We start from the raw sequence: 103,332 nt of genomic DNA, 5'->3' as shown, positions 1-103,332 counted from the left end.
CAGAAGGGGCATGCATGCCTGCCACTTCTTCTTCGTGCCACCTTTTTAGTTTGAGATGCACCACATTTACTGTATATCACACTCGTAGGGAGGGGGCTCTGTGAAGGTCATCGCATTTCTACACGCACTTCTTAGCGGAGCCTTTTATTTGATATCATCATGTACGTCAAATGTTTACGTTCACCCCGGATGTTTTATTTATTAAATTATTTTACACACGTTTACCTCACATTCTTGTCTTGTCTTTTTTGATGATACCATGAGTTCTATACAACAGGGGTGGCAAACTCATTTGAGCTCAGGGGCCACATGGAGGAAAATCTATTCCCAAGTGCCGTGTTTTTCAACCTTTTTTCGAGCTAAGGCACACTTTTTGCCTAGAAAAATTGCGGAGGCACACCACCAAGCAGAAATCATTAAAAAACGAAACTCAGTTGACAGTAAAAAGTCGTTGTCGCAATTGTTGGATATGACTTTAAAGCATAACCAAGCATGCATCACTATAGCTCTTGTCTCAAAGTAGGTGTACTGTCACCACCTGTCACATCACACCCTTTTAGTTCTTGTCTTGCGCTCCTATTTTGGTGGCTTTTTCTCTTTTTTTGGTATCTTCCTGTAGCAGTTTCATGTCTTCCTTCCCGCATCTACTTTGTTTTAGCAATCAAGAATATTTCAGTTGTTTTTATCCATGTACGGGATGTACATCGTGGACGCCGTCTTTGCTCCACAGTAAGTCTTTGCTGTTGTCCAGCATTCTGTTTTTGTTTACTTTGTAGCCAGTTCAGTTTTAGTTTCGTTCCGCATAGCCTTCCCTAAACGTCAATGCCTTTTCTTAGGTGCACTCACCTTTTGTTTATTTTTGGTTTAAACATTAGATACCTTTTTTACCTTCACTCTGCCTCCCGCTGTTTCCGACATCGACAAAGCAATTAGCTACCGGCTGCCCCCTACTGATATGGAAGAGTATTACACGGTTAACAGCACCGACACTTAACAACAACACATAATTTGCAGACTATAATTACTGGTTTGCAAAAAATCTTTTTAACCCAAATAGGTGAAATTAGATCATCTCCTACGGCACACCAAACTGTATCTCACGGCACAGTGGTTGAAAAACACTGCCCAAGTGAGCCGTACTGGTCAAATCATGGCATGATAACTTAAAAATAAAGACAACTTCAGATTGTTTTCTTTTTCAAAAACCGAACAAAGCATGTTGCAGTTAATAGTATCCTATCTTCATTTGTAGTTACTTACACTTTCTGAATAAATGATATGATAATGTTCATCATAATAAAAGGAGGAATTGAGTCTGGCAGAGTTTCAACATGCTCCCATTGGTGTTAAGATTAAATTAATGTCAAAATCTAATTACAGGATTAGACTCCAAACATCCCAGAACAAACTAGTCAGGTTACTTCTAGACCTCCACCCCAGATCCCACCTCACTCCTACCCACTTCTCCAAAGTGGGCTGGCTCAGGGTGGAGGACAGAGTAAAACAACTTGCACTGAGCCTAGTCTATAAAATCCGCTACACCTCCCTGATACCGAAGTACATGTCAAACTTCTTCCTTAACGTAAATGACCGCCATAACCACAACACCAGGGGGAGCTCCACTAACCACGTTAAACCCAGATTCCGATCTAACAAAGGTCTTAACTCATTCTCTTTCTATGCCACATCAATGTGGAATGCACTCCCAACAGGTGTAAAAGAAAGGGCATCTCTATCCTCCTTCAAAACCGCACTAAAAGAACACCTCCAGGCAACTTCAACCCTAAACTAACACCCTCCCTTCCACATCCCACCTCCCCGGATTGTTAATAATCAAACGTAGATACTTTTTCTTATACTTTCTGATCTCTCTCTCTCTCTCTATGTCCACTACTTGCTGTACATATCCTACCAAGTCAGTCCTACACTGTTTCAATGTCCATTTCTCTGTTCTCAATTGTTGATGACTGGAGTGACGATACCAACCAAACCTAACCCCCCCTCCACATCCCACACCCCGGATTCTAAATAATGTAAATAATTCAATGTATATACTCTGATGATTAACTTGTGTGATGACTGTATTATGATGATAGTATATTTGTACCATGAATTGATTACGTGGACCCCGACTTAAACGAGTTGAAAAACTTATCCGGGTGTTACCATTTAGTGGTCAATTGTACGGAATATGTACTGCACTGTGCAATCTACTAATAAACGTTTCAATCAATCAATCAATCAATACATCATGTGTGGCCTTCATTATAAGACTTATATAAGGTTTTTAATTTTTTGCAGCTCCAGACTAATTTTTTATTTTTTATTTTTATTTTTTTCAACATTTTGGGTTGCCGACTAAATGATGAAAAAGAGAGGACCTAAGATAGAACCTTGAGGAGCACCACTAGTATAACTAAAGCCTCTCTTCTGTCAGTCTACCCCAGGGCAGCTGTGGCTACAAATGTAGCTTACCACCACCAGAATGATGGGTTCCCACTTCTCTGTGAGCGCTTTGAGTATCTAATAATAGAAAAGCGCGATATAAAATCTGTTCCTATTCCACTCAGGATTGAATACAAAGTCTCCCTACTCCATGGAAACGCCCCCGTTTACCTCAAAGAACTGCTCACCCCCAAATCCTCCACACGACACCTCCGCTCCGGACAGGCTAACCTCCTCCAACCTCCGAGGTCAAAGCTACGAACAATGGGAGACCGGGCTTTCTTCTCCGCCGCTCCCAGTCTTTGGAACGCTCTCCCTGACCACCTGAGGGCGCCACAGACTGGATGCCTTTAAAAAAGTCAATGTGACCCCAAGGCATTTTGAGAGTCTCTAAAAAGATGGTTGTCATTAGTTTTTCTTCCTAATATTTCATGACTTTTCCTAATCCATCAGGGAGACACAGAAAAATATAAAATCAACTGCATGATTGTTTCTCATTTCTCTGTACACATTTTGACCACGCCATCGTTCCTCAGGGGTCATATAGACCCCAGGATTGGAAAGCACTATAAGTCTTTGTGTGTTAGAGTGAGACACATGATCCAATTGACTTTTTTGTGCTCCCAAGTGATCTGAACACAGAGAATTCAATTGTGAGTTGATCTGACCATCATACACTGAATTATTGTTGGTTTAATATCGTTTGGCAGCCATTTTGACAGTTTTCCATAGATATTTCGGCACATTGCACCCCCCCCCCCCCACCAAATACCCCCCAGTGGGAAATTACTTATGTGTGCTCCTAAGTCCCCTGAACACAAAGAAACAAATAGTGAGTCAATCCAACCATCATAGACCGAGTTATTGCAGTTTGAATACTGTTAGGCTTGGTCTTGAATGTGACCAAAAGTGATTTTCGTAATTTCTGAACGTACAAATACATATAAACTCAGTTTTCCATATAAGTGTCACACAAGAAATGAAATGGAACAATCACTGTGAGTTTATCTGACTATTACATGCTGAACTAGTGTGGTTTGAGTAGCGTTTGGTGGCCATTTTAGCGTTTTTCTACCTCGAACATCCCAGTAGGAAACCATTTATTTGTGCTCCTAAGTCCCCTGAACACAGAAAAAAGCAGTGAGTAGATCTTTATTAGTAATTGATGCAGAAACCACTGAGATAAATGGTCTTGAAAATAAATTTATAATTTATACTCTGTCGGAATGGCGGGATGTCGGAACAGTTCAAACATTCCGTTCCCGCGCCGTGTGAGAACAGGAGGAGGGGAGGGGGGAGGAGCAAACATATAAAAGCACTCGCATAGCAGCCTTCTAAACCATTTCTCTGCTGCTGTCTCTGCTGCTGTTTGTGATATACTCTCTCTCTCTCTCTCTTGTTTCGAGTTTGCCTTCTAAACCATTTCTCTGCTGCTGTTTGTGATATACTCTCTCTCTCTCTCTTGTTTCGAGTTTGCCTTCTAAACCATTTCTCTGCTGCTGTTTGTGATATACTCTCTCTCTCTCTCTCTCTTGTTTTGAGTTTGATGATGCCAAACCACAAGACGTTCTCTGTCCAGGAGGTTTTGGATCAGGTTTTTAGTGAAGAGGTAGACATAGAGGAAAATGTGTCTGAAATCGAAGACAATGTTGTGGAAGACCCTGATTATGGGGCATCGTCCTCTGATGAGGATGAGACCCTTGATGCTGAAGTTCCTGTCAACACTGGAACACCAGCAGACATTTTCCTGTCCAAAAATGGAAAGTTGTCGTGGTCCCCTGCCCCACGTCAACGGCAGGGTAGACTTAGCGCTGGTAATGTCATCAAAATGGTTCCAGGCCCAACCCGATATGCGATTAGCCGTGTCCAAGACATAAAATCTGCATTTGAGCTCCTCATGACACCATCAATTGAGAACCATGTACTCTTGATGACCAATTTAGAGGGGAGTCGTGTGTTTGGGGACAGTTGGAAGCCGATCGATGCAATTGACTTGCAGGCATACATCGGGTTGCTCATTTTGGGGGGCGTGTACAAGTCCAAAGGCGAGGCAGCAGAAAGCCTGTGGAATAAAGAGACTGGAAGGGCCATCTTCCCAGCCACCATGTCTCTGAAGAAATTCCATATTATGTCTCGTGTCCTACGGTTCGATGACAGAGAGAAAAGACAGGGCCGGAGAGAACATGACAAGCTGGCAGCTATCCGGGATGTATGGGACAAGTGGGTTCAGCAACTGCCATTGCTTTACAACCCAGGCCCCCATGTGACTGTGGATGAATGTCTGGTGGCGTTTCGTGGCCGCTGTCCATTTAGACAGTACATCCCGAGTAAACCAGCCAAATACGGCATTAAAATATGGGCAGCATGTGATGCCCAGTCGAGCTATGCCTGGAATATGCAGGTCTACACCGGCAAAGCCCCTGGGGAAGCACCTGAAAAAAATCAGGGCATGAGGGTTGTCCTGGACATGGCTGAGGGACTGGAGGGGCACAATATAACGTGCGACAACTTCTTCACCTCCTATGCCCTTGGTGAAGAACTCGCAAAGCGGAAAGTCACCATGCTGGGGACAGTCCGCAAGAACAAGCCAGAGCTTCCCTCTGAGCTTGTTGCAATCAAGAACAGACAGGCTACATCCTCAGTGTTTGCCTTCACTGAGAACGCCACAGCTGTTTCGTATTGCCCCAAGAAAGGGAAGAACGTTGTGCTCATGAGTACGATGCACAAGGATGCCCAGCTCAGCACCAGGGAGGACAAGAAGCCACAAATGGTGTTGGACTACAATGCCACAAAGGGTGGTGTTGACAACCTGGATAAAGTCACAGGCACGTACAGCTGCCGACGCATGACTGCACGATGGCCCCTTGTTGTATTCTTCAACATCATCGATGTGAGTGCCTACAACGCTTTTGTGCTTTGGAGGGAGATCAGTGAAGGCTGGAACAGCGAAAAGCTGTACCGGAGGAGGCTGTTCCTGGAACAGCTGGGGTACGCGCTGGTGCAACCCCAAATTGCACGAAGAGTTGTCCTACCAAGAGCCTCAGCGGCTGCTGTGGTGATAGTGGAGGATGTTCAGAGGGAGGCACACACCTCCAATCCTCCAGTGGCCAGAGGGCAAAAACGAGGCAGGTGCCAGATCTGTTCCACTAGGAACGATAACAAGACAACTAATACATGTGGGGGATGTGGCAAATACATCTGCAAGGAGCACATCCGTTGTGGATCATGTGCCCAGTAGTGCTTTACCCTTTCTTGGAGAGTGGGGGATGAATATTGCCATTTTTCATTTGTTTTACATTTCTTGAGAGAGGTAGACTCTAGGCTACTTTTTGCAGTCTGTGAAAAAATAGGAGTGGCAGACTTTTACAGTATTTTAGTTTTTTTGAAATAAGACAATATTTTTGGTAAATAGCCTACTGTCTTGTTATTTTTTTCTTCAAATATGGACACTCCAAATGGCCGGCCAATGGTCAGATATTTGTTGTTGTTGAAAAAAAAACAAAACAAAAAAAAAAAAAATACAAAATATAAAGAGTAATAAAAAAACTTCCCCCATTGAGGATTGCCACCTTATCCTGGTCAGAGGGTTTGTGCTTGACCCTTTCTTGGAGAGTGAGACGAATATTGTTATTTTCAAATGGACACTCCAAATGGCCAACGGTCAGATATTTGTTGTTGTTGAAAAAAAAAAAAAAGAAAAAAAAAAAGAAAAAAAAAAAAGTTATAAAAAACTTCCCCCTGGAGGATTGCCACCTTATCGTGGTCAGGGGGTTTGCGTGCTTCCATGACCCTAAGAGCTATAGCTGGTCTTAGGGTAGAAGCCTGACTAAGTGCAATCTAAATGGCAAAAAACAACAACAACAACAACACCATACAATTAATACAATTCGGTCACATTCAATGATGGCCGCCTAACAGTATTCAAACTGCGATAACTCGGTCTAAGATGGTTGGATTGACTCACAATTTGTTTCTTTGTGTTCAGGGGACCTAGGAGCACAAATAAGTGGTTTACCACTGGGAGGTTATCTGGGGGGGGGGGCATAGTGTGCCAAAAAATCAATAAAAAACGGTCAAATTTGACACCAAACGGTATTCAAACAACAATAATTCAGTGTATGATGGTCAGATCGACTCAGAGTTGACTTCTCTGTGTTCAGAAGACTTGGGAGCACAAAAAAGTCAATTGGATCATGTGTCTTACTCCCACACACAACAACTTATAGAGCTTTACATCTCTGGGGTCTATGTGACCCCTGAGGAACGATGGTGTAGGCAAAAATCGAGGTCAATAGGAGGGTTAAAAACCAGGTTTTTTTTAAAAAGCCTTTTTTTTTTTTTAGATATACCGTATTTTTCGGACTATAAGTCGCAGTTTTTTTCATAGTTTGGCCGGGGGTGCGACTTATACTCAGGAGCGACTTATGTGTGAAATGATTAACACATTAGCGTAAAATATCAAATAATATTATTTATCTCATTCACGTAAGAGACTAGACGTATAAGATTTCATGGGATTTAGCGATTAGGAGTGACAGATTGTTTGGTAAACGTATAGCATGTTCTATATGTTATAGTTATTTGAATGACTCTTACCATAATATGTTACGTTAAAATACCAGTTGGTTATTTATGCCTCATATAACGTACACTTATTCAGCCTGTTGTTCACTATTCTTTATTTATTTTAAATTGCCTTTCAAATGTCGATTCTTGGTGTTGGCTTTTATCAAATAGATTTACAAAAAAATGCAACTTATATATGTTTTTTTCCTTCTTTATTATGCATTTTCGGCCGGTGCGACTTATACTCCGAAAAATACGGTATGCATACTAGTTCTAGCTATTAGGCTGTCCTAGTTTTTATTTTTATTTATTTTAATTATCTTTTAATTTTTGTAATATAATTTATTTATTTATTTTATTTTATTTTATTTATTTTTTTAATTCATTTTTTTTAATACACTGTAGCACTTTGAGGTTGTTTACTCAATGTAAAGTGCTTTTTACCAATAAAATATATTATTATTATTATTATTAATCCATTATTATTATTATTAAAGAAGTTGAACAAATGACTGTGAGCTTTGAAGTAAACAAACTGCTGCAACATTTAGTTATACAAATTACATTATGGAAAGGTAAGTGCTAAAAAAGGAGAGGACTTAAAGCGGTGCCTAGAGGAACGCCTCAGTTATGTAAATCCCAAGTTCTATGTTTGCTAGCAAGGTTAAAATGTTGTGGAAAAATGACTAAAAAACAAACAAAACTTTGGTTGACATAATTTATTTGAGGTATAAATATGAAGGCTTCAAAATAAATATAGCATCTTTCTCTATAAAAAAATAATGTATCCATAAGTTAAGACATCATTTCAATCAGTGATAAAGGTGCAGTATCGCACATGTTGCAATGTGACGCAACAATCTGTGGAGCCGATACTTTTTCTTGTTGTCCAGGAGACAATCCTCGACGCCTCTCTGAAAGCAAACCCAACAAACACGCGGTGTGAGTTTTACGAAGAAAGCCAGAATATTGTGGCGAAAAATAACAACCACCTTCTCGTTGTGTTTCTGCAAGAGGCGGCCGAGTCGGACCAGTTGCGGGACATGTGTGGTGGTTTTCAAGGCCCTCTGAGCTTGGCAGAAGAAGACATTCTGTGGAGGAAAGAGTCCGTTAGTAAAGTCCATGGACATCTTCCTGGTAAAGTACCGCAAACCTACCCCGCATTTCATGTGTGCTGGTCTGTGCACCATCATATCCTGCAACTTTAGGGACAAAAGGTCAGTCAGCATCGCTCCGAAAAAAAAAAAACCTAAACAGTCTCATCCTGCTTGGCTACTTACTGGCAAACTAGTTGCGTTCTCTGCTTCTTCCTGGATTTCTTTCATCAGAAAGTCATGGGAAAGCGCGAAGGATGCCGCAAAGAGAGCAGTGAGCGACAACGACACGTACATCCTCAAGTTCTTCATGACTTCAGCCACCGTTGTTGTTGTCGAGTTCAGTGAAAAGCAGAGTGACCCGCACGCTTCTTATACCCTCCAAAACACGGCGAGATATATCCACTCAATGCAGACGTCATGGGAGGAAGACGCCATATAAGGTCGGCGGGACATCAAAATGTGGGTGCGACACCATGTTTGTTGTCTGTTACTAATAGGATGATAACAATCATCAACAAGCCTGATATCACCTTGTGACACATTACTCTCTTTTTTTTTGCGTTTCACTTGAGGTTTGACAAAAATTATGAAATTGACCATTTAGGAATTTAATGCACTGTTTAGCAGTGGTTTTTTCACCTCAGAAAACACCATAAAGACCAGTATTAAAATATAGTAGCGTAGTAGGCCTAAGTATTCATTAAAAACCAGACACAGGTTTTATTTCACCTCTTAAAGGCCTACTGAAATGATTTTTTTTTAAATTTAAACGGGGATAGCAGATCCATTCTATGTGTCATACTTGATCATTTCGCGATATTGCCATATTTTTGCTGAAAGGATTTAGTAGAGAACGACGACGATAAAGTTCGCAATTTTTGAAAAAAAAAAGCCTTGCCCCTGCCGGAAGTAGCGTGACGTCACCAGCTGGAGTGCTGCTCACATTTCCCTATTGTTTACACCAGCAGCGAGAGAGATTCGGACCGAGAAAGCGACAATTACCCCATTAATTTGAGCGAGGATGAAAGATTTGTGGATGAGGAAAGTGAGAGTGAAGGACTATAGTGCAGTGCAGGACGTATCTTTTTTCGCTCTGACCGTAACTTAGGTACAAGCTGGCTCATCGGATTCCACACTCTCTCCTTTTTCTATTGTGGATCACGGATTTGTATTTTAAACCACCTCGGATACTATATCCTCTTAAAAATGAGAGTCGAGAACGCGAAATGGAACATTTACAGTGACTTTTATCCCCACGACAATACATCGACGAAACACTTTAGCTACGGAGCTAACGTGATAGCACATCGGGCTCAAATGCAGATATAAACAAAAGAAATAAACCCCTGACTGGAAAAATAGACAGAAAATCAACAATACTATTAAACCAGGGACATGTAAATACACGGTTAATGCTTTCCAGCTTGGCGAAGATTAACAATGCTGTTGCTAACGACGCCATTGAAGCGAACTTAGCAACCGGACCTCACAGAGCTATGATAAAAACATTAGCGCTCCACCTACGCCAGCCAGCCCTCATCTGCTCATCAACACCCGTGCTCACCTGCGTTCCAGCGATCGAGGGAAGGACAAAGGACTTCACCCGATCATCCGTAAGGTCGGCGGCTAGCGTCGGCTAGCGTCGGCTAGCGTCGGCTAGCGTCGGCTAGCGTCGGCTAGCGCGTCTGCTATCCAAGTCAAAGTCCTCCTGGTTGTGTTGCTACAGCCAGCCGCTAATACACCGATCCCACCTACAGCTTTCTTCTTTGCAGTCTTCATTGTTCGTTAAACAAATTGCAAAAGATTCACCAACACAGATGTCCAGAATACTGTGGAATTTTGAGATGAAAACAGAGCTTTTTTGTATTGGATTCAAAGGTGTACCAATACTTCCATTTTACTAGTGACGTCACGCGCATACGTCATCATACATAGACGTTTTCAACCGGAAGTTTAGCGGGAAATTTAAATTTGCACTTTAAAAGTTAACCCGGCCGTATTGGCATGTGTTGCAATGTTAAGATTTCATCATTGATATATAAACTATCAGACTGCGTGGTCGCTAGTAGTGGCTTTCAGTAGGCCTTTAAGGTCCAAGCTGTTTGTTTACATGCTTTTTTTTATTTGTCTTTGCTATTTGGGCTTATTGAACCCTAATTAGAATAAAAACAAAAAATCATCTTTTGATATGATGTACTTAGTCCATAAGTACACAAATGTGTACTTCATGTTTAGTGACATACAAATTTTTATTTTTAGACTTTTTTTTTTCCAAATTCCATTGTATGTTATACTCTTCTGACACCACCAGATGGCAGTATAAGTGTCCATATGTCGGCATAAGACCCCAATTCAGTAGTGTACACAATTTTGGAAATACCGGTAAGAGCTAAAAGGTGCTGTCCACGTATGTGGCCACTAAGCCTTTAGAACAGGGGTGTCAAACTCAAATACAGAGTGGGCCAAAATGTAAAACTGAACAAAGCCGCGGGCCAAGGCTGAACAAATTAACCTTTTAATATGGACCCAAACAAGTTTTGCATTGAATATTGAACAAGCAAGGCTTATATATCTTTATAGTGACATGCAAAATCCAGTTTCAAATAATAATAATAATTAAAAAATATCAATGGCATATCAAATACAATTTTTAAAAAAATTGAATGCCTCTTTTCTATTTGCAGCCTTCTGAGGTGAATATCAACATTAACTTTTTCCACAGGCTAATACATTTGAAAATAAAATAACAATAAATAAACCAACCATTCAGGACTTTAAACTGCTCAGTTTGCAACACACTGATCTAATCTGATGTGCCCAAGCCAGATACCTGCCATCTTTTCTTGGATGCTAGTTCATTAATGTCAGGGCTCAGGCTTTGAGCTGAGGCAACCTTCATTATCCAACCAAGGTTTTCATCAGTCATTATATCTTGTAGTCCACCACAGTCTTGGGGGCGTGCCTTAAAGGGTTTGCCTTTAACGTCCGCTTTTCATCCATTCTGACAACGTGCCGGTCCAGACACAAGATTTGTGCGGCTTCTGTACGCACACACACATGAATACCATGCACACTTAATCAACAGCGATACAGGTTACACTGAGGCTGAGGGTGACCGTATAAACAACTTTAACACTGTTACAAATATGCGCCACACTGTGAACCCACACCAAACAACAATAACAAACACATTTTGGGAGAACATCCGCACCGTAACACAACATAAACACAACAGAACAAATACCCAGAACCCTTTGCAGCACTAACTCTTCCGGGAAGCTACAAAATACTTAATATTTATGACGTAAATACATATATTGTGCATATTTATGACGTAAATACATATATTGTGCATATTTATGACGTAAATACATATTGTGCATATTTATGACGTAAATACATATATTGTGCATATTTATGACGTAAATACATATTGTGCATATTTATGACGTAAATACATATATTGTGCATATTTATGACGTAAATACATATATTGTGCATATTTATGACGTAAATACATATATTGTGCATATTTATGACGTAAATACATATTGTGCATATTTAAGACGTAAATACATATATTGTGCATATTTATGACGTAAATACATATATTGTGTATATTTATGACCTAAATACATATTGTGCATATTTATGATGTAAATACATATATTGTGCATATTTATGACGTAAATACATATTGTGCATATTTATGACGTAAATACATATATTGTGCATATTTATGACGTAAATACATATTGTGCATATTTATGACGTAAATACATATATTGTGCATATTTATGACGTAAATACATATATTGTGCATATTTATGACGTAAATACATATTGTGCATATTTATGACGTAAATACATATATTGTGCATATTTATGACGTAAATACATATTGTGCATATTTATGACGTAAATACATATTGTGCATATTTATGACGTAAATACATATATTGTGCATATTTATGACCTAAATACATATAGTGCATATTTATGACGTAAATACATATATTGTGTATATTTATGACCTAAATACATATTGTGCATATTTATGATGTAAATACATATATTGTGCATATTTATGACGTAAATACATATTGTGCATATTTATGACGTAAATACATATATTGTGCATATTTATGACGTAAATACATATATTGTGCATATTTATGATGTAAATACATATTGTGCATATTTATGACGTAAATACATATATTGTGCATATTTATGACGTAAATACATATTGTGCATATTTATGACGTAAATACATATATTGTGCATATTTATGACGTAAATACATATTGTGCATATTTATGACGTAAATACAAATTGTGCATATTTATGACGTAAATACATAATGTGCATATTTATGACGTAAATACATATATTGTGCATATTTATGACGTAAATACATATTGTGCATATTTATGACGTAAATACATATATTGTGCATATTTATGACGTAAATACATATATTGTGCATATTTATGACGTAAATACATATTGTGCATATTTATGACGTAAATACATATATTGTGCATATTTATGACGTAAATACATATTGTGCATATTTATGACGTAAATACATATTGTGCATATTTATGACGTAAATACATATATTGTGCATATTTATGACCTAAATACATATAGTGCATATTTATGACGTAAATACATATATTGTGTATATTTATGACCTAAATACATATTGTGCATATTTATGATGTAAATACATATATTGTGCATATTTATGACGTAAATACATATTGTGCATATTTATGACGTAAATACATATATTGTGCATATTTATGACGTAAATACATATATTGTGCATATTTATGACGTAAATACATATTGTGCATATTTATGACGTAAATACATATATTGTGCATATTTATGACGTAAATACATATTGTGCATATTTATGACGTAAATACATATTGTGCATATTTATGACGTAAATACATATATTGTGCATATTTATGACCTAAATACATATAGTGCATATTTATGACGTAAATACATATATTGTGTATATTTATGACCTAAATACATATTGTGCATATTTATGACGTAAATACATATATTGTGCATATTTATGACGTAAATACATATTGTGCATATTTATGACCTAAATACATATATTGTTCATATTTATGACGTAAATACATATATTGTGCATATTTATGACGTAAATACATATTGTGCATATTTATGACGTAAATACATATATTGTGCATATTTATGACGTAAATACATATATTGTGCATATTTATGACGTAAATACATATTGTGCATATTTAAGACGTAAATACATATATTGTGTATATTTATGACCTAAATACATATTGTGCATATTTATGACGTAAATACATATATTGTGCATATTTATGACGTAAATACATATTGTGCATATTTATGACCTAAATACATATTGTGCATATTTATGATGTAAATACATATATTGTGCATATTTATGACGTAAATACATATTGTGCATATTTATGACGTAAATACATATATTGTGCATATTTATGACGTAAATACATATTGTGCATATTTATGATGTAAATACATATATTGTGCATATTTATGACGTAAATACATATTGTGCATATTTATGACGTAAATACATATATTGTGCATATTTATGACGTAAATACATATATTGTGCATATTTATGACGTAAATACATATTGTGCATATTTATGACGTAAATACATATATTGTGCATATTTATGACGTAAATACATATTGTGCATATTTATGACGTAAATACATATTGTGCATATTTATGACGTAAATACATATATTGTGCATATTTATGACCTAAATACATATAGTGCATATTTATGACGTAAGTACATATATTGTGTATATTTATGACCTAAATACATATTGTGCATATTTATGACGTAAATACATATATTGTGCATATTTATGACGTAAATACATATTGTGCATATTTATGACCTAAATACATATATTGTTCATATTTATGACGTAAATACATATATTGTGCATATTTATGACGTAAATACATATTGTGCATATTTATGACGTAGATACATATTGTGCATATTTTTGACGTAAATACATATATTGTGCATATTTATGACGTAAATACATATATTGTGCATATTTATGACGTAAATACATATTGTGCATATTTATGACGTAAATACATATATTGTGCATATTTATGACGTAAATACATATTGTGCATTTTTATGACGTAAATACATATATTGTGCATATTTATGACGTAAATACATATATTGTGCATATTTATGACGTAAATACATATTGTGCATATTTATGGCGTAAATACATATTGTGCATATTTATGACGTAAATACATATATTGTGCATATTTATGACCTAAATACATATTGTGCATATTTATGACGTAAATACATATATTGTGCATATTTATGACGTAAATACATATTGTGCATATTTATGACGTAAATACATATATTGTGCATATTTATGACGTAAATACATATTGTGCATATTTATTACGTAAATACATATATTGTGCATATTTATGACGTAAATACATATATTGTGCATATTTATGACGTAAATACATATATTGTGTATATTTATGACCTAAATACATATTGTGCATATTTATGATGTAAATACATATATTGTGCATATTTATTATGTAAATACATATATTGTGCATATTTATGACGTAAATACATATTGTGCATATTTATGACGTAAATACATATATTGTGCATATTTATGACGTAAATACATATTGTGCATATTTATGACGTAAATACATATATTGTGCATATTTATGACGTAAATACATATTGTGCATATTTATGACGTAAATACATATTGTGCATATTTATGGCGTAAATACATATTGTGCATATTTATGACGTAAATACATATATTGTGCATATTTATGACGTAAATACATATTGTGCATATTTATGACGTAAATACATATATTGTGCATATTTATGACGTAAATACATATTGTGCATATTTATTACGTAAATACATATATTGTGCATATTTATGACGTAAATACATATATTGTGCATATTTATGACGTAAATACATATTGTGCATATTTATGACGTAAATACATATATTGTGCATATTTATGACGTAAATACATATTGTGCATATTTATTACGTAAATACATATATTGTGCATATTTATGACGTAAATACATATATTGTGCATATTTATGACGTAAATACATATTGTGCATATTTATGACGTAAATACATATATTGTGCATATTTATGACGTAAATACATATTGTGCATATTTATGACGTAAATACATATATTGTGCATATTTATGACGTAAATACATATTGTGCATATTTAGTACCGAATATGATTCATTAGTATTGCGGTACTATACTAATACCGGTATACCGTACAACCCTAGTAAGAAGCTACCTAACCAACGGGAAGCAATACGTGAAAATAGGCGAAGACACTTCTACAGAGCTGAATATATCTTGTGGCGTACCACAAGGATCAATACTCGGACCAAAATTGTTCAATCTTTATACAAACAACATTTGTAAAGTTACAAATGACTTAAAGTTAGTATTGTTTGCAGATGATACAACTGTGTTTTGTAGTAGTGTTTTTTTTTTAACTAAATTTGCTCAAAAAATTACTGGACAAGTTGGAATTTGGGAACAAAAAATTCTAAAAAATATATATTTAATTTTATTTGTTTTGTTATTATCTAAAAATAAATAAAAATAATGAAGATCAAGCAATCAATTAAAGTTTATTTATATAGCCCTTAATTACAAGTGTCTCAAAGGGCTGCACAAGCCACAAAGACAACCTCGGCTCAGATCCCACATCAGGGCAAGAAAAATGCTATTCCAGACTTAAGCTTTCTTTATATTCTAGTGGAGCAGCAATTTGTGTAGTGGCCACAATAATTCACTGAGTTAAGCTCAGTAAATTGAATAACGCGGACACGTTTGTTGCTGGATACGTCCTAATACGCGTGTGCCTTGGAGACTTTGTATGTGTAAGTAATATGCAACTACAAGTGTTTGATACTTGTTTATATTTTTATCTGCAATAATACACCCGATAAAAAGTACTTGTCATCAACATATATCAAAACATGAGAAAATATGTCAAATTTGAGTCGTGTTTTTTTTTTTTTTTAACTAAACATGCTCAAAAAATTACTGGAAAAGTTGGAATTTGGGAACAAAAAATCCTTAAATTTTTTTTTAATTTTTTATTTTTTTTTGTTATTATCTAAAAAAATAAAATAAAATAAAATAATGAAGATCAAGCAATCAATTAAAGTTTATTTATATAGCCCTTAATCACAAGTGTCTCAAAGGGCTGCAAAAGCCACAAAGACAACCTCGGCTCAGATCCCACATCAGGGCAAGAAAAATACTATTCCAGACTTAAGCTTTCTTTATATTCAAGTGGAGCAGCAATTTGTTTAGTGGCCACAATAATTCACTGAGTTAAGCTCAGTAAATTGAATGACGCGGACACGTTTGTTACTGGATACATCCTAATACAGAACACAGAAACTTGTACAAATAATAACAGAAGAAATGAACAAATTAAAAAAATGGCTTGACAAAAACATCCATCCATCCAATAATGCTATTCGGTAACAGTAGAAGAGAAAGTCAAACACAAATACAAATAGACGGAGTAGACATTGAAAGGGTAAAAGAAAAACATTTTTGGGGTGTTAATAATAGATGATGGAATAAACTGGAAACCTCATGTAAAAAATATACAACATAAAGTAGCAAGGAACACATCAATAACCAAAAAAGCAATAGACCAAAAATCACTTCATATTCTCTACGGCTCACTAGTGTTACCATATCTGAGTTATTGTGTAGAAATATGGGGAAGCAACTACAAACGTGCGCTTCATTCACTAACGGTGTTACAAAAAAGACCAGTTAGAATAATACATAATGTTGGATATAGAGAACACACAAACCCTTTATTTATTGAATCACAAATATTGAAATTCGACGATTTGGTGCATTTGCAAACAGCTAAAATTATGCACAAAACAAACTATAACCTGCTATGTACAACAGAATGTACAACAAATTGAACTATTTGTATGCGCGTACAACACTTAAAGGCCTACTGAAATGACTTTTTTTTTTTTGCAAATAATCATTAACTTAGAATTTCATGGCTGCAACACGTGCCAAAGTAGTTGGGAAAGGGCATGTTCACCACTGTGTTACATGGCCTTTCCTTTTAACAACACTCAGTAAACGTTTGGGAACTGAGGAGACACATTTTTGAAGCTTCTCAGGTGGAATTCTTTCCCATTCTTGCTTGATGTACAGCTTAAGTTGTTCAACAGTCCGGGGGTCTCCCTTGTGCTATTTTAGGCTTCATAATGCCAAACACATTTTCAATGGGAGACAGGTCTGGACTACAGGCAGGCCAGTCTAGTACCCGCACTCTTTTACTATGAAGCCACGTTGATGTAACACGTGGCTTGGCATTGTCTTGCTGAAATAAGCAGGGGCGTCCATGGTAACGTTGCTTGGATGGCAACATATGTTGCTCCAAAACCTGTATGTACCTTTCAGCATTAATGGCGCCTTCACAGATGTGTAAGTTACCCATGTCTTGGGCACTAATACACCCCCATACCATCACACATGCTGGCTTTTACACTTTGCGCCTATAACAATCCGGATGGTTCTTTTCCTCTTTGGTCCGGAGGACACGACGTCCACAGTTTCCAAAAACAATTTGAAATGTGGACTCGTCAGACCACAGAACACTTTTCCACTTTTTATCAGTCCATTTTAGATCAGCTCAGGCCCAGCGAAGCCGACGCCATTTCTGGGTGTTGTTGATAAACGGTTTTCGCCTTGCATAGGAGAGTTTTAACTTGCACTTACAGATGTAGCGACCAACTGTAGTTACTGACAATGGGTTTCTGAAGTGTTCCTGAGCCCATGTGGTGATATCCTTTACACACTGATGTCGCTTGTTGATGCAGTACAGCCTGAGGGATGGAAGGTCACGGGCTTAGCTGCTTACGTGCAGTGATTTCTCCAGATTCTCTGAACCCTTTGATGATATTACGGAGCGTAGATGGTGAAATCCCTAAATTCCTTGCAATAGCTGGTTGAGAAATGTTGTTCTTAAACTGTTCAACAATTTGCTCACGCATTCGTTGACAAAGTGGTGACCCTCGCCCCATCCTTGTTTGTGAATGACTGAGCATTTCATGGCATCTACTTTTATACCCAATCATGGCACCCACCTGTTCCCAATTTGCCTGTTCACCTGTGGGATGTTCCAAATAAGTGTTTGATGAGCATTCCTCAACTTTATCAGTATTTATTGCCACCTTTCCCAACTTCTTTGTCACGTGTTGCTGGCATCAAATTCCAAAGTTAATGATTATTTGCACAAAAAAAAAATGTTTATCAGTATGAACATCAAATATGTTGTCTTTGTAGCATATTCAACTGAATATGGGTTGAAAATTATTCGCAAATCATCGTATTCCGTTTATATTTACATCTAACACAATTTAACAACTCATATGGAAACGGGGTTGGTATATATTGTTGTTTGAAAACCTTTTCCTCAAACACATTTTATTCCAAGTACATTGTTGTTGTGTATAAAACAAATCATAGCATTTCTATCATTGTCCAAATACTTATTTTAGACCTAATTTGTCGGGACAAAAAACCCAATTCTTGTTGAAGGGTTTTCCAACTTAACATGGTTTGCATTCATGTCTTATTCACTGACACCTCCCACCAGATGAAACACCTTGATAAAAAGGTGTTCATCTAGTGCACGTTTTGACTCATCTAACTTTCCCCACACGGGGTAGAAGAAAATGACACACTTTGCCTTTTAGTTCCATCGCTCTTTCAAAAAGTAGGTCAGAGGCAAAAGACATGTTGGATATCAAAATACTTACACTTTTTTTTTTTGCAGTCATCAAATTCAGGGTAAATGTACGTGCAAACACATGATCGATTGGAAAATATTATAAGTATTTGGTGCCAAAATGGAACACATATAAAACACATGATATAGATATTAATATACAACTTAGTATCAGATAATAATGGTAGTGTGCATAAATTCATAATTACGTAATGTCATCTGAGATAACTATATTGAATTATATTAAATATTTTAAGTATTTTTAAACAATACTTTCAGAACTAATACAGTTATTTTATGGCTGATTTATACACGTTATTACCTTTTTTAATTATTTATTCAGGAATTATTAACATTTATCTAAGGCCCTTTTATCATTTTTAATGGTCTTTTATTAATTTATTTGCCTTTTTAATTTTATGATGCTATCTATCTATCTATCTATCTATCTATCTATCTATCTATATATCTATATTGAATTATATTAAAAATGTTAAGTATTTTTAAACAATTCTTTCAGAACCAATACAGTTATTTTATGGCTGATTTAAACACGTTATTACCTTTTTAAGTTATTTATTCATGAATTATCAATATTTATCCAAGGGCCTTTTATCATTTTGAATGGTCTTTTATTAATTTATTTGCCTTTTTATTTTATGATGTTATCTCTCTATCTCTCTATCCATCCATCTATCTATCTATCTATCTATTTATCTATCTATCTATCTATCTATCTATCTATATTGAATTATATTAAATATGTTAAGTATTTTTAAACAATTCTTTCAGAACCAATACAGTTATTTTATGGCTGATTTAAACACGTTATTACCTTTTTAAGTTATTTATTCATGAATTATCAATATTTATCCAAGGGCCTTTTATCATTTTGAATGGTCTTTTAATAATTTATTTGCCTTTTTATTTTATGATGTTATCTATCTATCTATCTATCTATCTATCTATCTATCTATCTATCTATCTATCTATCTATCTATCTATCTATATTGAATTATATTAAATATGTTAAGTATTTTTAAACAATTCTTTCAGAACCAATACAGTTATTTTATGGCTGATTTATACACGTTATTACCTTTTTTAATTATTTATTCATGAATTATTAATATTTATCTAAGGGCCTTTTATCATTTTTAATGGTCTTTTATTAATGTATTTGCCTTTTTATTTTATGATGCTATCTATCTATCCATCTATCTATTTTACTATCTTACTATCTATCTATCTATCTATCTATCTATCTATCTTAAATAATACAATATTTCTAAACACAATAAAATATGCATACCCACTGAACACTGCCATCCTCTCAAATAGTGCTTTATCAGTATCATGCGGTATCATACTTCAAACCCTGCTTCGAAAAACTGTGCACTCCAAAACCTGCTCATTGTAGTCATTATTCACGACATCCTCATTTTGATAAGAAAAAGATGAAAAAAACAGCAAAAATGGTTTTAATCATTTTTGTTTTGTAGCCATGAACTATGACATCCTCATTTTGATAAGAAAAAGATTTTTAAAAACGACATCGGTGTGTAAAGGATATCACCACGTGGGCTCAGGAATACATCAGAAAACCACTGTCAGTAACCACAGTTGGTCGCTACATCTGTAAGTGCAAGTTAAAACTCTCTTATGCAAAGCGAAAGCCATTTATCAACAACACCCAGAAACGCCGCCGGCTTCTCTGGGCCCGAGCTCATCTAAGATGGACTGATGCAAAGTGGAAAAGTGTTCTGTGGCCTGACGGGTCCACATTTCAAATTGTTTTGGGAAACTGTGGACGTAGTGTCTTCCGGACCAAAAAAGGAAAAGCACCATCTCAAATAGTGCTTTATCAGTATCACAGAAAAACTGTGCACTCCAAAACCTGCTCATTGTAGCCATAAATCACGACATCCTCATTTTGATAAGAAAAATATTTTTAAAAAACAGCACAAATTGTTGACACAGCTTTTGTTGTTGCTATCAATATGCAGGTACCTAATGTTGTGGCCAGTGGGGGTTGCAGTTGCGTTGCAGTGAGAAACAGCGACACCCTCAGGTCACCTTTATAACTACCGTGGCCAAAATAATACTGGAGTCAGCCTGAATTAGAATAATTTGATAGTCATCATGAGTCATGACTATCACATTATCACAGTGACAGACAAAAACCTGCGCCTAGTTTTAAGAAGGTTTTCATGTTATGCCGTAATGTTGATGATGAACTAAGTATGAAAGGAAAACTATACTTTTTTTTTTTTTTAAATAAACCTTTATTTATAATATGCAACATTTACATACAAGCAAAGAAATAATAATAATCAAAACAAGTACAGGTTTTCATGTTATGCCGCAATATTCATGGTAAACTAAGGAAAACTATACTTTTTAAAATATATATATATTTTTTATAAACCTTTATTTATAATATGCAACATTTACATACAAGCAAAGAAATAATAATAATCAAAACAAGTACAGGTTCTCATGTTATGCCGCAATATTGATGATAAACTAAGTATGAAAGGAAAACTATACTTTTTAAAGTTTTTTTTTTTTTTTTTTATAAATATTTATAATGTGCAACATTTACATACAAGCAAAGAAATAATAATAATCAAAACAAGTACAGGTTATCATGTTATGCCGCAATAGTGATGATAAACTAAGTATGAAAGGAAAACTATGCTTTTTTTAAAATATATATTTTTTTTTATAAACCTTTATTTATAATATGGAACATTTACATAGAAGCAAATAAATAATAATAACCAAAACAAGTACAGGTTGTCATGTTATGCCGTAATGTTGACGATAAATTAAGTATGAAAGGAAAACTATACTTTTAATTTTTATTTTTATAAACCTTTATTTATAATATGTAACATTTACATAGAAGCAAAGAAATAATAATAACCAAAACAAGTACAGGTTCTCATGTTATGCCGTAATGTTGACAATAAACTAAGTATGAAAGGAACACTATACTTAAAAATTATTATTTTTTTTTTTTATAAACCTTTATTTATAATATGCAACATTTACATACAAGCAAACAAATAATAATAATCAAAACAAGTACAGGTTCTCATGTTATACCGTAATGTTGACGATAAACTAAGTATGAAAGGAAAACTATATATTTTTAATTTATTTTTTATTTTTTATAAATCTTTATTTATAATATCCAACATTTACATACAAGCAAAGAAATAATAATAATCAAAACAAGTACAGGTTCTCATGTTATGCCGCAATAGTGATGATAAACTAAGTATGAAAGTAAAACTATGCTTTTTTTAAAAATATATATCTGTTTTATAAACCTTTATTTATAATATGCAACATTTACATAGAAGCAAAGAAATAATAATAACTAAAACAAGTACAGGTTCTCATGTTATACCGTAATGTTGATGATAAACTATAAGTATGAAAGGAAAACTATACTTTTATTTTTATTTTTTTTAATAAACCTTTATTTATAATATGCAACATTTACATAGAAGCAAATAAATAATAATAACCAAAACAAATACAGGTTCTCATGTTATGCCGTAATGTTGATGATAAACTAAGTATGAAAGGAAAACTATATTTTTTAAGGTTTTTTAAAAAATTTTATAAACCTTTATTTATAATATGCAACATTTAGAAAAAAGCAAATAAATAATAATAATCGAAACAAGTACAGGTTCTCATGTTATGCCGCAGCATTGATGATAAACTAAGTATGAAAGGAAAACTATACTTTTTTTTTAATAAACCTTTATTTATAATATGCAACATTTACATACAAGCAAAGAAATAATAATAATCAAAACAAATACAGGTTCTCATGTTATGCCGCAATATTGATGATAAACTAAGTATGAAAGGAAAACTATACTTTTTAAAGTTTTTTTTGTTTTTTTTATAAATCTTTATTTATAATATGCAACATTTACATACAAGCAAATAAATAATAATAATCAAAACAAGTACAGGTTATCATGTTATGCCGCAATAGTGATGATAAACTAAGTATGAAAGGAAAACTATGCTTTTTTAAAAATATATATCTTTTTTATAAACCTTTATTTATAATATGGAACATTTACATAGAAGCAAATAAATAATAATAACCAAAACAAGTACAGGTTCTCATGTTATACCGTAATGTTGATGATAAACTATAAGTATGAAAGGAAAACTGTACTTTAATTATTTATTTTTTTTAATAAACCTTTATTTATAATATACAACATTTACCTAGAAGCAAATAAATAATAATAACCAAAACAAATACAGGTTCTCATGTTATGCCGTAATGTTGATGATAAACTAAGTATGAAAGGAAAACTATATTTTTTAAGGTTATTTAAAAAATTTTTATAAACCTTTATTTATAATATGCAACATTTACAAAAAAGGAAATAAATAATAATAATCGAAACAAGTACAGGCTATCATGTTATGCCGCAGCATTGATGATAAACTAAGTATGAAAGGAAAACTATACTTTTAAAAAAGTATTATTATTGGGTTTTTTTTATAAACCTTTATTTATAATATGCAACATTTACATACAAGCAAATAAATAATAATAATCAAAACAAGTACAGGTTTTCATGTTATGCTGTAATGTCGATGATAAACTAAGTATGAAAGGAAAACTATACTTTTTTTAATTTAATTTTTTTATAAACCTTTATTTATAATATGCCGCATTTACATACAAGCAAAGACATAATAATAATCAAAACAAGTACAGGTTCTCATGTTATACCGTAATGTTGATGATAAAAGGAATGAAAGGAAAACTATACTTTTTAATTTAATTTTGTTTATAAACCTTTATTTATAATATGCAACATAGAAGCAAATAAATAATAATAACCAAAACAAGTACAGGTTCTCATGTTATGCTGTAATGTTGAGGATAAATTAAGTATGAAAGGAAAACTATACTTTTTTAAATTTTTTATAAACCTTTATTTATAACAAGCAAAGAAATAATAATAATCAAAACAAGTACAGAAACAGTACAAAACAGCGCCAGGGGGTTGTAAACTCAATAAAGTAACTAAAATAGAATGCAAAAAAATATATATACGTAGCAAAGTGTAACACAAGTTCCGTAAATAATCAAAATTTGGAGCACAGCGTCATAGTTTTCACAGCTTTTTGGTTGTCAGAATTAGAAAGTTCTAATTCTTTTTTTAAAGGCATAAAAAAACAGGTCGGGTATTGAGAAACTACGGAGCCCCTAAAGGGACATGGGGGGAATTTTTTTTTAATAATTGTTTTTATTTTATTTATTTTTAGACATGTATCTCGTGCGCACGAGAAACTATCTCGGAGAAACTTTTTATAAAGTTATAAAAAAAAATGTTTTTTAATTGTATAATTTGTTTTTTTTTTACATGTCTAAAAAAAAAAAATAATAATAATAATTTTTTTTTATATAACTTTATAAACATTTTCTTGTGCACACGAGAAACTTTTTCGTGCGCATGAGATACATGTCTAAAAAAATAAAAATAAAAATTATTTAAAAAAATTCTCCCCCTATGTCCCTTTAGGGCAGAGGTCCCCAAACTTTTTGACTCGGGGGCCGCATTGGGTTAAAAAAATTTGGCCGGGGGCCGGGCTGTATATATATATATATATATATATATATATATATGTATATATATATATATATATATATATATATATATATATATATATATATATATATATATATATATATATATATATATATATATATATATATATATATAATAGGCTCCAGCGCCCCCCGCTACCCCGAAGGGAATAAGCGGTAGAAAATGGATGGATGGATATATATATATATATATATATATATATATATATACATATATGTATATATATATATATATATATATATATATATATATATATATATACATATATGTATATATATATATATATATATATATATATATATATATATATATATATATATATATATATATATATATATATATATACATTGTCTTTATATTCCAGCGAGTTAATCCGTTTTGTCATTTAACATCAATTAACATTGATGTTTATCAACATTTAACATTGTCATGTTATCGATGGGAAAATTCATTTTTAGACAACATGATTTGCCTGAGCGGCTAGGAGACACCGAGAGTAACAAGCGGTATAAAATGGATTAGAAAGTAAAGATAAAATTTTAAAAAATAAAAAAATTAAATTAAACACTTTTTTTTTCAACCTGGGACTTCCCGTGGGCTGGATTTTGGATGCTGGGGGGCCGGATCCGGCCCGCGGGCCGTAGTTTGGGGACCACTGCTTTAGGGGCTCCGTAAGAAACTATATAAAACTTAGCCAGGTTGCAAAGGTAAAATTCCTTTCCGAATTTTTTTTTCATACAGTGTAAATCCAAACGGCACATCTTTAAAACAAAGCACACATTTATCTTGAACATTGTCCAAAAAAACAACAACAACTATACTTCTGAAAAGTATCTCAGCAAACTTCCCCACTCGGCTCACCTCGACATGGACCAGTCCGAGCACGAAGGCACCCGAGTCCGTCAGCCAATAGGAAAGCGCGCAGGATTTCGGCTCCATGCGCCATTTTAGCGCGTCCACCGCCATCCGCCAAGATGGTCTCCCTGCTTTGTCTCCGCTGACTGGAGTTGTTACGCTCATTCTCTCACTTCTCTCCCTTTTTTACCTCGCCGCCGTGTCCGACAGAGCTGGACCGCACTCGCCGTGGACAACCTCCCGTCTTCACCGTTTCGAGAAATGACGAGCACGAAGAGCAGGTACGGGGGCTGCTTTTTAAAAAAAAATGTGTTTACACATTGATTGGTGTTAGCACGCTAGGCTAACTAGCTGCGCAGCCGGCAACGTTCGACTTTTTTTTTTCTTTTCTTTTTTTTAATTAAAACGATTCTTCCGGTATTCACTCGCGTGTCTCGGGATAATTTCAACGAGTGGCGTGTACTTTAACCGAATTAATGGAATGAGTCCTATCTGCTTTGTGTGCTAAATAATTCTGCTATCACAGCGTCTGTGTAGTTGGAGCCGGTCAGTGGTTTAGAGCCCCGGTTCCTGCCATGGCATCGTTGGAGGGAGAGAAGGCCCCGAGCGTGCATTTTCCTCGGTGCATGCCCATGCATTGGCGCTGCCATGCACTACCGGGGGCTGCAAGGTTGCTCCAGCAACACCGGATGGAGGGAATAAAGTGGCGCTGCATGCACGGCGGTGACTACTGAACCTGTTGGGTAGTGTCAACTTAGCATCGCGGGACAAGAGTTGGTTTGTTTTCAAAACACGCGGAAATGAGAATGTAAAAAAAAAAGGCACCGTGTTAACTAACCGTGGCCTTGTCCGTGCTAGTGGGACGCCGGCGATGGCCGGGAGGGGTGTAGTTGACTAGTTAAGTTGAAGTTAAAGTACCAATGATTGTCACACACACACAGTATGGTGAAATGTGTCCTCTGCATTTGACCCATCCCCTTGTTCACCCCCCCTGGGAGGTGAGGGGAGCAGTGAGCAGCAGCGGTGGCCGTGCTCGGGAATCATTATGGTGATTTAAAGGCCTACTAAAATGAGATTTTCTTATTTAAACGGGGATAGCAGAGCCATTCTATGTGTCATACTTGATCATTTTGCGATATTGCCATATTTTTGCTGAAAGGATTTAGTAGAGAACATCGACGATAAAGTTCGCAACTTTTGGTCGCTGATAAAAAAAAAAGCCTTGCCTGTACCGGAAGTAGCGTGACGTCACAGGTTGTGGAGCGCCTCTCATCTGCACATTGTTTACAATCATTCCCACCAGCAGCGAGAGCGATTTGGACCAAGAAAGCGACGATTACCCCATTAATTTGGGCGGGGATGAAAGATTCGTGGATGAGGAAAGTAAGAGTGAAGGATTAGAGGGCAGTGGAAGCCCTTGTTTTGGCTTTTGCAATCGTGCTGTAGATAAAAGTTGTGTTGTAATTTATGATATTGTCTTGTCGTGTTTGCATTTGTTGTGACCTTTGTCAGCCACCGTAGGTATCTGCCATCCTTGTTTGGCTGACTGATGGCGATGTCGCTGTAGCAGATGGGCAGACAGGCTTGAATAACATTTAACCTCCTTATCATTAAAAGTGTTGAACTTCATATTAAGTCTGCTGTTCCTAAATCCAATGTTTGCCTATTTCTAGTACTGATAAAATCGATCGATTTCCTTTCAAAACGATGTTGGATTGATATTTTATCTTGCCGAGCACCGATTGATGTAGTTAAGTCTAAGGAATATAAATGGATATCTGTATATCGATTAATTGTTACACCCCATAAATCAATGTCAATCAATCAATGTTTATTTATATAGCCCTAAATCACAAGTGTCTCAAAGGGCTGCACAAGCCACAATGACAAATGACTAATCTCGACTGCTTTTCTAATGAAAGAAACATTAATACACAGTGCTTATGGCCCCGTTTACAATGCACACCAAATCAGAATTTTTTGCTCTCAAGTGACACAGATCAGATTTTTTTTGCCAGTCTAAACGCTCGAAAGTGCTTCTAGTCTGATCTTTTCAAATGTGACTTCAGTCTAAACGCAATGCGACCTGAATGTGATTTTTTTCATCAGCTTTGGGTGAGCTACGTCACTCGTGTGCGCTGGAAAGACGCAGTCGCCACTGAAAATGGATATTTCATCACAACACCCGGTTTCGGCTTCTATTTAAGACAACTGAGTTTTCGGTGCATCACTTGTCAGTAGTGCGCAAATAATAGGCTATATGTAATACATTAATGTATATTTTAATTCCAAATAAATAGCGATTGTTGAAAGACCGGAATTGACGCTGTGGCGCATTTGCTTACATGTGAATTGAAAAATAAAGCTGCCGTAGATCAACGCATATGTCCGTGTCTCCTTTACTTAACAGCCATTCAAAGATTAGAACCCTCCCAAATATATTACACTATATACATCCATTCATACATTATATTATTTTAATTTACTTTCACATAAAACACTAATTTTTAAAATGTTGCAACTACGGTTGGGCGATATATCGCGGGTTTGTCTCTGTGCGATATAGAAACTGACTATATCGTGATATTCGAGTATACGTTCTCCCGCAGTTGCTTTCAGCTTCGGGCATTAGACTACAGGCTTTTCTCACCCTTTCTTGTCTCTGCTTCTCACAGAGTCATAAAACAAGCGCACCTTCTTACATACGTCACATACGTATACGCCCTCGCGGAGCAGAGAGGTAGCGGCATGGGTAACGTTAGCTGTGGTGCGAGTGGTAATACGAGAGAAAGAAGGTGCGAATCTGGTAATAAATGAAGGAAGAATTAATTCTCAAGAAAAACAGCACGGGGTCCATCTGCTGGCGGTGGTTTGGCTTTAAGCGGGAAGATGTCGAACAGACAACTGTAATTTGTCAAGTGTGTGGCAAAATTTGTATTACTGCTAATAAGTAGCATAATTTGAAAAGTCACCTGCTAGAGAATGAAGAGTTCTTGAAACTCCGCATGTCAACATCTCCGTTCGGTGCCACACCAACAAAATGCTGAGGCAACCATTTCCACATCAACACTGTATGAAAAAAATAGTCAACAACAGAAGGAGATAACGTCCGCAGGAACCTACCACATAGCGAAGGACATACACTATTTAATTTCCTATTATGCAGCTCATTTTTATTTGACAGTTATTGAAATATCTTGTGACATCATGCACAAAAGTGCACTTTATTTGTTTTAAACTATTGTAGTGGCATTCTGTACAACAAGTGCACTTTAATTTAGTGTTGTTTTGATATGTCATCTTAGTGACATCATGCACAAAAGTGCACTAATAGCTTGTTTTTAAATGTCTCTGACAATCTTGCACTTTCTGTTTTGAAATGACATGAATGTTTGTGCCACTGCTTAATAACTGTTTAATAAATACACTTTTGGTAAATTGACTTAGTTGTGATTTCCCTCTCTGCATGAAAGTTTAAAATGAGCATATATTAATGCAGTATGAACAAGAATGGTTTAATGTAGGCACATAGAATCATCATACTGGTGTGACTATATGCATCATGTGTTCATTCAAAGCTAAGGCAAAATATCGAGATATATATCGTGTATCGTGACATGGCCTAAAAATATCGAGATATTAAAAAAAGGCCATATCGCCCAGCCCTAGTTGCAACTTTTATTTATTTTTGGCTTCCTCCCGGTCAACTTCCTTTGTTTTCACTTTATCGAAGTGCACATGCAAGTAATGTCGAGGCCACATTGGGGCCTGTGCGCATTTACACTGGAGTTTGATAAAGATCACATTTTACTTGCAGTGTAAACAGCCAACTGGAAAAAATCCGATCTCAAAAAAATCCAATTTGGGCCACTTTGGTCTGCAGTGTAAAACGTAGTCACTGTCAGTGAGGTCGCAGTTCAACAGTTTATTATAGTGGTTGTAGTTAGCTGTGGTGTAGCAAATAATCCTAGCATCATATTTTTCCAATGAAAAGTAATAATTACAAAATTAGTAGATCAACTACACATTTGATTGTGTAATTAAAAAAAAAAATTAGCTTTGTAAAGGCAGATATTTGATTTTGCATTGGAACTCTAGGTTGGTGCAGCCCTGGTTAGCACATCAACCTTGCAGTCAGGAGATCCAATGTCTGTTGCCACAACTTTAAGTGGAGTTTGCATGTTTACTCCCAGAACCCAAAGTTGTGACTAAATTGTCCATAGAGGTTTTTTAATATGTGCCCTGCCATAGACTGGTGGCTAGTCCAGGTTGTACCCGTCCTACTGCCAACTGGGATACTGACCCTAATGCTGAAATGTTTCTTGAAATGTTTTGTTCTAACTAAAAAAACAATTTCAGTATGACGTTCCTTGGTCTTATTTTATACCTACTTTAGCCGTACGGTCAGTATGAAAAGTTTGTGTATATTTTAACGTAAATATATACGAAGGCATCTTTTCATTTTGGACTCTTTCTACAGGTAAAATGAGTCTGCCTTTTCCTGAATCCAGCCCAGACCAAATGGCAGAAATGACAGAGGAGGTAAGTCTACCATTTTTGTGTTGTCCATTAAGTGCGTGTGTGTGTTTGTGTGCGTACGTGCGTACGTGCACATAATAGGATAGCTGTTGCTGTTCATTCCGTCCATTCCTTGATGAGCAATTTAGAAAAATTTCTCCGTTGATGCCTACCTGTTTGTGTTCTTTTCCTTTGCAGCCCAGCAGCTCAGCAGAGACAACAAATCCATCATATTGTCATAAGAGGTGAGCACTTTATTTCTATACTTTCCACTCTCATTTGAATATTATCCAACTCACTCCTCTTTCAAACACTTCATGTTCTGTGCTTCCATATTATAGAAAGTCCAGTACAGTAGCTAAGCACACTGGAAAGATTAACTCGGACACCTCAGACAGTGAATCCGAAGGGGCGGCTTCTGACAGTCCTTCAGACAGCCATGCAGGCAACACATCCAAAGGTTATTTCTCATTGTAATATCTGAATGTTATTGCTGCATTCAATGCTGATATTGTCGTGATATTTTATTGTGGTGTTTCCCAAAGGTACTCTGGTGCTGCGGCCTTCAGGGAGTGAAAATAAAGGAACTGTGAAGTTCAGAGTGGATTACAAGCAGAAACCTACAGGTGATTTTTAGGGAATTGTTGCACGTGATTGCATTAGGGATAGACAATTAATACAATTTTGATCTCGATTTAAATTTTGGTTTCTCACAATCATAAAAATATAATTGAAGAAAAAAAAAGATTGATGGGCTGCGCAAAATGTATGCATATTCCTGAGCTTGTAACGGTAAAAACAGACGAGTGGAAGAAAGATCACGTCTACTCGAAGTTTGGGATCTCAGCATTGTTACTACTTTTAATTTGACAGAGCGCTAGTTTGCCTTATCAGTAATCACTAAACTAAACAAATACAAAAGGCCATGATGAGGTGGCGACTTGTCCAGGGTGTACCCCGCCTACCGCCCGATTGCAACGGAGATAGGCTCCAGCGACCCCAAAAAGGGACAAGCGGTAGAAAATGGCTGGATGAATATGATTTCCACATCAACTGCGGGCCGAATCACATAATTTGCCAATAAAACAGAATCAGCTGGTAAAAGCAGAATATCTTAAAGATTCAAGGAAAAGAAGTAACACTTGTTTGGCGTAAATTTTTTGTCCGGGACTGCTCATTCAAAAACACTCAACTGCCCTGTCCCGAACTAAACAATGTTAAGACAACCACTTAAAACGCAGACCAAATAAACTACAAAGCTAAAGCTAGCGAGAACAATCCATACACCCACAACGCATCTCATCGGATTGTGTTGTTGTGAGCGATACCATCGATGTAAGACGGGGTTATTCAACTACATAATAAAGAGGGCCGCAGTTTCAAAAGCCCAAGGGCTTGAAATGTGAATGTTTTGTCAGAAAGTCCCTCCGCAGGTTATATTCATTTGAGACTGCGTTTACTTAATTGCAAAGTAAACACATCAGCTTTCACACTGCACTGTCAAAAGATTCATTGTTTACCCTCACTCCCCTTTTCGGGTGTGCAGTTAGTTAACAGCATGAAGAAACAGAAGCTCCAGAAGTCTTGAATTTCTTCATTTGAATTATTTTCCTTCCTCAATTTTTTTTTTCCCACACTTCTTCATTAATTTGGGCTTGTAAGACTGAAAATATATACATACAATAAACATTACATAATAATGTCCATTGTGTGTTTTACATAAATAAAATGGGAGGTTTAGTGTTAATACATTCACACAATATACTACATGTGTGAATGTGAGTGTGAATGTTGTCTATCTGTGTTGGCCCTGCGATGAGGTGGCGACTTGTCCAGGGTGTACCCCGCCTTCCGCCCGAATGCAGCTGAGATAGGCTCCAGCGACCCCGAAAGGGACGGTACAAAATGGTGTGTGTGTGTGTGTGTGTGTGTGTGTGTGTGTGTGTGTGTGTGTGTGTGTGTGTGTGTGTGTGTGTGTGTGTGTGTGTGTGTGTGTGTGTGTGTGTGTGTGTGTGTGTGTGTGTGTGTGTGTGTGTGTGTGTGTGTGTGTGTGTGTGTGTGTGTATGTATATATGTCTTAATTAGATTATCCAAAAAATATATATATATGTCTTAATTAGATTATCCAAAAAATAGTGCTCGATACCGTGGTAGAGCGTAATATGTATGTGTGGGAAAAAATCACAAGACTATTTCATCTCTACAGGCCTGTTTCATACACATACATACATATACATATATATACTGTATATCTATATACTGTATATCTATATACTGTATATCTCACAAATAAATCTAAGATATAGTGTTATTGCCCTCTACTGGTCAAATTTAGCTTTATATGTATTTGCTCGCCAGAGAGTTAACAAATAATAAAAAAAAAGTAGCACGGCCACAAATACCAAAGCCATCACAAAGTCAGCAATTTCAATAAAACAAAACTTCAATATCTCCATTCACAATATCTACTTTAAATTTTTGACCAAATTTCGGGATGATGCTTATACGTGTGAATCTCTACCGTTGTTGCTGTTCTGGATCAGTGTGTCCAACACTTAAAATGTCCGACAGAAATCAACGACTTTATTCTCCAATTTCTGTTAAAAGGCAGATTTTCGCAATTAATTTAGATTTTTTCAGGGTCAATAGAGTGCCATTTTTTGCTTAGTCTTCTTCTACTCACCCCACTGCTGCTTCATTGTGACACATTTGCCTCACTGTTGCCCCCTGCGGGGTGGCGGAGTACTGCAATTACTACGAGTCACGAGTTTGAATGGTTTCATCAAGCCTATTTGGGTGATGTTCGGCTGGCCAAATGAAAAGCTTTGGCAGGCAGGATGTGGCCCATGGGCCGCCAGTTGAATAGGCCTGGTGTAAGAACTTGTTTATTTTTGGTTGTTTTTTTGCATCTGTGATATGGGAACATATAAAGCAGAGGCATGATGTCACACATCCATAGGAGTCCGCTGCCAGGTGGATACTGTTCCGCAGCCATTCCGCATCCAGTGGAAATTTGGGGTTTCAGTATAGCTAAATCTAAATGAATAAATAATTTTTTTTAGTTAGCACATGCCAAAAACATTAAGATGTATTTAAATGCAGATTGCTAAATTATAGCCACTGAATGGTTGGCTTGGTTTATGCTTTATGCTTCTTAATCTGATCGGTCAACTAACCGTTAAGATAATTGATGACTAGTCGCAGCCTTACTTCAAAGTAGTAAGAATCCAGCGTCACTTTAAGCATTGGTACTTGCTATGGACATTAGTTACACTTGTGTGACAAGTGAGAATATTGAAAAGTGACTTGTGTGAGTTGCAGTCTTTGAAGTAATACCATTTTTTTTAAGTTTTATATGTTTTACTTTCACTTATTTGAGCATGCAACTGATTATTTCTCTTTCAATTATTTCCTAAGGGAGAAAAATGAAAATTCTCTAAAAATGTGTCTCCCGGGGCAGATTCAGTTTGACTTTAGAGGTTTCACTGTTGATGTTGTGAACCAAAAAATGTTCTGAGTAAAGCAAGTCATATCTGATTGTGTTGTTTACAGATGATACCCTGCAAAGGAAGATCAACTGCACAGCTTGTGGAAAGCAAGTGAACCAGTTTCAGCGCAGCTCTGTATACGAGCACCCTGCTCTTAAAGTGCTAATTTGCAAGGTAAAACCTTTGCACATATTTCAAAAATTTTCTTACAGATTACACCACAGTATCCACAGCATGCATGATCTTGCCTTTCTCTAGTCATGCTACAATTATTACACCAGTGATGACATCAGTAGAGACTCTGATGGGATGGACGAGCAGTGCAGGTAAGACAAATCCACTTAGCTCAACCTTTTTAATAAAATCTCCAGATGTAGGACTTTTTTTGCATCAGTTCAAGCCTTTCCTCCCAAGGTGGTGTGCTGAGGGCGGCAAGCTCATCTGCTGCGACTACTGCAGCAACGCTTTCTGCAAGAAGTGCATCCTGCGAAACCTGGGAAGAAGAGAGTTGTCATCCATCACTGACGAGAACTCTAAATGGCACTGCTACGTGTGCAAGGAAGAACCCCTCCAGGACCTGGCGTCTAAGTGCCACAACATCATTGCAAAGATCGACCACGAGAAAAGCAAGCAAAAAAAACACAGCAAGAGCGAGGAACGTGACAAGAAACACAAGAGCCGTGTGGTCAAAGACCACAAGGCGGTTGTTAATGGGAAGGAACATGCCGGCGACTCAGGGACTTTAACTTTCTCTTACAGAAGACTGCAGATTCCCAAAGAACTTTTAAAGAGAACAAAAAAACTGGTTGAAACCACAACTGGTTTGAACAATACATTCATCCAGTTTATACAGCAGGCTGCTACGAAGCATGATGATAAGTCTGTCAGGTACAGGCAATTGAAAGCATTCAAGGCAGTACTTGCTGATTTGAAAAAAGCCCACACTGATTTGGAGGTGGCTCTGGAACCTGAGTTCAAAAGTATGGAGTTACAAAATGGTGACAAAGGGCAACAACAAGTCAGAAAAAGGATGAATGCCGCACAGCCTGTTGTGGCTGAGGTGGATGAGGCAGGTGCGGCTGAGGTGGATGAGGCAGGTGCAGCTGAGGTGGACGAGGCAGAGGCAGCTGAGGTGGACGAGGCAGATGCAGCTGAGGTGGACGAGGCAGATGCAGCTGAGGTGGACAAGGACGATGCAGCTGAGGTGGACGAGGCAGATGCAGCTGAGGTGGACGAGGACGATGCAGCTGAGGTGGACGAGGACGATGCAGCTGAGGTGGACGAGGCAGATGCAGCTGAGGTGGACGAGGCAGATGCAGCTGAGGTGGACGAGGCAGATGCAGCTGAGGTAAACGAGGCAGATGCAGCTGAAGTGGACGAGGCAGATGCACCCGCGGAGGACGAGGCAGATGCAGCTGAGGAGTCCGATGAGATGCAAGATCTGAATAAGAAGCCAGTGGTGGAACACAATAAACCTCATAAAGAGCAGCAGAAGAAACGCACCAAGAGTCTAGAGAAAGCACATGGTAAAAAACAGCATGTTGACCGGAAAGAAAAAAAAGGCAAGAAGGTGGAACATACACAACCAGATGAACCAGTTAATAAAAATAGCCAAACTGTAGACGTGACCAAAAATACATTAAAAACAGAAGACGAAGAGATGGCCCTCGATCACGACATTATGTCGGTCCCTCCTTCAGTTCCAGAGGAGCTTTTTCAGATGGTGGAGAGTCTCGCCGATCCATCGCTGCGTACAAAGACTGATTCCAGTTTGGTTGCAGACACTGATGCAAAGTCAAACGGAACCGTGGCGCGTTCCCATCGCTCTCGACCAAAAGTGAAGAACCTCATTGTCAAACTGACCCCAGTACCAGTTGTGACGACAAGTCGGTCCAAAAACAAAGAACGAGAGGAAGAAGACGGTATTTCTGATGCAGAAGATGAACCGGCCAGCCCGCCCCCTGGACAAAACTCCTGTAGAGAAAAGACCACTCCCCTGAGGAAGCAGTCTGAAAATAAGAGTCAAGAAGACTCCTCTGAGGAAGAGCAGGAGTCTGACAAAGAAAGTAGGGTTAAGTCTGAGTCCTCCAAGAAACCCAGCAGATCCAAGAAAAGTGATCAGAAGCAGAGCAGTACTTTGTCGGCAGGCAAGGAAGAAGACTCAGACTCGGATGAGGTTCCGTACATATTGCTGGAAAAAGTGGCACAATGCAAGAGCAGTGATGAGGAGAAAGAAAGTGCCAGTTCAAAAAAAACCACAGACAAAACATCCAAACGCAAGAGGAAGTCCGAAGGATCTGATTCAGACGTGGAAAGTCAAGACAAAAAGCTTTCCAAGAAGAAAAAAGCGAAAGCTTCGAACTCTTCCGACTCGGATCAAGACAAAGCCAGTTCTGGAAGGAGACGATCGAGTCGTGTGACGAAACAAGTTAAAGCAAAGAAAGAAGACAAATCCGAGAAGATGGCTGTTGCCAAGAAAAGATCTTACGAGAAGAAACGCAAAGGAAGAAGTTCCAAAGTAACCTCCAATCTGCAGTCGTCCTCCAGCGAAGAAGAGGATGAAGAGCAGCAGGCTGACGAGGACTCAGGAGAGGACACCGATCAGCAAAAGATCAAACCTCTGGTGGAGGACAGTGTGCTGCAAGGGGGTGGAAACTTCCATCAGTCATCAGGTAAAAAGTTTATTAAACAAAATAAGTCCGTCAAACTAATAATGAGCAATGACTTTTAAATGTGTACATTGTTAAGGAGATGAAATGCCTGGCAAAGAAGAAGCCTCTCAAATGGAGGATGATTACGATGATGACCCTGAGAACAGGTACTAGCATCCCACTCTACACTACCACAGCTGCCAGCTATTAACGATTCTGCAGGAGACCCCTGGCAATTGCTCTTTTCTACCTTCACCGAAGGGTTGCGCTTTATAGACGCTATACGATATAAATGATAAATTTGGCCAATAGCTTTTAATGCTATTGCTCTATCGTGATAATACATGTTGATGAGACATTCTAGCGGTGTCCCAGAAATCAACAAGCAAATCAAAGCGTCCTCACAGCAATGTAGCATTATTGCTTGTGGCTTAACTTTCTAAATGTTGCAAAGCCATTCAGTGTTGGCGCTAGGAATTTTCAAATTGGGGTCTATCAAGTCATAAAAATGGGGTCCCACAGTAAATTTTTGGGTTCCCACTTTTTTGTAACCGTTTTGAAAACAAATGATAAATGTATGCATTATCCTGTTATATCTCACATTCTATATTGTGTTTTGGAAAAAGGTTGTCATAAACGTTACTTAATTCATTTAAAAAATAATACAAAAGAAAACAAATTTTTATGCATATGTATTCAGTTATAAACATTCATTCACTTTCTTCTTTCCTTCATGGATCTAAACTTTACTGCTGCCGGAATTTTTTTTTCTATACTTTCATTTAATAAGTTGTAGGTGTATTTATTTCAGTATAAAAGTGTAAAAAGTTTTTTGCTTCGGTCATGAAATTCTGATAATCGTGTGCCAGGGCATACATGCATATGACAAATTGAATTGATTATTCTCACCTGTATGTAGATCATCAGTCGTTTAAAAACCACCGCATCTACACTTTCATGGCAAAGAATGCCATAAAACTTAGAATTTTGCAAGTTAGTTTCAATGTAATTTAATACAGTAGCACTCAATACCTATAGCATTTCATCTCTGGCTTCGCGATGGCCATAAGCTGTGTGTTCCCTTTTAAGAATGGCGATATGTGGGGTGAGTGACGTGTGTAAGTACAAGTTAAGAGAGGGAGCGGTAGCATGTTCAGGAGTTTTAATAGCATGGTGGATGTCCGGGTGGCTTTGTGGAAAACATACTGTATATAAAGAGTTGTAACAAATCGACAGCCTCGTCATTCCGACCAAAGAGCGGAATTGTAGGTATCCACTGCCAGGTAAAGTGGAGGGTGTTCCCTACTCCCGACAATATATCGTCCCTGGAGGGAACGTCTCCCCTGCGCTCCTCGACCATGGTCTGGCAGCCGACAAGCAGGAAAGGTGTAACATGATGTTTCTTGGTGCCTGGTGAGGCAGTGCACCCGGTCGTAAAGGTGTTCTTTTTATTAGCCCGTTTACATGGCGTGCAAAACATCTTTCCATCTTCATAAGTGAGCCATTTGCTGAAAAGTGGCTCCTGAAGCCACTTTTCATTGAAGCTTTGCTTCTTGGGTTTATTGCTCGCCATGGCGAAAACTAACACGCGCGGGAGTCCTAATACCGGAAATGCAGTATTTGTGATTGATAAAACTTTCGGCAAATCAAAATTTAAGACATTGTACCGGAAAGTGCATTACCGTATTTTCCGCACCATAAGCCGCTCCTAAAAACCACAATTTTTCTCAAAAGCTGACAGTGCGGCTAATAACCCGGTGCGCCTTATATATGGATTAATATTAATATTTATTTTCATAAAGTTTAGGTCTCGCAACTACGGTAAACAGCCGCCATCTTTTTTCCCCGTAAAAGAGGAAGCCATTCTTCTTCTACGGTAAGCAACCGCCCCCATAGAAGAGGAAGCGCTTCTTCTTCTATTGTAAGCAACCGCCAAGGTGAGCACCCGCCCCCGTAGAAGAAGAAGCGTGCGGATATTACGTTTCATTTCATTTGTGTGTTTCTGTAAAGACCACAAAATGTCTCCTACTAAGAGACACGCGTACAAGGTTCCACTGACTTTTGATATTCATGTGAACCGCACTGTGGATACAACGGGAACATGTACGGTGAATATTCGCACCACAGGGAATGAGAAGTCGTCCTACTGTGGTTCTAGCTTGCCATGCTAATGGCCAGAAACTTCCACCCACGGTGATATTCAAAAGGAAGACCTTGCCAAAAGACAACTTTCCAGCCGGCGTCATCATAAAAGCTAACTCGAAGGGATGGATGGATGAAGAAAAAATGAGCGAAGAGACCGGGTGACTTTTTTCACGCAGCTCCGTCCCTGTTGATCTATGACTGCATGCGCGTCCACATCACAGATGGTGTCAAAAAACAAGTGAAGCACACCGAAGAAGAATAATTCGAGGGATTTGTGGATGAGTAATAACTTCAGAAAGTGAGCTTTAAATGTTTATTTTGTGTGTTGTGTGACACTAACGTATGAGCAACGTTGAGTTATTGATGTTGCTATTGCTCTGCACTATTTTGAGTGTTACTATTTTTGGGATTGCACATTTGCACATTACATTTTGGGAGTGAACAGAGTTGTTAGAACGCTGGTTTGTGATATATTATTAAAGTTTGACTGACCTATCTGACTGTTTTTTTGACATTCCCTTTAGCGTAGCGTAGGTGCGGCTAATAACACGGGGCGGCTAATAGGTAAACAAAGTTTTGAAATATGCCATTCATTGAAGGTGCGGCTTACAACACGGGGCGGCTTATGGTGCGGAAAATACGGTACTTTGAAGTCGACCAATAAAAACGCAATAAACGGGGACGGAAATTTGACTCGGCAAATATAAACAAAACAAAACACAGGCGGAAAGCAATAATCGCTAAATAAACAAGTAAACCTGAGTTTTGACCCGGAGAAGGCAGGGTCGATAAAATTTAAAAAAATCTGCATCCCGGGGACGCGCGGACTTCCGGAAATGCGCATCCTTTCTGATTTCAATGCATAAAAAGACACAAAAAGTGCATTAACGCCAACAGTCAGCTATCCACTTCTTCATAGCGGCAAATATACTGCATTTCTGACAAGTATTATCCATGGAGGACAAGGAATAGATAACTAATGAGCTAACCGAAAGCGAGCGCTATTGAATTTAAACAAAGGTGGGCCCCGACTTAAACAAGTTGAAAAACTTATTCGGGTGTTACCATTTAGTGGTCAATTGTACGGAATATGTACTTCACTGTGCAACCTACTAATAAAAGTCTCAATCAATCAATCAATCAGATTGATCTGATATCGACAGTAATGATAGCAAGTATATAGTATCAGGTTGATACTACAGTGGTTGGATTGATATTTTTTATATCATAAATATATTTTGTTGTTTACAAACTCAGGAAATAAGTCCCTGAACACACCAAAGGATTTAAATCAGAGCCAGTTGTGGGTAATAATTTAAAATATTTAATTTATATGTTACACCACCCGCTCGCGTTTGTCTAATTCTAATTCTGATCAAAAAGTTTAAGTCTCAGTATCTTTATTGGTATGACCAATACTGCTCCTGGAAGTACTTGCTACCCAAATTTGTAATATCGCCCAAAATTATTGTATCAAACAACAAAAGAATAAGTGCCTATTACATTTTAACAGAAGTGTAGATAGAAACATGTTACGACAGAAAGTAACTAAATACTAACAGTAAATTAGTAAGAATAATAATAGTTTTGACAAAATAATACAAACAGAAATTATGCAATGTTACAGCGTACGTCGGAACCTTTGTAACCTATTTTGAAATGCTTCTATTATCATTTATATAACAAAAGTATTTTGTGATACATAGTATATAGCGTTATTGCAGAAGGCTGCAATATATATTGCAATACAACTGTTATGCCACATGGCCCAACCCTACTGACACCTCAACTGAAGGTAAATCTTCCAGATTGTAATTTTGTTTGTTAGTGGATATAAAATCCTTACACTTTTGCCATAACATTAAGGATGACGATGAGCTGGTTGATCATCTTTTTTTAAATCCATATAAAAACCCACTCACCGGCTGTCATGCACATTTATCATAAGCCTGAAAAGGCTAAAAGAGCTGACTTTTGTTGTGCATTATATCACCTCTGTTAATGAATGTAGTGGTATATTAGATAGACAATAAAATGTACATGATCTTTTTAATAATCTCACGCTTACACAGAGCCCAGAGGAAACATGAATATTTTTTAATCGCACAAAATGAAACCAACCTATTATGTTCTGTTGTTAAATAGGGTTTTAAAAAAGAAGACAATCAATCCCTCCTGGTGGAGGCATGGGAAATATGACTTCATCATATAATTTACATAATCTGTGATGATAAATAGGTAGGTAGGTAGATACTTTATTGATCCCCTGTAGGGGAAATTCAAGTGTCCAGTCGCAGAAAAATGCATCCATCCATATCATCCATCCATATTCTACCGCTTGTCCCTTTCGGGGTTGCGGCGGGTGCTGGAGTCTATCTCAGCTGTATTCGGGTGGACAAGTCACCATTTCATCGCAGGGCAAAATACATAATTCTCAAATTTACCAACAATGGCAATTAAGTGCAATATAGCCCTAGTATTAACATATATATTTTCTTATATCCTTTTGCTCTATTTTTTAATTGCTGCTCTTTATTGTACAATCTGCTTTGAAATTTGTTTTTGAGTTTCTGGAAACTTTTCCAATCCTTTAAGTTTTTATGGTGTTATTGTAGATTGCAGACGCTTTACTTCTTTCCTTCGATTTTCGCAACGAACAGTGTGAGCTGCATCGAACCTGACGTCACACTTGTTTCGCGCTGCTGCTCCAAATGCATTTTCTCTCCTTAATAGCCGCCACTGTACTCTTAATATTTGCACATTATATTCACATTTTGTAAATCGCTGTCCGCAGGTATATTTTGAATATATTAAAGTATGTCCACATCACAGATGTGCTGCTTCTGCACCGTACAATCCGGTGTGCATTGCTTACATCATCACAACATCCGGATTTGGCAGTGCTGTTTCAAAGGTTTTTTTCGGCGACCAAATTTTCGGTGCATCACTTGTCAGTAGTTCGCAAATAATAGGCTATATGCATTTGCACATACATTATATTACGATAATTTGTTTTCACGTAAAAAAAATAAAAAATTACATGTATGGGGGAAACTCTTTTTTTAAGGCAATTTTTTAATCCGGAACATTAATTACAACCCCTTGTGATTTTATTTTTATTTTTCATCAATGTTGGTTGTTGGTTGTTTTTTTTACCCCAACCTCATTAAGCACAGGATTCAACATGTCTAACAAAATCTGCTTTGTTTCTTGAGTTAAACGTTTTTGAACATTGACAGTAGGGGTGTAACGGTACACAAAAATTTCGGTTCGATACGTACCTCGGTTTAGAGGTCACGGTTCGGTTCATTTTCGGTACAGTAAGAAAACGACAAAATATAAATTTTTTGGTTATTTATTTACCAAAATTGTAAACAATGGCTTTATCCTTTTAACATTGGGAACCTTATAATAATTCTGCCCACGTTTATCAACATTAAACTGCCTCAAGTTGTTGCTCAGATTAAATAAAATGACAAAACTTTTCTTCTACATATAAAAAGTGCAACATTAAACAGTTTCAAGTCAACTCATCATGCTTAATTTATCACAGCATTTGGGAAGCCTGTAGTTGATTTTTATTATGTAAATGTTGAATTTTTATCAACATGTGATAGCAGGGACCCTGCCATTTAAAACTAGGCTGCTCCATTACTAATGATTAATGTAACTATAGCTGAAAAAAATAGTACAATAGCAATAGGAGAGACTATTCATCCCTGAACACCATGGAGTTCATGTGGGCTTAATGATGCAGTTACATTATTATATCAACTATCAGAGACAGAAACTCTTCATTTAACATAATATCCTTTTTTTGCTGCTTCAAAACAGCTCAATCAACACAGAAAAAAGTGAAATAACAGACAGACAGGGCTTTGCTGTCCGTAACACACACACACACACCGAAAAATGAGCTAACGTTCCGCTAAAAGCTAATTAGCCTTCACCTCAAGGACTGCGAGCGAGCTGAGCTGCCGTTTCTATTTCTAGAACGTCAACGGGTTCATAGTAATGTTACTAGTAGTTGACTGGAAGGTGTTCTGGATAGCAGACGCACTACCGTGAGTACAGCTTTGGCTTCCAAACATTTGATCGCTTGCCCGTACGTGCGTGTCGCTATGTGCATGTCACGTACGTAACTTTGGGGAAATATGTTTCTTGCCGACTCTGATGGCGGCCGGGGTGTCGTCGAAAGCTACAACGCCCGCCGCCGCTCTGTAGTTAGCTTCAATTGTTAAGCTTCGCCAAGCTGGAAATTATTAACCGTGTATTTAAATGTTCATGGTTTAATAGTATTGTTGATCTTCAGTCTATCCTTCCAGTCATGGTTTTTTTTTAAATTTTGTTTCTATCTGCATTTGAGCCTGATGCTATCACGTTAGCTCCGTAGCTAAGTTAGCTCCAATTGTTAAGCTTCGCCAAGCTGGAAATTATTAACCGTGTATTTACATGTTCATGGTTTAATAGTATTGTTGATCTTCTGTCTATCCTTCCAGTCAGGGTTTTTTAAAATTTTGTTTCTATCTGCATTTGAGCCCGATGCTATAACGTCAGCTCCATAGCTAAAGTGCGTCAACGATGTATTGTCGTGGAGATAAAAGTCACTGTGAATGTCCATTTCGTGTTCTCGACTCTCATTTTCAAGAGGATATAGTATCCGAGGTGGTTTAAAATACAAATCCGTGATCCACAATAGAAAAAGGAGAGTGTGTGGAATCCAATGAAACCTTGTACCTAAGTTACGGTCAGAGCGAAAAAAGATACACCCTGCACTGCCTCTCTAGTCCTTCACTCTAACGTTCCTCATCCACGAATCTTTCATCCTCGCTCAAATTAATGGGGTAATCGTTGCTTTCTCGGTCCGAATCTCTCTCGCTCCATTGTAAACAACGGGGAATTGTGAGGAATCCTTCCTCCTGTGACATCACGCTACTTCCGGTATAGGCAAGGCTTTTTTTTATCAGCGACCAAAAGTTGCGAACTTTATCGTCGTTGTTCTCTACTAAATCCTTTTAGCAAAAATATGCCAATATCGCGAAATGATCAAGTATGACACATAGAATGGATCTGCTATCCCCGTTTAAATAAAAAAAAATCATTTCAGTAGGCCTTTAAGACTTTAGCATAGGCGGCTACTTAATATGTTCGTGTAAAATCGTTCGGTACACCTCCGAACCGAACCGAAACCCCCGTACCGAAACGGTTCAATACAAATACACGTACCGTTACACCCCTAATTGACAGTCATTTTTTATCAGTCTCAGGGTTCAGTATCAGGATCTCATGGGCCTTTTTTGAGATGCCTAAATTTGCAGAAATTCTTACCCAAAATTGTAATGGAAAGTGAAGTGTTTTCTTAGATGTTGGTGGCAAGAGAAAGTGACCGTTGAAAGTTGCAATTCATTGTTGTGAATGTGATTTTTCCTCTATAATTATAACATGGGAATACAAACAAAAAGAGTGAGAAAACCATCTGACCAACATGCCACACAAACAAGTGCAAAATAGGCTTTATTTAGCCACAGAGTACATGTGTATTAATGCAAGGAAAATACTAAAAAGGATTTCTCAGCCTTCACATGAAAAAAAACTAAAAAACTTTCACAGTTAATCATTTATGCTGAAAACCAGTAAACAATACAAATACACTTAAAGACTATAGAAATTACAATTTGTACATTGACTACTATCCAAGCTTAATTTCTAGTACTCTCCCTTGAAAATATGTACCCAGTATTCACTTTTGTGAGATACCGTCTATGCATTTTAAAGTGATTTCAATATACAGTTATGGTCAAAAGTTTACATACACTTGTGAAGGACATAATGTCATGGCTGTCTTGAGTTTCTAATAATTTCTACAACTCTTATTTTTTTGTGATAGAGTGATTGGAGCACATACTTGTTTGTCACAAAAAACATTCATGAAGTTTGGTTGTTTTATGAATTTATTCTGGGTATACTGAAAATGTGACCAAATCTGCTGGGTCAAAAGTATACATACATCAACATACGTACATCATCAATTTTGGTGATGTAGAAAAGTTACAATCAAATCAAATTAGCTTAATGGCATGGCCTCTTAAGTTCATGTGAGTGTCATTATGATTGATGACACCTGTTGACTTCTCTGAGCCCATTTAAATAGGGCTCATGTGATGCAGTCATTAGACTCGGTTACAAACACGACAATGGGAAAGTCAAAGGAACTCAGCACATATCTGAAAAAACAAATAATTGACTTGAACAAGTCAGGAAAGTCACTTGGAGCCATTTCAAAGCAGCTTAAGGTCCCAAGAGCAACTGTGCAGACAATTGTTCGTAAGTATAAAGTGCATGGAACAGTTTTGTCACTGCCACAATCAGGAAGGAAACGCAAGCTTTCACCTGATGCTGAGAGAAAATTGGTCAGATGATCAAGAGTCAACCAAGAACCACCAAAAAGCAGGTCTGCAATGAATTGGAAGCTGCTGGAACACAGGTATCAGTGTCCACAGTCAAGCGTGTTTTGCATCGCCATGGACTGAGAGGCTACCATGCAAGAAGGAAGCCCTTCCTCCAGAAGAGACACCTTAAGGCTGGTCTAAAGTTTGCTGCTGATCACATGGACAAAGATAAGACCTTCTGGAGGAAAGTTCTGTGGTTAGATGAAATAAAAATTAAGCTGTTTGGCCACAATACCCAGCAATATGTTTGTAGGAGAAAAGGTGAGGCCTTTAATCCCAGTAACGCCATTCCTACTGTCAAGCATGGTGGTGGTCTGGGCCTGTTTTGCTGCCAATGGAACAGGTGCTTTACAGAGAGTAAATGGGACAATGAAAAAGGAGGATTACCTTCCAATTCTTCAGGACAACCTAAAATCATCAGCCCGGAGATTGGGTCTTGGGCACAGTTGGGTGTTCCAACAGGACAATGACCCCAAACACACGTCAAAAGTGGTAAAGGAATGGCTAAATCAGGCTAGAATTAAGGTTTTAGAATGGCCTTCGCAAAGTCCTGACTTAAACACCATTGAGAACACGTGGACAATGATGAAGAAACATGTCCATGTCAGAAAACCAACACATTTAGCTGAACTGCACCAATTTTGTCAAGAGGAGTGGTCAAAAATTCAGCCAGAAGCTTGTGGATGGCTACCAAAAGCGCCTTATTTCAGTGAAACTTTGCAAGGGACATGTAACCAAATATTAACATTGCTGTATGTATACTTTTGACCCAGCAGATTTGGTCACATTTTCAGTAGACCCATAATAAATTCATAAAAGAACCAAACTTCATGAATGCTTTTTGTGACAAACAAGTATGTGCTCCAATCACTTTATCACAAAATAAGAGTTGTAGAAATTATTGGAAACTCAAGACAACCATGACATTATGTTCTTTACAAGTGTATGTAAACTTTTGACCACGACTGTATATCTTATTGATAAAGTGTAAATTTAACTAGTGTATTTACTACATGTTGAAACCAACATCTGCTGGCATGTTTACATGTGATCAATTCACACATGCGTGCAAAGTTTGTAAAACAAACACCACCAAAGGCTGCCTTATTGTCTGCTGTTGAAAGTTGATCATAAACTTTTGTTTGTGTTCAATTACAGTGCATGTAATTTACCCGCTTTTTCGGTGAAAACATTGAGTAACTGTTGAACTATTTATAGCGGTGATTTCTGTTGGTAAACAAGTAAATGATGATTAGTTAATTAATTAATCTCTGTTCATGTAAAGAAGGAAGTGAAGACGTGGGGCAAGGCAAGAAGACGTTTGATTGGGTAGGTAGTGAAGGTACGTTTGAGAGAGCTACTGGGACAAATTCGATTGGTGAAAATGTGGACGATTAGCCGAAATTGTGAGGATTGGCCAAAGTTGCGAGGCCGCGTGTAATTTGAACTCTGCCGTCCTGTAGATGTTTTTGTATGTATAATCTCATGTTTGTTTTCCCTTTTCTCTCTCTATTCCTTGTCTTCAAGAATCGCAAAGAAAATGCTTCTTGCTCAGATCAAGTCAAATATTTCTTCCGGAGCAGAAAGTTCTGCCTCTGAAAGTGAAGAAGAGGAGGGGGGTAAAGGGAAATTATCCAAAAGAGTAAAAAAAGAAGAAGATGACGAAGAAGGTAGAATGCACCTAACACTTGTTATTTTTTAACGGTGCACATTCTGTGATTTATTTTCTTATTGTTCAGCAGATGAAGATACCGAAGACTCAGACTCTGATATAGAGGTGAAGAAGCGTGGGCGCCGCCACAAGTTGCTTCGTCACAAACTCTCACTTAGTGAAGCCGAGTCAGGTGATGACGACGAAGCCAGTGAAGGGAAGACCAAGAAGGCGGGCAAGAAGAAGAACAAGGAAAAGAAGAAAGGTACACAGTAAAATGATGTCCTATACTTGAGAGTTCAGTATGTGCCTTCTGTGTATAACTTTTGTCTTTTGTCTTTTGTCTTTTGTCTGGCAGTGGACAGCGATGACTCTGCTGATTCAGACTTCCAGAAGTCTGCATCTAGTGACGAGTCAGGGGAGTCAGGAGAGTCAGTGGAGTCAGGGGAGTCAGGGATAAGCGAAGAACTCAGCGAATCTGAAGATGACGGGAAACGTCGAAGGACCAGGTAAGTACCGTAGTTTTCCGGATTATAGAGCGCACCATTATATAAGCCGCACCCACTAAATTTTAAGGGGAATTTATTTCCATATATTAGGACTAAGCTGCAGATATATACGATGAGAAATTAGTTATTTGCACAAGAAATATTCTGTAAATGATTATTTCCATTCTTTTATGGTTTCCATAAAAGATGGTGCCTGTAACAGGGTAGTAAAACGGCTGATCAAACAAAACAGAAGTCATCATGGACCCACTAGCTGACGAAGCTAGCTCTCCAATCAGTTAAACAGACTCAATAACTCCATGGTGACATCATAATGAATTTACTGAGGAATTTGTCAAACTGAAACGATACAAAAATAATGCCCTTTTAAGTTAACAATACTAACACAGACACTCTTAAACATGCTAGCATATTAGCTAATGCTAACAATACTCGCTTGATTACATTACAAAAGCACATACAAATATGCATGAAAACACTTCTACAGACATCACACATGGGACGGTTTCTAAAGTATAAACAGTTTTTGTTGTATTGTAAAACTTACAAACGTTGCTTGGAGTGATAAATGAAGAATCCATACAAGCATAAACGCTATGGACGGCTAGAAGACAGAACGACCCTTCTACTTCCGGGTGAAAGCACTAAATAGAAGAACCTTGCAGCACTTGCAGTGAGCAAACTTGTCCAAAAGATGGCGCCATAGCACAAACATAACACACCTTTACATTTGCTTGTTTTTTGCAAACTATTTGCGTTATCGCCGCCAGCGAAGAAAAATCAATAAGTTAGCCACACCATTTTATATGCCGCAAGGTTCAAAGTGTATGAAAAAAGTAGCGGCTTAAAGTATGGAATTTTCGGTAGATGCAATAATATAGACTTGTTACTTTGACTCAAATTCTGTGTGTCTATAGATCGTCGAAGAAGAAGAAGGACAATGAGAAGAAAAGAGGTTCAAAAAAGAAGAAGAAGAGGCGCCGCATTAAAGTACAGGATTCTTCCAGCAATGAGAAGGTATTTCAAATGTAAAAATATACATGGCCTAGTTTTAGTCCTCCTGAAGAGTCCAAAATGTCCTTCTTGTTTGATTGCAAGGTGGTGGAAGTGGACTTGGTTAACTATAGCTAGCATGGCACCTAAATTATATTTTGAATTTATCCCTGGAGTGTGAATGATTACTGAGGGTACACATTACTCCTAGAACTAGTAAGCTCAAAGATCAAAGCTGGCAGAGTATTTTTTTTCTTTTTGCCCCCTAAGGGCTGAAGATCTGAGAGCTTAACTTTATGTTCATTTCCCCAGAGTGGAGAGGAAGATGACGATGACCCAGATGGCGAGGACCGCAAAGGCCGCAAAAAGATCCGCAAAATTCTAAAGGATGACAAGCTCCGGACAGAGACGCGAGATGCTCTCAAAGAGGAGGAGGACAGGCGGAAGCGTATTTCCGAAAGAGAGGAGCTGAGGAAGAAACTCCGAGAGGTACAACAAATGGAAATGTCTGGATTTTGGAAATGTATTTTATGGCCTCAAATTCAGCACTTTTTTTTTTTTTTTTTTTTTTTTTTTTTTTACAGTTTGCCACCACAATAATGCTACATTTAATTTAATATTTATTTTTCTAAGGATTTGGTTGATGAGAGGTCGATTTCAACTCCTTTATACACAAGTATAATATTCTGGACGGAGAAACACATTTTAACCATGTCTGCTGGTTGTCTGAAGATAAATGCATTACCTGTAAAATCATTGTTGGCTTATTTTTTATTTATTTTTTTAATAACATGATTTTCTATTGTTTCTGTTCAGACAATTGTGGTAGAAGAGGCTTCCCAGATGGTCTGTCCCATCACCACAAAGCTGGTTCTGGATGAAAACGAAGAGACCAAGGAGCCAATAGTGCAGGTGCACAGAAACCTTGTGACCAAGCTCAAACCTCACCAGGTCGATGGTAAGACAAGACAGCAGGATTGCTTAGCTTTTTTATTTGGTGAAAGGGAAAAATGTAATTGTTTCATTGCACTACTAACATTCTTGATGTGCTACTAAATGGAAAAATGTTGCAGGTCAGGAATTTTAATATTGCAATTTATTGTAAAAAATAGACCTAATAATATTTACCCTGTCAATATCTACTCTATTTGTCTTTAATTTGTTAATTGTTTTTAGCTCCCTTGTGTTCTCTCCGAAACAAAACACGGTCATGTCGTCTGCAAATGATACTAACTTTAAGTAATTTGTAACTTATAAATGTTGTTTATATAGAGGTTGAACAATTTGGTCCCAGTATTGAGCCCTGGGATGTGCCGCAAGATATCTCTAGCGCTGTTGACAAATTCTCACCTATCTTCACGTATTGTTTCCTGTTGGTTAAGAAGCTTCTGACCCAGTTCAAGACCAACCCTCTGATTTCATACTAATCTAATTTGTTAAGATATTATGATTAATTTGGTCAAATGCTGTCGTTAAATCCATAAACACTGTCATCTATTGCATTGGTAATTGCCTCTGTTACAGTAGTGGACATGACATGAGTATATGTCACCGACCTCTCCTCTCCCCCTATAATATTTTCAGGGACCTTTGTCATTTACAGTGCCTTCTTACTCGCATGTATTTTTAGTAGATAGAGGAAACAATGTAAAAGTGCTTTATCGCCTCAAACTTATATCCCACTATTTTTGGGAAATAGCCGATAATGATTAAGAACCCTATTCTCCCGTTTGTGCTTAAGTGGTTTTTTTTTTTCCATGCTTGAAATTACACGTTTATCTTATTTGTACTCTCCGATACAGCCTGCGGACTCGGCCACTCTGCAGGGATCAGGCAAAAGTGTGCAAGTCTGAAATAAAGGCGTGCTCATCATTTAAAAAATACTGGCAATTAACGATGACGCTCACTTGCCGTTGACGTGAACCTACTACAATGATTGCAAGCGGGTCAGGCTTTTGCGTATGTACTACAGTGCAAATGAGAGCTCTCCTTCATTTGTTGTCAAACTTTCAACGAATCGACAATCAGCAGCCCTCTACTCTTGCCATCGCAACAAACTATTGCCATTCCTAAACAAACCCTTTGCTTGTGTTTACTAATCCAACACTGCACGCCATCCACTTTTCCGGTTTTATTTGTTTGGTCACTGCAATAATAGTGGGGTCCTATTATTCAAAACCAACTTTTCTTACCTATTAGTACCTTTATTTTGTGTATTTTGGATCCTCATAAGTGCCGGAAATGTGACATAAAACTATGGAGGCATGGCGAAGGTGTTAATAAAATAATCTTACCTTCTTAGACTTAGACAAACTTTATTGATCCACAAAGGGAATTGTTCTGGGTTTCTGGGTCGCTCCTGAAGAGGAACCCTGGCGTTAAAGAGGGGTACCGCTTCTCGCCCCTCAAGATGGAGATGTTCTTCAAAGACGACGCCAACAACTTGCTCCAAAGGAGTCGTTTGAATTTGAGACTTTAGTGAAGTATTTTGCTCTTCCAAACTTGCTCCAAAGGAGTCGTTTGAATTTGAGACTTTAGTGAAGTATTTTGCTTTAGTTACGTCAGCACATATCTCCACGTATGGTAAAGGAATACCTGAAGAGGTTTGCGTGATTCTGCCATTTTTATTCAGTTGTAGTCAATAAGTTCCTTATTTGACCCCTACATGCATGATAAAATCCTGCGCTGTCGCATATGCTGTAGTTCTAATGTATCTGTCTGTAGACTCGATATGGAAGCGCTAAAAAACTACAACATGGCTGACGGGGTGGAGACACTGTTGAAGGGGGCTTGGAGGAGTGCTTCAGCGCGTAAATAAGACCGCCCACAAAATGGCACATACTGAAGATACAGTCAGAAAGCGGCTCATGTCGGAAATATTTTAATCGTATCGGAAGTGGAAAAGTTGTATCGTGAGTCGAGACAACCGTAATTTTAACCAAAAGGTTATCTTTTAAAATGTAGTGCAATCAATATAACTGACTCCCCCTTTGAGGACAGGATGTTTTGAAAGATGAGTCTGTAATATCAAGTCAGTCATAGCACAGCTCATGCGTTGCATGCGGTCTGCAGCTCAGGTTATCAGATGTTTGTCCTTCTAATTCTGTGGTTGGGCTATAACTGATTCTGTGGAATTTGAGCTGACATTTGTATGAATTAAATTATGTTATTGTATAATACATTCCACTACTGGGCAGCAACCAACAGAAAGTGCAGTTTATTAGCCTGTAGTTTGTTGGCTAAATTGCCTCAAGGGAAAATTGAATAGAAATGGATTGTGTATTTTAATTTACAGTCTCAGACTCTGTTGCCATAACCAACTTGTATTAATAAGCCCTTTCATTTGTTATGTTTCAGGAGTGCAGTTCATGTGGGACTGCTGCTGTGAGTCTGTTAAGAAAATTGAGAAGTCCGTTGGCTCTGGCTGCATTCTTGCACATTGTATGGGTCTTGGAAAAACACTGCAGGTGAGTCAAATTGAGCGGCTGTCAATGAGATTGCCCATCTTTACAATGTGTTAAAAGCAGAATACAAATGTCACGCTATTGAACGTGATTAACAGGATAATCTGTGCCTATCAACTAACTGCAGTTTTCTTTTTTCCCTGTAGGTGGTGACGTTCCTTCATACTTTGATCCTTTGTGAGAAGCTCAACTTCTCAACAGCCCTGGTGGTTTGTCCCCTAAACACAGTCCTTAATTGGGTCAACGAGTTTGAGAAATGGCAGGCGGGAATGAAAGATGATGAGTGTTTGGAGGTAATCACTTGCTACGGCAGCTGTTCATTGCCAATCTTATTTTTGGAGGATTACCCATTGATCCATGGTGTATTAAACAGGTGACGGAGCTGGCCACAGTAAAGAGGCCACAGGAGCGAGGGGTCGCCCTCCAGCAATGGCAAGATATGGGGGGTGTTATGATCATTGGCTACGAGATGTACCGAAACCTGACACAGGGTAGGAACATCAAAAGCAAGAAGCTAAAGGAAACATTCCAGAAAACTCTAGTTGACCCAGGTATGGTGAAGTTTCTAAACTAACATACAATTACAAAAAGTCAATAGATAAATGTACTGTACCCAGTAGCAGATACGTTTAATTGATTTTATATATTGTCTTCCTAGGGGAAATGAATGACTAGTTTTTTCTTTTATTTTTTTGTATGTTTTTTTACATTTTTATTTTATAACAATTTTAGCTCAGGTTATTTAACTGATCAAGTTATACCATTATAGATTTGACATACACTTTAATCCAGGGGGCCAATACATGGTTCTAATGGATGTGTCTCAAATCCCGATACAGCTTTTTCACTTCCTATCGGATACCAATATTGGAGCCTGGAGTGTTGGCCGATACTGATGTTAATAGAGTACAATATCAGAAGGAATCATTGTACATACTTTTTTGTAGTGTGGAATATTAGACAAGGTTTAGTCAGAAAACCATGGTAGGCTTGGAAAACACTAACCTTATGATGGACATATGCTTTTCTAATTGTGTGTTAATTTGTATTTGGCGACATCTAGTGGTCACAATTGTATTAAGTAAGTTTAAATGATCCAGACACATTTGTTACGGGATACTTTCTAATACATTTCTGCTCTTTAGACTTTGTTAGTGATATGTAACTATAATTATTTTATTCTATAGCCTACCATAGTTAACTTTTTAAATGACTTCACTAAAATACAAGAAAAGACCAACCTTGGAGGACTTTTAGATGTTAACTGGCTGTCCAGCTTTGCACAAGTAATCACGCTGCAGGACTGCTTACATCAGAGTTTATATTGTAGATTTTCGATGCAAGATGATATCCGTAGATTGTTTTTTTGCTGATCTTGGATTCGGTCATACCTTGTTCTGATAAAACAATTCGGGGGCCATTCATTCATGTCATTTAAAAAAATATATTGTAAAGGCATACAGCGCCCTGCTTTCCCAACTCTGATCAGATTTTCTTTGTTTTTCCACTCTAACTTTTCCTCCAGGTCCAGATATGGTGATCTGTGACGAAGGTCACATCCTAAAGAATGAGGCGTCTGCCGTGTCCAAAGCTATGAACTCCATTACGACAAGGAGGAGGATTGTGCTGACTGGAACACCTCTTCAAAATAACCTTATTGAATGTAATCCAGGCTACTGTTGGATCAGTTTTTGAAAGCCAAGCTTTTCTGACTCCCTCGTCCTTTTTATCAGACCACTGCATGGTGAACTTCATCAAAGAGAACCTGCTTGGGTCAGTTAAAGAGTTCCGCAATCGTTTCATCAACCCCATCCAGAACGGACAGTGTGCTGACTCCACAATGCAAGATGTACGCATCATGAAGAAGAGGGCTCATATCCTGTATGAGATGCTGGCTGGCTGTGTTCAGGTAACTCGTTCACTTCTCTACTCTTTTTTTTTTTTGGTTAGCATGTTATTTTTTGCTAAAAATATATTTTTTCTGATTTTTAGAGAAAAGATTACACTGCGCTCACCAAGTTCCTGCCTCCCAAGCATGAGTATGTGTTGTCTATCAGAGTTACTCCAATCCAGTGTAAACTCTACAGATACTACCTGGAGCACTTCACTGGTGAGAATATTCTTATTTTCTCTGATTTCCAATACACTCCAGCCTTTTTCACACAGCGCTCCCACAAATAATATTCATCTGAGCCTTAACAGAACATCCGGCAACATCCCACATCTGCTTTTTACACAAAAGTATTGCAAGTGGGATATTGGCGTGTAAGCGTTTACACAGTACAATGAGTAGGACAGTGTATGGTGTGATGCACAAAACCCCAAACCAGTGAAGTTGGCACAGAATACAATGATTTGCAAATCCTTTTCAACTTATATTCAATTAAATAGTGTGTAAAGACAAGATATTTAATGTTCAAACTGAGAAACTTAATTTTTTTTTTGCAAATAATCATTAACGTAGAATTTAATGGCAGCAACACATTGCAAAAAAGTTTGGCACAGGGGCATTTTTACCACTGTGTTACATGGCCTTTCCTTTTAACAACACTCAGTAAACATTTGGGAACTGAGGAGACCAATTTTTGAAGCTTTTCAGGTGGAATTCTTTCCCATTCTTGCTTGATGTACAGCTTTGCCAGTCTTCATTGTCGTATTTTATGCTTCATAATGCGCCACACATTTTCAATGGGAGACAGGTCTGGACTACAGGCAGGCCACTCTCTTTTACTACGAAGCCACTCTGTTGTAACACGTGCAGAATGTTACATGGCATTGTCTTGCTGAAAGAAGCAGGGGTGTCCATGAAAAAGACGTTGCTTGGATAGCAATATATGTTGCTCCAAAACCTGTATGTACCTTTCAGCATTAATGGCGCCTTCACAGATGTGTAAGTTACCCATGCCTTGGGCACTAATACACCCCCATACCATCACAGATGCTGGCTTTTGAACTTTGTGACCATAACAGTCCGGATGGTTATTTTACGCTTTGTTCCAGAGGACACAACGTCCACAGTTTTCAAAAACAATTTGGAATGTGGACTCGTCAGACCACAGAAAACTTTTCCCCTTAGCATCAGTCCATCTTAGATGAGCTCGGGCCCAGCAAAGCCGGCTGCGTTTCTGGGTGTTGTTGATAAATGGCTTTCGCTTTGCATAGTAGAGTTTTAGCTTGCACTTACAGATGTAGCGACGAACTGTAGTTACTGACAGTGGTACTCTGAAGTGTTCCTGAGCCCACGTGGTGATATCCTTTGCACACTGATGTCACTTTTTGATGCAGTACCACCTGAGGGATCCAAGGTCACGGGCATTGCTGCTTACGTGCAGTGATTTTTCCAGATTCTCTGTACCTTTTGATGATATTACAGACCGTAGATGGTGAAATCCCTAAATTCCTTGCAATAGCTGGTTGAGAAATGTTGTTCTTAAACTGTTAAACAATTTGCTAACGCATTTGTTCACAAAGTGGTGACCCTCGCCCCATTCTTGTTTGTGAATGACTGAGCATTTCATGGAAGCTGCTTTTATACCCAATCACGGCACCCAGCTGTTCCCAATTAGCCTGTTCACCTGTGGGATGTTCCAAATAAGTGTTTGATGAGCATTCCTCAATAAGGCTGCAGCTAACGATTATTTTTCTATCGATTAATCTATAGATTATTTTTTCGATTAATCGGTTAATCTATAGATTATTTTTTCGATTAATCTATAGATTATTTTTTCCTTTTGCCGATTATTTTTTTATTCAAAATGAAGATGAAAAAATAAATGTAGGCCCGTTTTTTCAAAAGGCATGGCTTTTATTTACAAAAAAAAAGAAGTATGGCCACTCAGTCAACATTGACAACAACATGACTAAATATTCTGTAACAATGTAAACATTTAAAACTTTTAACATTTAACAAAATTAAAAGTAGCTTATTTGCTTTTTAATGTGCAAATATAAAAGTCAACATCCAGTGCAAATCTTAATATTCTGCAATAGTATAAGCATTTCAAAAGTAAAAGTATTGCTTATTTTGCTTTAAAATGTGCAAAAATAAAGATAAACATCCAATACAAAAAAGTGCAAAACGAAATATTCTGTAACAACAGTGTAAACATTTCAACAAAAGTGAAAGTATTGCTTATTTGCTAAAATGTGCAAAAATAAAGATAAACATCCAATACAAAAAAGTGCCAATCTAAATATTCTGGAGTACTGTAAACATTAAATATTGCTTTTAAAATGTGCAAAATAAACATCCAGTCCAACACAGTACACAATAACCAATTCTACTCATTCCAGTGAGTGTCTAACAGTTGTAATGAAGAAAGGTTAGCATGTGTACATGTTTGGTTCTTTTCTTGTTTATAATATTCCCAGAAGCTGAAAATAGGCGCTCAGAAGGGGTCGATGTGGCTGGAACTGAGAGCTAATTAGCCTTCACCTCAAGCCAGGATTTCGAGCGAGCTGAGCTGCAGTTTAAGTTTCTAGAAGGTCAACGGGCTCATAGTGATGTTAGTAGTAGTTGACTGGGAGGTGTTTATTATCATTTGGGGAGAGTCCGCTGCCTGATGCTCACCTGCTAAACACCTATCTGCTCCACCCTGAAGCGCTGACTACATGCGCTCTGAATACGCACTGCTGATTGGCTGATAATGCTTCGTGTGTTCCAATCAGATGGTTGTGTGGGTGGGACAATGCTGCGTGTGTACCAATCAGATGGTTGTGTGGGTGGGACAATGCTGCGTGCTGAGACAGAGGCAGACGGAGCAAAGCAGCTTGTTAAGACTTTAGCTTAGAAACTCGTTCGGTACACCCCCGTACCGAACCGAAAGCCCCGTACCGAAACGGTTCAATACAAAACACGTACCGTTACACCCCTAGCAGATACAAATGGCACATTCATGTTTTTGTGTAATGATGACAACGTATGCTCGCGCGGACGATTGACTAGTTGATGGTTTTCTTTTCAAATGTTCGTTCATAGCCGTTGTGCTGCTATGATAGGCCATTTCCGCTCGACACAGTGTGCATACAACAACATTATTAGGCCGTTTATTGAAGTACTCCCACACTTTTGGCATGCTTTTCCCCCTCGCTCGCACCGCTCGCATCGTCTTCTTTGATCGTCTGCTTTGCGCTTCGCCATGACGGTAGTGTGACGTCATTATGCGACGCGTCGACGCACAAAAACGGCGTCGACGTATTTACGTAACCGATGACGTCGACTACGTCGACGCGTCGTTTCAGCCTTATTCCTCAACTTTCTCAGTCTTTTTTGCCACTTGTGCCCGCTTTTTTGAAACATGTTGCGGGCATCAAATTCCAAATGAGCTAATATTTGCAGAAAATAACAAAGTTTACCAGTTCGAACGTTAAGTATCTTGTCTTTGCTGTCTATTCAATTGAATATAGTTAGAAAAAGATTTGCAATTCACTGTATTCTGTTTTTTTTACAATTTACACAACGTGCCAACTTCACTGGTTTTGGTGTTTGTATAAAATACTGAGGATGTAAATCATTCAGCACATTCAGTTTGATTCTGATTCTTGGCGTGACTATTCCATTTAAATTCCATTCTTGATTAAAACGATTCACAGTCAATACTCCTGGTAATTCAGAAAAAATCTACAATCTAAAAATAGTCAGGAGTCTCAAGACATAACACAGATTATAAACATTTGCCAGTTTTAATTATTGAAAAGGAATATGGGATTTTACAGGTAAATAATTTTTCTTAACTGGAAAAAATGCATTTCCCCCACTCCGGTGTTTAAAAATATTTTCCTAAGAGAGCCATAGTAAGGAGCTGAATAAAAGCAGGCATGACTTTAAAAACTGGTTATGTTCAAGAAAATTTAGGTTTAAAAAGGTCAATAAGTGATTGTAAATTTGTAAATACACAGATGCTGTGTTCACAAAAACTGTAGGAAAATGCAAACCTTTGTACCTTTCTTATTTAGCTGAACTCAATTAAATGCAAAACATTAAAGATTTCAGCATATGGAAAGTATTCAAACAATTGTGTGACTTGAAATATTTAATATCAGTTATTGTTGCAGACTCATACAGATCAATACACACACGGATGTACATATGATATTGCAAACAAGACAGGAAATGCCTCAATATTTCTGAGTCCCAAAAGTGTACAGTATTTCAGTGTATTTACATGAGCGTTGCTAAATAGACAATCGTTCTATATACTCTAGTCCAGTCTGATTTTGCGATCCTACCGTTTGAACAGGTTTTTGGCGCCACACGATCGCTATGCTTTAAGTCTGCACAGAAATCTCATACCAGAATTAAGGGAACACTTGAACTAATATAAGTATAGCAAGTATAAAAAGCATGCAACCAGCAATTAAGTAATAACTCCATTAAATATGTCATGTTAAGGCTTACCTACTATCATTTTATTGACAACCTGGTCTGGTGAAGATAAAGTCGTTTTAAAAAAATAAATAAAACTGATAAATTTAAAAAATAAAACTTTTTCTTGAATAAAAAAGACAGTAAAACAATATAAAAACAATTACATAAAAAATAGTAATTAATGAAAATGTTAGTGGACCAGCAGCACACACAATCATATGTGCTTCAAGGACTGTATTGTTCTATATTGTAGGAACCAGAAGTTTAATAACAGAAAGAGACAGTCCCTTTTGTGTGGATGGGGGAGGGAGGTTTTTTCGGTTGGTGCACTGGTTGAAAGTGTATCTTGTGTTTTTTTATGTTGATTTAATAAAAAATAAAAATAAAAAGTCTCACCTACAAAATTGTAGAATACAATATTATTTGTTTCTCTTCCATGATGAAACATTAGCAACATCTAAAGCGAGCTAATGTCAGCTGCAATAGCTGACTTTTCCCCTTGTTGCTGGAACTATACAGTACAGTATACAGCCTTTACCTAACAAACAGGCTTAAAAAAAACTGTTTTCTTAATAGATGGTTGAACATTTTAGATTGATTCCGAATCTTAATAAATAATGAGTCAAATATTTTTCCGGCACTCCTAGAAAATACTGCAATTGTCAGATAAGTCTTGGTTTGACCAGGCTGTGTGAAAAGGGCTGCTGATGTAGTTTGGTGTTATTTGCGGCATTACCTCTAGGGGCTGCTATGATGGAATATAAACTCACCCAGAGAGAAAACTAAAGCGCACTAAAGATTGCACTGGTAACATGCTTAACCTTCGACAAGGCTGAATCCTTTTACAACTTATGTTTGTTTCACAGTGCTCCCTTTACCGAGTGGCATTTACTGACTGTTTTATTTATTTATAACTGCATAGCTTTTCATCTACTACTTCGCTTTTCTGTTCCGCTTTAAGTCGTTTAGTAGACTTTCCTCTCAGAATGTGGCACTGTGTCTGTCTGTGTGTGTGTGCGTGTGTAAGAGTGGCAGCTGGCAAAGTGCCGCAGGCAGGGTTTAAGCACAGTTTCCCACGTCTCCCTAATGAAGAGCTCTGGGAGTGGGGTCAGGGGGAGGCGGGTGAAGGGAGTAGATGTGGGGGCATAGAGGAAAGAGAAAGATGTGTAGGTGGTTAGGGGGTACCTGAGATTCTGCACAAATCATGAAAACAAATGCAGGAGTGACCGGGTGGGTGGTTTGTGGCAATATGCTTTGATTAGACACTGCAATGCTGATATTGTGACTCTGCAGTGTGTTTACCCCCCAGACAACCAGTTAGTCAGTCTGCAAGGGGTGAACGTTTCTTCCCTTAGTGCTGCTTCCAAAAAGCCTCCTGTAACTCGTAACCTGTTGCGGCCACCGCACTTGCACATTGAAGATTATTTTTCTCAAGCCATTGTGCCTCTGAAGCGTTCTGGAACTTGGTATTAAAAAAGGAGCGTAATCAGGAAAATGTGTACCAAATTCAGTACTTTACTAGCTACCGACCGAATTCTGTTGGTACTACAGAGGACCGACTCATGGTACCATATTGCGAGATACCTTTTGTTGCACGTGACGTTGTGTCGACAGGTGTCTTTGTAGCAGACTGCTTCTAGGTAATGTTGCAATTGTTTATGCCAACAAAGCACGCATGCCTGATAGAAAGCGCTTAAAAGTAACTATGTATTCCATTTACCTTGGAAGTTGGAAGTCTGATCTGGGAGTTACCGTAAGGCCAAGCGTTCCAGTTACGAGGTCGGAAATCAAGATGGACACATCCAAGAAAGCTATTGACGCACTTTCCGTATCTGAATATAATATAATAATAAAAATTATAATTTCTGGTCGAATTGCGCTCCTTCTGCAACCTTCAAACACGGATGAAGAGGAAACCCAAAGATGCCATTGCTAGCAATGTAATACGCATATACCACATGAAGAAAGTAATTTACACTACAGAAACATTACCATATACTGTTTATATGTCAAACAATACATTGTATATGGCTGATTTACTGTCATAAAAACTAGTCAGAAGTGCTAATAACAGCTTTCACAGAAGCTATTATTATTGTTTACCCTCATAGCAGCCATCTTTGAAGCCAATTCAGGGGTGGTGAGAATGCTCCGACTTTCCGAGTTGGAAATTCGACCTCAAGGGGCGTTCGAGTTGAAACTTCCGACGAGGAACTTGGAAATTCTGACTTCCCAGTACAAATGGAATGTACTGTAAGGCTCCACTTTTTACAATGTGCTAGCTTAATGCTAAATTACATTGGCTATGCATATACATGCAACTGATCAACTTTAGCAATTTTACACTTAATAATGAAAACTACGACTAAGATGAACAAAAGACAAGGCTGGCACATTAAACTTAATTGCAAAGACTACTTCCGGAGTATGGCAAACCACAGAGGACCAACTGAAATACATGCATACTGACAAATGAGACTAAGTGCAAGAAAACAAAATATAACAACCAGGCAGCACAGTTATTAGCTACGTGTCAAATAAAAAAGCTGTTATTTTTAAGAAAATTATGATTTATTACAACATGAACAGACACAAAAGTACCAATAACTGGTTCTGTTGAGTACCAGTATTGATTACAAGCTACTGGAAATTGGTACTGTATTAGTTGAAATTTGAAAGATACCCATCCCGATTCACATTAAAATTTGTCTTCATGTTGGACTGTGATGATTTTATGTATGTATAAAAAGAAGAAGCTCCTGTCCAACACACATTCAATCTTCTGGAATCTCTCCCTCATGTTGCAGGTGTGGGGAAAGCTCCGGAGGGGGGCCGGGGCCGCGCAGGGACCAAACTCTTCCAGGATTTCCAGATGCTCAGCAGAATTTGGACCCATCCCTGGTGCCTTCAGCTGGATTACATCAGTAAAGAAAACAGGGTAGGAATGGGAAAATGAGATGTAACATCGCTAAACACGACGTGAGAACTTGGAAAATAATTTAGAATACAGAAGATCTTATCATCCATTATTCTAGGAAATGAAAGATGATTTAGAACAGAAGAAAACAAAAATGGCACCTTTGCTCATCACATGGTTCATTATTGGTTCTGCTGCACAGCATCCAGCTGTCAACATTTGGTCCACCACATATTTTAGCCTGACGGGCCTTTTCTTTTTTGCAGGGTTTCTTTGACGAGGACAGTATGGAGGAATTCATCGCTTCAGAAACTGACGAATCCTCCATGAGTCTGACTTCAGAAGATGAAAAGAAAAAAAAGTAAATACCGTACTCCAATTCCCAGTGTTGAGTATTTATAAAGCAAGAGACACATTGACATCCCCCCACCCCTCAGCCCCCCCTTTTCTTCCATCTGTTACTCTCGCTGACCCTGTGTCCTCCACTGTCCCTCCTTAATAGGAAAAAGAAGAAAGGCAAGGGTAGGGGATCTGATGACTCTGATAGCGATGATGTGGAAGTCATCAAGGAGTGGAACAGCAGCTCTCGAGGCAAGAATGGAGAGGGGCGAAACAGGCCAGAGCCGGTAGAGGAAGGTAAGTTTGAAGCCTGCAGAAGAGCTTTGCATTTTCCGACTGATAGTAATCGAGCTTGACAACCAAACGTGGACAAAATGGGATGATGAACATTGAGTGGTCACACATTACCAGATGTGGGTTTTATAGTTTGTAAGCCCCATAACCATGTAGAAGATGGTGTGCATATTGTTCCCCATAAACAATACTTCAAATAACCTTTCATTTAGTAATTGAATAAAAACAACTTCTACAAATGTGCATGCAAACGCATGATTTTTTTGTTAATTTGGCAAAAGCTGGGTTTGTTAGAGCCTGTTGTTGTGACTGTGTACAGGTTTGACGCTAATTTGTGTGTCTGTGTTGCAAAGAACGTCAACCGTCTGGCTCCGCACCAGGGAGCCCCACTGCTGACTGGCACAAGGAGTTTGTCACCGAGGCCGACGCTGAAATCCTGGCGCACTCTGGGAAATTGATGGTCCTCTTTGAGATTCTGCGCATGGCAGAGGAAGTGGACGATAAAGTGTAAGTGTGTCAGCGCTCCCAGCGTGTCTGCACCCATCTACGCATTGTGCCATTTGTATGTAGCTGGTTTGTAGTGTAATTGAATAGCGTTTGAAAAAAGTAAAGTGACACAGAGGAATCTTTGCCTGTCTACAGGTTGGTGTTCAGTCAGTCTCTTATCTCTTTGGACCTGATAGAGGACTTCCTGGAGCTGTCTTGCAGAGCTGCAGATGAAAATAAGGTCTCACCATACAAAGGTGGGCTTTGTACTTTGGTCCCACATTTCTTTTTTTACAGGAAGATGTCATTTGGCTCACTTGTGAGGCCGTTAATTATTTCACTGAATGATCCTTTATTTACCTGTGATCAGCTTCCGACTGAATGTTCTGCTTTGTAATGCTGCTCTTAGTTTTGTAATGTGGTAAAACTAACCAAGCACCGATTTAATAATGTATGCCATTTACTGATTTAGGGAGCTTTTATTGAGTTTTGTTGCCTTTCCCGAAATGTATCTTAATAGTTTTACACCAGACTCTTTGAGCCGACCAACTGTGTGTGATACCAAAAATGATAACATTTTCTTTCGGGTCGTATTTTCCATGCTGAGATGCAAGTTTCCATGAAGCCAGCCCACGTGCAACATGTATTTTTTCGTACACACTTGTGTGCTTATTGGCCTTAAATGTGCGCACGCATACAGGCTGCCACCGGTGTAAGGTCATGTTCCTAATTAAATTTCAGCAGCTGTTCTTACTTTCATTTTTAAAAATGATTAGACCTTGACTTTTTATTCCACCAAAAATGTTTGCTCAAGGGTTCCTAATTTGTAATGAAAAGATCACAGTGCTGTAATTGGAAACATACTCAACTGTTGCTTATGAAGGCTAGTAGGGGGGGTGGCCACATCGAAGGTTACATTCAGCGAGCCTCCAGCCGCCATAACCGCCTATCTGCTAATGCCCATACCGGGTCGTCTTTGACAAGAAACGGCCTAGTTGATGCTGACATGTGTTGTTGAAGGACTTCTACCAGTTTTCTTAACGGTCATATGTCTCATAAGGTGAAGGCAAGTGGTACAGGAATATTGACTACTATCGTCTGGACGGCTCCACCAATGCCACCACCAGGAAGAAGTGGGCAGAAGACTTCAATGACCCCGCCAACCCAAGGTAATTTATTGATTCATTTCTGATACTCATGATAGTCTTCAATCTACAATTCTTTTGCACTATTCTATCTATTCCAGGGGTCGTTTGTTCCTCATTTCGACACGAGCCGGTTCCCTTGGCATCAACCTGGTGGGGGCCAACCGGGTCATCATATTTGACGCCTCTTGGAATCCTTCATACGACATTCAGAGTATATTCAGGGTGTATCGCTTTGGCCAACTGAAGACCGTGTTTGTCTACAGGTTCCTGGCGCAGGTGATTTAGCCAGCTAATATACATCACTCAACTTGTGCCAAGCAAATGGCACAATCCTGTAACTTCTTGGCACCCTGTAACTCACATGAATATCTTTCCTGGATTGATATTTTTTGTTGTCAGGGCACAATGGAAGACAAGATTTATGACCGTCAGGTGACCAAACAGTCTCTGTCATTCCGTGTGGTGGACCAGCAGCAGATTGAAAGGCACTTTACCATGAATGAGCTTTCAGAGCTCTATACCTTTGAGCCGGATTTGTTGGATGATCCCTCAGAAAAGAAGAGCAAGAAAGCTACGCCGGTGCTCCCCAAGGTAATCTTTCACTTTCATGTACGTCACCCTCAGGTGGTAAAACAATTCAGTAAATAAAAGCAGGCATAAGTCAGGCTTATAATTGGTCTTTCTATAGTGTTCTTTATTCGATACCCCAAAGGAAATTTAGTCTGAAACCCATTAGTAACAGTGTTCTTTCTTCCAACCTGTTGGTATTTATACAAGATTATTCTTACGTAAGTAAGTTGTGTGCCTATTTTTGGGGGTATATTATTGATGATCTTCAGGATGCACACCAGTGTGAGAAATGACAGAAGAACAGTGTGGCCATGGTAAAATACTGTATTTAACAGTTGGTAAAAGCACGTACGTTCCTCGAACACTTGATCAACATAATTGATACATAGGATGTTTGTATAACATAGCATAAAAATGTCTTCACAGATTATATTCCACAGATGTTGTTGTTAATCATGTGTATTTTATGCATTTGTTTATATTAAGGTAATAACATACTCGGACCCCCATTAGTTGTCGTGATTTTTTTCTGACCTTTTTGCAAAGATGTGAATTTGGATTATGTGATTTTTTTTTCTTCCCCCACCCACATTAATGTTGTTATTTAGGCCCCCTGGGGTTAAATGAGAGAACACAGCGCTTGCATGGGCCATCCAAACTCACGCAGCTGCACGCATCTGTTTACTGCTATTTACTAAATAGTCTCCTCTTTGCAGTTCTCCTATAAACCTGCACTTTTTTCTTCATTCCTCGCAATCATTTACTTCGTTGTTGATCTCACTAGTTTTTCACGTTCCTTTTTTTTGAGTCCCAGGGTTGGTTCACTTTTGTTGTCGTGTTAAGCAGCATCTAGTTTTGATTTGGCCAACGTTTCATTGCACAATTCTGTAAACGACGTGCATAAGGCAAATACTGTTTACTCGAACCTTCACACCGGGCCATCTGTTGTCCATTTACATGATCTAAAGCACCAGCATGCCCTCCATAAGTATAAAGTTCAGGTAGCAGCCCTGAATCAGTTGACCCTCAAGCTGAAATCACTGTCTAAGCTTTTGTAGCTTTTTACAAGTAAGTGGGTCACTTTTAAAAGTTATGCATTGCACAGATGTGTTTAGTGAGCCATGTCATGGACATAAATGACTTTTAGTGAGCTACCAGCATTTGTTTTACAGTATTATGAACAAAGGCTGATCTTGTACAGGGGGTTAACTATGATGATGATGACGACGGCAGCTGAGCTGCAGTATAATGGAAGGAATTCTCTGTCTGGATTCATGTGAAGATGAGTCAGAAACCCTCTCTTACTTTGAGCCAACTGCCTTCTGCACAGACAAGGAATAGCTAAAGTCCTTTGTTGGTCTTTTTACTGCAAAGTGCTGTCTACCCGGGCAGAGAAATTTGCCAAAAAATAATCAACTGTCCAGTGCCACTGAGTGTTATCCATTGTATTAATGCACCTTGCTTATCTAGCCTTATGGCTTTAGTTTCTTCTCTGCAGATGTCCCCCATCCATTATAGAGCTACACCATATTGTCCCCGGTGATCTTTGCAGCCATCTGTTATGCTGACTAACCTCTCTACCTCTAAATGTTCAAAGCGAGCCCAGTAAAGTTGTTTTTCTTATCCACCCTCTGGCCTCCCCCTGCCTGATGAAGGGTCATTATTTAAACCCCTCTCTTAAAGATGTCTCTGTGCTCTTCAGAGAAACTAATTGAAGACAAAAGAGGCAGGCGCACTTCCCCTTAATGACAAAGAAGGCCTTGCATCCCAGACATGAGGTTTTGACTTCCCACCCACCCTTCCAGACACAACCTATTTCCTGTTCATCACGCTCGTCCATAGAGCATGCATCCACTTGTAGAGCAGGCCGCCCGCACACGGCTTGTTGTGCAGCTCTGCAGGTTTCCTTCAACTGCTGGTCAAAGCTGCAGATTGTGCATGTACATTGTGGCTTGTGTTCTCTGCGGGGCTTGACTGCACCAGTGGTCATTAGACCCAGGCACGTACACTGGAAAGGCCGTAGGGAGGCTGCATTGGAATTTAAGTATAGACAAGAACAAACTGGAGCAATAAGCCAAACACTCGACTCATTAGTGGTATGAAATCATTTTGACCTTTGGTGCAAAATACATCCTTTAAGTCTTTCAGTACATAATGTATCCCCAATGTGATTTTTACTCAGTTCCAGAAAATATTTTCTATTGAATATACAGTAATTTCTCATCTCGCAAGTATTCAAAAATATTGTGATTTTTACTCAGTCCCAGAAAATATTTTCTATTGAATATACAGTAATTTCTCAGCTCGCAAGTATTCAAAAATAGTGATTTTTACTCAGTTCCAGAAAATATTTTCAATTGAATACACAGTAATTTCTCAGCTCGCAAGTCTTAAAAAATTATGTTTGAGCTTGATTTATTGCTGTTGAAAAAGTCCCTAATCAGCTGAGCTTTTTTACTAGTAGCACCAGTGCTACTAAATGTAAAAAAATTGTAGCACCGGTGCTACTAAATGGAAAAAAATTAGTAGCACAGAATTGTTTTTGTATCACAGAACTTTTTTTGTAGCAATATATGTAAAGAAATAAATAAATGATAAATGGGTTATACTTGTATAGCGCTTTTCTACCTTCAAGGTACTCAAAGCGCTTTGACAGTATTTCCACATTCACCCATTCACACACACATTCACTCACTGATGGCGGGAGCTGCCATGCAAGGCGCTAACCAGCAGCCATCAGGAGCAAGGGTGAAGCGTCTTGCCCAAGGACACAACAGACGTGACTAGGATGGTAGAAGGTGGGGATTGAACCCCAGTAACCAGCAACCCTCCGATTGCTGGCCCGGCCACTCTACCAACTTCGCCATGCCGTCCCTGTAATGCCGTCGTCTGTAATGTCTTAAATATCACAGTTTCATTAACACTCAAACAAGGTACACGTGCACTTATACATACAAACACAATACCATCATAAGGCTTACTGTAACACTTAAACGTATGGTTTGGGCAAGGACTAGATCATCGTATCGTTTATTATTTGTGTTAGACCACAGCTATCAGTTATAGTCTGGAGCGCTATGCACAAAGGTGGGGTATTCATATGGATATTAAAATCCCCAATTCTAATTATATTATCTGCGTGCATCGCTAGATCAGCAACAAGCTCTGAACAATCACTGATAAAGTCCGAATAGGGCCTCGGGGGGGATAGATAACAGCCAGATGGAGAGGTAGCAGTGTGACAGACCTCATGGTAAGCACCTCAAATGATTTATATCTATTACTTAGGTTAGGGCTAAGGTTAAGGTTTTCATTGGATATTAGTGCGACCCCTCCACCCCCTTTAAGGGGACGACAATATGTTAAAGTTAAAGTACCAATGATTGTCACACACACACTAGGTGTGGTGAAATTTGTCCTCTGCATTTGACCCATCCCCTTGATCACCCCCTGGGAGGTTAGGGGAGCAGTGGGCAGCAGCGTAGCCGCGCCCGGGAATCATTTTTGGTGATTTAACCCCCAATTCCAACCCTTGATGCTGAGTGCCAAGCAGGGAGGTAATGGGTCCCATTTTTATAGTCTTTGGTATGACCCGGCCGGGGTTTGAACTCACAACCTACCGATCTCAGGGCGGACACTCTAACCACTAGGCCACTGAATATGTGCACTCGTATAGTTAGGAAATGCCTCGTTAAGTGGAAAATATTCATCTGGTTTTAGCCAAGTCTCATAGAGACCAATGAGGTTAAGATTGTTGTCTCTAATGACCTCATTAAATAATAGCGCTTTGGGAGGCAATAATCTGATGTTTAAAACGCCCATATTATAGGTAAGTGGGCTGTTTTTAGGCATTATTAATTATAATAATTATAAATTAATATTACGTCTATTTCCCTCGGTGAGCCTTATATAATTTCGATCACATCTAGGAATTGATATGGTGGGGATCTAGAGATTATTTGCTTGGTGCTGCAATAGATTTAATGCTTCATCATTTTCCACCTCAGTAGAATGCATGTTCACCTCTGGCACAGTCACTACAGAAAAAATATGTGAGTCATGTATTATTCTACGGCAAATGCTATGTGTGCAGGAATTTTCCAGCCTCGCCCTGGTTTGTACTAGCTTAACTGAGTCCTCACCCGGGCTAACAGGCGCTCTAGTTGCCTGTGTCCAAGCATGCTCTAGTGTAGTCAGCCAAGTGTGACTCAAACAGTAATCTATGTTGATAGAAAGTAATGACCCTGGTCTTCAGCAAGCTTGGTTTGCCCCAGAAAGAGGGCCAATTATCAATAAACGTTAGTCCCTGTTCTCTACAAAAACTATACAGCCACGTGTTAAGAGAGACTAATCTGCTATACCTCTCATCATTGCCTCTCGCAGTCAGGGGGTCCGAGACAGGTACTCGATGACGAGACGTCTTTCTAGCGAGATTACAAGTCCCAACTAGGTTTTTCTTTGTAATCTTTGACTGTCTCATCCGAGTGTCATTGGAGCTGACGTGTACAACTATGATCGCGTAGCTAGTGGTGCGATTAGCCTGTTGTACATGTTTACTAGGCCTGTTGCGAGTCAGCTCACTAAGATTAGCTTCAATGTCCTGGGAATACACTTCATTATCGCTGGTTTACAAAGCTGTATGTTCCGGGTGATGGAGTCCCCTATGACTAAGGTGTGGTATCTGGTGGACTGAGGTGTAGGACTAGCCAAAGGGCTCTGTATCTATTACGCGTCTCAACTGGTTCACCGTGGCTTGTAAGCCGCTTGGGGCATCTACAAACTGGGCTAGTCAGCTCGCTACAGCTAACGCTAGAAAACGTGTCCTCGGCGCCTAAAGTTACCAAATTACTCTGCTCTAACTGGCGGACACGGCCCTCTAGTAGAGCCAACCTATCCATGCGTAAGGTGCATAAAGAACAGGAAACCATACTCGCCTTGTTTCTTCCACCGAGTCAGGTTCTTGCTGCCTTTAGAGCACAGTAGCTTCGGACCGGGACTAGCTTAGCTTCGCTACCTTAGCAACTAGCTAACTGAAAGTGAGGCGGTGAAACAGAGAGTGGGTGCTTTGTAAGTTAAAAAAGAATACTAAATTTGTAGAAGGATTAAAGAAAGCTGTAAAACAATTAGAAGAAGCACACAGATAGAAAGATATCACTTAGCTTTGAACAACAAAACAGGGGCGGCGAGCAAACTTCCGGACATAACGTCAGTCGAGTAAGAAAAGACAAATACCAAACACTTAAGGTTGAATTAATAAGGGGGAACATTTTCTACTCTTTTTCAACATTCAATAAATGTTCAATAAAAGTACGGTAACCAACATTTTAAAAATATAATTACCTGCTGTGTTTGTTTTTCAACATAAAAATAATACAATACTAATATCAAAAATCAAGTGCGACCAACAACTCTTCCGGTTGAATAAACAGTAGGTTTTCCTGTGAAATTAATAGCAACCAAATCTTTTCAGGGTAAATGAGCAGTGGTTTTACCTGCTACTACTCTCATTTTAATAAACAGCTACGGTGGCCAAGAAAAGGCACAACAAACGCAAAAGCCATAACACAACCATATAAAGCCACATCAACAACTTTCAGCTATAGCACGAGTGGAAAAGCCACAACAAATACAAACGCCACAACAACTTTAAGCCAACACACACCATAAAGACGCAACGTAAGTGACTGCGGACAGTTTGGCCAATGCACCAAATAACTGAGGTGGAAGGTTGAAAACTGTAATGAACAAAGTTGCAAAAGTAAGTGAAGTGTGACCACTCTTTCAGTCAGAAATAACTTTTTTATTTTTATTTTTTGCTTTTTTAATAACCGTAATATACTATGTTCACAAAATGTTCCCGCTGTCACTTCTTTGATGGTTTAAAGTTGTGTTATGACTTTGTTATTGTGTTGTGGCATTTGATTTTTGTTGTGACCTTTACAATCGTACTGTAGCTGAAAGTTGTTGTGTTCTGGCTTTGTTATTGTCCTGTGGCGTTTGCATTTGTTGTGACATTTCTCGGTCACCATAGGTATCCGCCATAGGTATCCACCATTGTATGTTTTGATGACTGATGGCGCGTGGCGATTACTCCGACGGGCAGACAGGCTTCTGCACTCTTCTGCCCTTTAAATTACCTCTTGAGGAACTCTAAAAAACATTAATCTTTTTTGCGATTTTTACTATTCATACAGCCGAAGACAACACAAGCATAGAGCAGTTTTTCTTCGAGAAAGGCTAAATGGCGCCTAGAACCCTTTGAGAACAGAGCTAGCTTGACCACCGCGCATATTTAATAGGCGGGATGTGAGCCGCGCGTGACGTCAGTAAAATCCAAGCAATAGAATTGAATTGGTTAAAAAAAAAAGTTGTGAAAAATACCAAACCTTGTAACAAAACATAACAAAAAACACATTTTGATATTAAGTGGGACAGTTAGACACAGTTTTCCTCGTTTGTGTCGTTGTTGTTAATAGTACTCTGATGACTCCTGGTAGCCAACTTTGAAACTTTTAACTGGTACAAATAGTCTCCGCAGGAAATCCATCGCAAGCCCGGCCAAAAGTCTGGACATTTCAAACTCAAGAATTTCTATCCTCAATCTTTGTTAGAGTTACATTTTTAGGTGGATATCTCGCAGTTGTTTCCAATGTGAAAATGTGTAATACAACACCAGATAACCAATAGTTATCCAACAATGCAGACAGTGGTACACGCAGCTGTCTTAAACATTGAAGCGCCATAGCCATAACAAAAAATGTCTTGCTATTTTCTTCCAAGGCTAAATTGTTGTGCAGAAAACTCCATAGAGAGATGATAGAGCCAAGCTTCCATAAAACAAGATTTTTTTTTAGTTGAAGGTTTATGGATTGGCCCCTGATCTATTGGCGATCTTACATTTTTTTGTTGCCGTCCGTAAAATGTTGTCTCCATTTTCATGTAGCAATACGACCATTGCATTTCAAAGGAAGAAAAACAGTTTATCCACCCTGGACCACTGATTGTCAATACATTCTACCATTACATGACTGTATGACCAAGACAGAAAAACACTGTGGATGGTGTAAATTCAATGTGGTCCTAAAAGCTGTCTTGGGCTCCTCATGTTGGGCAGTGCTCCCAGTTTTAAGTGTGTTTCCGCAGAGAAACTAGTTGAGTGTGTGTGGTGTCTTTGGGTGTGTGTGACTCGTATGCAGCTGTGGGTGAGGGAGTTTTGACTGGCTGTGTTTAGGTATGACAAATCTTGCATTCCTCTTGCTGTTGGAATCTTGTCTTTGACCCCTGCTGTTAACGCACCTGTGCATTTTAAGTTGCCACATCAAACTCTGATTCAAATTATAGAGCAACCTCAAAGGTTGACCACTGGAGGTGTAATCGTATTGTAGATACCGAGCTATTTTGGTTTCAAAGTCTTCACAATAATACCGTGATGGTTGAAGGTATCAAACAAAAATCGGTGTGTAGTTTTTTCCCGGCGCTTTAGCTTTGGCCGAGTCTGAAAGTAAACTACATTTCCCTCTGCACAGCGTGGGGCGCCAAAGTGGGGGCATGGAACGTTGTAAGCAGGAATTAAAGTGTGTTCGTAGTCAAAGAGAGGAATTGTTTCTTTGGACATTTCCTTAAAATTTTTATCAATGTATCCATGTTGCTAACAAAGGGACAAACAAACCCTGGCGAAAACATAACCTCTTTGGCGGAGGTAATAAAGTCTGCGTTCTGCAAAGCAATACTTTCGTCTCGAGCGTTTCCAAGGCGACACAGAGCCAGCTGGTCACATCGCATCGCACAAAAACATTGTTCAACGCGGGAAATATAAGGAAACTAAAAAAAAACAACCTCAATCTATCCATTTATTTTTCCATTGCTTGTTTCTCTCTGTCGCGGGGGGCTGGAGCCTACCCAGCTGCACTCAGGCGGAAGCCAGTGAAGCCAATCATCAGTTTGTGATGTATTTACATTATTAAAAGTTTTATTGTTAGATAAGGCTGGGCGGTATACCAGTATTCTAGTTACGCAATTTGTTATTCCTATGGCCTGACCTGTGTATAATTTCCGTACCTGACAGTTTCGGCTACAACTGTTGCCTTCCTCAGAGGTTGTCACGTGATGTGAGGAAGGCAACCGTCCGGTATGGAAATAAACACACAGGTCTGGCTATAAAAATAACAAATTGTCTAATTATTTGAAGACCCAATGAACCTATTTGGATTAAGTGCTTTAGTTAATACCGGTATATTTTAGAAAGCGGTATATATTCGAGACAATACCATCATATCAGTATCTTTGCTTTTCTCTGTAACTGACGGGTGAAGCACAGGGCAACCTCTTTGGCTCACCCCAGCCCCTTTATCACTAATCTTCATCTGTTTGTTGTTCACTTCTGTTTGCGACTTAGCACAATGGCTAGCAATAGCTACTCTCTGCTGCTCGCTCGGTGTGTCAAATGTTTAGCTACAACTCTGTTTAAAAGTGCCTCTCCCATAGCCCGTGCGGACTAAGCTACAGTAGTATGGTGGCTGAAAAGTAGTTCTAAACTTAAAGCTGGGGTTCTTAAATCTTGTCACGAGGCAGAATTCAAAATTCAAACTGTAAATCCCACTCCCACCACTCTGCTTTGCTCTCACCTCGCTGATCGTCCCTCCCAGTGTCTTCCTCTCTGGAAGTGCACAAAATTGCATAGGTTGTTGACAGTCTGAAATTGCATCCAAGGATCCCTGAGTTCGTATTTTGTTGCAGAAAATAAATGTCACAGGTACGTTTTTGTTTTTTACTCTGAAATACTCATTTATGTTGCTAAGCTGGTATATTGCCATATACCAGTGCTTCTCAAATATTTTCTGTTACACCCCCCCCTAGGAAGAAGAAAATATTTCGTGCCCCACTCTCCACCATTATTAAAAATAGTATATTTTGTCAATACATTTGTTATGACAATACCTCTGCATAACATTGTAAGTTTATCAAAAATAAAGGAAACAACACACCAGTCTTTCCTCGTCCCCCACCGTGGTTACAGTGAAGCCAAGTGCGACATACGCTCATCATATTCTGGTACAGCGAAAAAAGCATGTTCCCCGATCTTTTCTTGTACAATGTCGGCAAACTTCGGAGCACTTCTTCCATCAATTCAGCACTTGATCCTCACCTGGAAGAATCGTTAAAAGAACTGCTAGACGAAATGGAAAGTGATTCCAAGGAATTGATACACTGGGTTCAGAACCGGTTTTTGATTCTTATCCATACCTGTCTAGAAGGAAAACAGCCACTTGCGCATCCAAAGTTAGTCCCAAGACTGGCCCATGCTGGACCAGTATTTGAGTTTTGGCTCTTGTTTTTTTTTTTTTTTTTGGACGTACAGCATCAAAAATGTAACTGTATTACGAACCGTGTACAATTTTACCGCGGTTTATCAATATACCGTTTACCGTTACATCCCTAATAAATATATATATGTATGTATGTATGTATGTGTATATATATATATATATATATATATATATATATATATATATATATATATATATATATATATATATATATATATATAGGTATATATATATATATATATATATATATATAGGTATATATATATATATAGGTATTTTTTTTCTAATAAAGGCTCCCATTTAATTATCAGCAAGGAATTTCAATGTTTAATTGATTTGCTTTTCCCCCCCAAACAATGTCATCTTACTACTGAACATGCCATAATTCCTTCTTGCCATATGCTCATTAAGTGGGTTAATTTACATCCTTTCTGCCCACCCAGTGGCTCATGATTTTTTTTTTACTCTCCTGCACTAAAGCGATAGGCTTTACCATGCAGGTCCATCAGGATGCCAATAGACCAGTTCAGGTTACAGACAATGATTAGCGCCAGGTCACCGAAGAATGGGAGACGGACCAGACCACCCTAAAGCCATTGCTGTTGGGAATTCCAAGTGTATCACAGCATGCACTTAGTTCCAGGGGGAGCATCGGTACTGTCATTTGACCTCCAGCACTGGTGACCATTTAGCTGGGAAACGTGGAAAAGTGCTGCTTGTTCCAGCAGTCCACAATAAAGCAATCCAGCAAGGCCTTTCCCTGGCCCAGGTTGGTGGCCTGAGTAGATCTTACCACGTGAATTATGTGTGTATACAAGCTTGTCTGCTTGTCTTACATCTCTAATTTGAGAGATCCAGTTTCACTGTGTCTGGCCCACTGTTTATTTTCTCTCTTATTCTGTACAGATTTGCAATCACTGTCTCCTTTCATCCTACTTTGTGTCTGCTTTATCTTGCCCACTCCTTTGCGCACGTGACATCTATGATTAATTTGCTTTGCAACTTCACACTCACTGTCAAGAGTTCAGAGGTAGATTGATTTTGTTGGGTTGCGCTGGTGGGTAAGGGGTGGGAGGTAGAGGTGCAGAGTGGATCTCCTCTGTGCACTGGTTTGTGAAGCTGTAAATGTTGCAACATTGGTATGACGTCTCCAGTTTGCTGAATTGTACATCAATATTAAAGCTAAGCCAGGACCAAGTAAAGCAAACCTGCCGCAGCGATTGTAATTTGAACACGTGTATGTGAGAAGAGTCTGGTGCTGCGGTTTAATTTTAGTCAGGTATTGTCCTAAATAAAAATGCTATCTCTACTTCTGCAAAACATGCGGCAGTAGTCAAACGAGTACCCTCAGCTCAATGCAACATGGCGAGCCACCATGTCAAGATCTGTAAAACAGGCCTGTCAAATTGCAGATGTCAATACAGATTAGCGATGTTCCCATCATGGTTTCATGATGCCAATTATAAATGAGTGAGATTGGCCGATTCCGATCACATGTATTAACGTTGTTTTTTTTTTTAAATACACTGCAATTAGTATTAGTGTACTCTCTAGTCCAGACTCTTCATGAATCTTTTTGTTTATTTCCTAGCTGGTTTCTTTTTGCTGCAACACAGCTCTATCTAGACATCTTAAAGTTTAATCAGCACATATTCATTTTTGTTGTACTTGTGTTGTTTAAAGCCAATTTAACAGCTAGCTTAAAGGCCTACTGAAATGAATTTTTTTTATTTAAACGGGGATAGCAGATCTATTCTATGTGTCATACTTGATCATTTCGCGATATTGCCATATTTTTGCTGAAAGGATTTAGTATAGAACAACGACGATAAAGATTGCAACTTTTGGTATCTGATAAAAAAAAGGCTTGCACCTACCGGAAGTAGCGTGACGTAGTCAGTTGAACATATACGCAAAGTTCCCTATTGTTTACAATGATGGCCGCATGAAGTGAGAGAGATTCGGACCGAGAAAGCGACAATTTCCCCATTAATTTGAGCGAGGATGAAAGATTTGTGGATGAGTAAAGTGCAAGTGAAGGACTAGTGGGGAGTTGAAGCTATTCAGATAGGGAAGATGCTGTGAGAGCCGGGGGTGACCTGATATTCAGCTGGGAATGACTACAACAGTAAATAAACACAAGACATATATATACTCTATTAGCCACAACACAACCAGGCTTATATTTAATATGCCACAAATTAATCCTGCATAAAAACACCTGCGTGTTTGTTATGCTAGCTCCTAGCTCCTCTGCTAGCTCCTAGCTCCATAGAACACGCCAATACAATTCAAACACCTGATCAACACACACAATCACTCAGCCCAAAAGACCGTTTACCTAACCCAAGGTTCATAAAGCTTATATATTTTTAAAAAGTTACGTACGTGACGCGCACATACGGTCAAGTTATCGAATGTTTAGCAGCCAAGGCTGCATACTCACGGTACCTGATATTCAGCTGGGAATGACTACAACAGTAAATAAACACAAGACATATATATACTCTATTAGCCACAACACAACCAGGCTTATATTTAATATGCCACAAATTAATCCTGCATAATAACACCTGCGTGTTTGTTATGCTAGCTCCTAGCTCCTCTGCTAGCTCCTAGCTCCATAGAACACGCCAATACAATTCAAACACCCGATCAACACACACAATCACTCAGCCCAAAAGACCGTTCACCTAATCCAAGGTTCATAAAGCTTATATATTTTTAAAAAGTTACGTACGTGACGCGCACTTACGGTACGGTACGTGTTATGCTAGCTCCTAGCTCCTCTGCTAGCTCCTAGCTCCATAGAACACGCCAATACAATTCAAACACATGATCAACACACACAATCACTCAGCCCAAAAGACCGTTCACCTAACCCAAGGTTCATAAAGCTTATATATTTTAAAAAAGTTACGTACATACGCAAAAAAAAGCCAAAGCTGCATACTCACAGTAGCACGTCTGCGTCTTTGTCATCCAAATCAAAGTAATCCTGGTAAGAGTCTGTGTTGTCCCAGTTCTCTACAGGCGTCTGTGTATCCAAATCAAAAGTCCTCCTGGTTAGAGTCTCTGTTATCCGAGTTCTTCCATCTTGACTGCATCTTTCGGGAATGTAAACAAAGAAGCGCCGGCTGTGTACTGTTGTGGCTGACTACGTTCGAAAAATACGTCCATTTCGCACCGACAACTTTCTTCTTTGCTTGCTTGGCTTCCTTCTCCATAATGCAATGAACATGATTGAAACAGATTCACGAACACAGATGTCCAGAATACTGTGGAATTATGAAATGAAAACAGAGCTTTTTCATATTGGCTTCAATGTGGAAGGCATACCCGTGTTCGTCGGGCTACGTCACACGCATACGTCATCCTCAGAGGCGTTTCGAACCGGAAGTTTAGCGGCAAATTTAAAATGTCACTTTATAAGTTAACCCGGCCGTATTGGCATGTGTTATAATGTTAAGATTTCATCATTGATATATAAACTATCAGACTGCGTGGTCGGTAGTAGTGGGTTTCAGTAGGCCTTTAAGAACTAGCCTGCCACGTTGTCTGCGCCTTCTTGTTCTTACTTGATGTGTAACATGTTTACCCTGGTCCTCAAGTGCTAATGATACCACTATGAAATATAGTTTATTTGCCGCAACACAGTGATGATTATTAACTGAAGTGAGGCTTCGCGCTTTGTATAGACGTACACTGTTAGCTTAGAGCTGCCTCCTGTCAGCGACAAAAATTAGTAACTAGAGCTAAAGGCATCATAATAAGAAAAATAATAAATTTTTAATACTAACAACCTCTGGGACCCCTTTACAGCAAGTAGATTGCCGACCTGTATTTTACCCAACATAATGAATAATCGTAATTAAAATTCCCGATTTCAATATTTATAAAAATTATCACGCCGACCTGGTAAACACTGAGGGATTTCTTTTAAGACTGTTGAAGTCTACCTACAGGAGAACAACGCCACTGCTTTCTGCTAATGACTTAAAAATTATTTTTTGTCTCCCCACTGTTGCAGGATCCCATCCTGGCGGAGCTGCTGCAAAGCCACAAGGACCAGATTGCATTCTATCACGAACATGACTCCCTGTTGGATCACAAGGAGGAAGAGGCCCTAAGCGAGGAGGATCGCAAAGCGGCCTGGGCTGAGTACGAAGCAGAGAAAAAGGTAACCTTGATGTTTACAACAGCACATATATTAACACATTTACCAGCAAGAATAGGCAAAAGTAAATCAAACTTTTGCTTGTCATATAAATACTATATCAAGTATTAGAGCTGCAGTTAAAACATGTCACTGTCTGTACTCGCAAAAAGCAATTACCACATTTTCTGAACTGTAGAGCGCATCGGGCTATCAGCCGCACCCACTAAATTTTTGGGAAAAAATGTTTCTATACATTAGGTGCACTGGACTATAAGTCGCAGATATATACGCTATGAAATTAGTTATTTACGCAGAAATATTTTGTAAATGTTTATTTGCAAACTGCCAGTAACAACAGAAGTCATCGTTGAAGTGAAGTTCCGGAAGCTAACTCTCCAATCCGCTAAACAGACTCAATAACTTCTGAGTGATGTTTTTGTGAAACAATACAAAAAGAATGCCATTGTATGTGAGTAATACTAACACAGAGACTCTATTATATTAACTAATGCGGACAACGCTAGTTTCATTAAATTACGATAGCATGGGCAGACATACATGAAAGCACTTCACAGACTTCACACATGGAACGGTTTAGCAAGTATGAATTGTTTTAGTCAAATTATGAAACTTACAATGCTGCCTGGATTGATGAATGAAGAATCCTTTCAAGCAGAAACGCTATGGACGGTGTTACTTTCGGTTTAAGGCAAAACAGGAAGTCATTTTTTTTAACTCGCAGCACCTGCATTGACAGAACTGGTCCAAAAGATGGCGCTATAGCAAAAAAACAAAATGATAAATGGGTTATACTTGTATAGCGCTTTGACAGTATTTCCACATTCACCCATTCACACACACATTCACACACTGATGGAGGGAGCTGCCATGCAAGGCGCTACCAGCACCCATCAGGAGCAAGAGTGAAGTGTCTTGCCCAAGGACACAACGGACGTGACTAGGATGGTAGAAGGTGGGGATTGAACCCCAGTAGCCAGCAACCCTCCGATTGCTGGCACAGCCACTCTACCAACTTTGCCACGCCGTCCCCAATAACACCATTTCAGTCTTCTGCTCAGGTTTAAAGAAAAATATTGAACACTACACACTATGGAAATTAGCCGAAAAAATGCATAAATTAGGTACACCCTTTCATAAGACGCTGGGCTCAAAGTGTTGGAAAAAAGTAGCGGTTTATAGACCTGAAATTTACGGTACTCTGAATAAGTTAAATTTGAGGATTTTTAAAATATGAATTACAGGGTATTTTGTGCATTTTTACAGCACATATGTTCAGCTGAATATCCATCCATCCATCCATCCATTTTCCTCCGCTTGTCCCTATGTTAGAACCTTTTGCTAGGAGACCACATAAACCAAGCTACAGTTCCATCCCATTTACATGCATAAGCATTAAAGCAGCCTGTCTCATGTTCACATATTCTTTTAAGGTCGGCCCTTGTACCGTCTCTCTATTTCCCTGATGTCTGTCTTTTTGCAGTTCAAATCAAAGGGTCATTAGAGTGTTTATTTGGGAGACTGGTGTGAAGGGTTGATCGTGCAAGCGAGCGGGAGTCAGTCTCCCCTCTCCTCGCGTAATCCTAGATTCTAATTCACCCTAATGATTATTTTTCCAACACACTGTACCTCCTCTGCCCCCTGTGTGCCGTAAGCGGCTTTTCCCTGAGCTCATCTGCTTGTCAGGAGAACACAGGGGTTTCCACTCACACGGGGAAAAACAATGGCCCTGAAGTCCACTGGCAGTATTTGATTGCATTTGCATCGTTGTGATGTGTCCTGCAAATACTTTGTCAAATACAGCAGAGAACAAAATGTACCCATTTAATTTGTTTTAATTAGCCGCTTACATCATCCAGCAGCTATAAAATTCTATATTGATATTGCTGAATAGACGATATGACTAACATTTTTTTTTTCCTGACAGTCGTAATATGTTGACATGCATACTTAGGGCAGAGAATTCTCTGTCCATCATATGTCTTTGTAGCGCGATATCCTGTTTTCTCACAGCAGTGTGCGCAACTGCCAGTTTGCACACACTTCTCAGACATACTAAATAAAGATGCAAAATGGCGCCTGCAGAGCAGTGGTCAGTGGCCTTGAAAAATCACACTGCTTGTGCTGAATGATTGTATTTGCATCTTCTCCTCCCAGAACTGTGGGATTTATGATGATCGGCGTATATTCTGCATATTCATGAAGACCGACCTGCTAAATGAATTGCATTCCTTATTTTGCACGCATAAGAGAAGTTTACGTGTTAGTACACGCAAACTTTTAGTAGATCAAGCCCTTTGTCTTTTAGTATGTTGCCACAATATGTAAATGTTCTGTTCCAAGGCTGTGTGTGTAGTTTTTTTTTACTGTTTAGGCTTGCACACCTGTCTCTGACCAGGTCTGTAGAACCCCACTGCCTCCTACCCCCAACACCCACATACACATGCGCGCACACACACACCGGATGGCCAGATTACAGGCCACAAGTAAACCATCTGCAGCAGAGTTTCAATTACACACAGTCATCGACATCCTGCTGGCCTTTACTGGGACTGTATACCTCAGATCGCACACACACGCACACGCACACGCACACACACACACACACACACACACACGCACACACACACACACACACACACACACACGCTTATGTTTTCAGGTTTTTTTCGCAAAAAGTACTGGTGACTAAGTCATGGTGATTGCAATGCCACACATTCTTTGGTCGTTCATCAAATCAAATGCTGCGGTGCCTTTTCTGTTTCAGGGTCTGACCATGAGGACTAACTACCAGACACACCCCCAAATGGGCACCTCCGTTTTCTCCCACTACAACATGGCGGCTTTGGCCACCATGACCAACCAGCAGCTGGAGGTAAGTAATGAGCTCCACATGCCCGTCTCTTTCCCCCCTCCTCCATTTCCCCCCACGGCATGTCGCACCGCATTCCTCCGTCCCCGCTGCTAATTGTGACAACAGTCATGTAGCTGGCCAACCCCGCTCGGCCCCGTGGACCCCCACCCGTCACACCGTAATGCCTTATGTCTGGGGCTGTGGATATTTATATGTGCTGGCACATCGGACAAAAGTTGCTGGAAGATCAGTGGTGGGGAGCAGATGGGTTGAATATTTAGGCTGGTTTCAATTATTCTAATTATAGTGTAATATACAAATAAAGTTCACTCACTGATGACGTGATGTTAGTAGGCCCAATCATCATAACACGCAATATTGCTTTCAACATTTTCATGTCTCTTTCCCAAACACCTCCTCAAATGTAGCTCTTTTTTTTAATTTTTTTAATTTATTTTTTTGTCCTGTCCAGCTTCTCAGGCAAATCATATGGTTGATGTAGATGCCCATATCGGCTGTTCAGGTTTACTTTACAAAAGAGAAGTGTAGGATACTTCTCTTGTTGCCTTATTTGTATTTGACTTTATTAAATGTATTTATATTATTATATGGTGCAGCCGGGCCGGAGCAGGAGGGGATAGAAAGAGAAAAAAAGGAAGACAGAGGGGGGAATTGTGGGGACAAGAGGGGGATTAGACAGAGAGACAAAAACAACAGCAGCAAACACAACAACAATAGAGCAACATCAGCAAATACGACATGTATAAATATGATGGTAAAAGTAATAGCAAATAAGCAGTTAGCGAAAATAAAAATGTAGCTCTTTGGCAAATATAGTTCCACCCATGTGAGGATTCTTGTAGTCCCTGCAACACGTAGGTTTAATCAAAACAGTTTAATGATTTGGTGGTTTCTACGGAAACGGTATTAGACTTGCTTACAAGATGTAGGAAACTCGAGCCTTTAGAGGGTCGCTGAATGACTGGTATGTCAGTAGGGATGTAACGATTAACGGTATTTATGATCAACCGTGATTGATAAACACACTTTAAGATATACATTCTCGAATAATTTCTCTACTTTTACCAGAGCTAGCTTGAATGCTAGCATTAAGAAACCAAATATCTAACCCGATCTTAAATGTTTATAAACACATTGTTGTCCGAGCTACTCAGGTATTTAATTGTACACATGAAACGTGCAGGCGGTGCTCTCCTAGTAGCGATCAAAGCCTAAATGACAACAGGAAGTGAACTCGCGTGACGTCACATAAACCGGATGTGCAAACCTCACTTTGCTTTTATCATTAAAAACACTGTAAAACCTCTTCAAATTTAAAACACTCCCACAAGAAGCCACAACTATATTGTCACAGCTATATTTAATATTTATTCTGCCAAGACCGTACAGTATACTGTGTGTCTATTTATGTAATTACATTTTTAGATGAAGCTTGATGTCTAAATACAGTACTTTTTGAGCACATTAAGCAATACCATGGCAACAATAACTGATCATTTTGGCCACAGGAACCTTGATATGACATTTTCACATCCCTACATGCCAGTTGTACATAACTGCCACCTTGTATTATAGAAAATATTTGAAGGACTCAAATATTCGACAGTCAAAACCCACGGCATGTTCGCTCACTTGTGAGTGCATTCCCACATGTGATAAAGACTCAGTGATTCTTCCTCCTAACTGTGTACGATACAGACAGCAGATGCCTTTTGTAAATGTGCGGCAACAGAAAGGCAGACATGACCTACTGTTCCATAAATAAGATAAATAACATTATTTAGTTTGTATAACAGAAGCACAAGCTTATACCTATCCCACGGGAAAAGTATCTTTAAATGACTTCTGTTTTTATCTTGTGATAAATCAAAAATAAAACAAAGTGAACTTTACTAGGGGAATAGTGAGGATAGAGATGCTCTATATTGGCTTTCTTATGGATATATGCAATGTCAATACTGTCCAGCACTTAATTTCAGGTACCAATATTAACCAAAATTGATGTATACAGCAGCTTTTCCCTCAAACTAATGTAAGTTCACACCTGGAGAATGCACACATTATGCTTCTTTTAGCGTGATGCCAGTAAATAGGCCCGAGCCGATAAGTTACTTAATTGAGCAACAGATGAAAATCAGAATCAGAAATATTTTAATAGTCCCCGAGGGGAAATTAAATTTTTTAGCACAATCCCATTCAAGATCAGACAAACATTACAGGGAGACAGAACAGGATCTGCCAACTTCCGGCGCCCCTTACAAAAAAGGTGAGATACAGGTAGACAATCGGTCTAAGCCTGAGCCCCTGGAGAGGGGGTCCAGACTGAGGCCTAGGGAAAAAACAATGATAATGTCGAGAAATTGACATGTTTGTGTGTATTCATTGTTCACGTTTCTTGCTCCCAAATAGGGTGCAAGATGTTTCACTCTCCATCGCTCTAAGCGATTATAAAAAAATATAATTAAATGAACAGACTAGGGCTGCAACGATTAATTGATTAGATAAAAGCTTTGATTTATATTATGTTGCTTTGATAAATTAAAGATTGCAATTAATAAACATTTATAAGATCCAGACCACATGGAGTGCCCAAAACTTAAAATACGTTGACATAGTTTCTGCACAGCTGCTGCAATAGTGTATTTGGGAGCGGTTGTGCAGCAACTGGCAGACAGTTTCAAAAAGATTTTTATTATTGCACACATGTCAAAAGTGCAATTTCAATGTTGATCAAATACACTTGTTAGAAAATAAGAATGAATGTTACGGCAAGCAAAGTTTTTTTGTTTAACTATTTTCCCTAAAATACGCAGTGAGGCTATAAAGTGTGTTTTATCCGATTAATAGATCAAACTAATTGGTAGATCACTCAATTAGTAAAATAATCGATAATTGCAGCCAGAGAACACAGTAAACCTTCTTTTTCAGTCATCCACAGTTTTTGTCTCTGTGCGTGGAGGTGGCACTGCTAAAATTTTGACAGCAACAGAGCCTGTCTTGGTTGCTGGTGAGAAGCACCGCAAAGTAACAAAAATTAGGAGGAAAAATGATTGCAAAGCAAATGTCCTGTTATGGGACTATTTCGGCCGAATGACAAAGACGAGCCCATAGGTGGGTTGCAATCACGTGACCTTGAGGCACATCCGGACACTTCTGGGTTTCAGGCAATGGTCTAAGTCCCATTAGGTTACTGTTTGTTTACCCGAATCAGTGCAGATTTAGGCTTTTTTGAAAGGTTTAAGGCAAATATAAAAGCAAACATGAAAAATGTTTAAATGGGATGGAGTGGATTTTTACACTCTTAAGAAACATTTATTTTTTAAAGATTTACACTATTTGTGATCATCAAGAGGTTACAGCTACCTTCACTTCACTTGACACTCGGGTTATTTACAGAAGAAAAGATTAGAGGCACATGATCGTGTTTATACATCTGGAGGGGTCCACAAATTAAACAATCGGTGAAAAAACAAAGTTGGACTCATTCGTGCATCGGTAAGTAACGTGATTGACATGACCAGTGCTGTGCTGCTGTGAGTTTATTTCCTGCCACAAATATTGACCCCATCTACAATTCATGTCTGCAGTTGTTTTTGATTTTTGATGTGAAGTATATATTTTGTCTCATTGTTTAGCTTTTTATGTCCCTGTTGTTCAGCATTGTTTGCTAGCGATATCAAGATTCAGTATATGCTGTTAAGCCTACAAGAGATTTATTCATCTAGTTTATTAATACTATTAAGGGTATTTTCTTGATGCTGACAAATAGCACCGAAGACGCTGTATCATCCGTGTCGAATAAAGCACTTGGCTTTCCTACACAACAACTAAAGCTTTTAGTTTCTGTTATGAAAATCGCCAACAAAAATACGGTGGATTGGACCAATATTTATTACTAGGACTTAACATGACATTAGTTTATTTGCACAACCAGGTCTTGGTAGTTATATTTATGCATAGCAACCACAAAAGAACACAAACTAATGCGATCACTTGTCCTTTCTTTACGTTTAGTTCTGCTCTCAAACACTACTGTAGAGAATAAACTTGATTGCATCACAGAAAGCTTCTCAAACAAATCAAACAAACATTTTACAAAGTGATCGCTGCAGACACAAACATGGTCCGATTGTATTTACAAGATGATGAAAGTGATATTTTTAAGAGCCATTTCATTCGATGTGCTTTCTTTTTTTCCCCCTGACTTTATTACCTTTATGAACCACTTATTTCGGGACTCTATGAAAGCTGTTTCCTATCTCTCTATTTGAACGACTGGAACACCCAAGAACAAAACAGCAATACGACATTCTCTGCTCAAACTCCACACTCACTCTCACTTGTTTTAATGCCACGTTCTTGCTGCTTGACCATCGTGTGAATTAACCCGCGAAGAAGAAAAACGGATGACGTCATATGCAACCCTCCTATTAACACACACAAATATGCAGAATGTACCGTGGCCGAAGGGCAAAACAACTAAACACACTTGACCGAGTTTTTCCAACTGGGAAAAAAATACCTTTCAAGATTTTCAATATTTTATGTAAGTTCAATTTTTTCAAAACAATGTTTTTTTTTCTGCCTTTTTGCTGTCTGATTTTATTTTTGTTTACTTATTTATAATAATCAAATGTTGTTGACCTTCTAATTACGAGTTTATTTTTTGTTTACCTATTTATGATGATCAAAAGTTTGAATTTCCAATTAATTACAAAGGTAAAAATACTACGGTTATAAGAAATAAGTGTATTGCGTTTTAAAGTGTTACTTGTATTATTATTATTATATAGTATGATTACAATAGACCTGAAGTTGGTCTTAAAATAATGCTGATATAATATTCATCTGCAATAATTTGCAATACTCAAAAAATTTGAATCGTTTATACCAGCAATTCGATTAACAAGCTGAAACTAATATATGACATATGGCTTGTAACATGCAACTCAAGATATTTCAAGACTTCTTTTTGATATGATGTTGGTGATTATGCCCTAGTCTACAAAAACCTCGAATTGAAAATTTCAGAGCATTTTGGGTTTTCCAAAACGGTAAACCATGATGATCAAAATTATAACAAATAATATTTCGTGTTGTATGTAATACATTTATATCACATAGTAGTTTCACATTTGAAGTTGAAATGCTGAAATAAATGGACTTTTACATGATCTCTTAAGTTTGTGAGTTTCACCTGTATGTCGTCCAGTAAAATTTATCAGCCTAGGCCTTACTAAGTGACTAACACGGTTTGTGCAAAATAAGACAAACACTGCAATGTAAAGTGCAAACTATGACACTGGACTAATACAATTAGGGAACATATAAACTGGGTATAGCTGGGTAGTATTTTTTCTCTGCTTCTTATAATTTGGTTTCCTTTTACAGAACATAGATTTTTGCCATTACCATCTAGATTAGATTTTAAAATGTTTTATTTGTTGTATGTTTTCAAGCTATTGTTCCTCTGGCACCTCTGACAGGGTGTAGTGAATAATATCACACTGATGTGTGAAGTAGTATCTGACGCGTTGCTTGAGGGGCGTCATTAAATGCAACTCTGTAGTGTTGCACTTTACATCTTCCGGCCAAGTACAGAAGGAGTTATTTTTATCAATGCAGTGAGTTCAGATCATTGCAAGGAAAAGGAAAAAAGTTATTTAACAGTGTGCAGTAAATATAAAAATGACTGAGACTGGATGATACAGTAAATCTTATGGACTTTAACAACCAAATGAGCTCATAAGCACTTCAGAGCTCAATAATCCGACGTGGTTTTGTCGCTATGAACAACGCTTGATGACATTAATTATTTGAATCTATGTTATTCACACAATCCAAAGTATCCAACGGTCCTCCGTGCATATGCCTGAACCAATCCCGTCCTTGCATTTAGTGGTGAGCTCGGGGCGCCTCTGCCGCTCACGACGCAAGTGAGTTAAGTCGGTTGTTTCAACTGTTCTTCTGTCTTCATTTGTGGACAGGAGCTTATCAACCAAGGGCGACAGAAGGTCATCGAAGCAACAAATGCATTGAAGAATTTACAACGAGACTCACTGGAAGACACTATCAGCCAAATAGTAAGTGCAGCTTTGATTCACTTCCTCCTTCATATCCACCTTTACAGAATGTTAAATCACTAGAACAAGACATGATCAAAGTCCAGTGGTACCTCGGTTTTTGTGTCACACTTTGAGTATGATTTAGTTTTAGCTGACACTATTTTACCAAAACTGTCAAGGGTTTTACAGTGCCTCAGTTTTAGTATTATTAAACAGGCATGGACGCAGTACAGCTGCTAAATGAGTAAATAAAGTTGTAGCATACAATTATAGTCCAATCCAAGTCAACAATAGCCTTAGAGCAGACCTGCATGCGGCCTGTTAAGCTTTTCAATCTGGCGCGCCGGACATTCCCAAATAATGTTTTTAGATCTTTAAGATGGAAAAATTTACGTCACAGTAGCTCAAACAAAGGTGGGTGGGGAGCGTTTCCACAGAGTGTTTCCAGAGTGGCCAGCCTGAAATGCAGGTGTCAGGGACAGACGCGGAAGGTTATAAAGCTTAGGGATGTATCAGATTGTAGGTGGGGTTTTTTTACCCTTTGCATTCATATTTCGCTGTGTTTGTTGCATTTTTGTTGCGTTTCGCTTGATTGTAATTAGAGATGTCCGATAATGGCTTTTTTGCCGATATCCGATATTCCGATATTGTCCAACTCTTAATTACCGATTCCGATATCAACCGATACCGATATATACAGTCGTGGAATTAACACATTATTATGCCTAATTTTGTTGTGATGCCCCGCTTAACGCATAAAACAATGTAACAAGGTTTTCCAAAATAAATCAACTCAAGTTATGGAAAAAATAGCCAACATGGCACTGCCATATTTATTATTGAAGTCACGAAGTGCATTATTTTTTTAACATGCCTCAAAACAGCAGCTTGGAATTTGGGACATGCTCTCCCTGAGAGAGCATGAGAAGGTTGAGTTGGGAGGGTAGCGGGGGGTGTATATTGTAGCGTCCCGGGAGAGTTAGTGCTGCAAGGGGTTCTGGGTAGAGATGTCCGATAATATCGGCCTGCCGATATATGCGTTAAAATGTAATATCGGAAATTATCGGTATCGTTTTTTTTATTATCGGTATCTGTTTTTTTTTTTTTTAATTAAATCAACATAAAAAACACAAGATACACTTACAATTAGTGCACCAACCCAAAAAACCTCCCTCCCCCATTTACACTCATTCACACAAAAGGGTTGTTTCTTTCTGTTATTAATATTCTGCTTCCTACATTATATATCAATATATATCAATACAGTCTGCAAGGGATACAGTCCGTAAGCACACATGATTGTGCGTGCTGCTGGTCCACTAATAGTACTAACCTTTAACAGTTAATTTTACTCATTTTCATTCATTACTAGTTTCTATGTAACTGTTTTTATATTGTTGTACTTTCTTTTTTATTCAAGAAATTTTTTTTAATTTATTTATCTTATTTTACTAATTTAAAAAAAAAAAAAACCTTATCTTCACCATACCTGGTTGTCCAAATTAGGCATAATAATGTGTTAATTCCACGACTGCATATATCGGTTGATATCGGTATCGGTTGATATCGGTATCGGTAATTAAAGAGTTGGACAATATCGGATATCGGCAAAAAGCCATTATCGGACATCCCTAGTTCTGGGTATTTGTTCTGTTGTGTTTATGTTGTGTTACGGTGCGGATGTTCTCCCGAAATGTGTTTGTCATTCTTGTTTGGTGTGGGTTCACAGTGTGGTGCATATTTGTAACAGTGTTAAAGTTGTTTATACGGACACCCTCAGTGTGAGCTGTATGGCTGTTGACCAAGTATGCCTTGCATTCACTTGTGTGTGTGAAATGCCGTAGATATTATGTGACTGGGCCGGCACGCAAAGGAGCTCTGTGCCGGCCCAAACACAGCGGTGTTTTAAAAAGTCAAAAATTTTACTTTTTAAAACCGATAACGAAAACTTTGAAACCGATACCGATCATTTCCGATATTACATTTTAAAGCATTTATCGGCCGATGATATCGGCAGTCCGATATTATCGGACATCCCTAATTGTAATTGTCGATCGAGAGGGAGGTGTGACGTTCATATGTTGTCAATATTTTATTGTTCATAGTTAATATTGTAAATCCCACATTCTTTATTTTCATGTACATTCTGGGTGTCTCGTTCAGTAAAAAAAAATTCAAATTCCATTCCGTTTTTAAGGCGGTCTGTCATAACTTTTTTAGCATTCAACCAGACATTATTGTGAGGTTTTGTATTAGTGTTCCTAAAAATCAGATATACTGGCCCCAGACACATTTTTTTTATCTGGATTTGACCCCCCCTCGGCAAAATATTTGCCCAGGCCTGCCTTAGAGTCTGTGTTCCGAAGTGTCACTGAACGCACCACACTGCAAGTCTAGCCAAACAATCAAGGGTAGTAATATGGCTCCTACCAGCTGTTCTTAGTTTTGTAGAGAGCCTGGTCTTGCACCCAAAAATGAATTTGCCCGTGCTAGGAGAGCTACAAACACCGCTTGTGGTCCTACACTTACAATGTACCGTATTTTCCGCACCATAAGCCGCCCCCTGTTGTAAGCCGCACCTTCAATGAATGGCACATTTCAAAACTTTGTTTACCTATTAGCCGCCCCGTGTTATTACCCGCACCTACGCTACGCTAAAGGGAATGTCAAAAAAACAGTCAGATAGGTCAGTCAAACTTTAATAATATATTACAAACCAGCGTTCTAACAACTCTGTTCACTCCCAAAATGTAATGTGCAAATGTGCAATCACAAAAATAGTAACACTCAAAATAGTGCAGAGCAATAGCAACATCAATAACTCAACGTTGCTCATACGTTAGTGTCACACAACACACAAAATAAACATTTAAAGCTCACTTTCTGAAGTTATTACTCATCCACAAATCCCTCGAATTATTCTTTTTCGGTGTGCTTCGCTTCACTTGTTTTTTGACACCATCTGTGATGTGGACGCGCATGCAGTCATAGATCAACAGGGTAGCTGCGTGAAAAAAGTCACCCGGTCTCTTCGCTCATTTTTTCTTCATCCATCCATCCCTTCGAGTTAGCTTTTATGATGACGCCGGCTGGAAAGTTCTCTTTTGGCAAGGTCTTCCTTTTGAATATCACCGTGGGTGGAAGTTTCTGGCCGTTAGCATGGCAAGCTAGAACCACAGTGAAGGACGACTTCTCATTCCCTGTGGTGTGAATATTCACCGTACGTATTCCCGTTGTATCCACAGTGCGGTTCACATGAATATCAAAAGTCAGTGGAACCTTGTACGCGTGTCTCTTAGGAGACATTTTGTGGTCTTTACAGAAACACACAAATGAAATGAAACGTAATATCCGCACGCTTCTTCTTCTACGGGGGCGGGTGCTCACCTTGGCGGATGCTTACAGTAGAAGAAGAAGTGCTTCCTCTTCTATGGGGGCGGTTGCTTACCGTAGAAGAAGAAGCGCTTCCTCTTTTACGGGGAAAAAAGATGGCAGCTGTTTACCGTAGTTGCGAGACCTAAACTTTATGAAAATAAATATTAATATTAATCCATATATAAGGCGCACCGGGTTATTAGCCGCACTGTCAGCTGTTGAGAAAAATTGCGGCTTATGGTGCGGAAAATACGGTACCTAATGCACTCAGATTGCTTTGAATGTATTTTTCATTTGCTGATATAAAGGTAGTAGGGGCAAACAGGTAGGGTGCTGGATTACGTTAGACCTCCACATAAGGCTGCAGAGTCATGACAGTGTGACGTGTTGTGTTGTCAAGCTGTCTCACACATGCATGTGATTGCATTGTACAAAAAAAAAAGTTGCGATCACACAGCTGTTGTCCATGTGTTCTTGAATATAACACAAGTGCCAGCACTTTGATAAAGAAGGTCAAAAACACTATTAAATCTAGACAGAATTCGGAGCAAAATACGGAGGTGATCTTTCCTTCCTTGCCGCTCATTGACCTCAAGATTCTTCAGTAAAGTGATGTTGAATGTTCATTTACCCAAATTATGTCAATTTTATGCATTTTGCATTGCTTTCTGCATGTAAAACTCGAAAATGTTTTGTGTGTTAACGTCGTGTGTCTGGATTAGATGAATTGGATACATATTATACCCAATGGGAAAAATTGTTTTGGTTTTCATACGATAGTTTTTAGCTTTGGATTGGATTAATAATAAAAACCGAGGTACCAGTAATGATGTTTAACTTTATTTTTTTTTACCACTAACCTGTAAATTTCCCCCCTACAGTGGAAAGAGAACCCAGCTCTTACTGAAGGGCAGGTCCAGTCTTTGGCCATGGGTCGAATGGCCACAGTTGAGATGGAGGGGAAACGCAGAGAAAATGTTTACAGAGAAACTCTCACCATGCAGCAGTCGGTAAGATCGCTAATCTTCTGTCACCGAAATTCTATTTTGGCCAATCAGAAGAACTAAGAGCTGCAGTTTCATAAATACACTACAGCTAGTATTTATCGAAAGTAGGAATGTCATATTATTCAATTAACCCCTAATTGAGTAAAAATGAATGATTACCGTATTTTTCGGAGTATAAGTCGCTCCGGAGTATAAGTCGCACCGGCCGAAAATGCATAATAAAGAAGGAAAAAAACATATACACTACCGTTCAAAAGTTTGGGGTCACCCAAACAATTTTGTGGAATAGCCTTCATTTCAAAGAACAAGAATGGACTGTCGAGTTTCAGATGAAAGTTCTCTTTTTCTGGCCATTTTCAGCGTTTAATTGACCCCACAAATGTGATGCTCCAGAAACTCAATCTGCTCAAAGGAAGGTCAGTTTTGTAGCTTCTGTAACGAGCTAAACTGTTTTCAGATGTGTGAACATGATTGCACAAGGGTTTTCTAATCATCAATTAGCCTTCTGAGCCAATGAGCAAACACATTGTACCATTAGAACACTGGAGTGATAGTTGCTGGAAATGGGCCTCTATACACCTATGTAGATATTGCACCAAAAACCAGACATTTGCAGCTAGAATAGTCATTTACCACATTAGCAATGTATAGATTGTATTTCTTTAAAGTTAAGACTAGTTTAAAGTTATCTTCATTGACAAGTACAGTGCTTTTCCTTCAAAAATAAGGACATTTCAATGTGACCCCAAACTTTTGAACGGTAGTGTATGTCGCACTGGAGTATAAGTCGCATTTTTGGGGGAAATTTGTTTTATAAAATCCAACACCAAGAATAGACATTTGAAAGGCAATTTAAAATAAATAAAGAATAGTGAACAACAGGCTGAATAAGTGTACGTTATATGAGGCATAAATAACCAACTGAGAACGTGCCTGGTATGTTAACGTAACATATTATGGTAAGAGTCATTCAAATAACTATAACATATAGAACATGCTATACGTTTACCAAACAATCTGTCACTCCTAATCGCTAAATCCCATGAAATCTTATACGCCTAGTCCAGTGGTTCTTAACCTGGGTTCGATCGAACCCTAGGGGTTCGGTGAGTCGGCCTCAGGGGTTCGGCGGAGGTCGAGACACACCCGACTCAGCGTGTAAATAAAAACTTCTCCCTATCGCCGTGGATACAACCAAACAATGTTACCTCTGATTTGCAGGTGTGTAATTTGTTGTGAGTTCATGCACTGTGTTGGTTTTGTTCGTTGAACAAGGTGATGTTCATGCACGGTTCATTTTGTGCACCACTAAAAAAAAAACCATAACTTTGTCTTGAATTTGAAAAAAATTATAATTGTATTTGTCACTAAAGATGGGTTTGGGTGAATGCGCATATGAAACTGGTGGGGTTCGGTACCTCCAACAAGGTTAAGAACCACTGGTCTAGTCTCTTACGTGAATGAGCTAAATATTATTATTTGATATTTTACGCTAATGTGTTAATAATTTCACACATAAGTCGCTCCTGAGTATAAGTCGCACCCCCGGCCAAACTATGAAAAAAAACTGTGACTTATAGCTGGAACCACGTTACTGCAGAAAGTACGCAGGTATTAACATGAAATTAACAAGTAGATGAGGAGGGCCAATCGATCCATAAACTGGTGGTGTCGATACCAAGGGTGATATCAGTGTATGAGCGATACTAGTAACATATAGAACATGCTATACGTTTACCAAACAATCTGTCACTCCTAATCGCTAAATCCCATGAAATCTTATACGTCTAGTCTCTTACGTGAATGAGCTAAATAATATTATTTGATATTTTACGGTAATGTGTTAATAATTTCACACATAAGTCGCTCCTGAGTATAAGTCGCACCTCCGGCCAAACTATGAAAAAAACTGCGACTTATAGTCCGAAAAATACGGTATGTTTCTTTTAATAATGTTACAAGCGGCCGGCCCTCCAAGTCCAGCCAAAACTCCAACATGGCCCTCAATGAAGACAAGTTAAAACATCACCAATCGGCATTGTTCATCTGACTGACTCTCTCCTCCCAGCTGATGATGTACGTCCAGAAGGTGATCAACAACAGAAAGGTCCACGAGCAGCAGCTGGCCATGGCCAACCAGACCAACCTCCTGAACATGGCCCTGCAGAACGGCATGCTGGGAGGCAACAGGCTCAGCCAAATGGACCTGCTGGGCCTTTACCAGCAGCTGCACGGCGTGAACCCCCACGCCGCCATGGGCAAAAATCCCGGGCCCTCCAAGGGCCTGTAGGCCACCACCCACCCCCACCCCCAAGGCGCCACCAACAAGCGGACCCTCGCTCTTGCTGACCGATGCAGCACGAGACCTCAAGAAGAAAGCGGGAGTTCGACTCGCCCGCTTTCCGTCGGGAGTTTCAGTTCTGCCGCCCACTGGCAGCCGGTGCAACTTCCTGTATAAAAGACTGTTTAAAAGGGGTCTATTAGGAAAGTCAACGTGAATAAAAGTGTATATACAGCCTTAATGTTATTCAACTTCTATATCTTCATTTTTCATGTATTTAAATTTGGTTTAGTTAAGCAATGCTTGAAAGTGTTGCAGTGTTTTCTCCCTAAAAGAGGGTTTTAAACATGTTAAAGCAGTTTTTATACACTTTTAAAACCCTCCTCTACCCAAGTGGGACCAGTGTGGATGGCGACGAAGGAGTTTTCCGGTAGATTCCTCCACCAATCACGTGCTAGCTAGTCTGGGAAATGGAAGGAGAAACAAATGGCATGTCCATTTTTGAAAAAAAACAGAAGAATGATGGCCTTATAAGAGTTTGCTGAAACGTGACATTTCTTTTTTTATTAGGCTTTTCATTGTAGTTCATATTAACACATGGCTGGTATTGGAATGTTTGTGTCGTTCAAAACTGCCTGCTGGTCCCCGTGACCTTTTTTCTTTATTTCATTTTGCGTAACGTCATTCTCACTGTTCCCGTGATGTCTAGCATAGCTCTGTGCGTCCTGTTCTTTATGTTCCACTTGTGTCCGTCCCACGCCCCCAGTGGGCGGGTGGCTCGGTGACTGGGTCTCACAAAGCGCCAGCTCATGTTCCAGGGGCCCAAAAAAAATCCAGTTTGGAGGTCGGATGCGGTCGTGGTCTGCGACTTGTGCTTTGTGACGCCGCGGTTTTCACCTTGTTGGGACAGCGTGGTTCTTCTCCGGTTTTTAAAAAGTCCTCCACCTGCAGAAGCCTGTCGTCACTACAGGACTCTCGTGTTTGCACAAGATGTATTTCATATACGTGTAGTTTTGGCCCTCTTCAGAATGTTCTTATGTTAGCAAATACACCACAAATTTGCCATGACTTTAATCTGCTACTATCTTGTAAGGTATTTAATATAACATTTAATAAAGTGACCAAAAGGATGAGCTACTCCTGTCTTTGACTTTGTGAAATTGCTTTTCTGATTCATTTCCACACATTTGATTAAAGAAACTGTTCAATTAATTGATCACTGATTGTGTCGAGTAGGGACTTTTTGTGTGTCAAAAGGATTTTTCTACAACCAATTAAATGACTAAATATGAATGAATCGGCTAGATCGGGGGTCGGCAACCCGCGGCTCTAGAGCCGCATGCGGCTCTTTAGCGCCGCCCTAGTGGCTCTCTGGAGATTTTTCAAAAATGTATGAAGAATGGAAAAAGATGAGGGGGAAAAAAATCAATTTTTTTGTTTCAGAATGTTTTCTGTGGGAGGACAAACATGACATAAACCTCGCTAATTGTTATAAATCACACTGTTTATATTAAACATGCTTCACTGATTCGAGTATTTGGCGAGCGCCGTTTTGTCCTACTAATTTTGGCGGTCCTTGAACTCGCCGTATAGTTTGTTTACATGTATAACTTTATCCGACTTTCTAGGACGTGTTTTATGCCACTTTTTCTATCTCATTTTGTCCACCACACTTTTAACGTTGGGCATGAGTGCACAAAGGTGAGTTTTGTTGATGTTATTGACTTGTGTGGAGTGCTAATCAGACATATTTGGTCACTGCGTGACTGCAAGCTAATCGATGCTAACATGCTATTTAGGCTAGCTATATGTACATATTGCATCATTATGCCTCATTTGTAGCTATATTTGAGCTCATTTAGTTTCCTTTAAGTCATCTTAATTACATTTATATCTCATGTAATATGGCTTTTAATTTTTTGCGGCTCCAGACAGATTTGTTTTTGTATTTTTGGTCCAATATGGCTCTTTCAACATTTTGGGTTGCCGACCCCTGGGCTAGATGGAGCAATAAATAACGCATTGAATTGAAACAATAGGTTAGCGCAGGGGTGTCAAACTCATTTTAGATCGGGGGGGCCACACGGAGAAAAATCTACTCCCAAGTGGGCCGGATGGGTAAAATCACGGCACGATAACTTCAAAATAAAGACAACTTCAAATTGGTTTCTTTGTTTAAAAATAGACAAGCACATTCTGAAAATGTACAAATCATGTTTTTTTGTTTTTTTACAATTACCTGTTGTGGTTGCGGTGAATAGTATATATACTTTATTTGTCGTTATGTATACTTTCTGAATAAATGATGAGATAATGATCAGTCAACTCATTGGTGTTAATTTTCAATATATCAAGATAAAAAAAAATGGTATCAAAATCTAATTACAGTATGTTATTTATGTACACACCCCGTTTCCATATGAGTTGGGAAATTGTGTTAGATGTAAATATAAACGGAATACAATGATTTGCAAATCCTTTTCAACCCATATTCAATTGAATGCACTACAAAGACAACATATTTGATGTTCAAACTCATAAACTTTATTTTTTTTTGCAAATGATAATTAACTTAGAATTTCATGGCTGCAACACGTGCCAAAGTAGTTGGGAAAGGGCATGTTCACCACTGTGTTACATGGCCTTTCCTTTTAACAACACTCAATAAATGATTGGGAACTGAGGAAACTAATTGTTGAAGCTTTGAAAGTGGAATTATTTCCCATTCTTGTTTTATGTAGAGCTTCAGTCGTTCAACAGTCCGGGGTCTCCGCTGTCGTATTTCACGCTTCATAATGCGCCACACATTTTCAATGGGAGACAGGTCTGGACTGCAGGCGGGCCAGGAAAGTACCCGCACTCTTTTTTTTACGAAGCCACGCTGTTGTAACACGTGCTGATTGTGGTTTGGCATTGTCTTGCTGAAATAAGCAGGGGCGTCCATGAAAAAGACGGCGCTTAGATGGCAGCATATGCTGTTCCAAAACCTGTATGTACCTTTCAGCATTAATGGTGCCTTCACAGATGTGTAAGTTACCCATGTCTTGGGCACTAATGCACCCCCATACCATCACACATGCTGGCTTTTCAACTTTACGTCGATAACAGTCTGGATGGTTCGCTTCCCCTTTGGTCCGGATGACACGATGTCGAATATTTCCTAAAACAATTTGAAATGTGGACTCGTCAGACCACAGAACACTTTTCCACTTTGCATGAGTTCATCTTAGATGATCTCGGGCCCAGAGAAGCCAGCGGCGTTTCTGGGTGTTGTTGATAAATGGCTTTCGCTTTGCATAGTAGAGTTTTAACTTGCACTTACAGATGTAGCGACCAACTGTATTGAGTGACAGTGGTTTTCTGAAGTGTTCCTGAGCCCATGTGTGATCCTTTAGAGATTGATGTCGGTTTTTGATACAGTGCCGTCAGAGGGATCGAAGGTCACGGTCATTCAATGTTGGTTTCCGGCCATGCCGCTTACGTGGAGTGATTTCTCCAGATTCTCCAAAACATTTTGATGATATTATGGACCGTAGATGTTGAAATCCCTAAATTTCTTGCAATTGCACTTTGAGAAACGTTCTTAAACTGTTTGACTATTTGCTCACGCAGTTGTGGACAAAGGGGTGTACCTCGCCCCATCCTTTCTTGTGAAAGATTGAGCATTTTTTGGGAAGCTGTTTTTATACCCAATCATGGCACCCACCTGTTCCCAATTAGCCTGCACACCTGTGGGATGTTCCAAATAAGTGTTTGATGAGCATTCCTCAACTTTATCAGTATTTATTGCCACCTTTCCCAACTTCTTTGTCACGTGTTGCTGCCATCAAATTCTAAAGTTCATGATTATTTGCAAAAAAAAAAAAAAACAAATGTATCAGTTTGAACATCAAATATCTTGTCAAATCATTGTATTCCGTTTATATTTACATCCAACACAATTTCCCAACTCATATGGAAACGGGGTTTGTAACTGCCTTGTTTTTCATGAACACCTAGGCCTACTACGCTACTGCATTTCACTGCTGGTCACTACGGTGGTAGTTGGAGAGCCAAGTGTTTTCTGAGGTGGGACTCGGTGGAAAGAGTTCGAGGCTGCTGTTACAACATCGTTAAAAAAGTCATTTTTGCATCAAATGAGACTTTTAAAGGCCTACTGAAATGAATTGTTTTTATTTAAACGGGGATAGCAGATCTATTCTATGTGTCATACTTGATCATTTCGCGATATTGCCATATTTTTGCTGAAAGGATTTAGTATAGAACAACGACGATAAAGATTGCAACTTTTGGTATCTGATAAAAAAAAGGCTTGCCCCTACCGGAAGTAGCGTGACGTAGTCAGTTGAACATATACGCAAAGTTCCCTATTGTTTACAATGATGGCCGCATGAAGTGAGAGAGATTCGGACCGAGAAAGCGACAATTTCCCCATTAATTTGAGCGAGGATGAAAGATTTGTGGATGAGTAAAGTGCAAGTGAAGGACTAGTGGGGAGTTGAAGCTATTCAGATAGGGAAGATGCTGTGAGAGCCGGGGGTGACCTGATATTCAGCTGGGAATGACTACAACAGTAAATAAACACAAGACATATATATACTCTATTAGCCACAACACAACCAGGCTTATATTTAATATGCCACAAATTAATCCTGCATAAAAACACCTGCGTGTTTGTTATGCTAACTCCTAGCTCCTCTGCTAGCTCCTAGCTCCATAGAACACGCCAATACAATTCAAACACCTGATCAACACACACAATCACTCAGCCCAAAAGACCGTTCACCTAACCCAAGGTTCATAAAGCTTATATATTTTTAAAAAGTTACGTACATATGCAAAAAAAAGTTGCGCACATACGGTCAAGCGATCAAATGTTTAGAAGCCAAAGCTGCATACTCACAGTAGCACGTCTGCGTCTTTGTCATCCAAATCAAAGTAATCCTGGTAAGAGTCTGTGTTGTCCCAGTTCTCTACAGGCGTCTGTGTATCGAAGTCAAAAGTCCTCCTGGTTAGAGTCTCTGTTATCCGAGTTCTTCCATCTTGACTGCATCTTTCGGGAATGTAAACAAAGAAGCGCCGGCTGTGTACTGTTGTTGCTGACCACGTTCGAAAAATACGTCCATTTCGCACCGACAACTTTCTTCTTTGCTTGCTCAGCTTCCTTCTCCATAATGCAATGAACATGATTGCAACAGATTCACGAACACAGATGTCCAGAATACTGTGGAATTATGAAATGAAAACAGAGCTTTTTCGTATTGGCTTCAATGTGGAAGGCATACCCGTGTTCCCCGGTCTACGTCACGCGCATACGTCATCCTCAGAGGCGTTTCGAACCGGAAGTTTAGCGGAAAATTTAAAATGTCACTTTATAAGTTAACCCGGCCGTATTGGCATGTGTTATAATGTTAAGATTTCATCATTGATATATAAACTATCAGACTGCGTGGTCGGTAGTAGTGGCTTTCAGTAGGCCTTTAAGGGACGTTATTCAAGAAATAGTCCCGTTCCCTCCTTTTGTTCTCTTATCTATGTCCCTTCTTCTCTTTGTATTGTTTTCATTCCTGCGTCTGTCAGGGTTTTTTTCCCCCCCTTCCACGTCTGTGACTTTTCCGTCTCCTGTCCTCCCAAGCGGAGGTGGGGGAGGCGAGGGGGGGGGTCCCTCGCCGCTCCCCACTCAGAGATATGCGCCGCCAACGGAGGACCATTACTAATATTGCAGATGTTGAAATGTTGATCCCGTCCACTTCGGAGCCCCCCACATTAGCGGCGCTCCAGGTTTGCGGCACATCCCCGGGAAGCCAGCAGCTGTCTCTGTCCATTGCAGAGGCCCCCGGGTGCAGACGGCACTATAGTTGAGTCTGTGGGCCCCAACACTGGCTAAATCCACACTGATGTGTAAAGCCAATTAGGAGCTGGGATCCAGTTGCATGAGGAATCTGATTTAGTACGGTGGATGAGGCCGACTTAGACTGTACTGTCGAGCTCTGTGCACGTTACTTGCTGAAGGCTTCATGGCGGCAAATTAGCCTGGGAGTCGATGTGTTCTTTTTCCTGGGAAACTAGATCTGCTGCGAAATTCTTTGTCAATACTTTGTCCACCTAATCTGGAAATTGCCATGGAGTTTAATTCACGACAGTAAATCACAGCAGTCCCCAGATTGCATGCACAAACCTTTTTTGAAAAGAGTAAAAAAAAAACCAAACACCACAAATCTCTGTATGTTTATGTTTAATGTAGGGATCAAACGTGGAAACTCCTGCTTCCATGTGGTCGTATTTTTCGGAGTATAAGTCGCTCCGGAGTATAAGTCGCACCGGCCGAAAATGCATAATAAAGAAGGAAAAAACATATATAAGTCGCACTGGAGTATAAGTCGCATTTTTTGGGGGAAATGTATTTGATAAAAGCCAACACCAAGAATAGACATTTGAAAGGCAATTTAAAATAAATCAAGAATAGTGAACAACAGGCTGAATAAGTGTACGTTATATGAGGCATAAATAACCAACTGAGAACGTGCCTGGTATGTTAACGTAACATATTATGGTAAGAGTCATTCAAATAACTATAACATATAGAACATGCTATACGTTTACCAAACAATCTGTCACTCCTAATCGCTAAATCCCATGAAATCTTATACGTCTAGTCTCTTACGTGAATGAGCTAAATAATATTATTTGATATTTTACGGTAATGTGTTAATAATTTCACACATAAGTCGCTCCTGAGTATAAGTCGCACCCCCGGCCAAACTATGAAAAAAAAATTGCGACTTATAGTCGGAAAAATACGGTATATATAATTTTTTTTAAACAGCTCAGTCTTCAGAATCCTACCGTAAGAAAGAAACCGTGTACCATTTTTACATTTGCAGTAATACACTGTGAAAACAGCAACCTTATTTTTTATGCAGAAAAAACAAACAAAAATCTGGCAGCTCAATCACCAGTATTTTACAGTAAAATAGAGTGTAAAAATTTTACTGTAAATTTTATAGTAAAATTCTGCCATTTTTTTGACTGCAAAATCCACAGTTTTTTTTCTTCTTACAGTGTAGGTAAAATATACATTTACTAATGAAATGCACAGGTAATGGTGCGGCTAATCCTTATACATGTACCGTATTTTTCGGAGTATAAGTCGCTCCGGAGTATAAGTCGCTCCGGAGTATAAGTCGCACCGGCCGAAAATGCATAATAAAGAAGGGAAAAAACATATATAAGTCGCACTGGAGTATAAGTCGCATTTTTTGGGGGAAATGTATTTGATGAAAGCCAACACCAAGAATAGACATTTGAAAGGCAATTTAAAATAAATAAAGAATAGTGAACAACAGGCTGAATAAGTGTACGTTATATGAGGCATAAATAACCAACTGAGAAGGTGCCTGGTATGTTAACGTAACATATTATGGTAAGAGTCATTCAAATAACTATAACATATAGAACATGCTATACGTTTACCAAACAATCTGTCACTCCTAATCGCTAAATCCCATGAAATCTTATACGTCTAGTCCGGGGGTCGGCAACCCGCGGCTCTTTAGCGCCGCCCTAGTGGCTCTCTGGAGCTTTTTTAAAAAATGTATGAAAAATGGAAAAAGATGAGGGGAATTTTTTTTTTTTTTTGTGTTAATATGGTTTCTGTAGGAGGACAAACATGACACAAACCTCCCTAATTGTTATAAATCACACTGTTTGTATTAAACATGCTTCACTGATTCGAGTATTTGCGAGCGCCGTTTGGTCCTACTAATTTTGGCGGTCCTTGAACTCACCGTCGTTTGTTTACACGTATAACTTTCTCCGACTTTCTAGGACGTGTTTTATGCCACTTCTTTTTCTGTCTCATTTTGTCCACCAAACATCACGTTGTGCATGAGTGCACAAAGGTGAGTTCTGTTGATGTTATTGACTTGTGTGGAGTGCTAATCAGACATATTTGGTCACTGCATGACTGCAAGCTAATCGATGCTAACATGCTATTTAGGCTAGCTGTATGTACATATGGGTGAGGGCCGACATCCGGGCAACTGAGCTACATACGGGTTCTTCGAGCCATAGCAACCAGACTGGCGTTGAAAACAAACCATTGCCATTACTCTTTAACCTGTCGACCTACGCTGGTTAAACCCGTCATTCTGCCTCCAAAATGCCGAAAAACGGTGTTGTTTTTGGTTGTGCTAACCACAACTGGAAACAGGGAAAACAAAGGTTGTATTTTGTTCTGCCAAAGCGTGATAAAAGGCCACAGAGACGAGACAAATGGCTCTCAGCTTTACACTGGGAAAACGAGGACGGTTCTCACTGGAGTCCCCCAAAGTCCCGGGTCGTGTGTTCGGATCACTTCGTTTCTGGTAAATATAAGGAACAAAAATCCACCTTCTTAACCACAACTTGGCTATACGTCCGTGCTAATGTTGTACTTGTTGAATTTGTACCTTATAACGTTCAACAGCTGAAGTTGTTGTTGTACAAAAATAACAAGCGGGATATATACTATATAGTCTATAGCCTAGCTAGCTATTTTCGAAAACCGGACAACGAGAGGATACCAAAGGCAGCGTTAAGATAGACACCACCGGGAAAACGTAAGCCAGGACGGCCAAAGAACACCTGGCGAAGAACAGTTGAAGGGGAGCTGAAAGAGATGAAGCTTACATGGGGCGAGGCACAGAGACGAGCGCAGCAGCGAGATGAATGGCGTCGAGTCGTCGAAGCCTTATTTCCCATCCGGGAAGAAGAGGATTAAGTTAAGTAAGTAATATACTATATAGTCTATAGCCTAGCTAGCTATTTTCGAAAACCGGGTTCGTTTAAATTTGCACTGAACAGTTGGGTTTTTAAAAACCAATAAACCCTTTAATTTTCGTGTTGCCATTCAATACATGCAGCCCTCAAATCTCTCAATATTTTATACACTAACACTTGATCTTGTTGTTGATAACTTCCGCGTCTCTTTCTTAGTAGCGCGCAGGCTAAGCTAACTAGCAAGCTAAGCTAAGCCTGAGAAGCTTTAAAGTTCACTGAGACGAGTCTGACGCAAATAATACATTTTCGTTTTTTCACACGATATGCGAATAAGTAAAAATGCGTAAATGAAGGATTTAACGCCGACATCCAAGCCACAACGCTCGTTAAATGCTTTTTCTGTCAATGCTGTGAGCTGGTTTGTTTTCAACGAATTCCCGGTTGCTAGGGGATTGGTAGGCGGAAGTGACGTAGGTCCGCCCTCACCCGTTGCATCATTATGCCTCATTTGTGGGTATATTTGAGGTCATTTAGTTTCCTTTAAGTCCTCTTAATTCAATGTATATCTCATGACACACTATCTATATGTAACATGGCTTTTATTTTTTTGCGGCTCCAGACAGATTTGTTTTTGTATTTTTGGTCCAATATGGCTCTTTCAACATTTTGGGTTGCCGACCCCTGTTCTAGTCTCCTACGTGAATGAGCTAAATAATATTATTTGATATTTTACGCTAATGTGTTAATAATTTCACGCGTAAGTCGCTCCTGAGTATAAGTCGCACCCCCGGCCAAACTATGAAAAAAACTGTGACTTATAGTCCGAAAAATACGGTACAAGTAAACAAACTACGGTGCGTTCAAGAACTTACGAAATTAGTAGGACAAAATGGCACTCGCCAAATACTCTCATCAGTGAAGCATGTATAATATAAACAGTGGGATTTCCAACAATTAGGAAGGTTTGTGTCATGTTTGTCCTCTTACAGAAAATATATTAAAACAAAAATTATATATTTTTTCTCATCTTTTTCCATTTTCATACATGTTTTAAAAAGCTAAAGAGCCGCGCATTGCCGAACCCCGCCTTAATTGAATATTCAAACGCAGTGTTACTGTTCATCCATCCATCCATCTTCAACCGCTTATCCGGAATCGGGTCGCGGGGACAGCAGCTCCAGCAAAGACCCCCAGACTTCCCTCTCCAGAGCAACATTTGCGACTTCCTCCTGGGGAATTCCGAAGCGTTCCCAGGCCAGAGAGGAGATGTAATCCCCCCATCTGGTCCTTGGCCTGCCGCGGGGCCTCCTCCCAGTGGGACGTGCAACGAGGACCTCCCTAGGGAGACGCTCGTGAGGCATCCGCACGAGATGCCCGAACCACCTAAGCTGGCTCCTTTCCAAGCGAAGGAGCAGCGGCTCTACTCCGAGTCTCTCTCGGGTGACTGCACTTCTCACCCTATCTCTAAGGGAGATGCCAGCCACCCTTCTGAGGAAACTCATTTCGGCCGCTTGTAGCCGCGATCTTATTCTTTCGGTCATTACCCACACTTCATGACCATAGGTGAGAGTAGGAATGTAGATAGCTCGGTAGACCGAGAGCTTTGCCTTCTGGCTCAGCTCCCGTTTCGTCACAACAGTGCGGCAGAGAGACTGCAATACTGCCCCAGCTGCTCCGATTCTCCGGCTGATTTCCTTCTCCATCTTTCCCTCACTCGTGAACAAGACCCCGAGATACTTAAACTCCTCCACCTGGGACAGAGTCCTGGCCCCTACCCGGACTGTACAAACCATCGGTTTCCTGCTGAGAACCATGGCCTCAGATTTGGAGATGCTGATCCTCATTCCAGCCGCTGAACACTCGGCTGCGAACCGATCCAGTGAGAGCTGAAGGTCACGAACCGAAGGTGCCAT

General features: G+C 38.8%; 2 protein-coding genes across 3 annotated transcripts; both read left to right on the top strand.

Moving 5' to 3' along the window:
* The first annotated feature begins 3,251 nt into the window (after positions 1-3,251).
* On the top strand, positions 3,252-6,117 carry LOC133649079 (piggyBac transposable element-derived protein 4-like). The gene has a single exon (XM_062045852.1). The coding sequence runs from the start codon at positions 3,992-3,994 to the stop codon at positions 5,681-5,683; it is 1,692 nt and encodes a 563-aa protein (XP_061901836.1). The 5' UTR covers positions 3,252-3,991; the 3' UTR covers positions 5,684-6,117.
* A 19,496-nt stretch (positions 6,118-25,613) lies between these two features.
* Positions 25,614-93,815, top strand: atrx (ATRX chromatin remodeler). Of its 2 annotated transcripts, none has more exons than XM_062045849.1 (34): positions 25,614-25,845; positions 30,045-30,106; positions 30,281-30,327; positions 30,424-30,542; positions 30,628-30,708; positions 33,635-33,744; positions 33,829-33,896; positions 33,985-36,242; positions 36,319-36,388; positions 46,343-46,485; positions 46,555-46,731; positions 46,825-46,975; positions 47,893-47,992; positions 48,281-48,457; positions 48,785-48,926; positions 51,326-51,435; positions 51,579-51,725; positions 51,806-51,983; positions 52,958-53,095; positions 53,166-53,341; positions 53,425-53,542; positions 60,607-60,737; positions 60,983-61,077; positions 61,219-61,352; positions 61,703-61,856; positions 61,992-62,092; positions 62,896-63,004; positions 63,082-63,259; positions 63,383-63,574; positions 76,910-77,059; positions 79,824-79,931; positions 85,919-86,014; positions 90,253-90,381; positions 92,447-93,815. In XM_062045849.1, the coding sequence occupies exons 2-34, from the start codon at positions 30,050-30,052 to the stop codon at positions 92,666-92,668; spliced, it is 6,366 nt and encodes a 2,121-aa protein (XP_061901833.1). In that variant the 5' UTR covers positions 25,614-25,845; positions 30,045-30,049; the 3' UTR covers positions 92,669-93,815. The 2 variants fall into 2 exon arrangements, with proteins under 2 accessions (XP_061901833.1, XP_061901834.1); XM_062045850.1 differs by having other exon boundaries at positions 25,615-25,845; positions 46,558-46,731.
* Positions 93,816-103,332: the final 9,517 nt, after the last annotated feature.

The sequence above is a fragment of the Entelurus aequoreus genome, linkage group LG04, assembly GCF_033978785.1.
Source record: "Entelurus aequoreus isolate RoL-2023_Sb linkage group LG04, RoL_Eaeq_v1.1, whole genome shotgun sequence".
NCBI lineage: Eukaryota > Metazoa > Chordata > Actinopteri > Syngnathiformes > Syngnathidae > Entelurus > Entelurus aequoreus.
Note: the sequence above shows the minus strand (reverse complement) of the source record. Positions and strands in the feature narration are given on the sequence as shown.

What these genes read in the sequence shown, in the direction of transcription:
- LOC133649079 (XM_062045852.1), top strand. Translation starts at nt 3,992, where the DNA reads ATGATGCCAAACCACAAGACGTTCTCTGTCCAGGAGGTTTTGGATCAG.
- atrx (XM_062045849.1), top strand. Translation starts at nt 30,050, where the DNA reads ATGAGTCTGCCTTTTCCTGAATCCAGCCCAGACCAAATGGCAGAAATG. An exon ending in GGGATGGACGAGCAGTGCAG is followed by an intron (nt 33,897 to 33,984) that starts GTAAGACAAATC and finishes TTTCCTCCCAAG; the next exon opens with GTGGTGTGCTGAGGGCGGCA. An exon ending in TGACCAACCAGCAGCTGGAG is followed by an intron (nt 79,932 to 85,918) that starts GTAAGTAATGAG and finishes ATTTGTGGACAG; the next exon opens with GAGCTTATCAACCAAGGGCG.